Source organism: Aplidium turbinatum, chromosome 9 (genome assembly GCF_918807975.1).
Source record: "Aplidium turbinatum chromosome 9, kaAplTurb1.1, whole genome shotgun sequence".
Lineage (NCBI taxonomy): Eukaryota > Metazoa > Chordata > Ascidiacea > Aplousobranchia > Polyclinidae > Aplidium > Aplidium turbinatum.
In genome coordinates this window covers 24,629,075-24,757,317 of record NC_137480.1, presented here as the reverse complement: position 1 = coordinate 24,757,317, position 128,243 = coordinate 24,629,075, and the positions used below count along the sequence as shown (strand labels likewise).

General features: G+C 38.8%; 6 protein-coding genes across 8 annotated transcripts; 1 reads left to right on the top strand and 5 right to left on the bottom strand.

Moving 5' to 3' along the window:
* Positions 1 to 9,107: 9,107 nt before the first annotated feature.
* Positions 9,108 to 20,414, bottom strand: LOC145777712 (translocation protein SEC62-like). The gene is made up of 10 exons (XM_082589149.1): positions 20,333 to 20,414; positions 19,141 to 19,285; positions 15,852 to 15,963; positions 15,238 to 15,343; positions 14,211 to 14,283; positions 13,669 to 13,794; positions 13,018 to 13,144; positions 12,141 to 12,272; positions 11,511 to 11,672; positions 9,108 to 11,191 (listed from the first exon to the last, which is right to left on the bottom strand). Exons 2-10 carry the CDS (start codon positions 19,180 to 19,182, stop codon positions 10,860 to 10,862), a joined length of 1,212 nt encoding a protein of 403 aa, XP_082445275.1. The 5' UTR covers positions 19,183 to 19,285; positions 20,333 to 20,414; the 3' UTR covers positions 9,108 to 10,859.
* Positions 20,415 to 37,004: 16,590 nt separating this feature from the next.
* On the bottom strand, positions 37,005 to 60,374 carry LOC145777710 (serine/threonine-protein phosphatase 2A regulatory subunit B'' subunit beta-like). The gene is made up of 15 exons (XM_082589146.1): positions 60,267 to 60,374; positions 59,441 to 59,512; positions 58,511 to 58,673; positions 44,532 to 44,637; positions 43,896 to 43,990; positions 42,564 to 42,667; positions 42,209 to 42,311; positions 41,852 to 41,926; positions 41,467 to 41,553; positions 41,033 to 41,189; positions 40,393 to 40,534; positions 39,913 to 40,057; positions 39,356 to 39,505; positions 38,552 to 38,664; positions 37,005 to 38,477 (listed from the first exon to the last, which is right to left on the bottom strand). Exons 1-15 carry the CDS (start codon positions 60,371 to 60,373, stop codon positions 38,357 to 38,359), a joined length of 1,740 nt encoding a protein of 579 aa, XP_082445272.1. The 5' UTR covers position 60,374; the 3' UTR covers positions 37,005 to 38,356.
* A 6,736-nt stretch (positions 60,375 to 67,110) lies between these two features.
* LOC145777711 (uncharacterized) lies at positions 67,111 to 81,872 on the bottom strand. The gene is made up of 6 exons (XM_082589148.1): positions 81,655 to 81,872; positions 72,989 to 73,120; positions 71,633 to 71,780; positions 70,753 to 70,879; positions 70,158 to 70,276; positions 67,111 to 67,780 (listed from the first exon to the last, which is right to left on the bottom strand). Exons 1-6 carry the CDS (start codon positions 81,848 to 81,850, stop codon positions 67,111 to 67,113), a joined length of 1,392 nt encoding a protein of 463 aa, XP_082445274.1. The 5' UTR covers positions 81,851 to 81,872.
* Positions 81,873 to 82,879: 1,007 nt separating this feature from the next.
* On the bottom strand, positions 82,880 to 96,261 carry LOC145777713 (2-Hydroxyacid oxidase 2-like). 2 transcript variants are annotated; one of them, XM_082589151.1, is made up of 9 exons: positions 96,073 to 96,261; positions 95,747 to 95,910; positions 90,942 to 91,051; positions 90,611 to 90,753; positions 87,719 to 87,873; positions 85,871 to 85,962; positions 85,332 to 85,490; positions 84,743 to 84,812; positions 82,880 to 84,375 (listed from the first exon to the last, which is right to left on the bottom strand). In XM_082589151.1, the coding sequence occupies exons 1-9, from the start codon at positions 96,210 to 96,212 to the stop codon at positions 84,299 to 84,301; spliced, it is 1,110 nt and encodes a 369-aa protein (XP_082445277.1). In that variant the 5' UTR covers positions 96,213 to 96,261; the 3' UTR covers positions 82,880 to 84,298. The 2 variants fall into 2 exon arrangements, with proteins under 2 accessions (XP_082445277.1, XP_082445276.1); XM_082589150.1 differs by having other exon boundaries at positions 82,881 to 84,375; positions 90,942 to 91,057; positions 96,073 to 96,259.
* An 8,854-nt stretch (positions 96,262 to 105,115) lies between these two features.
* LOC145777703 (uncharacterized) lies at positions 105,116 to 124,759 on the top strand. 2 transcript variants are annotated; one of them, XM_082589139.1, is made up of 24 exons: positions 105,116 to 105,351; positions 106,234 to 106,350; positions 106,776 to 106,830; positions 107,277 to 107,391; positions 108,092 to 108,218; positions 108,292 to 108,403; positions 108,737 to 108,842; positions 109,343 to 109,422; positions 111,229 to 111,330; positions 111,526 to 111,565; positions 113,981 to 114,070; positions 115,592 to 115,699; positions 116,127 to 116,304; positions 116,651 to 116,778; positions 117,176 to 117,358; positions 117,861 to 119,156; positions 119,859 to 119,993; positions 120,330 to 120,485; positions 120,872 to 121,077; positions 121,754 to 121,855; positions 121,971 to 122,078; positions 123,453 to 123,554; positions 123,647 to 123,804; positions 124,193 to 124,759. In XM_082589139.1, the coding sequence occupies exons 1-24, from the start codon at positions 105,250 to 105,252 to the stop codon at positions 124,298 to 124,300; spliced, it is 4,014 nt and encodes a 1,337-aa protein (XP_082445265.1). In that variant the 5' UTR covers positions 105,116 to 105,249; the 3' UTR covers positions 124,301 to 124,759. The 2 variants fall into 2 exon arrangements, with proteins under 2 accessions (XP_082445265.1, XP_082445264.1); XM_082589138.1 differs by having other exon boundaries at positions 106,222 to 106,350.
* Positions 124,760 to 125,872: 1,113 nt separating this feature from the next.
* On the bottom strand, positions 125,873 to 126,958 carry LOC145776830 (uncharacterized). The gene is made up of 3 exons (XM_082588052.1): positions 126,868 to 126,958; positions 126,487 to 126,645; positions 125,873 to 126,036 (listed from the first exon to the last, which is right to left on the bottom strand). Exons 1-3 carry the CDS (start codon positions 126,956 to 126,958, stop codon positions 125,873 to 125,875), a joined length of 414 nt encoding a protein of 137 aa, XP_082444178.1.
* Positions 126,959 to 128,243: the final 1,285 nt, after the last annotated feature.

Here is a 128,243-nt window from a genome sequence, read left to right as displayed (position 1 = left end):
TTGTAGAGGCTCTTGACGCAGGGCCGGTTACCGAGATTGGCAGAGTGAAGTTTTTCCGATTGTTGAAGTGTTGTTGCCGAGAAATTATTCCATTCACTAGGTGCCGCTGAATGGAGAGCAGTCCTGAAATGCGTTGCTCAAACGCACACCCCGAGAGTCGAACCAGCGCCGCGTGATCTTGAACCCGGCGCGTAACCACTGAGCTAACGGGGCGGACGCTTGAGCAACGCACGTTAAGGACTGCTCTCCATTCAGCGGCATCTTGTGGATGGAATAGTTTCCGGCAACAAGACTTCAACAATCGGAAACTTCACTCTGTCAATCTCGGTGACCGGGCCTGCGTCAGTGATTCAAAGCCTCTACAAGTAGCCTATGCGAAACTGCCGCTCTGCAAGAAGCTTTCCCAGTCCGAGGATAAAGATAGCCTACATTCAATCAATCAATCAATCATAATTAAAGAAGATAACTGTAAAACCGGAAATCAACCAAACTGTGCATGCAAAATTGTTAATTATAAAATTATGGCTTGCAGGCCAAGCTCAGAGATGATCAAACTGTAGCTCTGGAGCATCAGGCGGCTTTTTGTGCCTTTATTTGCGACTTTTTAATGAATTAGATTTTATGAATTACCGGTATATTATATTAAATATGACGACATTACGAAATCTATACGTTTGGTGGAAGAGATAATTCTAGAATACTATAGACAGACGATTGATGACTAAAGGTAAAGGTGAGTCCCATACTTGATCCAAGCATCGGGGAACGAGAAGATACGGTTCTCATTAGACCAAGCCTTCGGCACGAACAAGAGTAGGGTGGCCAGTTCCTTTCTCTCGGCCGCCTTTACTTCAGCAACTACGCCCACCCAATTTATTGCACCCTGGGTAGAGGTGATCGGTGTTTTTCAACAACCAGCTTAAGCCGAGAGTCGAACCAGGATTGCATGATTGGAAAGCGAGCGCCTTATCCGCTGCGCCATCCCACCGCGATTGATGACTACTTGATGGAATTAAATAGTAGGCTATAATTGAAAAACAATAGGCTACGGTACATAAAACTAACAAAAAAAACAACATAAAATTCGAAGGTTTTCGGCGAGACTTTTTGCCTTCTTCAGGAAACAACTTAACTTATATATTTAAACAAAACAACAAAATTCGTAAAATGATAAAAAAAAATGATTGAAATTAATTACAATCTGCACTGAGCTAGGTAGGCTACAAACACCCACTAGCGTATGCAGGAGGGGGGCCATTGGGCCATGCCCCCCCCCCCCCCTAAAAACGTTTTAGTAGTTAACGACGTAGAGGCATTTAATATGTTTTGGATTGCACTGTCAAAGCAATTAACAATGTTGTTTTATAGATGATGTTGTTGACAATGTTGTTTTATAGATGATGTTACGCCGTAGCCTACCCTCCGTACCCCCCTCTCATAGGCCTTGGTTTGAGGGTGGTTCAGGGTAGACCTTCTTTTTCGTTGTATAGTTCAGAGTGCAGTAATTCTTGATTAAAGTTAAAATTGCATTCAATATTTAAACTTTCACAGAGTAATTCGGTTTATGCTTTAATTAAGGTAATGACTTTGCCTATCATGATCGAACTACTTATTATGGTTTACAACCCCCCTTTGGCACGCGTGTGACGTCACGATATTAAGAATTGATGCTTTCTGTCTCTATGTCTTTAAAACAAAGTTTGCCTAATTTAAAACGAAACTGCATTAAAAAAGCGAGTTTTGCCAATATCAAACATTCAAGTAAAACTCAGCCAGGAATTGACAACAGAAAAACCGTGCACGGACATTTTGCCGAAAGACATTTTGCCAAAAGACATTTTGCCGATGGACAAATTGCCGAAAGGACTAAGGTTGTGAACGATAGACTAAAACACACTGTGGAGAATATCGATACATATAACACGAAAAGGAGTGTCGGCAAAATGTCCATTCAGCAAAATGTCTTTCGGCAAAATGTCTTTCGGCAAAATGTCCTTTCGGCAAAGTGTCCGGGTACCAAAAAAACATAAAGACTTAGCTTTATTACCGAAAAATGCCCAAGAAAACATGATCTTAACCTTTGGCTGTGCCACCGGACAGCACCATTTTCCAGGAATATTCATACCTACCCACATTTTTGTTGAAAATGCCCTCAGAATAATGCACCAAATTCAATATAATTTTTCAAAATTTTCTGGGGAAAGCTCCCCAGACCCCCCGCCGGTGGGTGTAGTCTTTGGCGAAGACGCCGTCGGGCTGCTCCCGCCGGCCATCGAACCCCCCCCCCCCCCTTTTTAAAACTCCTGGCTACGCCACTGCTGTCGGCTATTATCAGCAAATAGGCGTTTTTTAATTTTTATCGTTTCGATTCAAAAGCATTTTCAATGCCCCCCCCCCTTGAGAAAATCCTGCGTACGCCACTGACCACAACTGAAGAACACACAAAAGGTGTTAACATTCTATTATAAACCATGCGGGAGTCGAGTGTGATTTTCTTGCGTTTGAGGCCAGTGGCCACCGCAAAGTCACATTGTTATATCCAGGCGCAGCAGCCAATGGATTGTGCGTTCATTGAGCGTTGTTAGGTCTACATATCTCTCCTTGGATCGGTTCGGTATACAGAACATTGGTAGAGAATGTGATATACAGTCTGAAATCTGAGCCACATACACAAGATGGTGAGTCGCCGAGACCCCATTGGAATATGTTGCTATTGAAACGGCCCGCCCCAGTTCGCTAGCGATTGAGCTTCACCCATTCCTTCCGAGTTAGTTCTGCTCCTGGTGGAACATTGATACTGGAAAGGACCGTGAATTGACCTGGTCTCGCAACTTCCTTCTTTTCATTATTTCAAACTTCGAAAATGTGGAGTTGCAAATAACATGGCGGAAAAAAGAGCGTCCATATTTGAAGCGCTGGGGCTTTTGGAGGGGCGATTTTAGGACCATCTTGTTAAGGAGGTGGTCATCCCTTGACATAGCTTGTAAAACCAGCCTATGTAGCCTACATAATCAAGCTTTTATTTTAATAATAATAATCATAGTCATGCTTTTATTTGCGCCCGCCCTTTTAGTTACGTCATTTTTCCTGCAGAATTAGACAAGCTGGGGCAATGTCTAGGCCTAATAGTAGCGGCAGAAAGTCAGTGGGAGTGAGAAGCAGGCAACCAGTGATTATTCTCATTGTCGTGTTAATAATGGAAGGTGACTATAAGCAAGATAACGAGCGGCAACATAATTTTAAAAAAAGTGACAAAAATCACTATATAACATGAAACAAATGGAATTTAATAAAAAATGTAACAAGAAAGATGCCTCTCGCAGCGAATAATTCCTTATTGAGCTGTTTTAATGGTAGTGCTCGTGAATTTTAGTTTCAAACGCTGATGGGCAGTTTGTATCTTTTTTTCTTTTCTTTTTTTATGAACAAAGTAATTTCCTGACAAAGGCAGAAAATTTTACCGAAAACGTTCAAATTTAATATTTTGATACTGTAAAAGAAAGTAAAAGTGAGTCCCATACTTGAGTCCAAGCATCGGGAGATGAGAAGATAGGGTTCTCATTATACTAAGCCATCGGCACTAAGGAGAGTAGGGTGGCCAGTTCCTTTCTCTCGCCCGCCTTTACTTCAGCAATTACGCCCACCCAATTTATTACACCCTGGGTAGAGATGAGCGGTTTTTGTCAACAACCAGTATAACTGTTGATACTGTAGTTTTATGTATTATTATTGTTTATTTGCGTCAGACAAGGCTGTCCATATCCAAAACAAAACAACGAAATAATACACAAACTGCAAATGCACAAAGCTCACAGAGAGCCACTTTGAATGACGTCAGTTTAAACTCTCACTAAATAGGCTATCTAGTATCTACTGTTAGGCCTACAAGTTTACATACAATGGGTAGCCTACGGTCGTGTTACAAGTTAGAAGAATTGAAAGTATTCAGAACGATAAAAACAATCAGATGACATGGCAGCCATCAAGACTATAGGTAACAACCAGGCGCGGATCTAGGAGTTTTTTTCGGGGGGGGGCCAGAAAATTTGAAAATCAATTAAACAGAAAGAAAAAGATAAAACAGATATTAACAATGATACTACGACAGTAGCGTAGCCAGGAATTTTGAAAGGGGGGGTTTTTACGGCCGGCGGGCGAAGCCCGTCGGCGTCTTCGCCAAATGCGACACCCAGCGGCGGGGGTCTGGGGGGCAGCCCCCAGAAAATTTTGAAAAATTGCTTTGAATTTGGTGCATTCTGGGAGCATTTTCAACAAAAATGTGGGTATAAATATTCCTGTAAAATGGTGATAAGATCATGTTTTCTTCGGATTTTTCGGTAATAAACCTAAGTCTCTATGTTTTCTTGTTGCTAATTCCTGGCTGAGATATTTAAATGTTTGGTATTGGCAAAACTCGCTCTTTTAATGCAGTTTCGTTTAAAATTAGGAAAACTTTATTTTAGAGAAACAGAGACTGAAAGCATTATTCTCAATATCGTGATGTCACACGCGTGCCAAAGGGGGAGGGGGTTGTAACCCCCCCCCCTCCCCTTGGCTACGCCACTATACTACGACATATACGATATGCCATAAAATAAAATATACATTAAAAGAAACAGCCATTTCATCAATTGTGAATGTTTGAAAAATACATTTTGCTTGAATAAAAATTGCTAAGCATGCAAAGTAAACTTGAAATCTGGTTTAAAACCCTGTATGCAGTGTCCATGACCAATTGGATGTTTGTATGTTTGCAAGCATAGACGGCAATTGATTGAAATTATAATGAAGGCTAAAAACTATAAAACAGCCATTCAAGGTTTCAGATTGTTTCAACTGACGTCATTTGGTTCAGCATTGGTTTCAGCTGAGTCAGCTCCAACAAATGTTGCTATTAAAATGCATTTACAGTTGTATAACGGAATAAAGGAGTCTGATCGATGGATGATTTTAACCATAATAATAACAAAAAATTACCCCCCCCCCCCCTCCCAGATAAGTTAAGTCTGCCGTGGGACTAATATCAGTTGTGTAGACGCATATCAAACGATTTGATGCGGATACATAGAATTTCAACAATAATTCCTCGCAACATTTCGGGGGGGGCCCGGGCTCCCTGGGCCCCCCCCATAAATCCGCGCCTGGTAACAACATACATAAAATTAATATAATGAAGACGGTAATTTGATATACGATGGCAATCGGACCTCATCAGGGAGGCAACAACAGAGTTAGACGATACTTCGCATCTTCCAATAAAAGAAAAAACATATTTCTGAAGTAAAGTAGGCTATCAAATGTTATAATGTTGCTCAAGACTTGATGTTCACGCAGGCCCGGATTTAGGGGGGGGCAGAGGGGGCAGTTGCCCCGGGCCCCCCCACTTTTGAAGGGCCCCCCTATGTGGAAAAAAATGTGATTTTGTGTTATTTTTTTCCTTTTGGCCTTTAAAGTTTCTGCAAAATGCTGTGCAGTACTGGACTGATGCTACTGTAGACGTAGAGATGGTTTTTCGCGCCGTAGGCTTGAAAAAAATTTTTGCACGGGGGCCTCCCGATCTAAAAGTGCCCCGGGCCTCCCATCAGCTAAATCCGGCCCTGTGTTCACGTACGCTATAGTGTTTAGGCAAATTGTGTGTAATTCTAAATGCGTTATTGAAGGCAACACCCCGGCGATTAATGTCACGTTGATGATAATTTTCCCACAGATGACATGCATACATTGGAGTACAATATGAATGAAATAGCACATTTTTAATATCACTGGAGCCAGGACCGGATTTAGCTGATGGGGGGCCCGGGGCACTTTTAGATCGGGGGGCTCCCGTGCAAAAAATGTTTCGCGCCTACGGCGCGAAAATCCATCTCTACGTCTACAGTAGCATCAGTCCAGTATTGCACAGCATTTTGCAGAAACTTTAAAGGCCAAAAGGAAAAAAATAACACAAAATCACACTTTTTTTCATATAGGGGGGCCTTCAAAAGTCGGGGAGCCCGGATCAACTGCCCCCTCTGCCCCCCCTAAATCCGGGCCTGACTGGAGCACTTGTAAAATTTTGATTTTAATTTGTTGGCAGAACAGTAGATTGATCGCACTTGTCGATTTATATCCTTGTCGTCACACATTGCCGTGTCAAGAACAACACCCAAATATTTGACACTGTCTACGAATTTGATCGCACTTCCATTGAGCCGTACAATTGGATTGAAATTTAACTTTAAGTGATTGGTTTGGTCGGAAGTAGGCTACATAGCAAATGACTTTTGCAGTTAAAAATGACATGGTTAGAAAGCGCATAATCTTCACACACATTCAAGATACTCTGCAGACCATGAACAGTTGGAGAGATACAACAAATATCATCTGCAAACATGATATGATTGATAAGTGTATTACCTATGTAACAGCCAGTGATGGGCATTATCGGCGATAATTATCGGCGCTAGATTTTTATCGCTTATCGTTATCGCTCAATTATTTTTTCAGTTATCGTTTATCGTTATCGCCAAAGGCAATATTTGATTATCGACGATAATTAATCGCCGATAAATTTTATTTCGGATCAACACACAAGTGGAAAGATCACAAAAAGTAATGTTTTTACTGGCCACCTAGTTAATGAAACTAAAATTAAAACCAGTTCTTTTTCAGTGCCTGAAGTGTGTGTGTACAGATTGTTATCAGGGGAGGGGGCACGCCCCCCTACAGCGACGGCCCTGACAACACAATAATTTTTAGAGTTGCAAATTGCAATGCAATGAAATGCATGCAACAAGTCTCTTGTTGTTTTGCTGCAATGGGCAATCGCGAGTGAATTTTACAATTAAAATGTAAGCGCACAGACGGTACAGATTGCTTTGAAGCGAAAGAAATTGGCAAGTGGTTTGTGAAAGTGTCGCAATACGAGGCCGCTTTTACATCGGAAACATGGTCTTTCGCGCCACCTCACGATCAACTATTTTATTCTTGTGTTTTCTTTTTTCGTTGGAAGTGTTAGTGTAACTCAATTTGATAAAAGCATCCAACTGGTATCTGAAGGTATAATTATAAGCACGGCGGTTACCTCAGTGGTTCGATTCTGGATCAAGAGGTTGAAGATTCGATACCCACTGCCGCTATTGCGATTCTATTTATGCATAACTTACAAAAAGTTTTGTCTCTTTACAGTATATTATGTTCGATTTTTCGTCATGTTAATGAAAACAGTTCGTGCTGCATGGGATGGGGCAGCGCTAATAAAAAAAAAAAGCATATAGCCTATATATATTATTATCGGCGATAATTTATCGTTTATCGTTATCGCTTAGCTTTTTTTTGATTTATCGTTTATCGTTATCGCTTTAGGCATTTTTCGTGTATCGTTATCGTTTAACTGAAAAATGAGTTATCGCGACCAACACTGGTAACAGCCTGCCTTGGTTTTGCTTAACACAGTCGACAGATCATCTATTCTATATACACGGCAAATAAGTGAGGACTGAGGACACCACCCTGTTTGACACCATTGCTGACAGAAAAAGACTGTGAGTAATGACAACCCCAGCGTATGTACAATTGTACATCCGCTGATGGGTATACCAATAAACTATTATATGAACAAGACATATCGGCACTCCTCGTTGAATTAGTTTCTTGAATAGGAGGTTGTGGTTTACCATATCAAATGCTTTCAAAGCATCTAAAAATACAGAGAAAACAGGACTTCCACGTTTTCTGTAGTAAGACACAGCTTGCTTAGTACAAAAATGCACATATCTGTGCTATGCTTAGATTTAAAGCCAAATCGATTATCATTTGTTGTGAGATAGTCATTAATGTAAAAAAGTACAACATGCTCAAATAGTTTAGAAATGACAGTAGCAAGAGTAGTAGCCTACAGACAGTAGCAATATTGTTTTTGAATTATATGCAATTCAATCCTATCAAGTTATGAAAACTTGTACCGATTGAATTCTACATCCCAGTCCCGTCACGTGACGCGACAATTTATCGAACGACAGTTTATCGAAAGACAGTTTATCTAACAATTCATCGAAACGACAGTTCATCGAACCGACTGTTCATCGAAACGACAATTCATCGACCGACGGTTTATCGAAACGACAGTTTATCGAACGACGAATCTCCCGAAACAAATTTTATCTAAAGTTTTAATGCACATATGCAATGGAATACTCAAGGGTTAGGTTTTCGATTAATTGTCGTTCGGTGACAAACTGTCGTTTCGATTAACTGTCGTAGTACTGCCCCATCATGTAGGCCTACAGGAAGCCTATTCTTAATTATTTAATTCTGAATCGATAATAATTATTCTTTGCTCAATTGCTTCCGAACATGACGTCAGCACGTCACATTCTCGTTTAGCCTAAAAGCAATTGACTTTCAGTCTAGCTATTTGATATGGACATCTAAGCAGAATGTATGCAGACGTTAAAATCTATGTAAAAAAACAACTGATTTGTTGTCTAGGTGAGACCTCTTTGAGATGCGTGTGACTTTACGGTATAATTCAAGATATTATCATTATTGTCGGATCAATTATCGTGACGTCACACGTGTCTATGCCCAGACAACAAAATCCTTCATTTTTACATTGATGATGTAATAATGATGGATTTTGCCATCTGGGCGAGCGGGATTTGGAGTCTCAAACTCTTCACGGCAAACTAGCCTGCAATTCCCGTCTTTCCTTCAGGATTAACTTTTTAGCGAAGAAATGCACCATCACGTTAAAGTGAAACTTGTCTCGAGGTTGCCCACTGAAAGCCTCTATTCGCTCACAATGCCTTGATATTAACAAAGAGTCTCCTACAAGTCAGCAATTGTGAGCTGAGCAATGGCAGTAGAGCAAGTGACAACTTCAGCAAGTGGCTGCAGTTTGCAAATGATGAAACTGACTAAGCCGAATATTGGCATGTCACGAATCTTGGCATGTCATAAGTCAGCAAATTCAGTTCAGCAAGCGATGACCAAGCAAGTCCGACGTAAGCACGTAAATCTCATTTGCTGACTTGACGTAGCTGAAATGTACTTGCTGACTTGCATGCCGAGTAGCCTGAGGACAAATTATAATCAACCTGAACGAGTGAACCACCAGACAGTTTCTGCATAATCGCTAACTTGTTACGCAACAAAAGAAATAACACCATAACAACAAAACGTAATGGAATAGAATGTTTAAAACGTACAGACAACAACCAGGGCAGTGGATTGGGTTAAACAACCACTTCACTTCATCCAAAATTCCATGAACAATGGTGGCACGAACGCACAGACTCATGGTGAAAGCACATCAAAAAGCAGCTGAAATAACAGCGCACAAAACGCGTTCCAAAGCTTACACAGTCGATTCATCAAACCTGTTTTAGGGAAAAAGAAAAAGATATTTTCCACGCACAACTGCTGTACATACAAAAAAGAAATCTGGTATCATGTAAAATGGGGTGAAGTATTAGGACATGGGTTTAAAAGAAATCGACTTCGCATCAATAATCCATGTGACATTTCTAATCACCTGAAGCCGAGTTCTCAGCAATTGAGCGATAGGTTGGGGACTTCTGCTGAAAACTTTGTTTCATTTAGCCGCTCAAATAAGTAGCAGAAAGTATGTATGTTACCCTCACAAGCTACTGGATCATCTTGATAGGGTAACGTAATGCAATCCGAAGTATTTGTCTCATCAGATGTACAGTAGAGAACATACATAAAATTTCTACAAGTATTGTAGCAGTATTGATACACCGGTACAGTAGAGTAGAATACTTCAATAGTGTCTTTCGCTTTAGTGATATTTCACTATAGTGACACTTTTTCAAAGGCTCCTTCAGGTGTTACTACAGGAGAGTTCTACTGTACATAGAAATCTATTCAAGGATATTAACCAGAAGAATACGGACCAACACGTACATGGGAAAAAGTAGCTTGTCATAGGGGGAGGGGGCGTGATCTTCACGACCAGGTATTGCTGGGTGTACGCTTCAATCCCATATTAAAATTAAGTGGAAAGCGGACTTTGTCCATAACCAATGAAAGTAAATTTAAGAAGGTTTGGTCAAATTGCGTCTAAAATGCTTCAGATAAACCAGTAACCCAGCAGTATACTGCACATTTTCGGTTGTTCGTAATAAGCCAGTCATATTCGGGAGTCAATAAGCACTTGGTCCAGGAAAAGCGCGCCAGATATATGGATACAGTACAAAAACAACTTAGCTTCACCCATAAGAAAAAGTATTTACAGTTTCATTACACTGTAGCCTAAGCAAACTTTTAAATTGTAAGCTGTTGTAAACGAAAGCAAGAATTTGGCCAATCAAAAGGCAAAAATATTCTCAAATAGACATTTTTTTTGTTTTGAGTGCGGTTCAGTTCAGTGTCATCTAATTCAACATCTTGTTAAATGCTAACAAACCCAAACAAAGTTGTAGCAAGTGCAAGGGTTAGTTTTTAGTTTCCGCTTAACCAAATACTGGTAGGCTATTTAAAGTAATTTTCATTTTTTATGGCAATCCATAATCTACATTACCAGGTTCACATTTCCAGGCCAATCATCTGATCGTTTTAGAACAGTGACTTTGTTTGCAACTTCAAAACAGGAAGATTTTTCAAGCTGATACTAACCCTTGAGAGTATTTCGTGTCTTTTGATTGGTCTAATTCTACCCTATGGTTTACAGCAACCTATGATTTGCAAATTCGCTTGTCGTGCGTTCCCTGTAGTTTACAATGATGGTGAGTAACAGTTATAATTATAATACTAGAAGTTTGTTGTCAGAAGCAGAAAATGTAGCATAGAAGAAATGCCTTGGCTGTTGCAGACTGTGAGACAAAGCAAGGAATCCGAGCACAGCGGCGGTAGCGATATCATGACTCTGAGCGTGTTAATGATTCTTCTATGATTTCATAATCACTTGCACTACCACGGTCATCTTCTTCCCCGCTCGGGTTCTGCTCAACATCGTCATCTAGTGATGGGTCATCGCCGTTCAATTGCGGGTCAGCGTTGTTCTCTGGCGTGCCATCGCCCTCTAGTGACTCGTCATTGTCCTCTAGTGGCATGCCATCGTCAATGTTTTTCTGCGATAATTTGTCATCAGCACCTTCTTCGTTGGTCAGATTCGTTGTTGTTTCATCTGCGCCATCTAGCGGAGGTAGTTGTACAGCTTCGTTCTCCCCCTCAGTGTCGCTGTTCTTTTCTGCAAAAATAACAAACACGGTCAATCATAATCAAACAAGAAGGCAGAGAAATAACGGAAACCCACTTAGCAAGTTCAGATGTTTAACCGCTAAGCCACTTCCTCAGTCGGGCAGTGCGTGTTAATCATATTTGAAATTATAAATGAAACGTCGAATCAACGTTGACGTTTTAACACAAGATAAAGGATACATCCCACAAAACAAAATGGCCAACCTAAAGGGACTGTCAATAAAACTACAGATAGCAACTTAAAGAAAGCGGGTATCGACGCATTGCCTTGACAAGCTAACTAGGACCATGTGTACTGTGTAGCTTACCTTTATCCGAAGCCTTATCATCTTTTTTATTTTTAACTTCATGAGTATAGACAGGTTTGAAGGAATCGAAAAATCCAACATCGGCCAATAAGTTTGGTAGGAACCAGACATGGTGCTTCCCCAAAGTCACAGCCCATATGATAGCGAACAGCAATGATCGGCCTGTTTGATATTAAACAACATGATTCAAAACGTCTAAACCAGTTGACCACAACTGTGATTGGTAACCTACCCAACTCCAGGGGACTCCTACTCTTAAAGATATTGGCTTGAAGACCCTTCATCAACACAACATAAAATGGAGGTAAATTAATATCTAAGAAAAAACACTATTCCTTCTAGGAATTCTAAAGTTTGTCTGTGTGATTGTGTGAACCTCTTGGGCCCTTGTGGGACCCAGTCAAAAACCATTTCTTTACAACACACTTTCATTTTCGATTTTAGGGCCTCGGATACTTGTAGGTACCAAACGAGATAGGAAACCCACGGAGGCTGACAGCTTATAGTCCCACTACACAACACACTGCACTTGCGGTTGTCTTGGTCCTTTATGAGTTTGACCTCACACATGCGCTTGTTGAAGAAATAATTCCAAAACAATGAACACGGTATGATGTCACAATCACTTACACATTGCTATGCCAAGTATTGCGCCGACAAATATCCCACCGCACACGGACAGGTAGTAGACCCCAATTCGAACGGATGGGGGCCACAAGGGGAACAGGGTTGCTCCAATTATCCCCAATACCACCACACCGCCTGGGATGCAAAGAAAATGATCAAAGTTACAATACTAACCAACTATCAAGAGTGGTTATCGCATGTTAGTATAATAACATGTTCATAACACTGGAGCTCTTGAAGACAATCAGTCATTCGACAACTTTCCTCTGCTCATATTTTATGGTGTTCCACAAGCACACGACCTCGACATGGAAGTGCAAGCACAGTGGGAAAGGGAACCACGCCCTCAGCAACACAGCTAAAAAAATAATTCCTAAATTTTTCTAGTGACCTTCACACTGCAATAGCGCGACATCTATCGCAGGTAAAACCCTTGCTATTGAAGAATTTTGTGCACAAACCATGATTAAATATATTGCTCAACTCTGAAACCTTTTTATGCAAACATTTTTCTAGCTACTTATTTACTGGTTTGGAAACACAATCCGATGAACATAAATAAGCGGATCATGTTACCACGTCCGGTGGGCAGATGGTTACATTAGTTTGCATTTGGTACTTGACCACTGACCAGTGGAGTAAAGGCTTCGAAAATTTGAATCACCAAGTCGACTATTTTGGGTCCGATTTCATAATCCGCAATTGTACTTTCATCAATGTTGAGAAATTAAAACCACGTGCGAGTTATGAATATGTTGAACTTGAATAAACCAGGAACCAACTATCCTCGTTGGTTACAAGCAACAAACAATTGGATGCTTTGTCTTATTCATTTTAGTGCTTGGTCTATCGGTAATAACATCAATGGACAATATCGTACCTAGTAGCATCTTCTTAGGAGAAAGAGGATCATAAACCCAAACATAGACGTCGGAGGAATCCAAGAAAATTTGTTCCTCATGAACATCCAACTTGTATTTCTTTTTCTTCTTCTTCTCCTCAGTTTTCTAAGGAAAACATATTTTTACAAAAAAATTGACTGTCATGAAAGGACTATACTACAAAAAAAACACAAATAAATCGATCAAACACAAAGAAAAACTTTCAAACAGGAAAGTAATTTTAAAGCTCATTTCATAAATACTGCAGTGACAAAATACAGATTCCGTTTCCACCAGCATATGCTTAGGCAGCATACCAACAACTAGGTGAGAAAATACCACAACTTAAACATGGCGAACACCCAGCTCGGAATACTTCCGCTGCTCAAGTGGGAACAAGTGGCTTTACTACCGTGGCTGTTTTGGTGCAACATTATTTTCATACTAGGCCTGGAGTGTGGACGTGGTGCAAGATCTTGTTCAGTACACCACCTTGCTTCAACATGGCAAATCTAGTAAACTCAAACCAAGACTGACTGAGACGGCTTTTTGACACTAAGGCGGGATATAGAGTTTCAACACAGATAGATCAAACAAGCTGCAACAAGAATAGCTTTAAACAGAAAAGCGACGTTAAAAACTGAACCCGCCTTTTCTTCTGATTCTTTTGTCTTTTCTGTTTCCACATCTTCCTTTTCTTTATCTTCTACATTCTTCTTTCTCCTCCTAACCTTTTCCGGTTTTTCATCTTGATTTTTCTTTGACGATTCTGGTTTCTAAAGAAAAAAGTTGTTTCATACTGATAGTGATAATAATGCTATCATGAGTGTGGTGCAATTAGAGGATGTTTCTTTCCTCCACCACTATCACAGAACCTCGTTGTGCAAGACTGGACATGACGTGACGATAGACTTGTTCACAGACGCAGACATCCAACACGTTTGCACCAACACATGCAAAAAGACTAAATATCGTTGTAGAGCTCGCGCCCCCCATGAAAAGTGGTTGATACCCCCCTTTGAAAAGTGGTTAAAAGTGCACATCTTAAAAATGAAACTGACTGTCACAAGTCATTGCTTCAATGCAACGTGTGTCGAGCCCATAACATTACACAGTACACAACTACACAACTAACACAAACAGGATCTTATGATTCAGTTGACGGCTTAATGTTAAATAACTCTAAACTGACCTGTACATCTTTAGGCTGCTTTGGTTCTTTCAAAACTTTCTTAGCTCGATAAAGCATATTGTTCAGCAAAAGTCTACAAAAGTTTTTTAATGTAATTACAATACAACATTTTTGGTGTTGGTGTTTATTGTAGTTTACCAGTCCAGCAAGCTTTAGTTGCGACTGCGGCCACATACTTTTTCATGCTTCACAACAACACACAACAAATAAGCGAAAAAGTGTTTAAAAAAAATGACAATAAAAGTGCGTTCGATAGTTCATTCACTGAAGCAACCCATTGTGAACGAATGGGTGAGCGTTTCTCTGGGTGAGCGTTTGAGCAACGCATGTCAAGAATGGGTCTCCTGGCTGGAATAGCAAGCTATGCAGCTGGCTTCGACAATCCACAATTGCAGAGGAAAATACCAAAATAATAAAACAAAATATGAATTAGTTCTTTCAAAACTTATTGGAAAACCAAGTCGAATAATGATTAGCACCAAAGTATGAACGTAATTTATTAAGTTCATTATTAAAACAGTCATTCTTTATATATGTATATTTATTTGTTTTGTGATGATATTGTTGCTTGATTAACCGACGGATTTATTGTAGTCTTGAACGAACGGGCATTAGCTGCATTGTATTAACCCTAAGTCCTACGACCTACATTACATAAGCATGCGAAGGTCTTCGGTATGTGTCTCCCAGGTCAACGTTACGCAATTACAGGCAAACTAAACAGTGCGAAAAATGATGCACGACAATCGCAACAGACTGGCATGTAGGTTCAAAAATAGTGGATTATGATAGTTCAAATGGGCAACTTTAAGAAATTGCTTTCAGAATTATTGGAGAATTCTCCTTCCCCTCCCAGGAATTAGCTTACTTCAGTAAAAAATCGACGCCAATGCAATACAAAATATATTAAAGATTTCGTAATAATAGACTAGAATGTATATTAACTATAGCAAACTTTACAACAGTCTTCAAACATTTACATCATGATACTTGATCGACACTATTCTGATTTATAATCAAATCTTACTGTTCCATGAATCGCACTGCATCTCCTCGGCTTTGCAGCATCGCCACAGATGTTTTTGCTTGCTTTGACCATTTAGATTTCATCAATGTATCAACAGCTTTTGATCCTGTTACGTATTGAAATAAGCAACCATTTACATCAAAAGTTACACATAGGACATTTTTCAACAACAGCACATTGTGGATTGATTAAATCTGTGGTTTTTAACCAGTGTTCCGAGGAACTCTAGTGTTCTGCAAAAGATCGCTAGGTGTTCCGCAAGAAATTTATTAGTTTGATCAGTGTTCCATGGAATAACAATCGAAGATCAAAATAACAAGAGTTTCACGTTTGTCTTTCTGCAATTCTTGCCCGAATATCTACTTTGTGCTAATCCAAACAGGCCCAGATATCGAACTGAAGAAAACTGAAGTGAATAAATTGTTGTTGTTTTGTTTATTTTATTGCATCATTATAACATTCTATTTGCAGTGCCGCAAGATTATTTACACAAAAGTGTTGCGTGGTTACAAAAGGTTACAAAACACCGGACCAGATGAACAAACAAGGTAGAACTACAGAATGTATGTAATTAGAAAAAACTTATGAGAAGCAAAGAAAAGCCGTTGGCTAACCTACAAAATATTCCACATTTTCCTTTTGCAAGACCGTGCTCTTTTTTGGGGTATTGAAACGAACATACTTTGCCATTTTCATTTCTTCTTTACTTGGTTCTTGAGGTTCCAACTGAAAACATATCACAATTACCCATAGGCGTCGATTTTTTCTTAGAAGAGAGGAATTCTGGGTGGGCAAGAGTTTTCAAACAGATTTCATTGAATGTGTGTTTGCAAATTCGCAATGGTTCAGTCTTCGAAATGAGCATATTTTTACTTCGGTAAAAACGTTGCCGAGGCCAAACGGCAAAATTTGAAACTGCCTCGGCAATTACTGTAAATATTTATTAGGAAAAGATTGTACTAAAACATGTAAAACGAGAAGCGAAAAATATACTAGAGTAGTCTATTACGAACGCATTGTTTGATTTATTGTGGTGTAATAATACCAAAAGTAGTGATAAAGCGAGCAACGCGATACGCACGCTGTTACGGTAATTCACGTTAAAAAACTCACCGGGAGGGGAAAGTAAGTTAATTTTGGGTTGATTCAACGTTCGAGTCAGCACAAATCGATTTAATTTTTCCGGCGGGTTATATTGCGTAACAACAATGCCCAATAAGAAATTTACGTTTGTTTTACATTAATTTCGACATCTAGCGATGTTGAATTATCATAAAATAACGTGAATTACTCAACCAGGTACAGGTAACATATTAATAGCTCCCTGCGAGAAGATCGCCTCGATTTACGTAAGCTTATAAGCCAACATAATTTCGGCACAATTGGGACACTGCGAGCAACACAAAGTCTGTTTGATGAACTAGTCAGAATCGGTATCATCAGATGCTGTATCAGCTGGACGAGATAACGGAAAGCGAGGCGCAACAAGGAGTAGATGCTTACAATAATTTGACGTCTACTGGAGTTAAATCAATGCAAATAGCAGGCCTTGAAACAACTTTTTTTTTCCGACGGCCAAACGTGTCCGACTGAAGCAAGCTGTTCGGCGGCCAATCACAAGCACATGGCGGCCATCGGAACTTCGACACACATTTTTACTTCGGCAGAGGCGAAAAATATACTAGAGTAGTCTATCACGACCGCACTGTTTGATTTGTTGTGATGTAATAATGCCAAAAGTAGCGATAAAGCGAGCTACAAGATACGCACGTGGCACGCTGTTGCAGGAATTCACGTTAAATAACTCACGGGGAAAAGTGAGTTAATTTTGGGTTGATTCAACGTTCGAGTCAGCACAAATCGATTTAATTTTTCCGCTCGGTTATATTGCGTAACAACAATGCCCAATAAGAAAGTTACGTTTGTTTTACATTAATTCGACATCTAGCAACGTTGAATTATCATAAAATAACGTCAATTGCTCAACCAGAAACAGGTAACAAATTAATAGCTCCCTGCGAGAAGATTGCCTCGATTTACGTATACACTAACATAATTTCGGCACAATTGGGATACTGCGAACAACACAAAGTCTGTTTAATAAAGAACTAGCTGTCAGAATCGGAATCATCAGATGCTGTATCGGAGCACGAGGTTGTCGCGTCATCACTGGAATCAGACACATCAAGAGGCTCATAGCTTGGCTGTAAATCTATACCGTCTTTGCCGTTCGCAATGAAGCGTCCACGTTTTGCGGCTTTCGGGCTTTGATACCACTCCACAGGCCTCTTTTTTTTTCATAAAGATCCATCAGGGTGTTGATTAGGGAATAAATCTATGCTGTGCCATAACGACTGGGAGGAATGTTTAACCCTAACATTACAAGCGCTCGTGTGGCCTCGGCATTTTCATTGCCGACGCTAATTTTGAAAACTGAATTTATCGCATCAATAAAGTGTATTGTGGTGTCACTTACATCCTGCTTATGTCAGACATCAGCTGCTTGGTCAATTAATAATGTTAACAATTCAAGCATAGACAGGGTGTATTGTGATTTATCGAGTGCTTTAACTCTTTTCTAGTCCTTTGTGATTATAAGTGGCAAAGTACTACTACTTTATTTACAAGGCCGCTTGTGTAAAATTTTCTCGGAACTTCATGGCGGACAAATGCGGCCGACGGAAGGGCGAGACCCGGCGGACAAAATGTCGGTTTTTGTAGGTTAATCGCGGCGATGGCCGCCTTCAGTTTCGAGGCCTGAATTATAGGGTGATATTTTTATAAAAGATTCTCCCAGCTGGGCACGTGTCTAAGCGCCGTCGAAGTAGGAAGTAACCCAAATAAACCATCCAGCAATAGTAAGATTGAACATTCTAGTCTGGTGTAGTCTAAGTAAATTAGTTTTTTCTTGTAATCTTGTTGTCCTTACAATCACCTCGGCAATTGCCGACGCTAATTTCGAAAAGTGTGGTTAGTCTTTCTCACAAAGACTGCGTTTAGCGTCGCTGCAGCAATTAAGCTTTAATAGGTTGGATGTTTTCTTTCTTGCATCTTGCGATCTTATGAGCGCTGCTAAACTAAACAAACTTCTTTTATGTTTTCCTTTGCGACCTAAAAAGCGCGTGACTCGTGACCTGTTATCTTTAAAGTGGCGCCTTCGGATTTGCCGCATTTGTAAAAGCGATTGTTTTTAGTACGTCTTTAGTTTGTATCGGTTATTTTATTGTCATGTTCATTATGATGTCATATTCACATTCCCTTACGCTGACCGGGAACTGAAGTTTGATTGTGACGTAACGAAAGTGAGACCATTCGGAGAAAAGATCAAATTGCCGACGCAAATTTGGAGAAAAGATCAAACGTGGCTTTCTCTCACCAGGAATTGCCAGCTGTGGCAGTTGCCGTAGCAACAACAATGCAGTGCGTACCGCCGTTTTTCCACGCAGCGTTGTTACGGAATTGCTTTGTTCTGTCGGATACCTAGCGAGAGACATAGCGTAAAACAAGAAGTTGCGCTGCAGTTGGTTGGATAGTCCAGCGTTTAAGAAAAACGGAAATAATTGTAACGAACACTTCATAAGTGGCATGAAAACAGGGTGGGCAAAACATATTTTGCCCACCCTCGTTTCACGGCAGGGTGGGCGTCGCCCACCCTGCCCACCCTATTTCGACGCCTATGCAATTACCTCAATTCTTCAACTCTCTATACTTGTCTAGGCATTTTTTGTTTTTTGTTGACAGTTTTGACCCACTAAAATATGCTTTTTCTACTTAAAAATATGTTACTAAGCTACAAACTTTAGAACAATTAAAACACTTCTCAGCATCCAGATGCTCTATCATGCAAATGCAGTTCAACGATAAAGCACAACTAGTCACCTAAAGAAATGGTTAAAATCTTACCTCATGTTTGTTCTTTTTCCTTCGTCTGCTTATTTCTGCCATAGTCTCTTGCAAAAATTGTTAGGAGGAACTTAGTGGAAAGGGTATTTTTACAAAGTAACTTTTACAAAGTTTTAACACTTCCCAAGGAGTTACAGGTGGAACTCTGTTAACAAGCAGTAGCATCAGGTTAGGCCAAAGCACGGTAAAAAGATGAAAATAAACTGAACATAAAATATAACAATAAAGATGTGCAGATGTTAAAAAGATGACAACCAAACATTGATGACCATTACTAGGGTGTACCATTTTGCAAAAAGTTTTTAGAAATCAGTGCGGCTATGTATTACAGGTTTCCACCTTTGTTAAAAAGTATTTTGGTAGAGTTTCAGAATTTTTCCGCCAAACCTGTGGTTTGGCCAGATAAGATAAACTATTACGAAAATCTACAGCCTTAAAGGAATACTAAAGGAAAAACCTGACTTGGCGATTATACACGTTCTTTGTGTTTAGCATGCTACCATAAAACGTTTTTCAATAAAATTTTGCCCCATTGCGGTCTGATCAGCATTCCGCGCGTGCTTTTTTCAGAGCTCTCAAAACGGGGATGGGCGTGAGCAGCAAAGCGTGCGACTGTACAGTCTACGTCACTATAGTCTAGCAATTAGCTGATCGCGCAATAGTTGTTACTGCCGGCGATTTAACTGTAGGCTATGTATGTATGTACATCAAAACATCAGATTTCAACTACAAAACATCAGACAGTTTGCTCAAAACATCAGATCTGATGTTAGTGTTAGCGTGGCTTTTGTTATTGCTGTCAATAGTGACGTATTCTCGAGCAGTGTTTGTACTTTTTGGTCATTTTAAAAAAAATTAAAAATAAATGGAACATTGGACTTTGGGCCTTGCCACTGCCATTCAAAACAGTTTTTTTTCGGTATTTTTTTGGAAATGTATTCTTCAATGTTCAGTTTACGCATTTTAATGCTTAATTCCAGTTTGAAAATTTCATTTAGTATATATGCCTTTAAACTGACGTACGGTAATGTGATCATATAATATGTCGATTACACGGTTTTTGGGGTCACAGAACACGAATTTGGAGTCAAAAACGCTCTACGACAACAATTTTGCAAAGTGAAATTTTACCACTTGAAATTGATGGTGAAATTTTACAAACATGGACACAACCTGACCAAAAATACCTCACCTCAGAATGAATATTCCTGAAATATTGTCAAACTTTGGAAATAATAACACGATTCATTTACAAATAAATTGAGTTAATCATTCTCAAACATGATCCTTCCCTATTTCTTCTGCATGCTCTTCCTTTTGCTTCAGTCCTGATTGATTTTCATTCCCAGTATTTTATCAACATAATACCAGAGTTATGCAAACACTCAATTAACTGAATTCTTGACAAATTTCTTTAACAATTCAGTTTGGCTAAGGTAGCTTTTTTGTTGTGACTGAGATATTAGTATCTTCGACACATATGCCAAACGCTTCAGCCACGAACAATGTTCTTTGCCGATAGCTCAATCCAAGTAGATCAGATGTTAAAGCTGTAGGCTACATAATATCCATTTTCTTTCTCTTCTTTTCAGGAGTTTTCCAGTTGTCACTGTCACTTTCTGTTTCTTCATCTGTACTTAAGTCCAACTTCACTGTTTTCAGATTGTCAGCAACCTCCTCTTTTTGTTTCCTTTTACCAGCTGCGCTGTATCGTTTTTCTCCAGCTAAGTCCTGTCTCTTCTGCAGAGCATCTCTGCCAATGCGCAACCTACTTGATCTCGCCGGAGCTGATTTTTCAGATGTTCCAGATCTGTCTCCCAGTCATTGATACCAGAATGCATGAGAATTGACCGCGAGGTAGTCTTACATATATTCAGAGGATCTTTGAGCTTTTCTTCCATATCACGCAAACGTTTTTTAAATGAATCACTATTATTCCTCTCACGCCTGGAATCAATCTCTGTTCCAGATTGTTTCTCGTTTTTCTTGCCAAATACCAAACCCACACCAAAATGATGTTTCCATACCTGGCGAATTTCCTCCCTTGCTATCACGATGGATTGGTGACTTTGTGACTTTTGTCTCTGAGGAACAACAGCCTAGCTAGAACGTCAGAGCTTTTAGGAAGCTTAGAAACACCTAGTCGTTCTCTAGTGCTTCTAATGAGGAAGTACTTTCTTTGGTCTTTGTGTCAATGACTTGTGTGCTTTACCGGCCGTCTCATTCAGTGGCATAACTGATCTGAATCTTGTAACTTGCGTAGGATCAGTAGCTAATCTTCGAGTCACTGTAGCTAATGGGTCATTCCATGCCAAATGAGAAATTTTTTTGGAAAAATTACACCACATGTCACAGATTTTATTGAAATTTGGCATACTTGTAGATGTGAAAGAAATATTCAGAATGCAACAAAAAAATTTGAAAAATTTTAAACATTGGTGGAGTTATGGTCATTAGAAAAATCACCCTTTTTACCTGTTCCGCTTCAGTGATTTTGTCCAATTTCTTGTCATATTTCTAATTTCTTAACCTACGATTAAATACAATATGGCTGAAAATTGCTAGACAGACATTTTAAGACCCAAGAAATCCAAAAATATAGATTAAAAAGTTGTCAGAGAAATGCTTAGAATGATTACAGAGGTTTCAATTTGATACATGCATTTTTCGAAGGCCAAACTTTGGGGGCCTATAAAAAAAATGGGTATAAAAATTAAGAACTGAAATTCACATGGTTTATACTAATACCAATACTCTTTCATGTCAAATAAAAAATATGAATTAATTTTGATAACTACAATGATAAAAGCTAAATTTTCTGACTTGCAAATTTTGTACTTTTTTACACTCATTGTTCAAGATTTTTATCTATGACATCACAATTTACATTATTGCTTGTTGATGACATCATAATTCACATATTGTTTGTCATGACAATTGTTATGTAGCTCATGAATGAATTGAATACTGGTAATGCACTTAGGTTTTGTAAGTTTTGTGTTGTAGGCCATGCACCATAGTAATATTAGTGGTAACTTGTAGAGTTAATTACCGTACTCTTTTAACGGTGATTTCAATTTTAGGTTGTCCTATTGGTAATGTATTATTCCTAACATGCTCGACAGATCTTGCAACCAGGAAATATACTTTTTCCACTGTTCAAGTGTTCAAAGCCCAGTGGCGTAGCCAAAGGGGGGGGGGTGGGGATTACAACCCCCCCTTTGGCACATGTGTGACGATATTGAGAATGATGCTTTCAGTCTCTTTATCCTTGAGAATGATGCTTTCAGTCTAAAAAAAAATTGCCTAATTTTAAACAAAACTGCATTAAAAGAGCGAGTTTTGCCAATACCAAACATTCAAACATCTCAGCCAGGAATTGGCAACAAGAAAACATAGAGACTTAGTTTTATTTCCAAAAAATGCCGAAGAAAACATGATCTTATCCTTTTGCCATGCCACCGGACAGTACCATTTTACAGGAATATTTATACCCACCTTTTGTTGAAAATGCTCAGAAATAGAATGCACCAAATTCAAAGTAATTTTTCAAAATTTTCTGGGGGAGGCCCCCAGACTCACCATCGCTGGGTCGTCAAACCCCCTCCTTTCAAAATTCCTGGCTACGCTACTGTCAAAGCCCATCTATCTGCTTGAAGCAGAGAAATGCCAATGTTCATAATGAACATGCTCATCTGTTTCTGCAAGTCCACAAACCCACTGCTTCTAGCAAAGTGAATTTTATGGCATAATTCCTCCATTTTTTTCCAATGTCGCATTGCTGTGATGAATAATTGTGTTATTGTAAAAGTAAAACTAATGTAGTACTAATAGGACAACCTAAAATTGAACACTAAACCTAAGTGCATTACCAGTGTTCAATTCATTCATGAGCTACCTAACAATTGTCATGACAAACAATATGTAAATTGTGATGTCATCAACAAGCAATAATGCTAATTGTGATGTCATAGATAAAAATCTTGAACAATGAGTGTAAAATAGTACAAAATTTGCAAGTCAGAAAATTTAGCTTTTATCATAGTAGTTATCAAAATTAATTCATATTTTCTATTTGACATGAAAGAGTATTGATATAAGTATAAAATATGTGAATTTCAGTTCTTAATTTTTATATCCATTTTTTATACAGGCCCCCAAAGTTTGGCCTCCGAAAAATGCATGTAGCAAATTGAAACCTTTAATTTATCATATCAAGACGTTCTCTGTCAACTTTTTAACTTACATTTTTGGATTCCTTAGGGTCTTAAAATGTCTGTCTAGCAATTTTCAGCCATTTTGTTTGATCACAGGTTAAGAAATCAGAAATATAATAAGAAATTGGACAAAATCACTGAAGCGTAGCAGGCAAAAATGGTGATTTTTCTAATGACCATAACTCTACTAATATTTAAAATTTTCCAAAAATTTTTTTTGCATTCTGAATATTTCTTTCACATCTACAAGTATGCCAAATTTCAATAAAATCTATGACATGTGGTGTAACCCATTTGCTCATTTGGCATGGAATGACCCTAATGATGATCTTCGTCGTGTAGAAGTAAGGCATTTACCCAGTTGGGAGAGTTCACTTCGGTTTTTCGAACCTTTTGGTCTGCCGTAGGGTACTCTGTTGCTGTCCATTAGTTAGTAAGTAGGTTGGTTAATAACTACAGTAAGTACAGGCTACTGTAGACTAGTTAGTAGGTTGTCATCAGATCTGAAAGTACATGAGAAAGTATAATGAGTATAAAGTATAATGAGAAAGTATATGTTAATTTTTCCCTCATACTGATTGATATAATCACACCGACTAGAAAATGTTTATGCATGATACGGTACATACATTTCAAGGTTAAAATGACAATAAGATGCTCTTTTCATGTAAATATTAGGGTGGTTCAAAAAAAGTGAAATTTTGAAATTGTAAAGTCTCACCCTTTCAAAAGTTTCCATTTACTACAAAAACACCTTGTGTAAAATATTTTTGAAAAATATTAATGTTTAGGGGTAGCTCAAGCCCTCCAAAATTTGGGGGTATTTGACAAAATGGGTCAAACTTTAAATACCTGTATTTCGTAAACCCTTAAAGCAAACATACATCTGTTTGGGTTCATTTTCATCAGGTTGGAGAGTACTATAACTTGGTAATGTCAAACAATGGTAAATATGTACTTTTGAAAAATAAACTTTTTTTGAACTTTTTTTGAACCACCCTAGTAAATATGCAGTCCAAAACAGTGTGGTCACATCTATACATATTATATGTCAAAATTCACATTGCAAAATTGTTGCCGTAGAGTGTTTTTGACTTCAAATTCATGTTCTGTGACCTCAAAAACCCTGTAATCGACATATTATATGATTATATACATTACAGCAGTTTAAGGCTGCAGATTTTCATAATAGCTCCTAGTTTTGGTGGGAAAATTCTGAAACTCCACCAAAATACTTTTTAACAAAGGTGGAAACCTGTAATACATAGCCGCACTAATTTCTAAAAACTTTTTGTAAAATGGTACACCCTAATGACCGTAGTGTAGCTGCTTAAGTAACAAATAGAAGGTTATCGACTAGATACCTAATGAGAGCATGCAAGTTCTGTGTCTTTGTCATGACATGCTTGTAGATAGTTGCTGCCATATATATATTTTACTTACAATCATGTCATAAAAACAACTGTGACAAAACTTCACTTCATTCAGTTTGGCAGCACGGAAGCAACATCATAGGCCACGCAATAGCACAATAACATTTAAAAATCAAATCATTTACAACTATATTATATGTGAAATAATTTATGACTACTTGTATCTTATCTTGGTCTTAAACATAGGTAGGCTATCTCAAATTATATCAAACACTTGTTCTACACTATAATAATAATAACATGTTTTATTTTGCGCCCATTGCGACAACATATAGTACACTGCGATTACACATGCAACACAACAGACGGCTGGAAGCAGCGAAGGAACTATACAGTTATCGAGTCAGCTGCTCCCATTATTTTTGGCATGCCTTTAAGTGTCTTGCCAAGACACAGCAGCGTGCTCTAGAGCGGTGTAGAACCCACGTCCTTTCGAACGTCGCGCAGACGTTCTCACCACTCGGCCACGCAAGCCCGCTTGCAATGTTATATACAAACACTTGTTCTATATGGAACAGTAGCCTACTTTGTCATCATCTTTAAAACTGAAACCATATCAAATGCTTGTTCTTCCAGCTTTTACAAATTTACATAGGTATGTGAAACCGGTCCCACGAATTACCCATAAGCCCCATAGGCTATTTTCATTATTTTTGTAAAGGTTTTGTTTTTAGAAAATCTATCACATTCACAGGTAACTTACAGTATATAAGTACATCAAATCACAGCTAAGCAGGAAAACCAAAAGATACATTTCAACAATTGAAAACTTCACTCTGCCAATCTCCGTAACCAGCTCTGTATCAAAAGCTTCTACAAATATGCAAAACTATCAGAAGTCCCCTATCAAGGCTTTGTCAGTCCAAGGATAAAGATTAAAAACCAAACCAAGTGGTTTCAAAATTCATCAGTGACACTGCATTCTGCAGGAATAACTGGAACAGTGCAAGAGCCTTTCTACCTTTTTCTAGACCTCTGTGCTACGTTTGGCATATGTTTTTTTGTTGTTGTTGTGATGGTCAGAAATAAAAACAAACTGGACAGAAGAGCAGGCTTCCCAAACATTCTCATTTGTGATTGTAGGTTAGGCCTATACCATTAATGATTATGAGTCGTTTTCGTTTTCGTTCACATCAAATTAATGACGTAGGGATTTGTTTGAAAATGTTGCCAATTGGTAAAAATTGTTACAAAAGATTGAGAAATTAAAAGGATTTAAACGCAACATGCAATGGAATATTGATTGATTGAATCTTTATCCTCGGACTGGGAAAGCTTCTTGCAGAGCTTAATCCTGGCAGTTTCGCATACTTGTAGAGGCTTCGGATCACTGTCGCAGGCCCGGTCACCGAGATTGACAGAGTGAAGTTTCCGATTGTTGAAGTCTTGTTGCCGGGGAACTATTCCATCCATATAGATCCAATACGCCACTCAATACGAATATTGATTGATTGATTGAATCTTTATCCTCGGACTGGGAAAGCTTCTTGCAGAGCTTAATCCTGGAAGTTTCGCATACTTGTAGAGGCTTTAAATCACTGACGTAGGCCCGGTTACCGAGATTGACAGAGTGGGCTCATTGGGCTACCGGGCCTAAATTAACTTATCGATCTGTGCAAAAAGAAAAGTTCCATCAATGACCATCTCATGGAGTGTTCTTTTTGCACAGATCGAAAATTCTCTACTGACTCATTTAAAATTTTATGCAAAGGCAAATCTCAATTTGAAACAAAAATTCAGGAAGCGCTGTTAATCAAACGCTATACAACCCAAATTTAAGCAAACAATTATTTGTTGGAGACGCGTCCATTCTCCTCAACATTTAACTTACTAGATCTATCACGTACCCTGTGGTGCAAATTCTTTTGCCTAGTTGCCTTCTCCGAATGTACGGTAACTTTTTTCCGTCTGTCTATCTGTTTTCCACACTATTGCTTTTAATCACTGCGTATTTCTTGATGGGTTTAGTCAGTTGTTTGTTTGTTTGTTTTTCATATCTTTATCCTGCATTGCGGGAAAGCGGACTTGAGCGCTATGCATCGGTGTACGCCTTCCAACGTACACCTGACCCACGCTGCAGCCGACGGCAATGTCTGTTTCCGGTTGTCTACTCTACTTATGACTTAAATTTGGTACTACCCATTACTCGAAAATCGATCACTGGGTAGAGGCAATTATCGTAAAGTTTCTTGCCCAGAGAAACAACAGCAAGTGCGGGTGGCTGGAGTCGAACATGTAGGCTCTCGACTGCGAGCCCAACGCGCCAACCACTCGGTCACTGCTGCTAGCTAGTTACCTTCAGAAAGATGAAATTTGTTGCATTTTATAAATATTTTTAGATTCCTGATGAAGGCTTCAGTTAAGCCGAAAACGTTCGACTGTTAAAACTATTTGTAAATATCTATGTAACATATATTGCTATAATGCTTAACCCTGTTGTATTTTTGTGTCTTGCCTGTCTTTAGTATAAGAAAGAAAATTCTCTCCCGAAACAATAGGCTACTCTAAAAGGTTTGCATCTTGGTCTACACAGTACACACTACACGCAATATGATGAGAGTTCAGTTCGCTCTACATCAGCATTTTTATTCACAAGGCATTATTCCTGTGACGTAATAGAAACAAAACATTACAAAACAAATGGAAAACGGGAAGTGATTCCAGCCTTCCTTGGCTACGCTAATGTAGAGTTGCCATTAAGGGGGTTTCAAACAAAATTTTGTTTTGTTTTGGCTAAAAACTCATTTAGTTTGCAAAAATAAGCTTTCAGAAACGTCAAATACAACTTCGACTAAACACAAACTGCTGAAAGTAGGCTACATCCAGTAGCCATAAGAAATGAAGTCATAGAGCACCTATAATAGCGATATTCTTGAACGACTTCAGTTTATGCGGTTCAGCCAATCAAGCTGAAGCAATCCCGAGAACCATAATTGGAAACGTTTTCACCTTCGAAGATTTCTTAACTAAGAAGTAGCGCCTCTAATGCCACATAGTGGGCTGCTGGCCTTTATTTTTTCGTAAAACGTTAGTTAACGATCCTGACGCGGTGATGTTGTTCACGAATCACGATGGGAATAATCACATGATTGCATCTCATTTGTGCTCCAAAAGTTAGATTCAAGGTTTCCAGGCTGAAGTTCGCGAAGCGTCTGTCCTGGCTCTAAGCGGCGCTGTTCATCACATGGAACTTTCAAATCTGAGAAATTATTGGGATGATACTGTTGCCGGTTGTGGAGTGAATAACCAAACGAATGCTTTTCAGGTCTTTTCGACTTGCTATTACAATTGTGTCTTGTAATTTCTTGATGAATTCGAATCTGTCAACCAAAACATTTCATTATTTTGTAAGTTATTACCGAAATGGATAACTTTTCTACATCATTCGCAGCAAAGCCAACGTTAAAAATAATTTCAGCTTTAGTCTACATTGGAGAAAAAAACACGACTAAAATAAAACACAGCAGAAAATAAACTAAATAGTTCTCACAGTGACCAAGTAAGTAAAATAGCTTCCGGAAGTTATTTTCCCCTATTTTTACCAGAAGACCTACTCTGACGTTGCCTAAATATTGTTCCTGACAATGGCTCACCAAATCAAACATCATATAAAACCGTTCAGGTCTACTGAATCTTAGCGTATTACGTCATGGAATTTTTCCTAAAAAATGAGCCAAGATTGCACCATCGTTCGTAAGACTTGTATCACACCTGTTGAGAATTACTTCACAATGTTTCACTATGACGTCACAGTAACTGCGTACGTGAGTTTGAGATATTGCAATCTATTCTGGTCATTCGTAAAATGATTGCTTGAAAGTTGGTAGCATATTTAACCGTTTGCTTAGTGCTTGCCAGCTGGACGAAAATTCCGTCTTTATCTAAGTAGTTTGGATTGTAGTGACAAGTTTTTAGTGGTGTACCGCGTTGCACCCCATTTTCGATAGCCGCGGGCTAATTTTACAGAAATACACTTTTTGAATAGACGTTTCAAAGGAGTGTTTCTTTCGGTCATTACATACAGACGAACGGTTCCGGGAATCTTATGTTACTTTCCCACGAAGAGATTATGGTTTACCGCTCTGATCAAATATAAGTACAAACTAAGTTATGTAGCCTACTTTCTGCAATATGGTGTGCTGATTGAAATGACCTCCATTTTAATGTTTCCTCTTGGACGTTACACGTTAGTAGTCTAATATTATTGACATGAATCGTGTTTAAATTGATACATTTTACCTATTCAAGCAAGGTAGATATAGGAAGGGCATTTAATTTTGATGCCATGTCACAAACCATGATGAAAATTGATTGATAATAAAACTGACAGGTTGATAGTTTTTGCCACACAAGTGTGGCTTCATCAGTATAATCTTGTATTCAAATAGAATTCATTATATTTTCTAGTCTATATTGTTACGGTATTTTATTATTTCTATTATTTATTTGTTAATATTATTTGTTATTTTTTATTATTATATTGAATTCATTCTTCATTCTATTCTAATTCATTCTATTTGAATACAAGATTATACTGATGAAGCCACACTTGTGCGGCGAAAGCTCTGTATTTAAATAAACTGATGCTTCTGATTTGGTGTGATATTGTTTGCTTTATTTAAAATGTTTTGTCACACCGCGTATCCCAGTGGATCATCAGTTGAATTATAGGAAAATTTGATGAAAAGTTTAGAAAGAAAGTTTTGTTTTGGAATGATAGTTTTTGATTGGCGTCTTGACAAAAAAAAAAGATTTATGATCATCAACAACTTTGTCACTTAAACACGAAAACAATAAGAAGTGCCTTGCGTGCTATCAATGCAGAAAGAACGCTTGTCGGTTCAATTGCTTAGGACTTTTGCACTTTACCAACGCTTATCCCTTGACGGAGTCTAAAACAGTAAAGATCCTGAAAACATGATTCCGTTCCAGGGCTCTGAACCCCATCTCGGGCCTGTGTCTAAATTTAGGCCTACAGTCTGAACGTCTTTGTCAACGCAACTGATAGGCCTATTGAGTAACTCAGGCAACATTTATTTAAGCAAAACAAGATTATCAAAGATTGTTGGCCCTAGGAGCACTTCTGCATGATCAAATATGGCCCGCCTGGGAAACGTTTTGGCACCCTTGACTTGTTGGGTAGGCTAACTCAAACTGAAATAAGGATGTCAACTTGCTTTCGTATATTTGCTACGATACTGTAGACGCTTAAACAATCGTAGGCTACTCAAAGTGGTTTAGTTTCTAAAATAATTTACAAACTCACCCAATTCGTCTTCTTCCGTTTCATTCCGACCGAGGAAGGATCAATTTTGAATTCTGGGTCTCCTGTTTCATCCTCCTGATCATCAGATTCATCAGAAAGCAAAATGTTGTCAGATCTCTTCAGATTTATCTCCTGCGAGACGAAGAAACTCAAGTAAAATGCCAATTTGATGACCTACTGAAAGATCTTAAATTGCAGACACTTTCTAGGCAATAGGTCTACAAAAACCCGTCTGGTAGGCTACCCGTATAAGACTTACGAAACTATTTTACCCTTGACAAAAATGTGACAAATCTCATAAACAACTAATTTTTCTAAAAAAAAGATGTTAAGTTATTAACATTCAATAAGTTTTTTATAGATAGGCCACTGGCTGGATTGTAGCCTATATAGGCCTACTTCGATAACCATGAGCTCAATACCTGCTTAGATTTTGCAAGGTGCTATAACGATTGGATTTTTGTTATGAATTACGTTTGTCGAAACCCGTTGAAACTCATACTTCGATTTAAATTGAAATAAAAAACTTAATTCTTTTAGCCACTATAACAAAATTCACAACCACTTACAATAGCACTGTTTATAACCAAAACCTTCATCTACGAAGTCTTACGTTACCTTTTGCCTTTTGTCTTTCTCCAATATTCCGGCGAGGTGCTTTATGTACTCCGAAGCCAGTCTTAAAACTTTAATTTTTGAAACTTTGGTATCAGTCGGAAGATTTGGAATCTTTGTCCTAAGATTATCAAACGCTTTATTGATGTTCATGTTCCTTTCACGTTTTCTGTAGTTGGTGCGTATTCGATTATGAAATATCCTACATCCGCTAGAAGCGCCCGTAAGCTGATCACCACAAACGATGTTTTGCAAATCTGTCAAACCTGCAGGCTCGTTGCAAACTGCTGCCGAAGATGAAGAAAACGTAAAATTGTGATCGGGCGCAATTACCTTTCCTGAATTCATTGGGTTTTCTTGGAATGTGGGATCAGCAGAGTACATATTTGATTTGATGTGGGCAAAATTTTGAACTGAGTTCCCGTTGGTGAGATAATCGATCGGAAAAACTTCATCCTTCCGTCTTGTTGATGAATTTGTTTCAAGACAAGTCAAGAACTCCGACTGACCGGAAAAATCAGCGTTGTTTGATAAAGTAGAAAAATTCGATTGAAATAGCGAAGTTGTGGTTTTGGTTTCGACTCCGTTTTGAATTTTCTCCAACTTGGTTGACGTGTGACAACAGGAGCTTCTTGATTGGTTTACTTCAGCAAATGATTGACACTGAAAGAAACGGGTGGAGCTTGTTGCCATGTTGATATTCTACAATTTAATAAAACGGTTCTAATACTGTTTCATTTATACGTCTGCTTAAAATCAATAGAAATTAACTTAACCAGTTAGAAAAAATTATAAAACATATTGGTACGGTAGGCCTATATAGGCTAAAATCCATCATAGACTTTAGCAGATGTGGAACCCAATTGGGTTGCTACTGTGGTTGTAGTAACCTACAAACTAGTACGCAGTTGTTGGTCAACTCTACCGCAAATTATAACCAGTATTTGTGACAGGGGTCCTGAGGTATTTTAGACCAAGGCTCGGAGTGATTTTAAGTGCCCAGAAACACTGTAGTGTATACACTATTTTACTATTTTACTTAACACCTTCTCTTCAAATACCTTTTTTGGATACAGCGAGACAAGAACTTCACATTATGTGGTGGAGTTCCACCTATTTCGTGATGATTTTTTCTTAGTTGTTCGATTTTTAAGAGATGTCTTATTTTTGTAGAAATTTTATTGGCACATGACCTAATTATAATTGTTTATAGGCAACCAGTACAGTGACGGATTCAGGGAGGCGAGACATACAATAATACACAAAGAAATAGCTGTATTCACGGTGCTTTTGTAAGGTCGGATAAATGCAGACCTATTATCATTGTGTTTTGTTAAAATCCCCCCCCCCCCCCACAAAAAAAATAGTTGCTGGATCCCCCTGCCTGAGTATGACAAAAATGCTCCAAATTCATTTCACATCATAATAGTCATAAACACGCTGACGTTTGCCTTTTTAAAAAATGTCCATTTACAGACTACGCTACTTTGCATCTTTCTAGTAGCGTTGGCCGCAATTATTCATGTTCTTCGGCAAAAGCGTCAGTGACTCTAGACTTTTACATAGCTATCTGGAAGTAGCCATGTATCTCAGGATTGCATCTGCACAAAACTTTACCAAAATATAACCTCATAAAATGCTGCAAAATTATATAAATTTAGTGTTCAAAAGCTTGCTGTCACTGATAGATTTTCTTCATTTTCAATTTCAAACTACTGTATTTAAATTGATAAACTCGTAGGCTAGCCTATTTCTGCGCTATGCCTTACAAAAATGAATAGCCATCTGATCTAGAAACAGGTTTGGTTAGCTACCAGCTCATCATCTAATCTGAAATTGGCGCTTGATCTATTTAAACCTCCGGTCAAACTTCTGCAATCTAGACCTTCTGTCTCTTGCGGCAGAAGCGGTGTAGAAAGTGTCCAAAATGAAACTGTTTACTTGTATCAAACAAAAAAAAAAAAAAAATAATTGACCTAAAGAATTATCTCAAGAGAATTAGGAAAGAAGCGAGAGAATACAAAAGCATTCCACAAGAAACGAATTGCAGGAAGCATGAGCGAAATAAGTTGCAGAGAAGTTGCATTTAATTACCGACAAAACTTTATCCCAATATTCTCAAACTTATGATGCATTGCTGCTTTTGTTGTCAAATATACATTTTATCTCAAAGGATAATGTAATATTTTTTATTTCTTCATTTTCCAGTGATTCTCAGAGTTTTTTTCAAAGCAAAAAATAACGTTAAATATTTCACCAATTACACAATTTGGTTCTTTTTGTGCAAAAAGAGCAGTTTTTCTAGTTGGAATTCGGTCTTATTTAATCTAATCAATGTAGAGTAGCTCTAAAGTCTAAAACATTCTTTACTTTGTCAATCTTCAATTTTTCGTCCCTACTTGGCTGTAGCGTCGGATCATTCCAATATTTTTCCATGATAATTTTTTTTGTTTGTTTGTTTGTTTGTTTATCTTTATCCTGCATTGCGGGAAAGCGGACTTGAGCGCTATGCATAGGTGTACGCCTTCCGACATACACCTGACCCACGCTGCAGCCGACGACAATGTCAGTTTCCGGTTGTCTACTCTACTTATGACTTAAATTTGGTACTACCCATTACTCGAAATCGATCACTAGGTAGAGGCAATTATCGTTAAGTTTCTTGCCCAGAGAAACAACAGCAAGTGCGGGTGGCTGGAGTCGAACATGCAGGCTCTCGACTGCGAGCCCAACGCTTGCAGGAATACTAAACCAAATAAAACTATTTGCTTGATTGATGAAATGAAAGCAATGTGTAGGTTATGGCCATCACACAGTTTATGTCAATCCGACATATTTCACATCCCACTTTTATCATCGCACTTGATGTTGCCAGAAGTTCATAAGGATTTTAAATGACATAAGAATACCATTCCTTTATAAGAAAAATACCATATATTTACCTTAAGTTAACCTCAAGGTTAACATCACAACTTACACAAAAATAGAATTATTACCACGCAATTTAGGAAACGTGAAACAGTTTCACATCTACAGTAAATCTGGTTGATTACATCAGATAATAAGAAGATTAACAGTCAGTTGAGTTTTTCAAAATCAAAAATCTGCACCTGCGACCCCACATCGTGGTAGCAAAGCCTGAAGATCTTGCTTCTAACCCAGAAATAATGTTTTTCAAAATATGAAAAAATCTAAATTGCAAATTTTTCTTCAACGCAATTTTCACATCTGGTTTTCCACTTACGTTTATGATGAACAATTGCATTTAATTGCTGCAATCAATTAACCAATCAGATTGAAATAATCGCGTCACAAAGCTACACTGATAGCTTGTTTCTCGCATTAGGTTTATTTGTATTGTTTAATCCGAGTGTTTAATGCAAATACGGGGCTTGCCCAATAAGAGCAAGTGTGTCGCAGGTGACTCTTTGAGTCACAAAATCTTTGTGCCTTGCTTTCATACTTGTTGACATTGCGCAGACATAAACAAACATTACACAGACTCAAACAAACTTAATTTTGCTGTCTCAAAATTCAAATCTACACAAATTTAATTTTTATTCAGCCCAAACCAGTTTTATTTGCATCTTATCTTCAGCTGTACAAACCACGTTTGAAATGACAAACAATTGACAGCATCACTGAAATCTCTAGAGTCTAGACATTTCGCAACATAAACAACATTTTTAACCCTTCAGAGGCACTTTGTTAAAAATATGTTGTAGCTTTTGGACCAAAAATTAAGCATAGCAGAATTTTCAATTTGATAAAACTTAGCTAATACTTTAAAAAATAATTAAAAGTTGCAATAGGATTTCTGTTTGAGACAATTTTTTGCATAATGTTTGTGGCAATGCTTCAAAATAATTCCTTAGTTTTTGCTCACTTTCTAAGTATGATACAATCATGCAAAGCTGTCAAATTAGCAAAGCTGGTGCTTTAGAATTGAAATGTTGAACAGCCAGAAACTATGGAATCTAATTCCAATGACGGAATTCTCTGGAAATGTTCATCTACTGCATTAATCGATTGCCATTTCAAGTCTACAATCGGAAGCAGATATATCAATTCCACTTAGCAGGTTTCATCATTAATCTCACTAATATATTTGTATGCAAAATCAACGTCTTTTGAATGTAAAATCAACGTTTCCTAGTTGTGATTGTGGCGACACAATCATTAAAGTAGTTATGGAGTCGCCAATACGTTTGCACCTTATTTACTTCTTGTTAGCAAAAGCGTCACCAGGACAACATGGCTAGTCACTAATCGTAAAGTTGGCTAGCCGGATCATTGCTTTATCAACGACATCCTTTCTCTGACCTTTATCACTTTCAGCAGTAACGTTATCAGGGGGGTCGTGTGGGTGCTTTCGAATCAGGGGTGATTTTAGGAGCCTGTATTCCTTACAAAGGATCGGGAATTTGAAGAAACTAGCTCGAAATCCGCCCCGATAGCTCAGTTGGTGACTTAGCGCGTGACTTCTGGAACGAAGAAACTTCAAGATCAAGCGGCGCTGGTTCGACTCTTGGGGTGTGCGCTTGAGCAACGCATGTTAAGGACTGCTCTCTATTCAGCGGCACCTAGTGAATGGAAATGGAATAGTTCCCCAGGTAACAAGACTTCAACAATCGGAAACTTCACTCTGCCAATCTCGGTGACTGGGCCAGCGTCAGTGATTCAAAACCTCTACAAGTATGCGAAACTGCCAGGATTAAGCTGTGCAAGAAGCTTTCCCAGTCCGAGGATAAAGATTCAATCAATCAATCTTTAGATATAGCCTAGTTCACTTTTTGAATTGATTTGGAACCCGAGGATCTCATTGATACCGGGTTCGAATCTTCTCAACCACTCCAACAAAAACATTCACTCCATGTTGTAGCCTATCTGTTAGAGGCATATTCTCGTTGTCTGATGTCGTTTTGCTGCGGCAAAAAGCACCTGTGCGACGTTCGAAAGGATGCTGGTTCCACACCCCTCCAGAGCATGTAGCTACGTCTTCGACAGGACCCTCAATGATAAGGCTGAAGAAAAATTCGGGATTTGCTTTCCCGTCAACTATTTTGAATTTTTAACGACAAGAGGTACGCCTGGATACGACAAGAACATCGTTTAAACTTTATAAAAGAGTTGACGTAATTGAGTTACCAACTTGCAAAGGTGAACAACTAAACAAAAGCTCAGTCAACAAAAGCGGCTTCGTGGCTCACCAACGATCAAAGGAACGGCAGTTCGACACCGGCTGAGAACAGATGCCTGCACTTGACGAGACAAAGAACTAAATTTAAAGCTATGGTAGCCTACTAAATTGTGTTTAGATTGATTCAAATGCTAATAGAGATTGTATTGTGCTCAAGAGAACTATTTGTTGTTTTTCCATGAATTATAAATTTAATAAGTTTTAAGATGATAAAGTAAAAAGAATCCCCTTTCCAAAACATCAAGAAACTCACAGAAGTGAACTCACCAGCAGTGAGATTACGTCCAGTTACGTCATTAAAAAGTATTTGTAAATTGAAATGAAGTTTTAAGCGGGTAATGGTTTGATTTACATTGTTAAAGTGTTCATTAGCGTAATGAAAACGTTCAAATACACCTTTTGACCAATTACTTAAACGTCCTTCTTTTTACATGATGTTTAATAGCGGTCACGTGGTTCAACTACGTCACTCATGACGGCCTTCCCAGAACAGAGGCCCAGGAAATCCACTGACAAGCCAAGATAACATTATACAACGTGATAACAGACTTAATTGTTACATAAACAATGCGATGATCTTCAATCCACAAGGTTTTATTTATTCCCAAATGGAAGTTTCTATATCTGCTGACGACATGTTCTTGCCTTCCCAACATACAACGGCAAATGTGACGTAATGCACCACATTGCACAACGTAATATGATGGTCTTGACACCCCCCAAGAGGCTGTGATGAATTGAAATATCCACAAAAAATGGCCACGCGTCGCACATAAAGCAACTTGCACGTAATACTCAAAGGACAAATTTAAACCAGACCTAGATTTACAAACGTGTCTGCGTTTCAGTTCTTAGATCCACGAGGGGCGAAAGTGAAGCGTTATTGAAAATATGACCACACGATAACTGCCTTACAAAAATTGATTATTTGAAATTTTTGGAATCCCAGAGCTTGTTGATGACAATGAAACAGTGTTTAATTTTTTGTTTCGTACAAATGTTTATTTTTCTATGTAACTTTGTGAAAGCTTGCAGACCTTTCTTGAAAATCATTATGTCGACAGCTTTGTGGGCCTTGTTATTAGTAGCGCATCGTAGCTAGTAGGCAAATCGGCCGAGCCATCGGGCAGAGAAATGAGACCATGATTATATTTGTGTATATTGATTGCAAGCAAATGGAACAAAACAATAAACAAAAGTGAAAAATAATAAATAAAAAAACGAAAAGTATTCCCTAACTAGTACGATATTACCACGTCATAGTAATTGGTATAGTGACGTAACCATTGCCTTTGACGTATCACAGCAGCAGAGGGAAGGCATGGACGGTCAGCAATCCTCCAATTAGAGATGATTCGTAAATTAGTCTTCTAACTTTGAGGATCAGAGGTACAGTAACTGGGCACCTTAAAGCAATGTGTTCGAAGCAACGAGATGTGTATTCAGATCGTTGTAAAGTAAGTTCGTGTTGAATTTGCCAAAATTATTACACCAGCTTTAAATTTGAAAGAGATGGTTGGCATTCTAATCAAAAAATAAAGAGCCCAACATGTAGATACTAAACTCATGTTCAGCAAACTAACTTTTCGAAAACTATACTGTCTCCATCTTCCGTGCTATAGCCTAAATGTTCATTTAGAAAAAATGTTCATTTAAAAGATTCACATATAAATGGTCATTGGAAAGGTTGTTTGCTTAACATGAGTTTAGCATCTACATTTTGGGCTCTTCTTTTAAATTAGAGTAACCAGGCGTCCCAACCATTTTACTCCACGGTTAGCATTCATACAGAAAATATTTAAAGTTTTCACTAAAACGACGTCACCGAATATAGACAAGACTTGATGTAAAAGTGAAGAGTTGCTAGTGTAGAAGTTAAAAACTTTTGAGACACTTCATTCCAAGAAGTCTTCACTTATCCAAAGTAATGTACCGGTAGATAAAAAGCGGCTTCATCAGATGGAGAGAAAACTTTGTCCAAGGGACGTTTATACTATAGCCTGCAATACGCAACTTTTCGGAGTGATTTGTACTATTCTCCACAAATAGTATTACTTGCTTTGGCTAATACTGCAAAACCACGTGACAGAGAGGTGAGTCTACACCAACTTTGCATCATACAAGTGTAAAGCGGCCTTCAACCCATAACATGACGTCAGCACATGTGGAAATACGGCGGCAATGTTCACAAACGCGAAGTACAATAACAGCCATTGTCGTCGTCATCAGGTGAAAACGACGAAATGATTAAACCTTGCCTAAGGAGCAGTTGAGCTTAAAATCCCGAGTCACTTTGATACCGGAAATGTCTGTTGCACTGAAAACAGGTGTCTTGCGTCATCGCAGTGTGACGTCACAACGCCTTGCAGAAGTTGTCCCCATGACGTCATTCACCAGAACTTATTGCGTCACAGTGATCATATGGCATCTATCTCCGCAAGAGGAGCTATCAAGCCCATCGACGGATGTAACTTTGCGCTAAAATTCACGGCGCCTTTTTTATTATGGGACTTTCTGTGGGACTCAGTTCATCTTCATCACCAGCAACAAGTCCCAGTTTTCTGAACTCCTCCTCAATAATCGGATCCGTGTCTTCATCGTAGGACCTAGAAAAAAAAAAACCGTTGAAACCTTGGCGTCTTGACGATGCGCCGAACTATTGTCACAACTAGTATCTTACATATCAATCGCATTTTGCAGTTCGTTTGCTTGTTCCTCCGCCACGAGTATCTCGTATTCCTCCGCGGCATATTTCTCCCAATCACTCGGTTCTACCACACTGGCATCAACATCCTGCAATAAACACATTGAAAGGTTCCAAGTCGTTTGATGACCAATAAACCATAAATGTTATAATAAATTTCAGTTAAAAACATCAAACAAAGAATTGAGCAAAACAAAGAATTTGCTTCCTGGTTCTCAATATCTCGATACCACAACCCTTTCCAGGAAAGTAAAAGTTCAATTCACTTTCCTTCCCTAATATGCCAAATTATTCATCGAAGTCTCAATTCACTTCCATTAAAATATGAAGCATTCCATACACACACAAATTATGATCAAATCAAGCAGCAAACGTGTTCACCAGAACACAAGATATAAAAATAAACCGTTTTATAAAAAATCGCTTTTCTGGTTAATGTAAACGTAACTTGTTGTAAGCATAACCGGACAACCGAGCTAAATATCTTTGCCTGCCAATGACCAGATAATTGAAACCCTCAATGAGGGGACCATGTTGCAACTCGCCCAATGCAACATGGCACACGAGACAACAACCAACAAAAAAGGATTTTCTATTTTACATTATGTGCCCGATGCGGGAAGTAAAGCCACCGTATGCAACAACAAGCATGGCAATAAACTGTGATGGCCAAACCATGAAAGGTTTAAAGTTGCATGTTGTTTTGGTGATCAGTAGAGTGTACAAACCCAACAGAAGTTGGGAACAATTTCGACAACCTCTCCATGTAAATTAAATTACCTTCTGTGGTGCGAAAGGATCTTTTTGCTCGTGATCGAGATATTTTTCGATGTTGAAGAAAGTGTCGAAAAATACATGAGCCATCTTGCAATTCTTTAAATCTTTTAAGGTGACGTAGTCGGTGCAACGAGGCTTGACCATATCAAGCATCTACAAAACAAAGCAGAGCGTAATTATTACAGATCATTATTACCCTAAAGTTCAAATAAACACCACCGGCTTTTACTTGCATGGTAACAAAATTCAAATGTTATTTTCAGCTCCGCAAAACGCAATAACTGGGGCAACAATGATTTTGAAAAAAGGTATTTCACATCAAGAGCAAAGCAAATGTGGAAATCCAACAAGAAGTACAAACCAGCAAAGAAGGCATCACTCCCGTTTACCATGATTCATGAGAGGTCGTTACATATCCTTGAGATGGAAGATGTCATAATAGCTATTGTGTGTTGAAAGGTTGGGAAAAAAGGTCTATTTAGTTTTATACCGGAAAGAGAGTAAAGAAAATATTGATCTTTCATTCCAACAACCACTGCTCTATGTTGGCTGGCACAAACCTGACAAACACAGTCTTCAAAGGGAAGAGGCTCTATGTCTAGTTGCTCCAGCTTCCTCATCTGCTCCTCATAAAAGTACTCCATCTCGTACATGGATATCACACCATCCCCATCCAAATCCATGCAACGGAACCAATACTCGATACTGACCATAATATAGTGGTTGATTAGGTGGTCAAATAACTTACGAAATAGCCATGATAGAATATTGTGGGATTGTTAGCTTTACAAGCAAAGGCACGTTTGATACCGAACGACAACAAGCCTAAAACGCGTAACATCGCAAGAAGTGGTATTATGATAGCACAATGAGTTACTGAATGATAATTCAACTAGATAAACAGGTGTTTTTAAGTGAAATTCTAAAATGTGTGAAGTGAAGTACATCACGCCATATGTGTTCTAAAACTCCGACCTACAGTGGGAATGCTGAATGAGCTAAAGCATGGAAAGCTATAGAAGGGAGACATGAAAGCCTACCTGGTAGGTGAGGTCTTATCTTCCTCTGATATCAAAAACCAAACAAAATCAACGTAAGACATCTTGTGGGTGCGATGATCCGAGGAATCCCACCGCGTGACGGCGCCACACAATACACGATCAACAAGGCGAGAAGACAACGCTGCAAGAGCATACAAACACATCATCTTAACGTTATTCTAAAATAAAAATGCCAGTCAAAAAATTAGTTCTTCTTTACATTAACTCAACTCCTGCTAAATATGAGAGAGCACAATCTTGAGTTTGTTGAAGTGGTGAATATCCGTTCGCAATCTTTTCAACGATTAACAATCATTTATATCGATTTGCATCAATTTGCACAGCCACTCCACATCACATGCACCTCAGTCAAATATACATCATAGCAGAAATCAAGAGAAGTAACGAACTGTTTGGAAAACCTCTCGCAGCTAGCAAATCGATTGGACAAGCGGACATATATGTTGGTTGGAGAAAGGCACTGATTACGTTGGTTGGGTCCCAGATACCGAAATGCCGATAACGTGATAATAAGAGTAATGTAAGTTTCTATGGCGCTGTTTGCGATGATATCATTGCAAATATGTTGCTGTGAGAGTGTGAGTGCTGTACAAAGCAGACGATGTCATCAACTACTCACCACCATTGGCGTGCCGACAAAGATCGTTCTTGTCTATAACAAGATCATGGTCGTTGTCCAACTCCCAGAACTTGCAATAAATCACATAGAAGTGCTCATACGAGAAATAGTCAGTGACGGAATTAATGTCTTCTTCCTTGTCAAGAGTTGAGAGAATCTAAAACATCAGCCCAGGTTAAGTTTGGTCTTTCTGGAAGTTTAAAGTTGTATAGTAAGGATAACCACCAAAACGTTGGAATTAACAAGATGTTTTACTGTCAGTTTTCGTTGTCTCAGTCTTTGAGTTGAGACATTTGTTTGGCAAAATCAATGACGTCAGCTATTGTTTTACCGGGCAGAAGCCTGGATACTACCACGTCTATCGTGCAGCAATAATCGGCATTATCGAATAATGTTCATCTATTGACGTAGAATACAAGAAAAGTGCAACTCACACACAAGAAGTTGCTTCTCCGTAACTCGTGGGCGGTGATATGACCGGACCAGGATCGGTTGATCACGTAGAAGATGCGAGCTATCACCTGGGGAAGAAAATTAAGCCATAACCACACATCTGGCAACACTGTTTTCATTAACTAGTGTTTAATCTTAGTAAACGATATCACGCTTCGTAACAACCAACTGTATTGACTTTTGGCACCTTAAGAAATGTACTAATAACAGTAGAACACAATCATTGACAACATTCACTTGCATGCTGCAGTGAAAAATTCTATTCCGATTGTATTCAAAGCTTTAATGAAATCTCAACCGAAACAATCTCAACTTTGTACCAGAAGAATACAAATAAATACTTAAACACTACGTAACAATACTAACAGTGTTCATGTATCTTGTGTGGAATTCTGGGGCCTCCCTGAGGAACACCAGTCCTGGATGGGATTCCACTATGTCCTGGAAAAACATGAAAAGGTTATCAACTACCACAGCGCGGATCTACTTGTTTGATCAACTGTGCTGGCGGACGTCAAGTGCGTTGAAATGTTCAACTACGCTAAAAGTTTATGAGATATCTGGCAAGGGGCTGGCACTAAAGGTGCGTGGTGCTCAACATTACAAATGACGTCAGTGTGACAATCACCCAGCTGCGTCTTGGCAAAACGTTGGACCGTTAAGTTGTCAGTTGATTGTGATGAAATAAACACGAAGGCAGGAAATGATTGAGAAACAACTTACTTGTAGCAAGATTAAAAAATCATGAAATTCAAGATAAGACTTTCCAGGTTTCGACAACATTTTTACGAACCGGGATGCGTCGTCATGGCAACTGGATCCAATCCTGTAAAGGTGAACAGACGGTGAAATTGCAAAGACAATTGCCTCGGTTTGTCAGGGTGATCAGGTCAGCAATGGTCATGAGGGTGGCCAGACAATGTCGAGGACGAGGACCCAGCGGGGTCCACCCTAGACAAAACGACTCTGAGTTTAGACAAAGCAATTTATTTCAATCTTTTCCCTTCATCAGTCTCGCAGAAGTTGCTCGGGAACAATTTGCCGTGCCACCCTGGTACAAAGGTCAATAACTTCCTACCTTTTCCACATGGCTATGACGTCACTCCTGCTGACAGTCGTCGCAGCGTTCTTGGCAGATGCTTGGAAAAACAACGATTTCCAATAAACCGGGCAACCGCATGCCTGGAAAAGACAAAAAATCAGATAGTTATAATAATTGTTTTATTTGCGCCCATTGCAATAACATACAGTAGGCCTACACTGCGATCACAGATGCGATACGACAGGAAGCAGCGAAGAGACATATAGACATATAGTCTTCGAGTCAGCTGCTCTACTTGTTTTGGCATGTCATTAAAAGTGTCTTTGCCGAGACACAGCCGCGTGCTCTGGATCGGTGTCGAACCCACGTCCTTTCGAACGTCGCGCAGACGTTCTCACCACTCGGTCACTTAGTCAACAAGTCATTGCAATGATTACAAGTGATTGCTTGGTCATAAACAAGCAGTGAGATAATACATTGTATGCTGGTAGTAATACAAGGCGCATCTATACGCCTTGCAAAGCGGTAAAAGCAACGACCGAGCTATCTGCGATGAATACCGGGCCGTACAAACCTACACATTAATGTTAACAACTTGCAGCAATGCTTCAATGCAGCAAGCAGTATCGGACTTGAGGTCACATCCAGTGGGCGTGGAAACTCGATGTAAGGCGAAAGAGAAAGTAACACAATGTCATCAACGTAATACCTTAGGTCAATTTAAAGTGTAACACCGCGGCATGTAAGTGCAATCGTTCCAAATGTCAATGAATGAAAAGAGAAAGCCATCTCAATGCAAACTATTATGAAGAATTGAAGGCACGTTGAAATCTCAAAAACATAATCATGAACTTAAATCCCGCAACAAAATCACCAATGAGAGGAGGTCACTGCAATGTTTATTTACCTATTGGCTACGATAGTTATTACTGTAAATTAACACGTTACACATCAGTATGCTTTCAAAGCCAAGCTTGGGAGTGATAAAGCATAATGGACATTGGACAATCGTGTAAAGTAAAACTGGATTAAGAAAAACCTTAAACAAAGACACACCGAGATTGCACTTGCTTTGGAAGGTTGCGCACAATGCGCAGTGCAGTGGCCTTGTGTTGGCCAAATTGCAATGCTGGTATGCTTATTAAATCATCACAATAAATTTAGGTTGGTAGCTGCGATGTGGCTGGTGACTAACAAACACGAATAGTTGCTACTTTCGTTGGTGAGTCAAACTTCAGCAAGTTACGCACGCAGTTAGACACTGATGACTATACTATCTACTACGCAAGCACCCTCACAATGACCGCATGCAAAAGTAGGCCACGCCACATGGCACATTTGTACAGCACCGCAAGGTACCCATCTTACCTCGGCAATGGGACCCAGTTCGTTGACAGTGAGTTGGTCTGTGCCGGCCTCATCAAAGGCTTTGTTGATGCGTTTCACCGAGGCTTTTATCTCGTCTGATGTTCAAACGCATTGGTTACTTAGGTTACAGTAGTTGCTTGTTTTGTTTGGTAGGAAGTTTGGCAAGAGGTTTAAAAAGCACATGACTATATATTGATTAAGCCGCTTTGCTTATTTACACGAGATATGATTTTCAAAGCATAGTAATGTGATCGCATGTAACTATTGAAGTAAGCTGCACACAAAATTAAATTTCATATCAAGATTTTCTTTTAATTCACTTTAATACCAACTAAAGAGCTTAATTTTAATTGTAAATCGGCTTTAAACGAAGTGAGACGTATTTAGCGAGATTTCAAATATGAATAGCACGGCTTGCGGGCGACAGCAAATCTTAGATAACTTCTGGGTAAAACCGTGTAACATGTTTCAAAAAACAAATTCTACACGGAAGTCACTGTAACTCAAACAAGTATCACAGTTAATCAAAAAAATGAATACCTTTCATTGGATATTTCAGCAGCTAAGTATGACATTAAAAACTGGCTCGTGTTAATCTAATTTATTGCGAATAAGTGTTGTTCACACAAGACTGACCTAAGGATCTTGGTTTGCCAGATGGAAAATAAAATTTTGGAATTTTAACTTTTGAGTCTTTCTTCACTTCGTTCTTCGTTTCAGTAGGAGGCGGAAGAGAGTTAAACTGAAAAATATAGAAAAAAAGTTTTAATTTTAAAAGGAATTATGTTAACACCATCGACTCCTGGTGAAGCTAGGATAGCGTTTCAACACTCGATGGGCAACACGCAAGAGCAATGTACTTCACAAGACGTGAGAATATAGCAATTAATGTTGTATTTTCAGTCTGACGTAATGTGGCAGTATAAAAGTGTGAAGAGCTGACAAAATTCAAAACAGCCTCTCAAAGTCATTGCACGAACAATGGAAGAGAAAGTGCCAGACAACAGAATGACAAAAGAAGTTTTTACGTTGATTCAACATCATTCAGCATTGTGAAACACAGTGCATATCACACAATGCAAATGCGTAACAACATTGGCGCGCTCTGGCAACCCTGTAAAAGCATTTCTTCGAAGATATGTTAAAACATTGAACACCACATAAATCAAACCCACCGATTAAAAATCAAACGTTTTTATAAGCGCTGCATTACACATTATATTGACAACAGTAACGTTGAAGTTATTCATAGAGTCTTGTAAAAAACAAAAAAAAACGCTTAACGTTGTTGGAATGAACAGCACGTTAGCTCTCCATTCAATATTGGTAGCTACAAAATGAAAAGTTGGGGACATCAACATAACATTGCTGGTCATGGAAAAATAATAAAAAATAAAATGCTGTGTTGATGGCGCGTTACATAATAAGGGGACAGAAAGGAACCTTTCAGAAAATGCTGTTCAGCTCTAGGCCTGACAACCCCAGTCGGTAAATCAGTCATTTCCTTACACACAGCGTCTTTAGACGTTGAATTATGTAAAAAAAAGAATTGATTTGATGCTCGGGATCACACTACTTTCCATAGTATCTGACATTTACAAACGTTAAATATATGACAAAAAATGACGTCAGTCAAACACAGGCTAGCTACATCGGGGGGCGGGAACCTCTCAGCCTTGCAACCAAGCCTGTGGATTGTGGCGGAAGTTGTTGAAAAATTAATATAGAAATTTAAAAAAATGATGAAAAAAAGATAGTTCACTTAAAGCAGCAAATTTGAACTTTTCTTCTTAAAGCTGTTTTCTTGTCTCTGCCTACCGTGCGCTATGACGCATAAGCTGCAAAGACATCATATGGTGGCAAATGGCATGTTTATACGTCAGGTGAATCATCGATGACAACTTAAGGTTAATGCAACCAGATAAAAAAAAAACACACAAACCATCACAACCAACAAGTGCTGCTGCTACTGACCGCTAAAATCTATCTCTATCTATCGATATTCCATACGATATAACGTATCTTGTTCCACGTATTACAAGGATTGGACGCATAAAGTATTCCGCATGTGATACAATGGATAGCCTATTGATTGAGTTGCATCATGGCTTCTCGCGACAACATCGAGTTTTGATCACAGGCTGGCGAAGTGAGACACCACTCCACTGAACCGCTACGCCACTCAAAGTAAAATGAAATCATGAAATAGATCAAAACTTAAACACACAGGCGCGTTAATACGACCTTATAGTGTTACCGTACTTATGTAGTTATAACCGCAGTGCAAAACACCTCGTCCACTACAACAGAACAATCGGCCGAAGGTAGTTCAATGCCGACAGCTCCAACCGTAGTGGTTTGCCATTGGACAAAGCTGGTGACTTTTTCAGTTCACGCGTGCTTGTTGAGTGTGCGCCATCAAGTTAACATTAATCACATTTATGCACAGGCGTCTTCATAAAACACTCAATGTGGAAATATTTATCTTCAAATACAGGAGATAACCATGTTATAACATAATAGTGCTATAAGAATAAGTTTGATCTTAGTGATTGCTACATAGTGTAGAAAATTTCAACCTTCTATTGCCAGCAAGTCGAATTCAACATTAAAGGTGGTAACGAAATAGCACCTCGTGACAGTGATTGGAATTCTCAACAAGCAATTCACCATTGCATTGGCTAAATATTGTTTTCTATTCCGTAGTAATAGCAATCAACATTAAAATAATACTCACACAAAGTTTGTGAAAAGCTACGTCTTCAATGGCGTTGCATTGAAAGGGAACATTAAAAAAGACCTCAGCTATGGGAAAACGCATTTTGCAATTGAAATCTTACGTCAAGTGTAGTACAATAAAACAACTGGAAAATAAACGTTTTATAATTCAGGACTATTAAACACAACCACACCAAGAGCAACAATCACTGGATCAGAAGAACCTCAGTGATTGTGGAATGTGGGAAGGAACCACGTGACGTGAACAAGGTGAAAACAACAAATCGTCGTTTAAATTTCGGAGTCTACTGCGCAAGAATGGTCATCATAGAACTTCCACAGGCACTTTCCCAAGACCTGGCATTAGACAGCAGCAATCAAGAAGTAGGCTACGGCAACAAAGCCTGTCGTACTTCGTTTCGTCATAAGCACAGTCGATCGGTATTTTGCACAGAGTTTTGTGGCCTGTGAAGTCACTCCATTGTGATGTCACCGATTACATCACATCGGAAGGGAACATGACAAGCAGTTAGCACAGACTTCAATCAACAACAAAGTAATTCCTGGGAAAATAGATCCGAATGACTGTGTCACACAACGCAAGTGCAGATACGTAATCACAAATCATCAAAGAAAGAGCTCGTTTGGGTTGCGCTGTTTTGCTGATGACATGTATAATATAATTTATCAATCAAGAAGTGCAACTGATAAAGCGGCTCAGACAGGATGACGTTTATACTGTAGGCCAATGGCGCTATTAAGAGTAAGGCTGCTGGCCCCTTTCTAGTTGTACTCTTTCCTTCAACAATCCCGCCTGCTCAACTTACTACCCTGTGAGTAGAGGCAATGTTTTTTTTTATTATTATACAACTTAACCAAGTGTCGAAGCAGAGTCGCAATTTGGTTGAATGTTAACTCAAGACACAAGGTTTCAAATCAAGACGACCCAGGTTCGAAACGTGCACAACATTGCAAGGGTAAGTTGGAGAGACCTAACATGACACCAATGACGTCATAGGTTTGCACTGGATCAGACTTCATCCGTTGATAAAAAAATCTTTGCAAAGATAAATTTCTGCAATGACGTGTCGTTTATGAATACAATGCACCTACCAAGTGCCTTTCAAAACAGAGAAACACTAAACATCTGTTAGTGCGGCTAACCTTAAGTTGGTTCCGTGATAGTTTCAGAGCAATATGCATAATCCACCAACTGAGCACTTGAGACTGGCCTAACCTACAGCAAGCTTTCATCGATAAGCGTTTTGCGATAAGTGAGACTTTTGACATCACAACTACATGACCTACAGCAAGATAGCTGCATGTGCGCAAATGTAATCCAGCTACTCACCAGCAAAGAGCAGCGATTTAAAATAAGTTTACGTCAGACATGAGTCTCCATCATTTCAACTCCCTGCTGCTACCAACTGAGTACAGAGAACGAACAGCGAGTTTGTTTTAAATATTTTTTGCAGCAAAAGTTTTTAAGTTTCCAAGTAAACCTTATTTGATTCTTCCCACTTAATAATCGCCGCAGGTCAAACGGATTTATCGCGAAACAATAACTGATGACAAAATAAAACAAACATTAGTCAACAGCACACACTTGGCATACAACAATCAAAGACAGCCACAAATCGAATTATTGGGCTTCAACAAATCGGGCGACAAATCAACAAAAAGCGAGCGCTGGAAAGGTCATGACTGCGACTGTCAAGCGCCCGCAAGATGATCGGAAGGATCTAGGTTCGACAACACTCAAGAGCATGCAGCTATGTCTTTGGCAAAACACTTAAGCATGCTTGAAGGTGGACACAAAGATTGGCTTTCTTGCCTTCATGTTCACTTAATCTAAATCTTCGACCAACGGGCGTAAGTTGTAAAAGATTGGATAAGACAAAAACGCTAACAGTAGATTAGTCGGCAATGTGGCGACGGCTGCTGTAAAACATATGGTTGTGTGTGTGAGGTTCATCTATTTCTGCACTGCAAGCCTTTCAACAAGAAAACTTAGTCTGCGCTGTATAGTAAAGGTAAATTTGTACTTCCGCTGATGCAAATGGAAGATACTCGGCTATAAGTCAACAACGTGTTCGTGCTTGCTTTCATAAACAGCAAACCAAGAATAAACCAACACAATAGGCACCATCATAGTAGCTGCCTACCTGCTTTGATTGATATACAAAAGCGGACTTTCCTGAAAAACATTTCAACAAAATGACACTTTTTAGAATAAAAAAGCCGATTACGCAGCTTAAAATCCAAATACAACCCCACAATATTTTGTCACTGTTTATCAATGTTGTTTACTGGATATACGAGAGTATCATGACTTCGAGCTTAAACAAGAAAAGCATACAACTAATCCAAACACTTATGGATATACCAAGGTTTAATTGGTCATTCTGAATATATTTTGGCGTAATGCAATCAAACGGCTTCGAACGAAATCGGTGCATTTCAAAACAAAATTAGCCCAAGATAATAGAAGGTTACGACCAAGATGGCTGTAAGCGACCACAAATGCTTCAGGCGGAAAGCTAAAAATAATACAAGAAAGTTATTTTCTATGAGTGTAACGTGCGCGACTAAATCCGCGGCGTATGCTGCTTGTGAATCATTTGTTCTCTCAAGTTCAAAACAACAGGAAGAGATTACTACGTCCACAATACCTTGTAGGTTGCAGTGAATTAGAAGTTCTAGAAAATACGGCGTGCATTTTACAAAACAAACATCACAACAAATGAAATCACTTTGCTTTTTTATAAACATGGCAAACTTGACAAGCTGCTATAACTTGCGCGGCATCCAGTTAACAGCAACAGAATAAATTTCTTCTTAAAAACGTCATAATTTATAACCTCAATACAAAATCAATCCAATTGCTGAAACGAATTTCTGCGTCTTCATGAATGCGTCCAGGCAGCAAAGTTGCTATTTCAAAAGCATTGTTTTCGTTTGCTATCTGGGTACAATCACATTGGAATCCGAACGAAGTTTAAGTAGTCCAAAAACACCAAGCAAGAACTTAACCTTACGAGCAGGGCTGTGGACTGGAGAGTCGGGCGAAAAATATTCGACTCCGAATTTAGTGTTGCCAGATTATAGAGAGTATCCAGATTTTCTGAAATTTTGTCCGTTTTTATTTAAAAAAAAAATTAATTTCATTATAATTATTGTAATCAAAGTTGAAACGGCGACTTTCACAAAACTGACAAAAACCAACACTTCTATTTTTGGTAAACGTTTGGAACGCAATGCAGAGAAAGAAAAACAATATGTATATTTTGAAATTTTTTTTATTATTGATCATTTTTTATCAAACCGGAGTCGGCAGTTTTTTTAACGATCTGAATCTGGACACGCCAAAATATCACCGATTCCGACTCCACAGCCCTGCTTTACGAGTTGTGTGCAAGCTCTTTGGTTGCCATGTCAGACTGAGCAAAATAATCATGAAAAAATTGAAATCGCAGCTTGCCCCGTCTTTCTTGCGATTCTACGCAGCGCCTCACACACGCAGAGCAGGGATTCGTGAAGCTAAAAAGTAAACGATCTGAATTGCAATGGGCGGAAGTAGAAAGCGTTTAAATGATAAAACCAACTAATGAATTATCCTCACGTATATACGTAACACGTTACAACGGCCATTCATAGATTGCATGGATTAGATCATTCCGTGACTAAGCATTAAGGTTATGGCGAGAGCAAATGAAAAGTGATGGCATAGGTATTAGGTAATAATGATTCAATTATTATATAATAAATTCGCAATTACCAGCTATATCGTTATTTTATTACGTATTGTATCCCTTCGTGCTCTTGTCTTCAAGATATTGAATGAAATAATAAAATGATCAGCTTTTAATGTGGAAAAATTTAAACAAAAGGATCTTAAGCACGCCCTGCAGAACAATTCGCCATAGAATATAAATACACTCAAGCCAAGGTAATACTTGGGCTGGCGTCATTTTTAAACATTATTGTGTTAAAACGGAAAATCCCAGCTGTCACAAAACATTGGCTAGATAAGAATTCTAGTTTATATTCAATCCTGGAGCAATCTGATTCAACACATTTCAGCTGCTTGGTTTTATGAAAACGAAGCAAAAGCTCGCGCTATCATGCAACAGAACCACAGAACATGGAAGCCACTCATTCGATTCGGCAAAATGGCAAAAAACAAGAGTCACACAACGGAAGCCGTCACCAAAACTAAGTCAAATCACGAAAGCTTTTCTTTCACGGATAAGCGTCGTTTGCCAGACAGCAAAGTCAGTCGTTTTTACATGGTTTCAACGTCTGCAGACGGATTCTTCTGTCTAGGTTGCCAACCGCCTACAAGCAGGGGCATGCTGCTAGTGCACGCCGCAGTTTTCACCAATATTTCCGTTTCATAGTCTCCTGCTATTTTTAAAAAGAAACTAAAGTTTGAAATAAAAATTGGGAAAAAACTGAGATTTCGAAAATAAATCCAAGCTGTACATGCACCCAGACACAAACATGGACGAATCAAAGGCAAGCCTAGAATAACAAAAACCAACGAAGATTTGTAATAGTAAAAGTTTTAAAAATATACAAGGGCCCGTGACTGAAACCAAGTTTACCGTTTAACGCAACCGAAGATTGAAGCTTCGAAAACTAAAACTTTCATACATCCTCGCATTAACTCGAAAAGAGCCTAATTCGGAAAACATCACTAATATTTTTCATAACATATTTAGAAGATTTTTCCAGATCGAAATCACACCAATCTAAACCAGCGGTTTTCAAACTTTCTTGACCTACGGCACACCAAAGAATTTCGGAATATATCGCGGCACATTACTTTCCTACGTAAAAGCTGTTGGTTAGATATCGCTTTTCACGAAGGTTTCGATCGAAGTTGCTAGGTTAAACAAACTACTGTAATACCCGCCAGAAGTTACTTGGCTGTATTTTTAATTGTAATCAATGTATGGGTACGCCAGTAAAATTATTTCATTTCAGTGCAATGTTGCAGTGACAGCAGGGAGAAACTCCTGTCCAAGTGAGTGCACATTGCAAATAATTATCGCTATGCTGTCCACTAACTGGTTTAGACTTTTTAGAGGCACCTCCTTTTTGCAAACATCTGATAATAATCAAACGATTTACGCAGTTAATTGTCGGCAATTATACATGAAAGCAAATGCTCTCTTCTAAACAAAATTGATACATTGCTGCTTAGCGCATAGGCGGACTCAAACCACCAGACTTTCATGGCACACTTGCGATCCTCTTGCGGCACACAGTTTAGAAAGCTTTGAGCATCACCATGAATTATAGTGCTCATCCACTGAAACAGCAAATCGATTCTAGTTTGCAAGTGGCAGCATAACAACCATGATGGACATGAAAGGCCAGCACACTGCGCCCGTCACACTTCTCCTTGGATAACCACAGCAAGAAGCAACGCCGGAGATCAGGCTTCCGGTTTCAATTTTCCAAACTAAAGATAAAATTAGACAAAGCCAAGAAAGCCAGTGGGGTTTCAGCTAAAGATAGCTTGTCTAAGAATATATATATTATTTCTGAAATTATGATCTAAAACGCACGATTGCAAACATGAAAGGAAAACAACAATTACAGCCCCTAACGTTAACTTGATCACTGCCTGGATACAACATTTTGAAACATAAACGTGAGGAAATGTCAAAATCTGATGATTTGAGGTAAAAACTGGAATAAAATCATCTCCTAGCACAAAATCAAACCAGGTTACGTGGACCACTTCGTCGCATAATGCTCATTGCCAACTTCAAAGATTGCTCAGACTATCACCTTTGTCAACATCATATTTGAAGAACAAAAAATATGTCATCAGCAACAATGAAATAAACTAAAACTTTCGCCAGTATTTCAAAAAGTTACAAGAATGATAGTGATGACAAGAGCATCTACCCAGCAATGCAAGCTTAAACCTATCTTGGTTATCCTGGCATTGAGATGAAAACATACTTTTGTTTATCTTCAAAATGTATTGCGTTGTTTGAAAAAATACAGCCAACAGCTATCTGCTATACTAACATCCAAGGGTCTCCAATGGTTGCTACACTGCTGATGCCTGTGTATTCTTTGAAGGTATTTCTTACACAATGAAAAACTTTTTGCATAAATTTACCACAAGAAATGTAAAATTTGGACAACGTGAAGAATCCGTTACAAATTCTGAAAAGATGAGCCACAGACCACAGTATGTGTATTGTTTGCAAGTTCCCCAGGAAATTAAGGGGACTCCCCATAAATGGGAGCAACAAAAATTGCCATCTATTCAATCTTTAGCGACGTTGAGACGATGTAAATGAGACAAACTTCGGGAGAGAAATTCTATCAAGTGATTTTTCAACATTTATCATCAATAGCTAAACAACATAATATACGTTCTTCTGATTTCGTTTATTTATATTGAAAGGCATTAGGCTGTGACATCAAATCTGTATCAGCTATAACCCCAGTATGACGGTTAATTCATTACAGATAGAATAACAAAGTTATCATTCAGCCAGAAAAATATTCAAAATAAAGTCGTTTTAGGTCGCATTATAACGAGATATTACAAGAAGTTCTATGTCATTCTATTAACAGAGGCCCCAAAAATGACTTATCGAATATTTTGACAAGAAAAAGAGCTACCGCTTTGCAATAAAAACAATTAACATACCATATCATGTATAATATCAATAGCATAATATGCTGTATAAAATCTTTATTAAGCAAGCAATATATAAGTGGTAGGAATATTTTGTTTTAGAAATGACAAAAAGTTTGTTAAATTGCAACTTGTGTGCAAAGCACAGCATCGTCAAAGATTAAACACCAGCAAACGACTTTAATAATTGCGATATCAAGCAATTTCGATTAATGCAAAGGTATTGGAAAGTACCGGAATGGCCCGTTTCGGTGAGTCCGATCCCTCAACGGGGGATTTTTTCAATTTTTTTTTTAATTATTGGGTACCGTAGCCTAATTATCATTGCCGCTTTAGGGTTAGAGGTTTGGGGTTAAGGTTAGGGGTTAGAGGTTAGAAACTCACTGAATCGGACTCACCGAATAGTAGTAGACCTGAAAAGTACATACCTTTGAACCAAGAATATTTGGAGGGGGAGAAAGCACACAACTTTTGGCTGATTCTTTGCATTTTAACGTAGCAGGGGAAAACTTTATTTCCAGCTTACGGTTCGGTTGGTCATTCTTAACCGCGTTAATGTCCGCCTGGAAAAGCGCGTTATGTGGAGAAGTAGATTGGGAATCAGTCTGATCATGTACAGTTGGAACAGCAGCATTAGCTCTGGAAGCATCTACCACTTGATTGCTCTTGCTGAGTTTGAAGGTACTGTCACTAGCTGTAGAATTTGCCGGTAATGTTGCGCTTGTACTCTGTTCTGGCATTGTATTTTCATTTGAACCAACATGCGGTAATTCGAAATCGAGCTTTGCACAAACGTGATAATCGGGGTTTTGGCTGTTGCTTGCTGAACGCTCAAACGAATCACAGAAATCTGTGATTGTGTCGTCAAGGTCGTCCTGCGACGGAAATCTGTAAAACTGCTTTCCATTAGCAGAACTCCCCTGCGCTTCTAACATCTGGTACGCTGAAACGTCATAATCAGCAGAATGCTTCATTAAATGTCCGGGTTGACTAGGAAATCTTTCAACGTCCATTCCCGCCATGTCTTGTGACTGAGAGTTACTTGCACTGCTAGTGAATGATGGACACTTTTGTTTACATTCTTGTGTCACTTCCTGGTCGTGTGCCTGTGCCTCTACTGCCTTCTGGTGGCTACAAAGTGACACTGAAGCGATCGGTTGGAGGCGCTTACTTTGAGACGATGTTGTAGTATCAGAAGCAAGCGTGCCGATCGACTCGCTACTCCCGGCCGTGAAAACAGCTGACTTGATAATGTCATCCTCGTTGAACTTATCACACGATGGCTTCACGCTTGTTAAGGTAGTTGCGAGACCGCTAGACGGCGTCGCCGTGCAGGTAGTTACGACATTACCACTTCCTGTGCTTTCATATGCGTTATCCGAAGTTTCTGTTATGACAGCTGCTGACACAACACTGTGATAGTTATCTGGCTTAGGTTTCTCTTTGTTCAAACCAGTAACATCAAATTCAATTTGATCAGTGCTTTTGCTTTCTTCTTTTACTGGCGTCTTTGTCTCGTCATTTACCGAAACAAATTCTGTCACAGGAATACGAGTCAAATGTCTTATAATGCAATTTCTGGCCAAGAGTTTTTTCTCTTCACTTGATGTATCAGAACCTTTCATTATTTCACAATCGCTTTCTTGTCCAAGGCGTTGATCTAGGTGTGCTGCACTGAAACCATTGTTCCTATGCTGGACTGCAACCCGTTGACTGGCATAACTGTTCTTGTTTGTGTTTAATTGACTTGTATTCGACGGGTGAGCATGCGTAATTGGCTTGCTTGGGTGCGTTGTTGCTTTTGTTTCCGGTGATGATAAAGCATCTTTGCTTGAATCAGTCATTGGCACAATTACACGTAATTGTGCTGACTGTGTCTTCGGTGTTTCAGGTTTCTCAAGTTCCCAAGTCTTTGGCGGCTGCAAAAAATCAGGAGCAGGTTTCTCGGTATGATTGAGAAAAGCACGACCGCTCGTCATGTGATGTACCGGGACTGGGATGGCACGGCTACGATCTAATTCCGCTAAAATCGGAGATTCCGATCCGTCACCAGCGCTTCTGTCGCGTAATGCGTTCGTGTTCCCAACACAAGTTAATTTGTCAAGAAAATGTTTATTCGGAGAGCCACATCTAAAAATCAGGCTGCTTCTGTATCGACGCCCGCAGTCGTGCCGATCGGAGGGCGAAGATGGCGGCTTACTGGAACTCACAAAATCGAGCTCATCATCCCGCGAAAACAAACGATTTGGCGACGAAGTTTGTTCATGGTTTGGATCATTGCTTTTGGAGCTGCCTGGTTTCACTGCAGGTGTAACAGTGATTGGAATCTTTCTTGCCTGTGACCGGCCTCTATTTTCAGTGGAAAATGACGGTCCGCGTTGTAGACTGGAGTTATTGACAAAGCAGGAGTTGTAAAAAAAGTTTCCTGACCGTGAAAGCGAGTGACTGAGCGTGGACCATTCGTTGAACGTAAAAGGTAAAATGTCGTTCACCTCTTGGAGCATCCGCCGACGGAGGGCGTGAGTGAGCACCTGCCGACTAAGCGACCTTCGGATATTCATGTACTGCAGCATACCGTCAGAGGGAGTGCTCGCACGTTTCGATGGCCGCTGCATGATAAATCTCTCGATACAAAGAAAATTGTAAAATTCAAGTCATGAGCATTTTGAGCAGGTTGTACAGCAAGCTGCAAAAATTACATATGAAAGGAACAACGCACCTGATGAACATAATAACAAGTTTCGTAATTAGATTCGTTATTTTTTCAGCAGCAATGGTTCGCGGGTGCAGACCTTATCTACTTCACAACATTTATCATGAGCCAAACTGTGTGCATGGTCTGCGTAAACTGGATAACCGATCAATCCAATGGATGATCGACAACAGCCTAAATATCCAGTCCTGCTCAACGGCAAAGACTGTAGACCAGGTAGACTCTCGATCCCTGGAGTGGCAAACAAAAGGTCCAAACGAAGAAACGTTTTCACTGCCACGATCGCTACAGCAATAGCAAGATGCCACAAAATTGCTGTCTCTTTTTCTTTCGCGGTGCATACATACATCACTTGAAATACACAAATGCCAGGTATTCACAAAACTACTGGTTCAAAGTACCAACGCAGTGCTTTTCATATCCATATTAAAACCACAACAAAAACAACCGTAAGATAAAATTAACAGCGATGTTTTGAAAGCTAATTATGCGTGAAAATATTTATTATGTAACATTAGTAACAACCACTATAAAACAAACAACCTTAACAAAATTTTCAAACAAACCTTAACTAAAGTCAGATATCATATATGTTTGGCTTATTGCAATATCATTTTCGGTCGTTGAACAATAACGCGTTTGCTTATTGTGTATAAACAACATCCAGTCTCTCCAGGCAACGCTTCTTTAAATCGTTTACTCAGCGTATCAAGCCGAATGCCTCTAATCGGCAGTGAAGCCTTTGAACTATCAATATTAAACGACTCGAAAGCCATTGAAAACAAATAGCTCACATACACCGTGTTATCGCACAAGTCCTTCCGTGTATTATCTCGCAAGTAATTTCAACAAGTTTGTCCAGCAAGCAAAAACCTTATATTCTATTGTCCTGAGGATCCACTTAACAATCTGGTTGAAACCGCTATAAGCAGAGTAAATCAACAAACTCAACTTTATTGCAAGATAAAACTGCTGCTGAACTATCTTTATCCGATACATCAGTTATGAATACAGCAATAGAAACTGTACGTTGAACGTTCTAACAAAGTTGCTTAGGTTAAGTGTTATTCTCAACCGGTTGCACAACTAATTAACAAATTGAATAACAGAGCCCCAACCCTAACAACATCCTCCTTCTGTTTCCCTCGCAACTGAAAAGTTTCTCAGCAGCAAACAGATAGAGGAAAGAACTTATCATAACCTTCCCACAGTCACATGCGTGACAAGAATACACTGCAATGCTCTGTGTGATGCTGATTACTACTTAATTTGTATTGCATAAAAAAGTTTACTTTTGCGTTAACTCTACTTCGAAGAACGTTGAATCAATGTAATTGGACAAACTGCCAACGAAATTGCATGGAATCTCAAGGGAAGAGTTGTTGAAATGCAAGGCCAACGGAAAGACAGTTGTTGAGATGCGTATGATTTGCGCAGACAATTCTATTTTGAGAGTAGAGAAACAACTTAAAGGATAGAGATAAGATATGTCCTTGCAATGGTCTGCTTGTCATCATCATCTTGCGGTCGGCGAGTTGAAATTAGTATCATCGTCGCAACATCAGGTAACGTTGAAATGACAAAACATTAAACAAAATGGACACAACTCAAATCTTGCATGGTATAAAATCAGGACCATCACGATGATCTATGATAAATAGAGATGCATGCCAGCTCAAGGGAACATTCGATTTCAGACAGTAAAAGCTGCCACTTTTTATATTGTTTTAACGTTGCAATATCGTCCAACTGAGTATTGTCAAACGATGTAAAAAATACAACTTTTTCCATCAGGGATGTTCCTAGGCAAACATCATTTGACAATTGACACAGCCTAGAAAATGAGTTTGTTTGAAAAAGCTCTTTAAGAAGATGCTATGTCACAGTGATCAATGCACATAAAAAGTTACATATTCAAATTGACAGGGTACCGTACCTCTCATGAATTATGTGGTTGTGAGCATCCAACCTTCATATTCAAGTACAGATAGTAATACTTCCACTACACGAAAAAGTGATAAATTTTGCACGGCATGTTACAAGCCACACACAATTATCGTCATGCACTACGAAAAAGTCATTTTTCAAACGTTGTCATAGTTGTCGCTATTACAGCTTCTTCAACTGATACAACAATACAATACAAGAAAAAGGCGTTTTAAATAAACTGTTTTTGTAAAAGCACAGATTCTTTACAAAGAATTTAATTCTAAACGAAATCAAAGTATGAAACAACTTTGAGTCGAATGGTTATTTTTTGAAATTACAAAAGAGCTTTGTGTTACTCAATAAGTACGGTAGTAAACAAGCCTACACCATAATATAAAATTAATTGTGTTTTTTTCAAAATGAAAAAACTAATTCTGTTTAAAACAGCCTCAGTTGTAAAACTTTGAAAATGTAAACAACATTTAAAAAAAAATTAAAAGAACATCTAATTCAACAAAAAGCTACCAACATTAATAAAGTATAATATAATACCACAACCACTACAATATCAAATTTGAAGCTTACTTTTTGACTACTTGACAAAGAATTTCTGTTTGAAACTTTACGGCGTGGACTCAGTAAAGGTTTATCCACACTACTTCCAGAATTTGTGGAAACCATCAGGTTGGGAGGAGGTGATACAGAAGGGGATGTAATGGGGGATTTCCCATCAACTTTACCAGTTTCTCTACAGTTAGCAAAAAACTAAATGCACAATACAGTAACTAAAAAGTATGTTTGCAAAAAGAACATAAAATGTCTTGCTTAAGTGACAAAGAACATTTCCAGTATGGTACTATTGCTTTGTTTGTGGGTGCACTATTTAGATGAGGCTTTGATACAATTAAGTTCGGACATTTAAAAGGAGGTGAACAAACAGTTGGACACTTTGCATCTACTACAAAAATTATGATCCCAAAAATGTGAAGTTTTCAGAACAAAACAATCTAAAACACTTTTTGTATCAATTAATCAAAGTCAAGAATATACTTTTATATATAACTGCATAGTGCATATGATATACTTTTATATATATAATATATATATAATAGCCTGTGCAAACTATCATATGATGATAGTTTGCACAGGCTAACCAAACAATAATTAGGAAATATATATAATATCAAAATTAGTTACCAGTTCACGAAAAACCTTAACACTTAACAGCCCATTTCACCTTAATAGAATCTTCTTAAGGAACTTATTTATATATATAATACTGTATAATATTTCATTCGATTAAGTTTTTCTGATGATAAGGTAAAACAGGCTGTTAAGTTTTTAGTGTTCAAACTAATAACTAATTTTGATGTAATTCACTCTGCTTGGCCTCTTGCTTGGCATTGAGCACTTTTTGTAGTATTAATAGTTTTTATTATATGAGATTTATAACCTGTAAAAATCAAATGAAATTTCATTTTGATTTAGTTTTTATTATATATGATATATACATACTTTGGCTGTTTATGACGAATATTTCGAAGGCCATCTCTCAAAGTACGTTGAGTACTTGGCAGGTTGAACCACCTACAAAACAAAATGAGATATCACAACTTTACATTATATGAAAGCAATGTACCATTTTCTAGTTTATGCCATTATGTGTTCAAATTATGAGAATCTGCATTTATCTGACCCAATCGTCGGCTAGTCATCTTAACACTGAATCTGAAGTTCATTTACTTTAAAGAGAAAAACAGAACGTTTTAGTGCATAAAATGAATCACATTTTAGTAAGAAATAGATAAAAAGGGTGGTCTTCATTTAACAGACAGAACCACGTCAGTGAGATCACCAATACAGTACTGTCAACTAAGTCTGTGGTTCAAGGCTTCGAAATCAGATTGCCAATGTGTGTTTTTCTATGGCACTGCATCTACTGTCAATCCTTCACAACACAGGCAGTGATAGCAAAGATATAGAAGTGCAATTAAATATAACATTATTATTTTGAAGACATTGTGTCAATGCTGAGTACCGTAATATGTAAGAATGAGGCTTAGTGTTATGTTTATAAGGTCTTTTGTATGAAATAGCAGGATATTCTAACCTTGTTTACCAACTCACAGAGTGACACTCTAGCCCCAAAGTCATCAAACCACTACAAAAAAATTAAATTAGTAAATTAATGTGCAAAGTGTATTGTCATGATATTCAAAGTAAACTTCTACGGTCAGCTCCTAGCCAATAAATGTGATATAACGAATTGAACTCGGAAATGCACTTTCTGCAATTAATTAAACAGAAACATGTATAATACAAATTCCAAATACATACATACCGAATAAATAGCTCATCAACTTTCACATTTATATCTGGTTTAAGTTCACCGTCTTTGTCTAAGTTTTCTTTTTTAACTTTGCTTTTTAACTTTTTTCTATCAGCCATTATATCTACAAGCAACAAAAATGATTATATATATACACACAAGATTTTCATATGATCACAAATAGTCACTTTTCTTAGATTAATCAAATCAATTGCTCAAGCTTTAGCTGCTTGAGCTTCTAAATATTAAAATGTGAGATTAAAAACATAACTAGCATATTTAAAAGCTCAGATGGTTAAAGTTTGTATTGAAATTTGCCTGATGATCATTGTGGCCAATACCATTGACATAATAGAAATCAAAAAATTTCTTTGTTTGATGTGAGCTATTACTGAGCTAACATAACCGTGATTGCATACCTAATATATATTAATGCATTACAATAATAATCATGCTATTTTGTATCTATATATTGTGACAACACATTGCAATTCTACAGCATGAGCTATAAAATTATATCATACAGATGCATCTCAATGTAAAATTGGAAGCAGTGGAAGACTGCACACTGCACAGTCACCATGTGGTATGACATTCCGTGTTTTGCCAAGACAAGAGACTTGATTGTTGTCAAAACAACATCCTTTCAAGTAACGTATTCTCACTACCGGTACTCGGCCACTGACAAGGTAGAAAACAAACAAACTAAAGCATTGATTACAATTAAATTAAACTATACTATAGTTTATTTTAATGTTCATCAAAACTGAACATTGATTCATAAGCAACATATAGCCTATGTGATAAACTGTTACAAAGTTGTATGCTCTCAAAGAGTGTTTAGCATTTGAACAAAATTTGGAGCTAGTATGCAAGCCTCCACCCTGGTCATAAATGCTATGATGTGAATATATTCAAAAATTAGAATTAACCAAGACATATGAGGTGAAGTATATGAACTATAAGGCAGTGGCTATTTGACCGGCGCCGGTCTTTGAATCTGAAACACTATTTGACCGGTCATGACGTCACTATACAGTCACTTATTTTTCTTTTTCTCTTCAAAGCAAAAGACGAGAGCGCGCATATAAGTTCTAAATCCAACCATTTCATTCAACTCGATACGTGGCGCGTCCGATACGTCGCCGCCTCCTATTCTAGACGGACTGAGTTCGATGCTACCTGGAAGCGTTCCCTTTTTTATTTATTTTTTTTTAAGAAAATTTTGACACAAAGTGCATTTTTGTAGTCAATTTTTAATTTGAGTTGCCTATAGCCCAATTTTTTATGTCTTTTCGAATGTGAGTAATAAAGTTAGAGTTTTTTTAATTTGCTGGAATTTGAGAATTTCTCTGGGTAATTTTCCGTTTGTGGCCGTGCTAAAACTACTGATATATAGCCTGGCCTACTACATAATTATTCATTCAGGCATGTTTTGAACCTTTCAAGGTTTTGCCACCTTTTCCCGTTCATTAGGTAACGTGCTGGTAGGTTTATATCGATTTTTGTAGTTAGTATCTTTTTCGTCCCGGACGCGTTAATGACGAAAAATAAAATGATTCATTGATTGATGTGACCGTGTTTGCCGAACGAAGCATTACATTTTTGCTCTCAACAAGTTAGTTATATACAATGCTTGTTTTAAAAAAAATGGTAATGGTATGTAAATTTAATGCAACTAGAATTAAAAATGCAACTCAAACTTCGGGTCAAAAAAAAAGAACGCTTCCGGGTAGTATCGAACTCACTCCCTCTAGAGTGGGAGGCGGCGACGTATCGCACGCGCCACGCATCGAGTTGAAAAAATTGGTCGGATTAGAACTTATATACGTGTTTCTCGTCTTTTGCTTTAAAAGTGAATAAGAAAAAAAGTGACTGTATAATGACGGTCAAATAGTGTTTCAGTTTCAAAGACCGGCGCCGGTCAAATAGCCACTGCCGAACTATAAAGCAAAGGTAAAGTAGTTTCACCCTATATGTTTGGTTGATTCCAATGTATGATGTCATGGTATATTTGACCAGGGCAAAGACTTGTACACCAGCTTCCAAAATTCATACTAGCCTACAATTATCAGCTGAGTATTAACACCTTGTACCTAGGTTTTAAGCTTCAGACTACATTGCAATATAAAAATCAGCTAAGTCTTAGATTATGATAGCTTAAAACCTACGGTACAAGGCTCAGATCCATGGCACCCAAGGCCTTAATAAAATCGTTTGTAGATTATTGTAATTTGTGTTTGTTGTGATAATATACAATGCAACGTAAGTAACAAATAGTTGAAAAAATCCAGAGATTATACATCAATTAAGTTAGCTGCTTTCAACCTGTTATGCAACTGAATGTTTAGTCAAGGACAAAGACGTTAAACTAACATCCTTTCCAGTGTTTACAGGCACTCTCAACACATACAGTAGTAGCTAACAATCCAATGATTGATGGCTTAAATGTATTTTAACTTTTAATTAATTACCGTCCATACCTATTTACTATTAATTTATCGCTTAATGGTTTTCCTCACTCGTACGTACAGTAGTATTAAAACGTTTAGTGCCAAAATACCGTATGGTCCAAAACAACTAACAAGTCACCTAACTTGGCTAAGCTTTGCTTAATGAGCTTGAAAGCTTAAATTGACCTTAATCCATGCAACAACCTCAAAACTGTCACACTAAACCAATTCTTTGTTGTAAGCCTTTCCTAGAACAATAAATTAGGATGCCTGCAATGTAGGCCATAATAGGTACCATAACACACTAAACAGCCTGGTTGTGTTGAGATTCAAAAATTCTATCGTAGAATTACTTGCGTTTATCTATGCATATCCTAAACAGCACAACATGTTTCTTTATCCAGTAGACAACGAACTAACCTAAATATTTCTAAATTAAGTCACAGGCATAAAACCTTAAAATTAGTATTTTAAAATAACAAATGTGGTGGAATGCCAGCTTGAGCAGTTACCATAGAAATTAATTATTAAAAAAATAAAAATAAATATCAGTTGTGAGAATTCGATAAATTATGCTTCTTTTTCAATTTTTTTTTATATAAATAAAAAGGTGACAATGACATTAACACAATAAAGGTGTTTTGACTTTTTTTTACATTGATAAATCTTTTCAAATATTTTCTTTAATTTTATTAAAAAGACCCTTTTTGATAATAAATTGATATTGAAATGAAAAAATCCCCTTCATCGCAATCAAAAAAAATATTTGTTTGCACTTTTCTCAGAATCAGTAATGTATGAAGAATGAACTCGGTTATAATACTTTCAAGTCTCAAAATCAGGTATTTTTGTGTCACACTATTTTATTTTTCGTGATTAACTTGCCCGGAACGTAGTTGCTGCACCAAGTTATATACCATCATGTCAATGAACGGGAAAATGTGGCAAAACCTTGAATAAAGTGCCTTTAATAGCAGAAGTACGGTATTTGTGTTTTGACAAGTAGGCCAAATAAGATGGAAAAGGAAAATCAAACATAAGAGAAACACATCTTAAGGCAGAAACGTGGAGCTGTTGGCTGCTCATGTAGACAACTTTATTTGCTTTAACTGAAAGTTTGAGGGTACCGGTATGCTTGCCTATGCTCAGTGGCGTACACAGGAAGGGCATTGATCGGTGGATTTATTCAGCTGCGTAGTCGAGTGGTGAGAACGCCTCCCCGACGTTTGAAAGCACGTGAGTTTGACACCGCTCCAGAGCATCCAGCTGTGTCTTGGCAAAGACACATATTGTCAAGCATGGGGAGCAGCTGACTCGACTATATATAATATATGTTCCTTTGCTGCTTTATGTCATCTGTTGTATTGTATCTGTGATCTCAGTGTGCTGTATGTTATTACAATGTGTGGAAATAAAAACATGATTATTCAATTATTTATTTATTTAATTCAGTATATATTTTCTTAATTTTTAACAATGTTGTCATTTGCTTTGATAGTGCTGACTGCTGTCCAAAACATAATAAATGCCGTAGCCTACTCTACTTTGTTAAATTACTAAGTAAGTTTCCTTTAAAACGTCAGGCAAAGCCTGATGGCCCCCTGCATATGTCACTGCCTATGCTAATCATTAATTTAAGTTCCTATATCATTTGTAATATGTATCATATAATTTTTTTCTTGATTGTTTTGTACATATTGATTCTTTTTTAATTTTGTTTTACTGTAGCATATTATTCTGGTTGTTTAAGTTGGCAGTCCAATCAGCATAATTTTTCCTTTCACAGTGATGAGACGTTGCATGTTTAAATTTTATATAAAATGTTTTTCTTTTTATTAATATTATTCTACAGTTTTTGTTTTTACCGTACCAAGTAAGCTTCGTAACAATCTGAGGAAACTTTGTGATATGTTTAAGGTTAAACTTTTATTGTGCCTTTGAATTGAAGATTACTGTAATTAAGTGCCACTGCTTGAGAAAATTTATCTTTTGCCTTGTATTTCTTACACATGCAAGCATAACCTTCTGAAAACTTAGAGTCTGATATAGCGATGCTTAATGTAAAATGAAAATATATTGCATCCATAAGTGTCGCTTGCAGTTGAAATTTACCCGTGTCTTTGAGGTTGTCCCATGAACATGCATTCTCTTCAGTATATATATATACGCTAGGCCTACACCAATAATGCGTGTTTGTATGCTATAATTTTTGAAAGTGTATGCTGCATTTTTAATATTTATTATTTATTAGTGTGGAAAATACAATGCTCATACATTGGATATCGACTAATAATAATAATTTATATCATACCAGCAGGGTGTAACATAGCGTCAATTAACAGTCTCCATAAGTGGTGATTTTCAGCCAACTGTCGCAGTTCTTCCAGGCTGTGCTTTGTGAGCAATCAAACTTTTCATATGAAAGTTTGTGCTGGTCTTCCTTTGTTTCTATTGCCTTGGATCAGTTTTGATAGTGGCAGAGTTTCATTGTAAACTGAGTTAGTGAGTTTATTGAATATCGTATTCTATGTCTCAGCCAGAGAAAGCAGGGGAGTTTCTCCTGCAACATCATATTACAGGTCATTGTGGATATGTTCAGAATGAAATTGTAAAAAAAATTCTTAATGATTGTGTGTGGAACATGTTAATGGTATTTTGAAGTTTTGTTGTTGGTTTCAATGTTTCACAAGCATATGTAAAAACTGGAAGAACAAGAGTTTGATATAATTTCAGTTTTAAAGATGATAACATAATTATATTCTGTAAATTTGCTGTTAACTGCATTTGCTTTGTGTAGTCCATCTTGAATGTCTGATCCAGGTCGTCCAATTTGTGATCCAACATGTTTATCATATATTGTTTAAACTGAATTGTATGGTATGTTTAGACTTTAGCCTATTGATTTATAATGAGTGCCCTGTGAGAACATTAATAGCCTAGTCAAATATATACTTTGTTTTCTTTACATTAATTACAAGTCCGACCTCTTCGGCTAGCATTAAATAATTATTCAGTCCAACTTCTTTAGTGACTATTTTTATAAAATATTTGTTTGTTGATATGGTTTATGCCACACTCTGCTCATGTGTTGGTGCGAGGTATTATTGCTTATCTGATTCAGGAAACATTATTCTTACTTTCTGCTTGGTGATGGCACTCCTTTTATATGTTTATGCCTACTACAGTATATAATGTATATCAATATTAAAACAAAATCTAAGGTCAAGTAGCATATATCATTTGTAGTTTGCAATTTCTAAATTCAAATGTCATCCTACACTTTCACATTTTATTTTGTACATATAAAGCCAATACCGTACCAACATATTGTTTGACATTATGTAGCTTAAAACTCTTTTGTGAATGTTAGATTATTATGGGACTTTGAATGCTTTATCCATAAATGACATGCATAGATCTATGCATCCATTTCTGTTTCAAAGTGCATAAACAGATAAACACTGTCCTAATTTGTTTGTTCGTTTTTATGTGGTTTCCATTTGCTGAAAATGCAGTAGTGTGATACTGTATTGATAGAATTTTATAGCAGTGTTTGTAGAAACAGCAAAATGGTACCGTATGAGATTTTTTTAAACAAAGTATTAAGAAGCTCTAGTGACAGCAGGCTACATTTTAAGAAATATCAAAAGCAATTCAATTGTTGAAATGTACCACAGAAACGTTTTTTAATTAATAGGTTCTCTGCATTGCTTCTACAAGCTTTATTTGATATTGTGTTCGATATAGTGGTAGTTGTGGCCGTAATGTTGGGATCACTTTGCTGAAATGATTGATGCTGTAATGACTGCTGTACGGCAGAGCAAAAAATGCATTAGTTAGTCTTTGATGCTGTTTGTCATGTTGCCTTGGCCGATTCACCATATTACATCGTAATGTATATATATTATTGGTATTGTATATTACGGTATATAATTTCACAGCAAATGAAAAAAGAAAGTTTAGTTTGTGTTTATTGTTTATGAGCGCATAAAGTAGCCTATCTCTATAGCCTATATGTATATATTGCTATACTGACGTTGATATTTGCGTGAAGCTTACATGAAACAGTAAGCATATATAATTGATTATTATAATTTGCTGTCATTGCTGCCATCTGTAGGCCTACTTCAGAAAGAACGCTGTGCATTATTGCAGATGTCAGTGAGCCTGACAACGTTAGCGAAGCACCCAGAGGGAGTCTGAGGGACTTCCCCCATAAAAAATTGATACCTTAAAATTACGCATTCACTTTCATCCTACTGTAAATCAATAGTAAAACTGTTTAGTCAAAATATTTCGAGGGTAAATTCCCACCCCTCCCCCCGACTACGTCCCTGTTTGCAACCGAACCTACCATTAGTCTTCACAAATTAGCAACCGCATTTGAAAAACAAGTGGTTTATTCATTGGTCTAACGATTGGAGATAAGCATATACTTCTAAGTACTCCTTCGGAGTCAGGCGTGGTATATAGCTACCTTCCACGTTGTTTTCATCTTTTATCGGAACAATTGGGCGAAATTGTGGTTCCATGCCAGTCTGCACCGCAACGGTATTTCTTCCTCCTTGATCTAAATTATTCCTGTTGCATTCCTGACAGGAAACGTATTGCATTGCTTCTTCGAAGCTGGGGTAACCCCCTTCAGGAACGCAAGTTGGGCACTGATCACACGTCAGACGAGGCTGTTGCAAAGAGCTCAAGAGTTGCTGACGTATTTGGTCCCTAGTGCAAAATCCTTCGCGTTCCTCTTCATTTTCACCAAACGGATTTCTTCCTCCGGGAAATTGCCCTCCGAATCTTTCTGCACCTGGTCGGTTGAATCTTCCGAAAAGTCCACCTTGACCTTGTCTACCATTGGGTCTTCCTCCAAATGGCGGATCGTTACCTCCAATGCCGAATCGAGGGCCACCACCGGGCCTTCTTCCTCCACCCCCTGGTCTTCGTCCCATCCCCCCGGGACCACCTGGTCTTTCCCCTGGACCCCCAGGTCTTCTCATTCCCCCCGGGCCATCACGTCTTTGGAAAGTGCAATTGGGCAATTGCAGTCTATTGCATTCACGACATTCGCAACAGCTGAAAAAAATGATGTCGTTAATTGACGATTAAGTTATTAATTGTTGTCTTCTGTAGGCTATCACCCTTTTAGGGTGAAACAGAAGACAAGAGCCTACAACAACATACTACAGTAGAGTAGTAGGTAGTACTAAGTAGGCTACTAGAGGTTTTAGAAAGTAATAATTATATTTTATGTCGTTAAATATACCGTATGACTTATAAGAGGAATTAAATATACGTTGAATTTTTTGAACGTACAGTAGAACTCGGTTAATCCGGATTCGATTTGACCGGCGATTCCATCCGGATTAGGCGAAGATCCGGATTAACCGATGACGGTTTTTATCAAGCCTGACGTTACCTAGATAGAAGGGTATCGGTAAAAATCACCGAAATTGAACGCATTAGTGTGGTCATCTGTCAATTCCGAGACGCGCGATCACCATATTAGCGATAGAATTCTTTTGAAATGCAGTAGCCTATGCATGTAAAACGATTGTATTTGTAGACTCTGCGTCTAACGCAAGAACACACTGGCAAAAGTTATATCTTCAGACATGCGTGTCGGAATAATCTGTAGTCACTCAAAACTTTTGAAAACAGTTACGGAAGACGAGTTTCTTTGGAAAACTTACAAAAAATCAAACAAAGTCTTCTATTGGAAAAACATCACCGACATACCGCCGAAAATTCCACCGACATCTTTTCAAGTTACAGTACGAGTTTGGGCATTTGCGCACGAATTTTGCGTTAGGAGGGATTACTGTTCATGAAAAGAAGAAACACGCAATAATTTATTGCGTCACATTAACGGAACAATATGCAGGGGTTTAAAGTTTTATTGTATTATAATGCAGGGGTTTCGAGGTTTTTATTGTTGATTTAATGTTTATAACCCCTGATAACAGCAGAACCGCTGCTGGCGTAACAAAGCTTCGATGGCGTAGAGATAACGCAATGAGTCTCAAGTTCTTTTATTCTTGAGTTCGAATATTATTTAGATTTGAATTTTGAAAAGTTATCTTATGAGTCTGAGTCTTATAAATTTTATGAGTAAATCTTATATTATGAGTCAAAATTGTTTTGTGCAGAGGTATATAAAGCACTTTCAGAAAAAGGAAAAAGCAAATAGTTTCGTAATTTAAAATTGGCAAATTCCAATAATGTTTACGAACTAGGTTGAACTCCTGCTAGTGAGATTCCATTAAAGAGGTGAACTGCGGGTATACTGAATAAGCAATAAATGGCCATTTTAACAGACTCACTTGAGAAAGCTGCGGGTGGTAGGTTATTTGAGTAAAAAATGATCCATCAAAATTATCCCAGTGCACCACAAGTGAGTTTTCTTAAGAAACGCAACTACTTATTCTCACTGTTGGGTTCAGTGAGTTTTTAAGAAACGTAAATGTTATGTGAGAATTACATTTTGTAGAGAGCTAAAAACAATGGAAATTCATTCAGGTCCCTACAAATAGATAAGAAATTTCTCGCAATAAGCCACGTTACGTTTTAGCATAAAATGGAAAATCCGGATAAAGCGATAAAGAAAGCGCAACTTTTGTCCGGAATAGGCGAAGATCCGGATTAAATAATCCGGATAATCCGAAGCTGTTTCTTAAGAAAAAGATTACAAATCATTTGTACTTCCAGTTTCATCCGGATTAGGCAAAGATCCGGATTAACCGAGTTCTACTGTAGTTATATATTTTCTAGGCCTAATGTTTATAGGCTTAAAATTTTCTTTTGGGTTGCAAGTTGCTGCACTCCAAAGTCGTAACATGTTGATTTTAGACCGAACTCGGCTACTAGACCGGAAGTAAAGCAAGGTCAAATTTATTTTATGCCAACCATTGATGGAAAAATTGTATGTTGAATAAAGGTGCTGCCCATAGTTTTTTTTAATCTTTATCCTCGGACTGACTTTTGTCAGACCTTTCTGACCTTGGTAGGTTATTCCTGTTAGTTTCGCATAGCCTACTTGTAGAGACTCTTGACGCATGGCCGGTTACCGAGATTGGCAAAGTGAAGATTTCCGATTGTTGAAGTCTTGTTGCCGGAGAACTATTCCATCCATTAAGTTATACGTGCTGCTGAATGTAGAGCAGTCCTGAAATGCGTTGCTCAAGCGCACACCCCGAGATTCGAACCAGCGCCGCGTGATCTTGAGTCGGGCGCGTAACCATTGAGCTAACGGGGCGGACATGATTTGATCCAATTATGTACCGTATTTATTTGGCCTTTTGTTAAAAATAAGACACCCACCCCTGTAAAAGACTATAAGGGGTGGGTTGACTATTTAGAGACCAAAATGTTTAATATATTGTAGCACTATTAGATTTCCAAGTGTTGTAGCTCTGTGCTGGTCACGATGAATATAGCCTAGACTGCAACTGACCGTGGCTCCAATGGAACTCCTTTGAAGCAGGGAATAACATGATCTTGGCCGTCAGGTTTGCCAGTCGTGCTTGAGTAATACGCAGAGACGTAGCGGTAAGCTGCTGCATTTCCGTCCGGCTGAAACAGATATTTGCAAATGCACGTAAGGAAAAGTCAAAATCGTTCATTTCAAGAAACTGACACACTGAAAAACCGTTAACCTGGCTGTTTTAAAAGTCATGCTTTATGATACATTATGTCGGAAAAACATCAGCAGGCTATTAATAACCACAATAACCCGAAACAGTAAAAGTTCATGCTCTTAAGACTAAATTTATCTAATTTAGGGTGCCCAACGTATAAGACCATGCCTAAAACATTCTTGTCTCCCTCTGACCAAATTGTTGCTTTTTTATGTTTTTTAACTTAGGTAAATTTCAACAATGCCAACTTGATTAGGCTAATTCTTAGCATGATCTATCTCTACATACCGTCCATCAGTAAGCCTAATCCTAAACATCATTCGCAAATGTCTAAAAGAATTGGTCAAGCATTAACTTATATGACGTCATTGTCCCCCTAATATGAAATTGGACAGCTCATTATCATCTCACCATGAACCCGCCGCACTCGTCCAGCTCTTGTGGCTTTCCATTGTACATGTTGGAATCATAAATCGCAAAACCATCAAGAGCAACTCCAATAATGTGGGGAACCTGATCCAGAGGATTTCCAACGCATCTGGAAGAGAACATAGCTTGGAGACCATAGATTGATTGATTGATTGAATCTTTATCCTCGGACTGGGAAAGCTTCTTGAAGAGCTTAATCCTGGCAGTTTCGCATACTTGTAGAGGCTTTAAATCACTGACGCAGGCCCGGTCACCGAGATTGACAGAGTGAAGTTTCCGATTGTTGAAGTCTTGTTGCCAGGGAACTATTCCATCCATTAGATGCCGCTGAATGGAGAGCAGTCCTTAACGTGCGTTGCTCAAGCGCACACCCCGAGAGTCGAACCAGCGCCGCTTGATCTTGAAGCTTCTTCGTTCCAGAAGTGACGCGCTAACCAATTGAGCTATCGGGGCGGATATAGAGTTGCAACTATGTGCAATTCATAATTACACTGGCTGCATTTGTAGTTTGCAGCCCGAGCCTCCCATTTATGTAGTTTTATTTTTTTATCTATTAAAATGAAACTGCAAAAAAACGTTAAAAGTATTCGATGCTTTTACATTTCAGCTTATCATTGAAAAGCAGCCCTTGCAAAGGTTTTCGCTCTAGCTAACTCACTAACAGTTAAACCAACGTCTTTTGATGCTAAACATTTACTTCAGAAATGTTTTTCCAAAATGTAACTCAAGATAGGCTAAGCTACTTTTATTTTCTATTTTCCCAATTACCAAAACTTGATGTTTTAACATCAACTCGTGTTTAGCCTACTGTAGTCAATAGACGATTGGTATGGCTATGAGTAGGCTAGGCTATCTTACTTACAAGGGATTTGGAGCGCGATGGAAATGGTATTCCCCATTTGGACTGGGATGGCCGTTGCAGAAATCGAAGGTGCCTTCTTCAAAGCGATTTGCATCCACACAATTTGACTCGAAGTGATTATAGAACATAGTTCCTCCGGTGTTTACGCCTAAAAATAAGTTCTATCACCAACAACCACGCTTTAATTTTACTCCCGCTGCAGTATGATTGTGAGGATTGGGCAAACCTACTTGCTATAACAGAATGTCGTCCGACTCCGAGAGTTGCTTTCAGCCAACAAAAGTTGTCTTTTTTTTATCTTGTTTCAAGATCATCAGATGTTAGAACGATATGACAAGGACAAATTTTGCTGACCGGGCATAAAATGCATCTCAGTTTTGAAACTAAAAGTTCAGTCGTGAATTTCTGGTCTCTGGCAGTTCTGGCTATCAACCGTAATCAATTAACAGTGGTATCGCAGGAAACAGTGATGTTGACAGAGGGTACTTTTTGACTGGATACGTTTCTATGTTAAAGAAAATTTGCGTATTTTTTTGCTAAAGTGGCTTTGCACAGTGTTTTTCTAACACTGTTTTATCGATGCATATTTTAAACCTTTCGGTTTTGTCATCTTCTGTTGGTGCGAAATTCATGTAGCCTATACCTTATCGTCTATATGTTCGCGTCAGCAATGAAAAATAAATTGAATAGAAAGTGCATTTGCACCATGTAATGATTGCTTGCTTGTAGTTCACCTTGTTTACTCGCTTACATAATCATGTGTGCCCTAGGCAATTGTACGCTTTCTAGTTCTGTACTCTAGCCTTGCCACTGATACATCTTGCAGTTGTACTGGCAGAACGAGGAGAATAGAATTGTGCAGAACTATGTCTACCGTAGATATATTTAGTTAACCTTATATTTGTTTTGTTTGTTTAGCACGAATTTATGTTGATTAAAGCCAAGTTATGTTTCTAGTTTGGTTTATATCGTAACACACCAAGTTTTATTTCGGAGGCTACTCCTGCTTTTTAAGAGAAAACTAGATATTTCCTCCCATTAGCGATGGCGGCTCGTCCTGATAGACGGCAGTCAGTCTACCTTTGTGAAATTAGTAGGCTAATGGTAGCCTAATGTAAAACATATTTGCAGCCTATGCATTAAAACTAACCACAAGCCGCTCCTGCTTCTTAGGTTTTCTTTTTCTGAAGCTGTGCTTCGATTTTTAGCATTATTTTTTTGTGCCTGACAATGTTATTGGCTACCAGACCCAAATTAGCTTCTCAACTATACCTAAGGCGTGGTTACTTTAAGGACCAAACAAGTTAAGAACTTTTGAATTACTGGAAGGCTACATTATAAACACTGGCTACAAACCAACTGGTCCCATAGGTGTGCAGTAAGATTCCGTTCCAGCTACCGGTCTTCTTGGAATCTGGAAAGATCGCGTCCGCGGGCGAATCGATGCGTCTGGACGACAACAGCCCAGCGATGTATTGTAACAAGGAGCTGTGGAAAAAAACAATTGAAGTTGTACTGAAAATTGAATGAGGCTGTTCACCAGGCATTAAATTAAATAATATGAGATGTTCTACTGGTGCAAATTAAGCTAAACTATCACAAGATGTATACAGTGACAATCTGCTTTTATTCCGACGTTTCGTCAATCAGATTAAATTAAATGATTGACGAAACGTCGGAATAAAAGTAGATTGTCACTGTATACATCTTGTGATAGTTTAGCTTAGTTTGCACCAGTAGAACATCTCACATTATTTAATTGAAGTTGTATTTACAAATTAAACGAAACAAAAATATAAAAGGTAGAGTAAGCCAGGATCAGTCTGCGCTTTACCTTGCAAGGTATTGAATAGGCAGGAGCGCCGGAAGCGGGGGGCAGGGGGGCGGATGCCCCCCTGCCCGATGCCCCCCTGCCCTCAATTTTTCTGCAGATGGAGGGGAAGGGGGGGGGGCAATGGTGCCCTTTTAAAGTAATGTAAACTACTGCACGTTTTGCAATATAACAATTTCTGTTATTCGCTTTTAGCCTAAAATCTTTCATTTTTGCCACAAAATAATATTTACGGCACAAAATTTTGCAACACAGTAGGCCTACAGGCCTTAAAACTCGTTTTTTTTCGGCAGCCATCGTGGCCTACCGGGAGATCGTTCTCGGCGGCCAAATCTGCGTGCTTGGAGCCATAATAACAATAACGATAGCACAAGTAAATAGAATTAAACTTGCAACAATGCTAAAATGATCACTTAACGTTGTTGAAGACTGGGCCTGGGCGACGTGGTACAATAGAATCGTTGCAACACGCAATAACTGCTTTATCGGGATTGTAATTCAGTGCTGTGGGACCATCTATCTAACGACACTCGCACGAGTGTCTCCAATGTGGCTGATTTTAAAGAAGTTCGCCACTCCCCTAGAATTCTTTTTAGCAACGAAAACAACGTATCGACATAAAAACGACAATATTGCCAGCCGACGTAAATTAGCACTTCGGATTAAAACTTTTTTAAAATAAACGTCGGGAATTACAAACAAGACTTACGGCGCTGGTGATCGCAGCTGGATATATTCCATCAATAACAAATATTCCCGCACAATGCAACAGTGGCGATTATGACGCGCTGACCTAATTTTGCGTCACTTTTTGATACTACATATTTTCGACAGTTAATCCACGATCGATCATTCTATTGCGAAATTAAATAATTGGCTAGAAGAGACCGGCGGCCAAACTTGGCCGATTGAGGAGGTAGCACCGGCGGTCATTCGAGCACTACTGAGCGGCCATGGCCGCAGGCTGTTTTAAGGCTTGACAGTAGGTTAGCCTACATCATTATAACATAGCATGATGCTCTTCTTTGTATACCGGACACTTGTAGGCTATCATTACTCAATCAATACATAGCGAGCTGATAGATTAGCATTATTGCTATATCTTCTCTTAAAACTTGAAAACAAATTGGCCTTATAGTAAACAAAAGTGCCCTTTTTTCGTAATCTTGCCCTCCCCAGTCAAAAATCGTTCCGGCGCCCCTGTGAATAGGCCTAAGTGGTTTGGATACTTAGCCTTAATTGTAACGAGTTTACAGTGTTAGTTAGAATTCGATAACTTGTCACCTCATGGAAGGGAGAAAAAAGCAAGAAATTAGACAAACTGACGAATTATGCAAACAGGTCAAAGCTAACGTAGGCCTATAGGCAGTGCCGGTCTCAGGGTACTTTCGGGCCTGTGCGGAATATGCTTTGCGGAGCCCAATGACAATGATCAAATTCAGTAGCGTAACTAGGTATTTTGAAAGGGGAGGGGGTTGACGGCCGGCGGGGGAAAGCCAGCGGTGGAGGGTCTGGGGGGGGCCTCCTGTAGAAAATTTTGAAAAATTAGTTTGACTTTGGTGCATTCTGAGAGCATGTTCAACAAAAATTTGGGTATGAATATTACTGTAAAATGGTGCTGTCCGGTGGTATAGCAAAAGGATAAGATCATGTTTTCTTTGGCATTTTGCGTGTGAATCAAATTGAATTTTTTCCTTTGGAAATGACAAAAATTACTGCATTTTCTGAGTAAATTGCGGGCCCTGTGCGATCGCAAAGTTTGCACAAGCCAAAGACCGGCACTGGTATAGGAATTGTGCCGGGACCGAAAAAATGTTAGGAATTAAACGATTTCTATTGTGGTTAGCTACAACGTAAACCAGGTGTGGTATTCGTGTGTGACGTAACAATGACCCACTGTTACCGTCTTGTTATCGTATGCGCTATGATCAGTTTAGTACTGTAGTTCTCGCTTAGTGGTTGCTAATTGTAAACTGTTGCTCGATTGTACATAGTATCGATAAGCTGTAGTTCTTTCACAATTCAGATATACAACATGGCGTCGCCGACATTTTAAAGCCGAGCCAAGAGAAAGCTAGAAGGACATTAAATTTGCTTATAGCCTAGATTTACTGTCAGCTGAGTTTAGCAAAATTTTGGGTTAGCCTAGGCTACCTAGTATTTCTAATCATGCCAAAGTCGCGCAAAGAATTAGAAGCTGAACTTCAAGCAGCTAAAAAGAAATTATCTGAATTAACTGCAGCGCAACCCACAGACACTGAAGCTGATGAAATGGCCGCAAGCTCAGCCACCCCAGCATGGCTTCAACAATTTTTAAAATCGCAATTAGAAATGCAACATCGCGCTCAAGTGCAGACAGCTGAAAGTCAGCAACAAATGCAAAATCTAATTGCCCAAATGATTCAGCCGCAAACGCCTGCAGAAGATTGCCCACCAACTAGGCACAGTGAGGTCGGGAATCATAGACCCTCAAAAGCAGATGCGCAGAAGCCGCCTGTACTTAATGTAGGAGTCTCGTTAGGCGAATTTTCAAGATGGCGGAAGTCGTACAACGATTACGTCACAGTCTCGCAAGCAGCACAGCTATCTCGTCACAGCCGATTAGCGTTAATGAGAAGTTTTTTCTCTGTAGAAATGCGAGAAGCTCTCGAACATGTCTTACTCATACCTGATGACACAGAGCTTCAACCGGAAGAAGTTCTCGATAAAGTAAAGGATTACATTCGAAGCCAACGCAACATAGCCTTGGATTGTGTAGCTTTCGAAGAAAGAAGACAGCTCGAAGGGGAATCTTTTGATTCGTTTCTTATTGCTATTAAAACGTTAGCTAGAGAAGCCGATCTTTGTGTGAACTGCTTAGATCGCCGCTTAGTTACAAAAGTTATGTCTGGAATTTCAAACAAGGAACTTCGACAGAAATTGTTAGCTATCACGCCGCTTCCAACTCTTCAGAAAGTAACTGATGTTTGTAGATCAGAAGAAGCTGCAAAATTAGACGAAGCTGCCATGGAAAGGACGCGGAGCAGGTTTATTAACCGAAATAAACTTCCGCGACGTCCATATAGGCCTAAATCTAGAGAGAGAGATGTGAAATCATGCAGACGATGTGGAAAACCGAACTGCCCACCCAGAGGACAAACCCAGTGTCCTGCTAAAGACAAGGTATGTCTAAAATGTCGCAAAAGTGGACATTTTGCTTCTGTATGCCACTCTAAGATGTCAAATTCTGTCAGTCGCGTAACTAACAAGAAACACACAGGTCAAGTTAAACGAAGTGCTATTAATTCATTGCATAAGGATAGCCTACCAGCTCCGAAAATTTTAGTTACATTGCGATCAGCAAAATCTAGAAGTGTTATTGGTTCCAGTCAAGCCACGCCGGATACCGGTGCTGAAGCCACCCTTATAGGAACAGGCAAGCTTAAACAGTTAGGGTACGATCTTAGCATGTTAAATCCACCAACTAACGATCCTTTAATGACCGCGAATGGACAGTCACTTACATGCATTGGTACTTTGTACTGCGAAATAGAGTATGGAGAAATGTCTTCAAAAGAAACCATCTATGTGTGTAACGAAGTTGAAGATTTTTTACTCGCATGGTATGTTTGCAAGCAACTTAGTATTTTGCCACCAGACTATCCTAAACCTCTAACCTTGCATCAATTGCATACTGCCAAGCTAATTTCAAATGTAAAAGAAAGCAAGTTTCATATTTCAAATCAACCTACTCCAGAAGAAGTCGATCAGATGAAACATACACTTTTGAATGAATTTCAAGATGTATTTGCTAGCGATGGCGAACTCCGTCAAATGAATGTCAAGCCGATGAAAATCTCTTTGAAGAAAGAAGCACAACCATATGCTGTATCTACGCCTCGTCAAATTCCTTTGGCGTACAGACACCTTCTTAAAGAAGAACTTGAAAAACAAGTTGCAGCTGGTGTTATAGAACCAGTTACAGAAGCAACTGATTGGGTTCATCCTATCGTTGTGGTGCCAAAGCCAAAAGGAGGTATTCGATTATGTGTTGATCTTCAAAAATTAAACCAATACGTTCGACGCCCTTACTATCCATCAAAGACGCCGCATGAAGCCGTCACAAATATCCCATCTGGGACAAAATATTTTACTACATTGGATGCGGCAAAAGGATATTGGCAAGTCCCTTTAGCTCCTGAAAGCCAGGACCTCACTACTTTTATTACTCCACACGGAAGATTTAAGTTTCTAAGAGCGCCTATGGGATTAACTTCTTCCCAAGATGAGTACTGTGCCAGAGGTGATGAAGCAATCTACGGCATCGACTTTGTCGAAAAAGTTGTTGATGATATTCTAGTTTATAGCAAAACAGCGCAACAAAGTCTCAACACCGTTGTCGAAGTGCTCAATCGATGCAGAAAGTATGGAATCACACTCAATCCTTGTAAGTTTAACTTCATGTGCACCACCGTTGACTACGTTGGTTATGTGGTGAGTGAGGATGGAATAACAGCAGATCCTAAACAAATACAAGCTATTTCCGATTTTCCCACCCCTAGTAACCTTAAAGGTCTTCGCTCCTTCATGGGTATGGCAAATCAGCTGGAAGGATTCACGTGCAGACTGAGTGAAGTCGCTTCTCCTCTTAGAGATTTGTTGAAACCCAAAAACGCTTTTGTTTGGACCCCAATTCACGATGAAGCATTCAAGGAGACAAAAGCAATCCTTTGCAGTCCTCCCATCCTAGCTTCCTTTGATCCGAAGCTACCTACTATGCTTCAAACTGATGCGTCCCGACTCAAGGGATTAGGGTATGTTCTTTTACAGAAGCATAATGACAAATGGAAACTCACAAAGGCAGGATCTCGTTTTACGACTGAAACAGAATCCAGGTATGCCATGGTTGAACTAGAGTTACTCGCAGTGGTATGGGCAATAAATAAATGTCAAATTTACCTCAAAGGTTTGCCTACATTTGACATAGTTGTGGATCATAAGCCATTAGAGTCAATCCTGGACAATCAAACTTTGGATATGGTAGACAATCCCAGAATTCAACGGCTGAAAGAAAAGCTAGGGGGATACATATTCAAAACTGTCTGGAGAAAAGGCAGAAATCATGAAATCCCTGATGCCCTATCCCGAGCTCCATGCAGAGACCCAGAAAAAGACGACTTGATTACTGACGAAGTCGTCAGTACGACCATACACAAGGTGTTTGCAATCCTCAGAAACGAAGAAGGTGCCATCCGTGCTGATCCTATATTGGAAGAACTCAAAGAAGCCACTCGCACAGATCAACAAAGTCAAGAGCTTATAGCGTTAATCCAAAACAATTTTCAAGACAAGCAGCTGAATTCTGCTTCTCAAGTTTTTAAGAAACTAAAAGATCAATTGTCGATCGAGGATGGATTGATTCTCTTGGACAGTCATCGCATCGTGGTGCCTCAGGCTAAAAGAAAAGAAATCCTGACCAAGCTGCATTGTTCTCATCAAGGCATTGACAGAACCAAACGTCGTGCCCGACAAACTGTTTATTGGCCAGCTATCAACAATGACATAAAGACTACAGTTGAATCTTGTAGCAAGTGTCAAGAGCACTCATCCAGCCAACAGCAAGAGCCAATGAAGTTTGATCCTCCTCCAACTCGCCCCTTTGAAGAAGTATCTATGGATCTTTTCAGTTACGCGGGAAAGTGTTATCTCGTGTATGTTGATCGTTTATCTGGATGGATAAAGATCACAGAGTTTAGCCACGATCCAACTTCTCAACAGGTGATCAGTGTTATCAGGAAATACTTTGTAGATACAGGTGTACCAGTCCGCGTGAGAACAGACGGAGGACCTCAGTTCACTTCCAGTAGATTTCGACAATTTCTAAAAAGATGGGGTGCTACCTCTGTGCGCAGCACACCTCATTATCCTCAGTCGAACGGACACGCTGAAGCCGCTGTCAAGGCTATGAAGAACCTCCTTGCTAAAACGTCTGAAAGAGGCAGCATTGACAGCGAAGAATTTTGTGAAGGCTTTCTAGAATGGCTAAATACTCCGAAAGCTCATGGTTTATCACCCGCTGAAATTTTATATGGATCTCCCATACGATCGATCGTGCCGGCCCGGATCCAGTCGTTTAGTGAAGCGTGGAAAAATAAATTTGACAATTGGGATAAAGCTGCAGCAAGCATGAAGAAATATGCAGAACAAAATTATAACAAGCATTCTAAAGTTCTCAATCCCCTTCTTATCGGTCAAAGTGTACGGATACAAAACCCAGTTTCACATAAATGGGATCGTATCGGTCAAGTTGTTGGCATAGGTAAAAACCGTGATTACAACATCAAACTACCCAGTGGTCGAATCTGCTGGCGTAATCGACGATTTCTGCGACCAGAGATAGATGATGCCACCGCGACTCACAGGACAACCGAAGGAGAGGATGAGATACCTTCGCCCAATCGGAAAGTTCATTTCAATGACAATGTTAATGTGCGATCGATACCTCCACGACGGAGCAGGCGACGTGCCAAAGGACCGCCAAAGTTGAATGACTATGTTTGTACATAAAGCTCCGGACGTTGACAAACAAACTGTTGCTCACAACTTCCTTGTAGAAAAAGGGGGGTTGTGGTATTCGTGTGTGACGTAACAATGACCCACTGTTACCGTCTTGTTATCGTATGCGCTATGATCAGTTTAGTACTGTAGTTCTCGCTTAGTGGTTGCTAATTGTAAACTGTTGCTCGATTGTACATAGTATCGATAAGCTGTAGTTCTTTCACAATTCAGATATATAACACCAGGTAGGGCCGTGTGCGCACCATCTCTTCCCCCATCCGGAAATCTACCGGTGGGCCCCTATGTTTAATCTACCTTTTTTGACAAATTTTAATTAAATTGACCTCATTAAAGAAGCATTAACAGTTTACAGTGTAAACTGCAAAATCAAGCGGCGCTGATTTGACTTTTGGGGTGTGCGCTTGAGCAACGCATTTCAAGGACAGCTTTGTGTAGTGGCACCTAGTGGACGGAATATTTCACAGACAACAACATTTCGACTACAGGAAAGTTCACTATGCTTTTGCCGGTAACGAGGCCTGTATCAGTGGTTCAAAGCCTCTACAAGTAGCCTATGCCAAACTGCCAGGAATAATCTTTAGAGGCTTTCTCATTCCGAGGATAAAGATTGAAAAAGCAGCTCTTGCAAAATTTACAGAGTAGGTTAGGCTATTTGTAAACGGCGAATTACTAAACTATATAGGAAAAAAAGCTTACAAAAGATATTTTTTCAAAGTTTTTAATTAGATATTCAAGAAACGTGTACGACGAGTCCAAATTACATCAAGTTATCTTGTTGTGTATCGCAGTTTCGAATATTAAACTCTTCAGCACAACTTTAGGCTATAATTGGCATAGTAAAATCTTTAGTAGGTCAGTTCAAGTGTGCAGCAGGTTTAGAAAGAAACCAACAATAGTGTTTTTGGTTGCTAAGAAACAAATAAATTTAGTCTGGGATTCTTAATTAGAAATCGTCTTAATTTTGTAACCAAGCAAATCGATTGATATTTTACTCAAGTTCAAAAAGTGGATTTATTCATTTTTACTTAGCCTAGTCTAGGCTAGGGATGGTAGAAGTAGGGGATTGCTCACTCAAAAGTAAGGTGGACAACTGGAGGGTCACAATGTTATAACAAAATTTGATGCAACTACAGCTTGAGGTCTACTGCCATATGTCGCATACTCAGGTACAGTTGTTATGACCTGCCCACGTGTGTGCAAAGTGTGTATCGCCAACATAAATGTAAGAAATGTGTGATATCATGTTTAATTAATAGTATTTAAGTCATGATAATGCAGTGGTAGACTTCACGCAACACCGGCAACGGTAGGCAGCCTCACACTTCTGCAGTAAGGTTTTGCAGATTTTCTAGCACCCAAAGTTTAAACCAAATATAGCAATTCATTTAATGAGAATAAATTTACCTAAAAGCAAAGAAAACTTTGTGCAGTTCTGCTAATTTTTGAACTTCTTAGTAACCCTCCAGCTGTCCACTTTGCAAGAAAAATCAGTAAAGTGAGTCGTCCCGATATTCTACTGTCCCTAGTCTAGGCCAATAGCCTATTAAAAAGTAGCCTATAGGTTTCTATGTGTTTTTATTTTCAAAAGTAAAAAGAGACGCCACCCAGCCTTAGTAGCGTAGCACCTACTTACATGTGTAGTGACCTGGCTCTCCAGTTATAACTACGACCAAAACGTCATCATCGCCTTCCTTGAGGCCGATTTTGAACCTGCTTGGATCTCTAATCGTCGAATGGCCGTTGCCAAGCAGAATCAAGATCTCGTAGTTTGTGAGCGCTTGTGACGTAGCAACAGCAAGAATTGCAATGAAGAGAATTCTATAAGTCATGATGCCACTGCCTGTTTTTGTCAACCAATTGTCTATCGGACAACTGACATTAGATATCATTTCATGGGCTATTTATGAAGCTTTTATCGCATTCAGCTTGCCCGCAGGCGATACGGTCGAGTGACCCGCTGATAGGCTACATTGTGACGTTGACACCGTAGGCTATCATTTAGCTGCAAAGATTTTGCTTTTGTCAAAATAGCGCGATGTTTTTTCTAAGAAAGTGGAATTAAAGTCAACGGCAACACACAAATTTAAAGTGGAGTGAACCAACGCACTCGTCGGCATGTAACCAAAAAAGATTTTACACTGAAAAACTGCAGTATTTTTTCCTAAATTTATCACCTACCTAAGTCTCGTAAAGGATGTAACTCAAAAAGTATAATAACTTAGTTGCCTTATGCATTTTTGACAAGAAACAAGGCTATTGGCTCCATTAAATTTAATGAACATAATGCCAGATAGCTCTGTTGGTTAAGCGCCTGACTTTATAAAGGAACCGCAAGATCAAGCGGTGCGACTTCGACTCTCGGAGTGTGCAACGCATTTGAAAGCCTGCTGTCCGTTCAGTGGTACCTGGTGGGTGGATGGAATAATTCACATTCACTATCAACAACACTGGAGCCACTTTTAGCATTGTTCTGTACAAGGACAACTTCATCCACTGGATACGAATCACATGCCATTGGAACATATCTCGCACCTTGTCATGTTCGCTCTCATATTTTTGTACTATGTGTAATAACAGTAGCCGACAAAAATAGAGAACTTAATTTTTCTTATTTTAGAACGCCCGGGGCGGCTACCCTATAGGCTAAGGCTAAGTATACCCGGTCCGCAACTTAAGCTTCAGGCTAGAGTTTTACTGACGTCATCGAAAGCTGGAGAACAAATAAATAAAAGTCTATCAAAATAAAATTGGACTAATCTTTGAAAAAATCAACAAATTAAATATATTACGCTGCCACAGCCAATTTGTGGCTTACACAAATGGTCAAAGCTGAACCAGATAAGAAACAAACAATGAAAGCTTGAAATACGACGACAGTGACATAGCTGATTATTATTTATTGCAGCAAAAAGCATTTCTAACTTGTAACAAAGCACTTTAGCAGGACACCATACAACGTTTATGTTACGTTCATGCACGTGAACCTGATGTAGTGTGTGGCATAAATCCTTGCATGCTTCGAAGCTTCTGCTAATGCTTCAGAAAGGAATCGAATTCTCAATGATAAAATATGTTTCCTTGTCATAGGGGTCAAGAATGCAATTCAACGTTATAGTAACTACGCGTTACCTAGACTCAACGAAACGATAAGCGTAATAAAAGACAATGCAATAATCCAGAAACAACATCGTGACTACACAGATTAGAACTTCCAATGTTATTAGATATCTTTGTGTTGCATAGATTGTAACTGCGAAGAATTAATGATGATGATAGATGACGCTAATCTCGTATAAGAAACGATAGCAAAATCAAATCTGGTTGCACTTCATTATTATCAGCAACAAATTTTTGGAGTTTAGGAAAGGCGACGCATTGATAATACTGTACTGCCATGTTTCGTCACCACTGCGTGGATCCAGGAACATGGCGACCGTAGGCTACAAAAGTCAACAAACACGATGGAAGTTTTTTTATTGCTGCTGCTACGACCATCAGTGCAGGTCCTTAGGGGCAAAAATGAGCATCTTTAGGCTAAACGTGTTACACGTTGTTTTTTTTGCATTTTTTTGTAGTTGATGAATCTAACTTCAATTTTAGTGGGTGCCGCAACTTTTTGAGTCACGTGATCACTCCCAAATCGTGGGTTCCCCCCAAATCAATTTTGAGCTCTTTTTACGGCATTTCTATGCAATTAGATGCGTTATTTTTTTTGTATTTGGACTGACTGCCACTACAAAATACACGAGATAAAAATCACGCAAAATTATTTTATTAATGACGTCATAACATTAATTTTTTGCTGGTTTTTTTTTATATTGTAGTCGCCTGTTTGTTGTTGGTTTTACTTTTTAAGTTACAGTAAGTTACCAATGCTAAAATAATTCCCTCTTAAAATATGACGTCAGCATTACATCAATAATGACGTCATAATTTTGTTTTGCAATTTTTTTTCACATGTTTTTCTTATAGGTTAGTATAGTAGGTAGGCAATAACTAGTATTTTATACATGGTAAATTTTAAACTGATTACCCTGCTTCAGAATCAAGTACGTTATGATGTTCGCGTTTTGTCGCTTCTATCTTTTTCTAGACTTCTGCTACTGTATGTTTGGTATAAATTGTTTTCGTTATGATGGTCAGAAATAAAAACAAACTGGACACAATCTTAGCCATGAACCTTCACAAAATCACGCGTGCGCAAACTTGCTCAGCCACCCCACTAAATTAGAGGACCACAATTATGCGATTGCGCTATATTAACGCGGCTCGTCCCTTCAAAGTTGCGAGCGATAATATGATTCATGAACAACGAGCCGGTCGCCTAGCTGAAGATCCCGGATGGAGGTGCAACCTGAGACAAGAAGACATCCCGTTGAAGTATTGCAAGCAAATAACATAACATATAAAATTATGGCAGTGAAAAAGGTTGCTGTTGTTACATTTTTACCAACAAATATAAAAAATGAAATGTCATATTAATAGCCGGACTGTTCGAACTTGACGTTACTTTATTATATTTACGATTATATTCTGTGTTATTAGCTCATTACTTAAGTGTCGGCTAAGGAGCAGAGTGGTGAAAGTCCTTGTACAGCGATTGGAAAGTTTGACAGCCCTGTACCAGCACTCCACTACGTCTAAGGGGGGGAAATCATTTGTGACTGACCAATCAAACTGACCAAATAGAACGCGCTTTACTCCGTAAAGTACAAACTTACCCATCAGTTGCATGGATGTCTTGAATTCTTGTCTCAGTATTTGAAGAACTTTTTCAACTCCCTCCTGACCCTAGCGGCAAATGTGACTGTGAGGTAGAGCTACATCCCTTAGCGCCATTAGTTGACAAAGTATAGTTGCAGTGGGCGAATGTACCAATGCTTAAACTTTCCAAGAAAACTACTTTTTCTCTACCATATGCAGATAATATACAACACAGTCACTGGGTTAAAAATAACCAAACATTAAGTTGGCTTATTCAACCTCATGACGATGCTGTTTATCACCAGTTCAAGTAGTTATGGCATAGACAACTAATGCTTTGAGAGATGTACAGTGAAACCACAATAATTTATAATTTGAAAGCTTTAGAAATTATAGAAACCAAACTCCCTCTCTCCATTTTGCTTCAAAGAAGCCTGGTTTTCATCCCGAAACATCAGAGTTCGACCAGAACAGATAATTTCATTCACAAATACTCGAAAAACAACTCAAAACGCGTCTAAATTCCCTTCAATTTAGATCTTTATCAGATTCCAACAATACGCTTACACTGAACAAGATTTGTTATGTCTGAACGATGAGTCCTACCTTGTAAGCAAGTCCCCAGAGAATTGGTCGTCCAACAAAAACAGCTCTAGCTCCAAGTGCAATAGCCTTCAACACGTCTGTCCCCGTCCTGACACCCCCATCCAAGTACACCTCACATCGCCCGTTCACGGCGTGTACCACTTCAGGTAAAGCATCTATCTGGAATAAAAATATAGTAAGATAATGTTCCGGCTGTGGACAAGTCAAAAATGAGCAAATGAACAGTTTCTCGGGTTATAATAACTTTATTTCCAACTTATTTTGACAAAAATGTCTACAAATTTTAAAGCTTTGTCTCAACGCGATTTCTTCATTCTCTGAGCGAAAAACCGTTAAACAAAATACAACCTATATTGTCAGACTTTTCTAAGCAATAGGCTATGTCAAAATATCTCACAGTCACAGGCAATCTGGACATAGAAAATTAATAAATTTTATTATCATAAATTGGGGTGAATTCAGACTAGGATAAAGCGCAATAATTTTGTAAGCAACAAATATAACACTTTGCATGAAAATATATGGAGCAGGCTACTCACAGAGGCGGGAGTTCCGTCCAGTTTCCGTCCTCCATGGTTGGACACAACAATACCAGAGACCCCGTGACGTAATGCTTCTCTAGCCATTTCAGCTGAAGTTGCAATGATGCAAAAGTAAATCTCGTCAGCACACGGTGGGCCCACTCACTGAACATAGAATAGACGGACTACCAAGCCACTAAATTGCATTTTGACATCATGTAAACGTCGCTAGACCGACGTAGGTGAGTTAAAAACTCAATTCAACTGAGTTGACAGTCATTCGTCTTATTTGCAGCAATACATTTAAATGCCATTAACCTGGTGGTTAGGTACATTCGTTCTGCACTTTCATTCGTGCCTAATCCTAATCCACTCACCAGGAGACCGGTGATTGACTGATTGCAAGAGAATCGTTATCCATGACCTGAGAAAGCTTCTTTGGGAGCTTAGTCCTCGCAGTTTCGCATATTAGTAGACGCTTTGAACTACTGACACAGGTCCAATTATTGAGGTTGACCAAGTAAAACTTTTGCTTCATGAAGTCTTGTTGTCTGTGAATTAGTCCATCCACTAAGTGCCGCTGAACGAAGAGCTGTCCTTGAAGTACGTTGCTCAAGGGCATATCTCGAGAGCTTCTTTTTCTCTCGTATGAGACAGAATTGTTGAAATTTCAGGGCAGGTGATGGAAAGTCAGGTGAGTGTAGCTTCGTCCAGTTCTGCTATGCCATGAATTCCATTTGATGCCTTGTGAATGGGGCATTCAAGAATGACATGGTCAGCAGTTTGTTCCTCCGCGCGGCATTCCGATGAGAGAGCTAAACCCCACTTGTACATGTTAAAATGGAAGCGGCCGATTCCTGTTCGGATTCTGTTAAGCTTAACCCAAGTCGACCGGGGCACGTCCATACCAGGGGGGCGTGCCACGGGGTGAGGTATAAAACCATAGAATTTGGTATGAAGTGGCACACCATGCTGTGTTCCAAGCGTCTTCCATATAATGTGCTGCACTGATGATATGATCGCTGAATGGTTGTAATAATTCAGCGGCAGCTGGTACAAAGGAGTGTTTCGACTTTAATCGCCGGGAGGGTTCTTGAGGTGGGGCGCTGAGGCCGCTGAGTTTTGCGTGGAGCAGGTGGTCGGGTTCTTCTATCCGGCGAGCCAGATGCATAACGGCTCCCTTTCGGCAAAGCTCAGCAGGTTGGATGTTGGTAAGTCCTCTGTTGGAGTTTTTGGGCGCAGGCATCCAGTCACAGTTTGCAATGCGTCGTTGATTGGCCGGGTGTGGGCACTGCGGCACCAGGCAAGGACACAGTATTCAGCAGTGGAGTGAACCAGAGCCAGAATTGCAGTGCGCAAGGAGTCAGCGCCCCACGTTGTGCCTGCCAAGCGTTTTAGCAAGGCGACGCAAGATGTCAGTTTTTTGCGTAATGACTGTAAATGATGACGTTATGTGAGTGACCTGTCAAGCGTAACCTCGCTGGCAGCTAAAGTGTGCTGTTTTGTTTTGAATTCTTGGAGGAGGCTATTACTCCAGATAGCTGCATTGCACACTGTCACACTGTCATTTAGAACACACTGTCATTTTGGACGTGTGTTCTTGCGACCCGGTAGTAACCTTTTTGTGACCCAGTACTGGGTCGTGATCCGGTGTTTGGGGACCACTGGTGTAGGCTACTTGTGCTATAAAAGAAACAGCCTCCATAAAAACTATTTAAGTTGTTTTGTATCACAGAGTGGGGAATTTAATGCATTACCAGAATGTGAATCAGAAACTTTAAAAGTTAAAAAAAGTAATCATTTATTTCAACTAATTACTAAGATTTATCTGCTAGCCCAAAAAAGGTAAATTTTCAATTCAACTACCTGTGACAATTCCTTTCAAAACAATGGGAAGATTGGTTAAGCTTTTTATCCAAGCAACATCTGACCAATTTATTGAAGGGTCTATGAATGAGGAGAAGCTAGGCTTTCCCGAACTGTCCTGTGGCTCCAAGCTCCGATAGATGTCGCCTCCTAATCTGTAGGATAAGGCAGACAATATGTACATGGAAATGTTGATCTGCTCTGAGGTCTTAATCTCGACAATAAATGAAGAGAAAGAAAGTATTTCACTGGCATAGAGCAAGCAGTACAACTGTTACCCCACAAAACTAGAACACATACTGGAACATTCAAACCCCTACACTTCACGAAAAAGTGCAGATAGTTTCAGGAACATAAAAATCATGTAGGAGAGGTGTGGAGAGGAAGACTTCGCCCTCGACAGACCACACCTTCAAAATGACTATTTATTCATAGCCTGTAAGCTACAATCAAAATTGGTTGATGATGATATAAAAGGAGTAGCCTATACCAGTGTTTCTTAAACAGGTGAATGGTTCACCCCAGGGTGAAAAAACTCCCTTAACATAATTTGTTTCTTTACCTTATGTTAAGGGAGTTTCTGAAAAAATTCGGCGTATCTTAAATGAAATTGGTGTAAAAGTCGCTTTGAAACCTTTCTTGACAATAAGTAAATTTTTGCCGTCTTTAAAAGACCCCTTGAATCAAAGCGAAATCTCAGGTTTAGTGTACCAAGTTTCTTGTAATGATTGCAATTTAATTTATGTTGGCCAAACAAAACGAGATCTCAAATCTCGCATTAATGAACACAAAAGAGCTTTCAAATATCAACGCCCTGAACATTTTGCTCCTTGCATGCATGCCATAACTTCAGATCATAAAATAACTTGGAGCAATTCTAAAATTCTAAAAATTGAAAGTGATTATAAAAAGCGAATGTTTTCTGAAAGTTGGTTCATCAATCAAAAGCCTCATGTAATGAATCGCAATGATGGCATCTCTTTTCCCGCTATCTACAAAAAACTATTGTAAGTGCTGATTTGACGTTTTTTTAAATTGGTTTCATGCTGATTGTAAAACTGTGCAGTAGTGCGTACAAAACTCGATTCATGACTCATGCCGTTCACTCTCCTATCTTGTTGTTATTTAAGTTTCTTGTTGATCGCAATTAAGTCCCCCTTTTTTCTAACTTATTTCAAACTTTGCGCGCGATAAGTTTTTGTCCAGAAGTTGAATTTTCATTTTGCATGTTTAGTTGTTTCAGCAATATGTCCTGTGTTTTGCCGTGCTAGACATAGACAGGTAGTCACTACCTGGTCTAGCCCCCTGAAGAAGTCAGTCGTGTCTGATTGACGAAACGTCGGAATAAAAGCAGATTGTCACTGTATACATCTTGTGATAGTTTAGCTTAATTTGCACCAGTAGAACATCTCATATCATTCAATATTTTTTATTGTTTGATTCTTTTATAAATTTCAAAAAACTAACTGAAAACTAAAAAGAGAAATGCACTGAAATGTGTGAACTCGTCGATGAGGGTGGCATTAGAAGGACTGATGCATCCGCGCTTTGAAAAACTACTTGTGAAAGTTTAGGAGCATCCTAGTCACTAGTAAACAATTTTCTGCAGTAAATCGACTACTGAACAAAAACCGAAACAACCTAAGTCATTTTGTGCTGTTATATATAGAGACGAGATAGTTTTATCATATCATGAAGACAAAAGGGTGAATGAAATCTGGAGATAGATGCTAGGGGTGAACAAAACTAAAAAAGTTTAAGAAGCACTGGTCAATACCACGAAGTATAAAAAACATGAAGGATTACAGTTCTGCGAGGTGGAAGAAAATACATCAATATGTACAAGTACAAGCAATATTCATTTCAATGACCCAGGGGCTCTTAACCTTTACAGTTTCCTTAACCTAGTTGACTCTTTCTGAGAGAAGAGTCAAATTTAATTTAAAAATATATTATATATATAATATACTTAATCCTATCAGCTATTCTTTGTGATTTGAGTTTGGATAGTGCATTTTATCTTTTCTGTCTCAGTAGTTCCAGCTCTTAGGCGGAATAGATGGGACATCATCTTCGGATGTCCCATCTATTCCCCTCCCAAAAGCATAACTGGCATTCATACACTTGATGACCTGACGTTCAAGATCTTCCATTCAGCTCATCACAAACTGTCTGCTTCATACGAACGAAGTTTTTGATAAATGAAACTTATCCCCAGATGAAAATTGAGATCAACTTGAAACTTCCCAGTTGTGATCTCCTGTAATCATCTCTTGTCTTTTATGCTTTCGATTGAACGAGATATTCCAATGGAATACAGTTGTCCCTGCTGATTAAGCCCATGATTAACAGCGCAACCTGTTTATTAAGCCCAAAATCGTCCGGTCCCAAGGTACGGAATGGACCGTTTCGCAGAAATACCAATTGGGAGACAGTTTTTCCGAGAAAATCGAATCGGTGATTTCTTGAAAACGCAGTAACTGCTTCTGTTTATTTGGAGAACTTGTAGGGATCATTCGGGGAGGTTATTGTTTCAGTGAGGTACATGTACATTAGCTGATATCTTGCGGGTAGACTATAACGATATCTAGCAACGATTATTTTAAAGGTAAGGCTAGGCAATTAACTTAACATATAATCGATCATTTCACGGTGGCAGATCATGTTGAGGGGAAGGATCATTAAAAGCTGTGTTGACAATCCGTTTTTTTTTGTGAAGACTATTTGTTTAACCTCTATTATAAGCTAATTCCTTTGAATTAACAGATGCCACTGTAAGGTTTTAGAAACCTCCGAAAAAGTTTGTCTCTAAATTGGGATTTCTCCGAATTGGATTCTCCGAATAGTAGCAGGTGGGCTAAAAAGTGGGGACTAAGTAATATTATTACTCACCCAGTGCACGTAGAGAATGAGGCCACATTGAGTTTGGCTCCTGTATAGCGCTGTGGCTCCACTTGTGAATCGACAGTGACCACAATTGCTTGGAAGCCGTAAAGTTCCGCTTTCACAATTCGGCGTTTCACCATTTCCCTGTTCTAGGAAAAAATAAAGTACTATAATTACATTGGTGAAGTCCTCCAGTTGGACAAAATGAGATGACTTGAGCATGTTCAGCATAGCACCAGTTGGATCTCGCAGGTTAGATTCGTCAACATTGCAGCACAGCAAGGTCAAGGTAGACCAAAACTTTTCTGGGAAAGAAGTTGTAAAGTGAAGCACTCGCCTTATAAATGTAAATCTGCAGCCACTTCGGTGTAGTTGGCGCTGCAGCTGCAATATCTTCAATGTTGGAATGATTCCACATGTTCATTGTGTATGCAACTCCAGATGACTCTGCAACTGAAATATATTGTCACATAAATTGATCAATTTCTTTTGTAAAGCAAGCAAAGGTTAGGAACAACTTGACTTTGAAATCTTAAAAATTAAAACAAATTAATGTAGTTATAAATGAAAAACATTAAACAAAATATGTTTGTTGTTTGCAATGAGCTTGAATGAACAATATCCTAATAAAAGTATTTAAAAATTTAGAACAAATCATTAAAGAAAAAAAGAACTACACGATCAATAAACTCGTTACCATAAAAAATTGCGTTTCAGTATTTTGCAAATGACATTTAATTTTATTTAAACTTAGTAGCCTACCTCAGATACTACACCTATCAAACCCTACCAGGCCTCTAAGCTCCCAGCGGCCATGGCTGGTAAGAAGTTGATAAAAGGCCTCCAAAACTACCGTGCCTTAGGCCATGTTGGGTCGCTGGCTTCCACAAGCCAACATTTCTCCACTCTGTTGATATTTCAACTGTTATTCTCTTCACTCGCTTATTGCAATCTTTTTTTACAAACAATGAAACAAGGCAAATCATGAGCATCACTGTCCAGCTATAAAAACTCAAAGACTAGCTCTACTCTACACGTATATACTTTAGAAGCAGTGCATTTAAATACAACTGAAAATATATGTCAGGTCCTTGTTTATGTTGTTCTTATCTGAGAGAATGCAAAAACATGACATCAATTTACAGATTCGTCAAAACACAAAGTTTTAACAATTTTTTTGTTTTGGCTCGAGAACATGGCCACTGGGAAGAAGCTCTAGCTTTGCTTGGGCGACAAAAACATAAACAAGCTAACAAGCCTGTATACCGATTCCTTTCCTACAACAAAATTATTATTATACATACTACTTCTTATACTGCAACAACATTACTAGGCCTATACTGTATGTAATATGTATATATATCTTACCAAACTGCAATATTCTAAAATTCATGTGTCAATGCAAAAATGCGGAATGGCCCGTTTCGGCGACAGCCTTTTTCGGCGAGAGCCTTTTTCGGCAAGTTTTTGAAATTTTTAAAGGAAATTATCGGGTGATTTTTAGGAATTTTTGAAAAGTTATCATTGCCATTTTTACATCATTTTAACGTCGCTAAACGTTGAAAACGTGCAGAAAAGAAATAAAATGTTTGAACTATTAAATTAAAATTCGTCATGTTTATGTCAGTTGTTTATGTCTATAAGTTAGTAGGCTACTTTTGAATAGTTAAAATGATTACTTGGGATCAACAAATGTGTGGACAGCTTAGCTTGGATTGAAAGGAAATTATCGGGTAGGCTACCGTAGCCTAGTTATCTCGACCAGCAAAAATTTGTTCCAAGAACCCAGTTAGCCTAACAGTTCACTTTTACAATGTAGTAACAGAATGAAAAGGATAACCAAATGTGTGGCCTACAGCTTGGATTGAAAGGAAATTATCGGGTACCGTAGCCTAGTTATCCCGACCAGCAGAAATTGCCGTTTTTACATTGTTTTAATGTCGCTAAACGTTGAAATCGTGTAGAAAAGAGAAATTTTGCTGACTAGGATACGTTCAAACTGAAAAACATTCACAGAAGCCCTTTGATTCGGTCCCACGAATTACCCATAAGTACCCATAAGCACCATAAGTACCCATAAGCCCCATAAGTCGCGTCGAATTACCCATAAGTAGCGTCGAATTACCCATAAGCCCCATAAGTCGCGTCGAATTACCCATAAGCCCCATAAGTCGCGTCGAATTACCCATAAGCCCTGTAAGTCGCGTCGAATTACCCATAAGCCCCATAAGTCGCGTCGAATTACCCATAGGCACCATAAGTAGCATTGAATTACATAGAAGTAACGTTGAATTACCCATAAGCCTGTATAGTGTAGAGTGTAGTCTATAGCCGTCTAGAGGCCTAGTAGTCGGCTGCATAGCCGAGTGGTGAGGAGCACGGGCTGGGCGTTCCAAAATATAGTTCGACACCGCTCAAGAGCAGGACACTTGAAGGCATGCCTAAAGGTGGACACAAAGATTGGCTTCGTTGCCTTCCTGTCCGCTTATGTGTAATCTGCAGTTTGCTGCAGCAGATGGAGTGTTTTGTCCGATAAAACACCTTAACATTGGACAATTTTCCTTATGAACCAGGTGACTGCAGCATAGCAATCGTTCTCGCACTCAGCCAGAGACTTAATTCTTGCTTTAAACTTGATAATTAAAGAAAAAAAAGAATAATGGCAAGGGTGGGAATCAAACCCGTGTCACCAAATTCAATAGCCTTTGCCTTAACCACTCAGCCACGCAAGCGCTCGTGAAATCTTCGCTTAATTTGTTTATATGGGTAATGTTTCGAGAACGCTCACAATATTATCAGTTTAGTTTGTTTTTATTTCTGACCATCACAACGAAAAAACAATACACGACAAACTTAGCACAGATCTATAAAAGGTAGAAGCGACAAAACGCGGACGTTATAACGTGCACGATACCAAAGCCTGCAGATTACATATACGCTGACATGAGGCGTAAGTAATTCCACGTTGCTTATGGGTAATTCGACGCGACTTATGGGGCATTTGGGTAATTCGACGCGACTTATGGGGCTTATGGGTAATTCGACGCGACTTATGGGGCTTATGGGTAATTCGACTGGCGTCGAATTACCCATAAGTCGCGTCGAATTACCCATAAGCAATGTGGAATTACTTACGCCTTCATGTCAGCGTATATGTAATCTGCAAGTCGCTGTTGCGACTTGCGATTGTGTCACTTAAACTGATTGTCCTGCTTTGGTATCATGCACGTTATAACGTCCGCGTTTTGTCGCTTCTACCTTTTATAGACCTCTGCTAAGTTTGTCGTATATTGTTTTTTCGTTGTGATGGTCAGAAATAAAAACAAACTAAACTGATAATATTGTGAACGTTCTCGAAACATTACCCATATAAACCAAATTAAGCAAAGATTTCACGAGCGCTTGGGTGGCTGAGTGGTTAAGGCAAAGGCTATTGAATTTGGTGACACGGGTTTGATTCCTACCCTTGCCATTATTCTTTTTTTCTTTAATTATCAAGTTCAAAGCAAGAATTAAGTCTCTAGCTGAGTGCGAGAACGATTGCTATGCTGCAGTCACCTGGTTCATAGGTCTATAAAAGGTAGAAGCGACAAAACGCGGACGTTATAACGTGCATGATACCAAAGCAGGACAATCAGTTTAAGTGACACGATCGCAAGTCGCAACAGCGACTTGCAGATTACACATACGCTGACATGAAAGCGTAAGTAATTCCACGTTGCTTATGGGTAATTCGACGCGACTTATGGGTAATTCGACGCCAGTCGAATTACCCATAAGCCTCATAAGTCGCGTCGAATTACCCATAAGCCCCATAAGTCGCGTCGAATTACCCAAATGCCCCATAAGTCGCGTCGAATTACCCATAAGCAACGTGGAATTACTTACGCCTCATGTCAGCGTATATGTAATCTGCAGGCTTTGGTATCGTGCACGTTATAACGTCCGCGTTTTGTCGCTTCTACCTTTTATAGATCTGTGCTAAGTTTGTCGTGTATTGTTTTTTCGTTGTGATGGTCAGAAATAAAAACAAACCAAACTGATAATATTGTGAGCGTTCTCGAAACATTACCCATATAAACAAATTAAGCGAAGATTTCATGAGCGCTTGCGTGGCTGAGTGGTTAAGGCAAAGGCTATTGAATTTGGTGACACGGGTTTGATTCCCACCCTTGCCATTATTCTTTTTTTTCTTTAATTATCAAGTTTAAAGCAAGAATTAAGTCTCTGGCTGAGTGCGAGAACGATTGCTATGCTGCAGTCACCTGGTTCATAGGGAAAATTGCCCAATGTTAAGGTGTTTTATCGGACAAAACACTCCATCTGCTGCAGCAAACTGCAGATTACACATAAGCGGACAGGAAGGCAACGAAGCCAATCTTTGTGTCCACCTTTAGGCATGCCTTCAAGTGTCCTGCTCTTGAGCGGTGTCGAACTATATTTTGGAACGCCCAGCCCGTGCTCCTCACCACTCGGCTATGCAGCCGACTACTAGGCTTCTAGACAGCTATAGACTACACTCTACACTATACAGGCTTATGGGTAATTCGACGTTACTTCTATGTAATTCAATACTACTTATGGTGCCTATGGGTAATTTGACGCGACTTATGGGGCTTATGGGTAATTCGACGCGACTTACGGGGCTTATGGGTAATTCGACGCGACTTATGGGGCTTATGGGTAATTCGACGCAACTTATGGGGCTTATGGGTAATTCGACGCTACTTATGGTGCTTATGGGTAATTCGACGCGACTTATGGGTAATTCGACGCGACTTATGGTGCTTATGGGTACTTATGGGGCTTATGGGTAATTCGTGGGACCCCTTTGATTTGTTCCAAGAACCCAGTTAGACTAACCCTCATAACAGTTCATTTTTACATTGATTCAATGTCTGAATATTCAATAATATTCAATCATTGGATTTGCAGACAGATTTTCAAAAACTCGCCGAATAGGACATGCGCCGAAAAAAGCTCTCGCCGAATAGGGAACTAGCCGAATCGGACTCACCAAATCGGACTCGCCGAATAGTAGCAGACCCGCAAAAATGATATGTGTAAAGTAAACCTGTGAAGATAAAATGTACCGTATTCTGCATAAAAAATTGCTATAAAAGCTAATCAAGCAACCTGTACCTTTAGCAATGACACATGACCTGTCAGACATGTCAACAGGCGAAGAAGAATCTGGAACAGAAAATGGTGCAATGCAAACTGGAAAGTTTATGTGTGTACCAAGGAGAGATGTCGAGAGATCAATTTTTGATACATCAATTAAAACACGTGGGCGTAAACGATATCTGAAATAGTCAAAATGTAAAATATAATCAACCCCACCGAATAAAATTAGACAAACCAGCTTAGGAAATTTCATTGCACAGTTATATACACATCTAAAGTGTTTAATGTTTTATTAGATAGCACAATTGATCTACAATATACAACTACCAAAAATGTCATACCGTTTAAAAGCTTTAATGTTATCTCTCAATGTTTGTTCATGCATGGAGCCACCAGAAAGGAACTTCCATGCTGCACTAGACTCTTTCAAGTTGTTTTCACCAAGTTTTTTAATATCGTCAATACACACAGGTGCAGACATGTCTTTGGACTAAAAAGTAAAAATGTATACCAATCAACAAATTATACACCCATTGCATGCAGTGTCCTATAAAAGTGTCCAGACACCTTTTGACAAACAATGTCTCATCAATAAATAACTAAATTGATAATAAACCACAAATAATCAATTTGGTTGGATTTATTCGTTCAGTTTGCACAATCAATCACTGGTTTATTTTTTTTCTCAAATTATCACGACAAATACATTGGTACATTACATAGAAGTGAGAGAGGAAGGAAGCGAAAGACCTTATGAGGTCACCAAGTCAGCTTCCACCCCGGCGGCAGTACCGTATTTTACAAAAAAATACTACCAATGAAAATTATACTGAAAACACTTAGAGAAAATAATGAAACGTTGAATAAGGTTACAATCGCAATGTGGGGGTTAGTAAATGCAAGCCAAAACATGAGAAGATTGTATATGAACATAACATAAAAAAAAACAAAAAAAAACAACAGAGAAATCAAACAAAACACAAATTAGATCCCAAAAGTTGTCAGACATGTCAGATCAATTTCACTGAAAAATACACAACAGAGTTGCATTTAGCAAGAGTAACAACCGACCAAGTGCGTTTGATATTGCTTTTTGAATGAAAAGGGAGACAAACATTTAATTTCTGAAGGAACCTTACCCCATGCTTGGGGTCCCAAGTACTGTAGCATTTTTTGCCCGGAGTTATTATTAGTTCTGGGTAAGAAATATTGGGATTTTATCTTGTGGCGAGTATTATGTTGATGGATATAATTTAAATCATTAAAATAAGCACTAAAACAATCAGGTAGAAGTCCATTTTTATATTTGTGCATGAAATTGGCATACTCAATTTCAATTAAGTCATTAAGCTTGAGAACATCAAATTTAACATATAATAAATTTACAGAGGCATGTCTAGGGTAAAATAAACATGCACTAAGAGCTTTATTTTGAATAACTTCTATGGGATGTAAAATAGATTTATCAGCCCTACCCCAATTTATTAATGAATATTGTAAATGAGATTGAAAAAGAGCAAAATAAACAACACGCAATGTACTAAGTGGTACAAAATGTCTGAGCTTATATAAAATTCCACAAGTTTTATTTAGCTTTGTGCGAAGACAAGTTAAATGTGATTTCCATGATAGCTTGTTGTCAAGGGTAACACCAAGATATTTAATTGAATCTACTTGTTGAATAGGATTTCCATTAATACTTAATTGAAAGGATTTGGCTTTGAAAGGATTTTTACATATTATCATGTATGCAGTTTTTGAATAGTTAATTGACAGCTTATTTTGTCTCATCCATCACAAAGAATAATTTTTCTCAAAATCAAGGAAAAAACATGCCATATTTGGAGCTGGTGTACAAGTCTCCACCTTGGTCATAAATACTGTACCGGTAACATAAATATGTGTCAAAGATTGAAAAACCAAGACACCTAGGATGAAATATGTGAACACTGAACAGCATTCAACCTAGCAAAAGCTGTTTATGAATACATCTCTTTACTTTAATATTTTCTAACCCTAACCTCAAGGTTAAGTGAGAGTTTTAGCTGGGGCTAAAAATTAGTAAAGCAAAGATATCGTAGTCAAAACACGCATTTTTGACCAGGACGGAAATTGTACACCAGCTTCTAATTTTTCTAAGTTTTTACAAAATATTCACACTCGCTTTGCTCGATCTATAACATTTCATTGACCTTAACAAGAGTAGAAGAATTGCATGTTTTCAGCAGTAGCCTACTAAAGATACGGTATATTAAAGGTGTGAGTTTTGTGCCTCTTAAAAACTGAAAAAAATAATACAAAGTTTTCAAGTACAACACTTTGCTCACTCAAGTGGTCAACAATTTAATCAACCTATTCTAGTGTTTACAGAAGCACGGGGGACAAAGTGTTCAAGGGACAAAATAGGTTGCACCCTGATAGAAGAACCTATGAGTTAAAATGAAATGTCTTCAAATTGCACAAACCCCACAAATTATGCAAAAAAGAGATTATATTAATATATTAGCACATACTATAGAAAAAAACTTAATGCCATGACACGGGTAACAATGGAATAGTAGGCTGGACCTTATGGTCGTCTTGTTGTTGTCAATATGGGAACTTGTGTGGTGTATGCCACCAGAGGTGGGCAGTAGCGTGCTATTTTTATAGCGCCGCTACAAGCGGCGCTACTATTTTGGTAAAAGTAGCGGTAGCGGCGCTACTTTTTAGTTTGAGTAGCGGCTGCAGTAGCGGCGCTATTTTATTTCCACAGTAGCGGGAGAGGCGCTACTTTTCTCAGTCGCACTCCTGCTACCCGCTACTTTTTAATTTAAAGTAAAAATAATACTCGATTTTTTCGCTACACTGGCGTGGTCAAGCAGTTGTATTATATATATAGCCTATAATCCTATATGATCGATTTGGTTGCAAAGTTTCGGTTTCATCGTATGGTTAAAGCAAAACTGTTGACAAATGGTTAGCTAAGATATTTGTTGCTGATAAAATTTTCTTACACGATGGTTTTTGTTAAAAGAAATCATTACAGGGCAATTTTGTGTGATTTGTTTTGCTTATAACTTTTAAGTTACAACATAGTTTGTCTTATTTCTAAACAGCTCATTTATTTCTAGCTGACGTCAACTTCTTCGGTGAATATCTCCGTGTGATGAAGCCTATCTGCCAGGGTTTAGACATTCTCCAGGGCTCGTCTAAGGCGTATTACGAAGTCTTGCTTACAAGTTCCAACCATTACAATTTGCGCGAAGAAGTTGACCGAGATCAGTGATCTTGTGAGCTGTGAGGAGTTGAGAGTGAAAGTCCTTGAAGGGGTGAAGAAACGATTCAACAAGTGCTTCAACGACATGAAATGCGTTATAGCATCATGTCTTCATCACTCCTTCAAGACGTCGTGGCTACAATTTCTGCACTACGTTTCCACGGATGATGCTGACGCACTGCGAGAAAAAGTCAAGACAGATGTAATTCGACTGTTGCGGGAGACATCAAGCCAGGTTGATACTGAGAAGAGTGCCACCAACACCAGTCATGACTCCGATGATGAATTTTTTGGTGTGTTTGCGCTATCCCGTGAAACGTCGGTGCAGAAGAAAACAGCAATTGTAGACGCCTTTTTTTTGGACAAGAGCAAGTCCTTGAGCTTTTCGAATACCGAGTTAAAACATCTGTTCATTAAATACAATACATTCCTTCCGGTGCACGGTCGTTTGGTCGACAGACATTTGGTCGACAGGACGTTTGGTCGACAGGACGTTTGGTCGACAGGACGTTAGGTCGACAGAACGATTTATTTTTGGGTTAGGGTTAGAGTCAGGGTTAGATTAGGGTTATGGTTAGTTAACTAACCCTAACCCTAAAATAAATCGTCCTGTCGACCAAACGTCCTGTCGACCAAATGTCTGTCGACCAAACGTCCTGTCGACCAAATGACCGGGTACCTTCCTTCCAGTGCTGCTGTGGAGAGACTTTTCTCTGTTGGAAAAGATGTGCTTAAGCCAAAGCGGGCAGGACTAAAGTGACTCTCATTTTGAAATGCTCGTGTTTTTAAATGATGCATAACAATAAATTTCCCTTAGAATGTGTTTTCTATAGGCTAACGACGTTAAAATGACATTGTAAACAAATGATAACATTCGTTTTCATAGTCATTTTTGCGTCACTAGGGACTTGAAGAGTGTTTCCTAACTTGGTGTCATTTTAGACAAAAGTAGCGGAAAAAGTAGCGGTGGCGCGCGCTACTTTGGTCCGAGTAGCGATAGCGGGTAGCGCGCTACTTTTGTAAATTGGTAGCGGGTAGTGGTAGCGCACGCTATTTTGATCCAAGTAGCGGTAGCGGGTAGCGCGCTACTTTGAAAGTAGCGGGTGCCCACCTCTGTATGCCACAGCCTAGTTCTTGACACAGGAAAGTTACCAAGATTGACAGAGTAAATCTTCAGATTATTGCCGGAGAATTTTCCATCCATTAGGTCCTGCTGAATGGAGAGCAGACCCCTTTTTCTTCCCGAATTATTATTTTGGGCGGGAAAATTTTTCTAAAGCTCTCATGGGGTAGTAATGACTTCAAAAAAAAAAAATGAAAACAATTTTTTTTGTTTCTTTATTTTATTTAGTGTTGCCGAACGGCAACACTGAGAGTTGAAGTAGTTTCATCAGCAAACAGAGGGATAGAATAGATAACATCTAGATGACCGCGTTACCTAATTATAGCTGATGCACAACATCAACAGAGTCAAGTTGTCACTGCTGCGCAATCTGAAAAGTGAAATGTGCAACAGTGCAATGCCAATGGGCTATTTGCCTGTATTTAATATGACTCCTGAAGCGAGAAATTTGTACGCTTCAATTCCGCTGAAAGGTTGCCAGAACATTTTTTCCACAAAGAAACATTTCGAAAAGTTTGTACATCCTTGATTAATTGAAACTTTATCCTCGTACTGGGAAAGCTTCTTGCTGAGCTTAATCCTGGAAGTTTTGCATGCTTGTAGACTCTTTGAATCACTGACGCAGGCCCGGTAACCGAGATTGACAGAGTTTTGTTTTCTGCATGTTGAAGTCTTGTTGCTGGGAATTATTCCATCCGATCAGATGCCGCTGAATGGAGAGCAATCCTTAACGTGCTTTGCTCAAGTGCACACCCCGAGAGTCGAACCAACGCTGCTTGATCTTAAAGTTTCTTCGTTCCAGAAGTCAAGCCCTAACCAACTGAGCTATCGGGCAAATTTAGTTGGTTTTGAATCTTTATCCTTGGACTGACAAAACCTTGGTAGGTTACTCCTGGCCTGGTAGTTTCGCATACTTGTAGAGACTCTTGACGCAGCGCCGGTTACCGAGATTGGCAGTGTGAAGTTTCCCGATTGTTGAAGTGTTGTTGCAGGGAATTATTCCATTCACTAGGTGCCGCTGAATGGAGAGCAGCCCTGAAATGCGTTGCTCAAGCGCACACCTCGAGAGCCGAACTTGCGCCACGTGATCTAGAGCCGTGAGCGTAACTACTGAGCTAACGGGCAGGCATAATCGATTGACTGGATATTCATCCTCGGACTGCGACAGCTTAATCCAGGCAGTTTTGCATACTTGTAAAAGTTTTAACCAACCGACGTAGGCCAGGCCCCGGTCACCGAAATCATAGATGACTTAAATAATCCTAAATAAGTAATCTCTGTAGATTGAACCATGGCAACGGCTATAAACGAAAGCTATTCAATTTTTTTTTGCTTTTCACAATTCATGATTTTATTTATTCATCATTTATTTGCATCAGACCAATTGGTCCATATTTACTATAAGACATGCAAAAAAACAAAGCTAAAACAAACAATGCAAGTAATAAACACAATATCTAAGTTAACAGATAATGCTAGCAGTTAACGATCTACGTCAGTAATGATTTTGCCAAAGTAAAGTATGCTAATTTCAAAGGCTGATTATATTCACGCCACGCATTGACTTCTGCTATGTTTGGCATATATAGACTACCGCATATTGTTTTTCGTTGTGATGATCAGAAATAATAACAAACTGAACTGTATGGTTTTCAGCTAAGATGTAATTATAGAACTTGTGCTTAAAATTGTGTGCTAGTTGCTTACAACAACTCGTACAGACTTGGTTGGTTTGAATCTATCCTCGAACTGACAAAGCCTTGAAAGCTTATTCTTAACAATTTCGTATTCTTATAGAGACTTTGATTTACTCACGCAGGCATGGTCACCAAGATTGACAGAGTGAAATTTTCCGCTTGTTAAAGTCTTGTTGCCGGGGGATTAGAATGCGTTGCTCAAGCGCACACCCCGAGAGTCGAACCGCTTGATCTTGAAGCTTCTTCGTTCACGAAGTCAAGCGCTAACCAACTGAGCTATCGGGGCGGAATTACACGCCCCATTACCTCAGTTGTTACGCACCGGGCTCAAGATCACGCGGCGGCAACTTTACAAAAGGTACCATTAAAAAATTCCCTTTGAACAACAAAAGAAAAAGGCATATAATAGCGAAATTAACTCATCGCTTTGCCACTGCCTGATTTGGCGCAGAGGGTTAGGGCGGTGATGCAGATAATGATTACATCGATGTGGGTTTGATTCCCACCAGTGCTATTGCTCTTTTTTCTTCTGCAATTACCAAACAAACTTCGAAGGGGATTTTTTAATGGTACCTTTTGTAAAGTTGCCACGCGGCGCTGATTTGACTCTCGCGGTGTGCGCTTCGGCAACGCATTTCAGGACTGCTCTCCATTCAGCGGCATCTAGTGAATGGAATAATTCCCCGACAACAACACTTCAATAATCGAAAAACTTCACTGTGCAATCTCGGTAACCGGCGCTGCGTCAACAGTTTCTACAAGTATGCGTAACTACCGTACCACGAATAACCTATCAAAGCTTTGTCAGTCCGAGAATAAAGATACAAAACCAACAAACCATTCACAATTTGTCGAAATTCGATAGGGCTAGAGTGTATCAGGTGCAGAACGACGTTTTAACTTTTGATGCTCTATTTAAACAAAATTCTATGCATTTGTAGAACGCTGCAAAAAATCTATTAATCCACTTTTGCTCAATGTTATGTTTTCTGATTTAGACTACTATTTCAATTTTACATTTTATATCAATCACTACAACTGTATTTTGTCTGTTGTTTGATGTAGTCTGCATGGTGTTGTTTTAGTCTGATATTTTGTGTGATGATTGTTGAAAATTTAAATTCTATGGACTTTGTGTCTGATGCAAATAAATAAATATAGTGCTTGCGATACCTAACATTTTGCAAAAAAAGATGCGCTTGAGCGTATAACGTCATGCTCGAGTGACGTATGGTGACCTTACATTCTGGGACGTTATAGTTACAATTTATGGTAACTATAGCTTCTACTAGAAAATGAAAATATCTTATGGCAGGTGTTAGAGAGAGAGAGAGAGAGAAACCTTTTATTTCGTCTGTTGCGACAATAGTACGGTACAATTATAAACAATACGAATAAAATAGTACCATAGCTATCTAAATACCACAACAGACAGGAAGCAGCGAAAGACTATATCAGTCATCGAGTCAGCTGCTTCCCAGTTCTTAATGTGACAAATGTCAAGTATCGGCAAATTACGTTGAAACAAGATAGGCTGATGTTCAGTAATATTAATGAAAGAAAAAAAAAATCATGTTCTGCTGCGATCCTTAAGTGAAGTCCTGTGGTTTTATTCAAATATAAACTTTATTCCGGGTGATTAAAAATAGGAAAAACTTTTGAAATCAATAAACTCTTGTAGCAAGGGCGTTTAAACTTCAGTGCAACCAAGAAAAGTTCAAGCCAATAAATAGTTCAAGGCTACGAGTAAAAACATTTTCAGTAACAGTATTACCCAGGTACAATACAAAAATAATCACAATTTAAAAAAAAGGTATAGCCTAGGCCTATTGTTCTGTCATAAAAGAAATGGCTGAGTGACTGTCAGTGGTACCTGTTAGGCTGCATGAAACTAGCGCAATGTGACCATATAATTTGACAAACAAATTGAATAGAATGTAAATGAGAAATAATTGAGTGTAACCGAATAACACAATAGGTCAATAATGTTTTCTTCAGACGAAATTTAACAAAAATCAAATCCAGACGACGTATCATTACAAAGTTTCAGCCCAAAATAACAATTTATGACAATTTTTGTCACTTTTCCACTGACATAAAGCAACAAAATTTAAATTCAATTAAAAAAATCAAACACTTTGCATTGAAATAAAAGCAAGAAAAAAAAGCATTTTTGTCGATTTAGGCTAAGTGCGATTGATCCAAACTTGTCTGGCAGCCCTGCTTAAAAACTGACTAGGTTTGATTGCTGGCCAACGTTCGATTTTTATGTCAAAAACTAAGTAAATTATCATTAAAAACTCTTGCGCTGGTTTAATTAAATTGATTTATACCGATACAACACACACTAATCCAGAAAAGTTTAAAAAACAACTGAATTTAAAACAAAAAATTTTAGGACAAACTTTGAACCGATTTGACAATGGGCAGCAAACAAGATGTTACACAATAGAATGTAAAACAATTAATCCACATGGCTTACTAATGGTTGTTTGATAAATTTTCTACCGTACTGTACTTCAATTGCTTCACTGGATAATAATTTACTTTCCTCATCCCTATTCTTTCAAAGCTGAGGCTGGCGAGTCAATTGCTTGTTTGTTACATGCGGCAACCGCAGACTTGGATTCTTGATATGGGTTTCTGAATTGTTCTGTCTTTGCGAATTCTTTATCGATTTCGAAAATTTTTGGACTGAAATGACCACAATTAAATTCCTTTCTAAATTTGACTAAAATTTGCTATTCTCCAGGCTTAAGTTTTTCTTTAATCCAATTTATATATTTAGACCTGGAGAGCAAAATCTTTGCTGCTTGCTTTGTAAAAGCGCGGGAAAAAAAAAAAAAAAAAAAAGTTAGACCCACAACAATACTTGATACGAACGACATGGTTACATGTCTTGTAATACAAACGAATTTATTTTCACACGATTTAGTCTAATCATAAACAGCCAAAAATCGATCTTCAGTTGAGCTTATTCAAATAGAAACAATTTGATTATACTTCTATTTGAATAAGCTCAGCCGAAGATGATCTAGTTACTAGCTGATCTAAATCGATTTTTAGCTGTTTATGATTGAACTGACTCGTGTGAAAATAAATTCGTTTGTACTGTATAATATATAAGTTTGTACTGTAGGCTATACATACGGTGTAGCTTCTATCTTAATTGATTTCAGTTTAGTGGCATCATTACCGTACCACCACCATTCATAGAGAGAATTACAGTGCAGTATGTGATGTTTTTATAGCTTGCTTGAAGTAAACCTTTAATAAGCCGAGTACCGTACTTTACAATAGATATGTTTTTATTATTCTGGTGATATCCCAGTTTAAGTACGGAACTTGTAGCATTATCATATACGGTAGTGCTCAGTAAAGTTTGTATTTATGAGAATTTTGAAGATATATTTTGGAGTATTATTGACATTAGCTGAAGATGTCACATTCCCACAACAAGCAAAGACGCAAAATAGAAAGTGAAAAATATTCTTCTCGTTCGAATGTGTTTGAAAGATTGGGAGAAGACAAGAAAGATGAGGTAAATATTAAGGTTCATGTGCGTATTGGCAACCATCGAGGTAATTGTATTCACTTTACAAATTTGGAAATATTTTGCAATTGAAAATAATTTGATGAGAAAAAATTTAACAGTTTATTTATCAATAATGTCATTACAAGTACAATTTGTGTAGCCTGTGACTGTAAGTTTTTTTTTACTCTATAACTTTACCTTTTTTTGGTTTTCAAGATGCGTTTTAGAAAAACTTTGTTTTTTGTATTCTTTCCCTGCTTTCTATCTGTTGTGGAGTTTAGATTGTTACCGGTATGATGCTATTTTATTCATAATTTATTGTTTATAATCATACCACATAGTATTCTCACAACAGACAAAATAAAAGTTTTTTTCTCTCATAAAAATTAACATCCTAACTTTCAAGTGGCATAAAAATAAATATGTTAACAGCAAGTGCTTTTATCAGGGTTCGCGTGTTGTTGCTGTCATTTCATTATTTACTGTGTGAGTTTACCAATCTTTTCGTTTGGCGGCTTTCACAGAATTATTCTGCCAGAATAACAGTGGTGTTTGGACGCATTTTGGAATTAAAACCACAATCATGAAATATGCTAAGTTGTAATTTTAATACACACGATACCACCAAGTTATTACACCCTTAAGAAAGAGTATAAAAATATCTTTCTAATAAAAACAAACGAGTAAAGGCCAAGTATTTAAGTGAAAAAATACAACTTTCAGAGGCTTTTGAAAAAAATGGTTGCAAATACGCATATGTATGATATAGAGTATAGTACTATAGACTATATATTATATAGAATTGTATCGATGTAAGTACAATATATCAATGTGTATGAAATTGTATGCCATGTGCTGTTTAAACAAACGATGAAGTATGCATTACAGGAAAATTGGCATGCTCCTTCTTCAAAGAGTGCAAAGAATCGAAGACCCAATGTGGATGTTGGCATGGATAGAGAGTTGTTGGGTCGTAAGCCAGAACGATGGGCTTCCTCAAGCAGGGTGAACTATTTGCTTCAGTTTTCACAATTTGTTTAGCTTCATTGATTACCGTACATTTGATTTGTTACAGGTATTTTTTAGCTCATTGTGTTAAGAAGGAACATGTAATCAATTTGATCTGCTATTGTTCGGAGAATCTGACATCAAGTAACGTATCCTAATTACTAACATCTATATCAATAAAAGTAAAATGTTATGTTTTCTGCTATTTGAAGCCAACATTGAAATAAATGTGGACTGTGGAGCTATGTCGAAATAAACTTGATTTGATTGATGCAATGTGCTTTTCAATGATATTCTTGGTTCTATTATTATTTCTATTGGTTCTAATTGATAGAACAGCTATAAAATTATTTTCTTATAGAAGCATGAATGACTGAATGTGGTCTAGCTCACAACAGATTTATTGACGTCAACTGTTTCAGGACAAACGAACCGACCAATCGACCAGCTCCAAGCAAATGAAAGCTCTGGAAAAGGGTAAGAACGTTTTTTTTTGTGTTGTTCAATAGCCTACACAAAATTATGTTAAATGCAGAATGATGTTGTTTACTAGGCTTTTAATCGTAATTACTTTTTCTTGTGGTTTTCTGCTAACTGCAGGTTAGGCTGCAACGCTATGTTTAAAATGATAACCAGCAAAACAAATAAAGTTAGTTATCATTTTCAACATATTGTCGAAGCGTAGTCTGCGTTTATGAGAACACAAGAAAACATTTTTATTGTTAATTATTGTTGTGCAGATTATTTGTGTTATTGTGTTTTGTACGGTGTACTTTTTTTGGTTTTGCCAACAAAACAAACAAATAAACTGAACTGAAAACTTACAAGTGCCTTATCTTGGAAGTGTGAAATTAACCTTTGTTTAATGGTTTGAAAGGTTTTTAGGATGTCATTAACTGCTTAAAATTAATTGTTTCATTTAGGTTTCCATTCTGACTATAACCAAGACCATGCCAGGCAGGAGTATCCGGGCCACCACCAAATGCAGGATGTGCTGCCCCCTAAGAAACACAGACCTCCACCTGAGGAACCGTATCGGTATGTTGCATTATGGTCATGGTGGCTGCTTGACTACAACTTAAGATCTTCCAGGCCACTTCGCAGCCACCCGTTGCAGTCTCCACGCATTCTATGTGATCGTTTGTATTATTTGACCTTGTTTAATGAATGTGTGTATTTATACTAGCAACAAAATAAACGCCAATCAATCATGTGATTTACTTTTCAACGGCAGAGGTTGCTGTATTCCTTGCAGTTGTCTCAACCAACTTTATTTGCTTGCTCCAAAACTTTGATACCTCAAAGCCCCAACATTCCAACAACCAAGGCACAAAAATATGTCAAACGATTCAGAGGACGTTTAATATAATCCATTTAGGAACTTCATCCTGGCTGTTTTGCATTCATTGGTTACTGAGGTTGGAAGAGTTTGGTTTCTCCCAGCCAGCAAAGCAATCACTTTTTACATTGATCCAACGTTTGCAGACGTTGAATCTATGTAAAAAGCGATTCAGGTTTGCTGAGTTGGCTGTTTCTTGCTGACTTTAAACTGAACTGTTCAACTCTGTTTAGAGTTGAATTGTTGCTTGCTTTTGCCATTTCTTTGTTTTCACAGCCTTGTGTTCATCCCCTGAGCTGCACGCAAAAGGACACGTGTCCTTGTTCAATGTTGTTGCTTCTGCAATTGAAGTTTGGCCGATTTGTGTCATTGATCATTTTATTTATTGTTTGTTTTCAGTGATGACTATGATAGAGGAAGGAAGAAAAGAGAGAGATCGTTTAGTTCCGATGAAAGCTCTTCATCCTCCTCATCACCACAATACTCCTCCAAGCATGACCGGAAAAAGCTCTTACCCATGGAAAAGGTACGTTGTCTGTTCAATTTCTGCTTTTTGTGTATTTTTGACAAGTTTCAATTCTTTTTTGATAATTTTTTAGGATTATGAAAGAGGTCGAAGTAAAGAAAAAAAGAACAAGAAAGTCAAAGAAGCATTAAAATACAAGGAACAGCCGAAAAAACCAAAGTCCCGTTCATATGAAGCTTTTCAAGGTACATACTTGCTTGACATGAAGTAGCGGTTATATATCTCGGCACTTGAAATGTGTATTAATAGATTCATGTAATATAATGGTTAGCCTGCTCTCACTGTTGCCGACGCCTTTTCCTCGTTTTTTTTTTACTGGTTATGTGGTTGCAATTATAGACGAATATGATTTCAGGTAGGGGACAGTTATCTGCATGTTCTCAGCTTTTTGATTATCTTTATCCTTCATTTAAACTTTTGGATTTAAAAAAATCTGTTTTCTGTTTTGTCCATTGAGCAAAGGTCTATGTTCTATCACATAGCAACCAAACCAACATGAAGCGGTTTATCATTTCCAGAGACGGAATCCGCTGACTATGACGACACACCGAGCGATTATCGTCACAAGAAGCGACGAGTTGCCGACGACGAGTACGAACAAACGAAACACATCAAGGAGTCCCGGTTTGTTTTGTCAGCTTCTCTCCTCTTTCGGAATATTGATTATATTATTATTTCCTCTTGCCTAAAGTTTGGCCATGATCCTTAACTTCTCAACAAGCTGATTGGACAAGGGGTCGAGCAACGGACCCTAGATGCCGATGCGTTGTCGCTTTTTGATCTCCTACAAATACCTCAATCCAAATATCCAAAGTAGACAGCAAGACCCGTCATTTCTACATCATTGATTCAACGTCTGCAGACGTTGAATCAATGTGAAGGACGTATTTTGCTGTCTGGAAGGCGACTTCGAAAATGTAGAGCGCTTGGAGTGAAACAAACTGTATTTTTTTTGTATAATAGCACTGTAGCTTTATGTGCTTGCAAGAGGTGAAGAAAAATTCTTACAAAACTGTTTCGTCGACAAAAAAGCGTACAACACGTTTGTTCAAACCTCCGTGTCTATTCCTCGCTCGTTTTGGCTCTACTGCTGCTCTGGTACTAATCTGCGCTATTGGCTTCAGGACTGACCAGTACAAGCAAAGAAGACAGCAAACAAAGCCATCGGCCTCTAAGAAAGTCCGGGATGTTGTCCATGCAACAGGTGAGGCAACGCGACACTAGCCATGTCCGGTGAAAACGAGCGTACGTTTGCCTCATAATGCGGAATCAGGGCTTTAGTTTATTTCCGGATGGTTTTCTTGGACAATAGGATGTACACAAGCATAAAAATTAAGGCTGAATATTTCAACTTACCGAAATTCAATTTAAACTTTAATAACGAAACTCACTGAGCCCGAATTCCAAATAAGAATGCAGCCAATCTCGATACCAGAAAAGTCCATACTTTAGATGAGAAGAACGATCAAAATGCTTTGAATCTGTCGCAACTAAATTATTGCCAGTGTCGGTAAAAGGGTGTCCGACGTTTTCTTCGTAAACAGTTTTTCGTAAAACAATTGTTCGTAAGCAATTCTTCGTAAAAGCAATTCTTCGTAAAGCAATTCTTCGTAAAGCAATTCTTCGGGCATGCAATTGACCGTAATACTAATTGTTCGTAAACAAATGTTCATAAAAGTTAGGCTACAGCTTTTTTTTTAAAAAACAGTTACAATTGTTTACGAACAATCAATTAGGGTAGCATATATGCTAGAGATGTGCTAATTGTGCTTAAACACATAATTGTGCCACTGAAAGAAATCTGCAGCTCCTTGCCCGTTCAAAGCACTGGTATGCTGACGGCACCTTCAAGACAGTGCCTTCACTGTTTAAACAGCTTTACACAATACACGGACTGACGGAAAACACTTCAGTGCCTCTGGTATATGCCCTGCTGGGGGACAAAAGGAGAGGGACATACATTCATGGAGTTGTTACCTGCTGTTGCTGTTCCAGAGACAATCATGACTGACTTTGAGATGGCCATGGTCAATGCAGTAAGCAGAGAGTACCCACTTTCAACTCACCGTGGCTGGTTCTTCCATTTGTGCCAGTGCATTTGGAGAAAAACGATGGGAATGTATTACCAGATGTTGCTCAGCCAGTAATTGACTACTTTGAAGACACTTGGGTTGGGCGCCCAGATCGTCGTCAACGGCGTCGTCCTCCAATGTTTGCAATTCAAATGTGGAACTGCTATGATGGCGTCCTCAGTGGCCTTCCCAAAACTAATAATAGCATTGAAGGATGGCACAGAGGGTTCATGTTCCAGGTATCTGCAAATCATCCAGATGTTGGGAAGTTCATATCTGCAATCAAGCGAGAGCAAAACCTAAATGAGGTTCGCATTGAACAGTATGTCAGTGGCCAGGCAGGACCCCCTCCAAAGAAGAAGTACAAGGACAGTGCAGAAAGACTAACTAGAGTCGTCCGAACCTGGCGTCAAGACTTTCAAGATGATGAAATTTGTGATTAGCGTACTTGCGTGGAATTGCACCCAATACTTCAAACTAAACTTGGCTTGTGGACAATTTGTACGAAGTTACTTAAAGTAGTATTGGTAGTGTAAGCAAAGAATTGCTAAACACAGACAATTGCTGTATTCCAATAAATAACAAAAAATGCGCTTTTTGATTGTGCTTATTTGTTTATGTCTCGTAACTTGGTTATTCAGGAAAATTTGCATTATGCACCTTCATCGGAAATTGCAAGACAAACCTTGCTGTTGCGAAAAATTGTTCACGAACAATTGACCTATCACCTGTTTACGAACAATTCACCTATACGAAGAATTGATGTATACGAAGAATTGCTTTACGAAGAATTGCTTTACGAAGAATTGCTTTTACGAACAATTGTTTTACGAAAAACTGTTTACGAACAATTCACCTATAACCTCATCAACCCGGTAAAAGTGTATTGTGTGTACAATGTATTCTTAGTTACCAACAATCCTCTTCGTTGTTTGCAGAAGACTCGGATTCCTCTGTTGAGAAGTACCTGGAGGGAAAGCACCAACGCAGGGATGACGTCGGGAAGTCAAGTCGATCGAAGGTTCATAAAGAAGAGAAAGGTTGTGTGTTCCCACTCGTCCCTGAAATATTTTATCAATTCTATTGATTCCAATCGTTACATTTTCCGGCGACCAAACATTAGCCGCAAACAAGATATTGGTCTTTACGAACTTCTCGTGGTCAGGGTTGAGTATAATGTTTGTTCAATGTAATAATTTCGTAAAATATTAACATTATTTTGTGTCGTTTTGCAGCATATGATGAACCCCCTAAAGCCCACAAGAAAATAAAAAGGTAAAAATGAGTTTAGCCTTGATTCGTTGTAACCTTATTGGGTCATTCCATGCCAAGCGTCCTAGACCTATCAGTTTGACTCTCTTCGATTTTGCTCAAACCAGGTCAAAATGTTATTTGGCATGATTTAGCCATGCATTACAAATTTTAGCTCAGTATCTATTATAGTTTTGGAAATATGGTGCTTTAAAGTTTTAGGTACCCTCTAAACTTTTCCGGATTCGGTTTTTTGGACCATTTTCAATTAACCATATCTTTTTCTCCGAAGGTTATATAAAGTTTATTTTTGGTAAAATGATTCGCTTTTAGCTATAGTATATTACATGATTGCTTTGTCAAAATACAATTAATTTGCAGCGTAATGGAGTAATCAAGCCTCAAAGTAGCTCTTTTCTTCACCAAAAACAAATTTTATGCCATATTTGGAAGTCTGTAACTTTTTTATGAAAAGTCATCATCATCATCATAATCCATCGTCGGTTTGTTCCCCACTAGTGGGGGTGGCCGATTGTTTCCGCGCAGCAATTGTTTTAATCCCTTTTCTCCATTTCACCCTGTCCCTTGCATCTTCCTCCTTCAGTCCAACTTTTTTAAATTCATCCTTCACTTGTTGTTTCCACGTTCTTCTTGGACGACCGCGTTTCCTCTTCCCATCCACCTTTAGATCTAAGTAGGATGGTTATTATATTTATCATGTATGCTCTTTCCCTACCAGGCAACAACTTCACCAAGTTTGATAAGTAACATTATATTTATTAGGAAGTTACAATGCATCAAAATATGCATCCGGAGCAAAAAAGCCAAAATAACGCCATCTTGTGGTATAAAAATACCCCCGTAAAAAAGTGTTGATAAAATAATCTTTTTAACCATTTGATGAACATTACTAAGGAACTTGTGTACAAAGTTTCGACTTTGTCACTCAACCATTTAAGCGGTTGAAGTGAAGGAGCAAAAAATAACTGTAGGGACAAAACTACTGCTCTGAGCCATTTGGAACTGTTTTTATTGAATTCAGTACTCCTGAAAACCCCCAAATAGCAATTTTCTCCTCTCCTCTATCATCTATATAAGAAATATACTTAAAAATCACTCATGCGTAACCAGGATTTGCACTTCGTGTGGCCAAATTGCAATCCTCAATATCGCGAGAATCGAAGGCCATAGAATGCTAATTCTTTTTTTAAGAGAGTTGTCTCAATGAGCTCTATCTGAGCGCAATATATCATAAAATTCTGGAACCATGAGTGTAGTAATATTTTTCCCCTAAATTAAGCATAGAATGACTCCTCTGCAAAGAAGCCAATTTTTTATTGTGGAGAGTTAAAATTGGCCCCCAACTTACCTCTAAATAGTTGAGTGACAAAGTTAAAACTTTGTACACAAGTTCCTTAGATAATGTTCATCAACAGGTTAAAAAGATTATTTTGTCAACACTTTTTTACGGGGATATTTTTACACCACAAGATGGCGTTATTTTAGCTTTTTTGCTCGGGATGCATATTTTGATGCATTGTAACTTCCTAATAAATATAATGTTACTTATCAAACTTGGTGAAGTTGTTGCCTGGTAGGGAAAGAGCATTCATGATAATATAATAACCATCCTACTTTTCATAAAAGAGTTACAGACTTCCAAATATGGCACAAAATTTGTTTTTGGTGAAGAAAAGAGCTACTTTGACGCTAGATTACTCCACTATGCTGCAAATCAATTGCATTGTGACAAAGCAATCATGTAATATAGCTAAAAATGAATCATTTACCAAAAATAAACTTTATATAACCTTCGGAGCAAATAATATGGTTAATTGAAAATGGTCCAAAAAAACGAATGCGGAAAAGTTTAGCGGGTACCTAAAACTTTAAAGCATCATATTTCTAAAACTACAATAGATACTGAGCTAAAATTTGCAATGTATGGCTAAATCATGCCAAACAACATTTTGACCAAGTTTAAGCAAAATCGAAGAGGGTCAAACTGGGATCTTTATTATGATTTTCAGGACGTTTGGCATAGAATGACCCTATTATATTATAAGATTGTTGTGCAAAACCTTTTTTAACGTTTGCTGGAATTGTAACCTCAAAAGAGTTGAACACTATACTTTGTGTTTACATATTATGCAGCATCTGCGCATTCATCTTTACAGTGACTTTAGTTTCCTGTTCTGTCTTGGTTCGATTCTCACCATACTCTTTTTTTTTATAATAATACGTCAGTGCTTGTGAATGTTACGCTATCACGTAACATTAATTCATCAACATATGGGAAAACGTACCAGTACTACTAGGTAGCCCATTTATTCACTATAGTTTATAAAAGAGATATTTACGACACCGTTGATTGTGATTGATCATTTCCTGTATGCGCAGTTCTATTCCCTGTATGTGCAATCCTTTTCTTTTTTCCAGCCACAAGGTTGAAGTGTATGACGTGGAAGTTCCGAAGCACAAGAAGAAAGTGAAGGTGGAGAAAGAAGACCGTCTCTTGCAGCACATCAAGTGGGTGGCTCCCATAAAGTCGTGTTTAACTTTTATTGCACAGGTCCCAAGCATAACTCGCAAACTAGATAGGTTCCTCGCATACAAGTCCCCCATCCAAAAAGTAAGAGCTAGGATGGCTTCTCGAAATAGTATCTTACAGAAACTAGGAAACTCTGATTGGGGCGCCTTTCCGTATGCAGTGCGGTCAACTGCTTTAGCCTTATGCTATTCGACCGCAGAACATGCCTGCCCAGTTTGGGAATACTGGCACATGCCAAGAAAATCGATCCTATACTGAACCAAAGCTGCCGTTTGATTACAAGTTGTCTCAAGCCAACCAACATCACGTCGCTGCACATTCTGCTTTGAATTGCTCCTCCCAACATCAGAAGAAGCGTGATCAGCAGAAAAGAAAGATATTGCGAGGACATGGATTTGAGACATCCACTGTATGGCTAAACTCAAGCACGCAGGCGATTGCAGTCAACAAAAGTTTCCTTGCTTCAGTTGTCTCACTGGGTCAAGATGAGATCGCCTTCAATGTGCGTGTCCAAGGAGGAGCTGGCAGCTGGGCTGGCACCGGCCAATAGGCAACTTTCACCTACAGTAGGCCTTTCCTCCCGGAAAGCGTGAACCCTGGAAGTATTGGCGATGCCTCAACCGCTTCAGAACTGGTATTGTAAGATGTAAGACGTTGATGCGACACTGGGGATATTCTTTAGGAAGCACAAGTTGTAAATGTGGACAGGAGCAAACGATGCAACATCTCCTCGAGCGCCCTGACCTAAAAGAAAGATGCTCTTCCCAGGGTTTAGCGAGTTCAGCGATAGAACAAGAGCCTGCGTGATGCTTTGGGCTACGGCCGTGTAACACACGATTAAGAAGATTAGGATAGAACGAACAATAATATTTTTTTTTATGTTTTTCGATAGTCTGGTGTAGCAAGAATTGAACGATAGACACGTGTTTCGCACATTAGTAAATACTCAGTCTTGTGTTGACGCCAGAAAGATTGCTCTTTTTGAACTGTCATCTTTTCATCAATAACGTTTCAATATGTTCCAATCTTTTGTTTAAGCAACTGTTGACTTTGCAACAAAACGAGAGCAATAATTTTAGGTGAAAGCCAAGTGATAATAATGCAGGGGTTCTACCATTGACAGTGAAACAAAGAAACGGTCGTACGGTGTATTTGTCGTTTGCCACTTTGAATGTAGACGTCTAACGTATCGGCCATTAAAGCTTTCTGTGCGTTAAGTCAAACAGAAACATAAGAATCTATTAGTAGATTTTAACTTGGCATACCTCCATTTTGTGCGACTGCATTATAACTGAGATCTAAACCAGAGCTCTTGTTTACATATGTAATGAGATGGGATGGGGATGGGTATATCGGTTGGAATTGCTTTATGTGTAATTGTGTTATATACTATTGATCTTCACTCTGAGAAAGCTAATTTTGAAGCTTCTGCTGTTATTTGGTTTGCTTGCTGAAGCTTTAAGTTACTGACCTTTGAAATTTAACGGTTTTATCTACAGAAGTCAAGAGGTGTCAAAGAAGAGCAGAGATGTCTTCTCTGACCGAGAGAGCTCCCAAGCATCCTCCACTCCATCAAGACACAAGTCTAAGGAAAGGAAGCACTACAAGTAATTAACAAACCAGTTACGATTTGAAGTTGTTACTTGTAAATTTGATGAAATCTTTTTCTCGTGACCCCAAAATTTTGTTCGAGCTAGGAACATTTTTGAAAGTTGAGTTTTTGTCATTAATTGTTCATCCCATAGTCGTTTGGTTTATCAGCCGCAGAATTAAGTTGCAGCTTTGAGTCAAATTCATTTTACTGATTTCTGATTGATCGTGTCAGCAACTTAGAGAATGTCTTCGTCACTGGAAGCAATCTTAATCAGGTTAACAAGGTTGTATCATTGACTAAGCCTGTATTGAAACTCACCGCCTGTTGATAGTTGAGGACGTTTGGTGACCTTTGGTGACCTTTTGTGGGGTTTGGTGACCTTTGCCGATTTAAACTTTGTTGTGGTTTATTCTAATGAATAATGAATAATTTTGTGTCAGGAACGAAATATTGAGTGACGAGGATGAAGGAGAGATTGTTGAGAAGAAGGTGAAGACCAAGAAGAAGAAGAAACAAAAGATAATTGAAGAAATGGAACCGGTTAAAAAGAAGAAACCTAAACATAAAACCAACGAGCAGCCAGTCTCGAGAAAGAAAAATCCTGATTTATACGAACAGGTATAAAATAGTAATAAAACTTTTATGAATTCAAAAATATTTTCTTTTTTATTTATTTTTTTACTCAAACTTTTTGTACTTTTTGGTTGGAGAATCTGTGAAGGAATTGAGCGGTAATTGTCGCTTGCACAGCCGAGTGGTGAATGGTGATAGCCCTGGCTCGACACCGCTCAAGAGCATGTGGCTGTGTCTTTGATACTTCAGCATGCTTGAAGGTGCACACCGAGATTGGCTTCCTTGCTTTCCCGTCCACTTAATCTAAGTCTTCAACCACATGACGTCAGCCTGGATACGACAATTTATAAGATGCATTTTTATTTTTATTTATTTATATTTTTATTTTTAGGAGGAGCTGAAGGAAAAAATGAAGAAACCAAAAAAGAAAAAGAGAGTCCGAGAAGAGTCAGTGACGTCACAAAGCGAAGGCGAGATAGAGGAGCCAGTGAAGCCGAAGAAGCGTGCCAGGGACGAAGGGTGAGTTTGTTTGTGTGCATCGTGACGCTTATAAAGTGGCTGCTTCGATTTCTATTAGTAGTTTACAGTCGTGAAGCCAACAACCACACACTTGAAGGTGGGCGGGAATGGTGACTTTCCTACCTTCTCCTCTACCTCAATTATTGACCAGCACGTCTGTATAGGGAGTAAGTGTGCATTGTTGCCGTGAACAACATAATCTACGTTTGTAACCTTTATAGTAAAGGTTTGTCTTGGCCACAAGTTGTGCAAGGTAGGAAGGCGCTGTTTTATGTGTTGTGGAACACTTTTTGCTTGCATCAGTTTTACGTTATTTAATGCTTTGTTTGCGTATTTAATGGTTGTAATGTGGCGCCTTAAAACTTGGACTTGATGACAAGCGGGTATTTTTTTGCAGAGCTGACCAATCATGGTCCAGCATGGACGTGGCTAAGTCACGTGACTATAACAAGCATGATGATTATGAGTCGTCATCAAAGAACAGACAAAGTGTCATCGTCGCTGAACCACAACGGAAACGCCTTAAACTGGAGCCAATGAGGAGAGGAGACAGCCTCGAGGGATCCAACAGAAGTGACAGGTGATTGTGATGTTATAATGTGAAATTATTGTGAACATTATATACCACCAGTGCTGTCATTGATATTTTGAGGCATTCACTTTCAAACATTGCCGGTCGACTTTGTTCAGTGTTAGGCTGCTGTATCTGCCTTTCGAGTATCAATAGCACTGTCCGCGTGCAATTGACAGGCTCTACATAGCTAAGTGCACTTCTTTTTATGCGATTTACATATGCCCATAAATTCACCGTGCATATAATCAAATATAAACCACAGCAGTTGCTAATGAAGAGTTTGAATGAATACCACGTGATGACGCATAAGATCACTGTCTGATGACGTTTGTCTGCTAAATATAAATACAACTTTATTAATCATAGTTAAACATTTTCCCAAATTTATTCGAAATATCTGGGGCCGAAGGTCTATCCTTTTGCCACCCCAGATTCACGATGCTCCCGGACTAAGCTGGATATGTTACATGATAATACCGCATCATTGAAACGCAATTTCTTTATTCAGTCGCATGAAGAATTCTTCACTGCCTCGTGAAAGCAAGAGATCACGTGACCATTCACAAGATCACGATTCATATGATACGCGCTTGCGTGATGACAAGCGTGTCCGTGATGAGGAGAGGATGTATCACGAACATCGCGTTCAGGAATCACCGATGCGTTCGCGCGACATCGACCCGGCTTTTGGCGAACCAAAAGTCGAGCCACGTCATTCTGGAAAGTACGTTCAGCATGAGCAGCTCAGGGATGCCGGACGCTACAAAGACAATCGACTCGATGACAAAAAGTCCTATTATGACGACGAAAAGGCTGCCCGTTATCACAAGAAAGTGCCGGATACTTCTTATGACGAAAAGCGCAGTTATGACCCCAAGCGCGGTTTTGGTGACAAGCGCGGCTACGATGACAAGCGCGGTTTTGGTGACAAGCGCGGCTACGATGACAAGCGTGGTTTTGACGAAAACCGCGGTTACGATGAAAAACGCCGTTATGACGAAAACCGCGGTTATGATGAAAGGAATCAGAAGATGCGTGACCAGCCGATGCGCTATGATGACGTCAGTCGGAGGGAGAGTCGTCGAGAGATTTATGACGCGGAAGAGAGAAAGTCCCGCAACGACTTCCGACAACGCGATGATTCGAGGAATCGTTCTGCTCCTCATCGCAAGCAAGATGCTTATCCTTCTCAATCGCCTGAGTTCCGGGAGTTTGTGGACTCCCACCACGGTGAATGGCAACCCCACAGGAGCAGGAAGTCTAAGGATGCTGCACAAAATTTCAATGAACCTCATCGGGCCTCCTCATGGGCGGATGGCAGGGATGGCGGAAAAATGAGGATGGAAACCAGAGAGCCTCAAGTTTTCCGAAAGAATCGGGATGCTCCACGGATGGATCCGCATAAATCTAATCCAAGAGGAGACAGAGTTGACCAAAGAGATCGAGTTGACCATCGTATAGATCGCCTTGATGAGAGGGTGGATCAACGTAATCCTAGACATGATCCTAGAGGAGAAAGACAATATGATAGAGAGGCAAGAGAAGATGCCAGAAATCAGCGCAGAGACAAATGGGTCGTCGAGAGAGGACCAATAGAAACTGGTGATCCAAGACGCCATGGAAAGATGTTCAATGATGATAGAAGCTCCTCCAGAAATCGGAGCCAGATCCAAGAAGAGAGAGATTCTCCCGGATTTTATAGAGAAGTGAGGCGGAGTGGTGAGAATCGACATTTAGATCTTGGCATCGAAGTCACCATCCGGGATGACGGAGGAAGATTGGCGGTGGAGCACGATAAATCCAGGTAAGTTCCAAAGTTTCATAATCATTCGTGTTTGAACGACCTTGCTAGCTTATGATAGAATTTCTAAATGATCTTGTTCGCTTTTTTGATGATAATAATGATCAATTGTTACGTTTTATTGCTGGTTATCAAACTCTCGCGTAGTTTTATCACAATACTGTAATACGTAAAAGCCAGTTTAAAATACAGTACAGCGCACTGGCGAGAGACGTTGGCTGAAGCAGGGTTTGACTCTGGAACAGGGCGGGTATATTATTTTACAAAACATTCTGATATCATTAGCTATATGACATCATCAGTCGATTGGAGCCAAATATATTTGTCTGTTGTATTGGTGCCTCCATTTGCTTCGCCGTGGAAACAAACCACCAACATTCAACATTCTTATGGATAAGGCTGCTCACATTTTACACGATGTTTTTTCTTACGTTTGTTAATCGTAAAATGACACGAATCAACCGATATAACAGTTGTTCCTCCAAGAGGTCGTATGGTATTTGTGCAATCTCTATCCCCCTATGATCGTTTCGGATCTTTAAAAAACTTCATGTTTATTGTTGTTACAACAGGGAGTACAGAAACTTGTGACGTGTGGAGTTGACGTCACGGTAGTCCTCTGAGAAACCCTTTTTCTCCTCTGCCTTAACTTCTAAAGCAACCACGTGTTTATTTTGAAATGTTTGTTACAACTTCCCCCAACAGAAAGCACAGAGTGTCACCGCCGCGCAAAGTGTCGTCATACGAGCCGTCGAGACTACGAGAAGGCGCAAGTACTAAGCCACCGAGTGAGCGAAGTATCTCCCTTCATAGAGACAGGAGCGGTTCGGAACCGAGAAGGTTTGTGGAGAAGTGTGCAATGTGTGGGATTGAAGCAAATAAAGTTTTTTTACACAGCGTTTGTAGATTGTAATTTGAGGCGCGAAACAATTTGAAGGTTGGTTTACACACACTACAGTAAGTAATCTACACTGTAGGCAACCCACCACAGGATTACATAAATTATGTTTTTTGAAATGCGCTGCAGAAAGGGTTTCGAAAGTTTGGGACGGTTGATTTGTAGGTTGAAACGTCCAAAGCTTTCCTGAAGGAGAAGCTGATCCAACCTGTCGTCTACAGTTATCAACTCAACTCTTGTTTTATGTATACGGAAGAAGCCACATTATATGTGTTTAGAATGGAACGGCAGATGTCCCCTCACCGCGATGTCCCTCCAGCTCGCTACCCTCCCCAACACCGCGGTGGAGACCCCATGGGGCACGGGATGCATGGCCGGGATGACGACAGGGGACGCCAAAGAAGTGGAGACAAGCAACATACTGGCCCGGGAAGGTAAGTCATCATCGCTAGTTTTCATGGTTGTTACTTCTTAGCCGTTCCTTCAAACTCGAGACCAGACAGTTTTCCATTAAACCACACGGTCAGCAGTGTGCGGACTCTATCATAGTTGAAACGTCGTTGCCAGCAGTCAAATTACTAACATATTAGTACCGCTGAAATGAGCTAAGGTACGCTGCTCAACTGCATGCTCCGAGAGTTCAGCCATCGTTACTTAGTGTTACATGATTTCCTCATTAATAATAAATTTGAAATGATAACAGGCATTTGCGAACAAATAACAATCGCTGCGACAAAGGCATGTTTTAATTTCCTTTTTTTTAATTGACGAAAAGTTGTTTTTATTGTTTGTATTTTTGTCAACACATTTCTCCCACCAGGAACAACGTTGGCAAGTTTGCAAAGTCGGGCAGGGGAAGAGCAATGGAGCGTGACCAGTCACGTGGTTCATCAGTTCCCGATTATCAGCGTGACGTGTCTTCGTCCAGCCGTGACCGATCACGTGGCACACCACGTGACACTCACCACCCTTACCAACGTGGCGATGGATTGGATCGAAAATCATCCAAAGGACGAAAGGAAAGAGGTAATGATGAACTTTAGGCTTCCATCTTAATTAAGTCTTTCAAGAATATATCATAACATTTGTCAGATTGGCCCATGAAACAACGAGAAGTATTCGCAAAGGATATAAATTGATTTAGGGCATTTTTTGAACTCATCTAAATTTTACTTTGTATGGAGCTACATGTTCTTGAGAGGTTGCTGGTCTTTTTGTTTACACTTGTTGAACTTGTACAAATCAGTTTGTATCCATTGTGGATCCTTCTCTTGTTGCATTGGCCAATCTGACAGATGTTTGTAGGTTCAACCCTCTCTTTTCTTAAAACCTTTAATGCTTTGACATCCTGCTTCCTATATCTGCTGTTGTTCTTCTTATTTTAAAAGTACGATTTCCTACATCTATCAAGAGTCACTCTCGCATTCTTGTCTCTGTGATCGCTTTATGGTAAATGATTCCACACCAGAATCTTCAATCTTTTCGTTATCTTCATCACTGTTGAGAATCAAATCTTCACAACGTTTTGTCGTTAGTGTCTTTCCAATACTGCGATAAAAACGTTCGAGTTTGTTTAGTTGTTCATTTTTTTTGTTCAACCCAATGAGTTTGCTATGAAGCTTCGTTATCGTTCATGGCACTACAAAAATTGCTTCTCTGCAAAAGTAATGGAATTGATTGTCAGAAACATTTCATTTTCCAGAATCTTCAAAGAGCTCATCAGATCGTTCCAGAAGGCGCTCCAAGTCTTCCAGCCGGAGAGACAACTCCAAGAGCGGCCGCGGGAAGGAAAAGAACGAGACTGGTTTGTGGTTCAAATTATTCGGTATCGTCGGTGTAAAGCGCGTGGATGACGCATTTTCACCTTTGTGGTGTCATAATGGTTGCTTTGAAGTTTTACTATGACTTTCATTCCGCAGGAGCGATGGACGTGTTGGATGTTGATTGGACAGAACTGACCTCTGATCCCAGTAAGCCCCAGACCCCCAAGGGGGAGAGTAGTTCAATATTGAAGCGATTCACTCCAGGTATGTAATGGAAGCAGCTATTCTTCCTTGTCAGCGAGTTGGTTCCAGTATGCTTTTAAAGCATCCTTAGTTTCTGTATCGATGTTGAAAAATGCAATTCTGGTGGCTTGGCTAGTATGTTCATTGTTCAACCCATAATGTTGAAAACAATGTAACTCTAAGTGTGGTAACTTCGATTTGTCTAACACTGGTTGCTTGAGGATACCATTACGACTTTGACAAGACACTTAAAGGCTTGCGGGGGATTGCGTAGTGGTGCACACTCCACTATAGCCCTTGATTTCTCTGATGGTCATGCGCAGTACGATGCTCTAGATCAGTGATTCCCAACCGCGGCTCTTAGAGCCGCATGCGGCTCCAAGCTAGCCTTCTTGCGGCTCTCATTGGCCCCTGAAAATCCCACAAAGAATATAAAAAATCTATTTATAATATTTAAGGCGATTCTTTTTTGACTTGTCAAAATTATTTACGAAGTCAAAATTGTTTACAAACTGCATAGTCGTTGTGTCGTAGAGGTTGCACTGTCAGTGAACTTTTCATTTTACATCTTACACCTGAGATACGTGTACCCTTTGGGGGTACGAAGCACCAAAGCAGGGGGTACGACATGCAATGTGAAGTCATAAATCAAATCCTATTACAGTTAATGTGGCCACTGCTCCTGATAATTTACAATTGGAGTTGCTAGACATGCAGTCAGATATCGAGCTCAAACAATTATTTCAAAGTGAAGACCTATTTGAATTTTGGAGTCGAGTTCCACAGGGAAAGTATCGCAACTTGAAAACCAATGCCCAGAGAAACGCCTCTGTATTTGAATTAACTTACGTATGTGAAGCACTTTTCAGCAAAATGATTAGAATCAAAAATAAATACCGCAATTGGTTGACCGATGAGCACCTCAAGCAGCTACTGCATTCTCTGCAATTGCGCACGTGTATTGTTTTTGATATGATGGTCAGAAATAAAAACAACTGAACTGAACTTATTAAAGCTCAAAGCCAAGTTGGACAAATTGGTTTGTGTTATTTTTCTTGTTAGTGTTGCTATTCGTTGGTACACGCTTTCATGCTTTAAAATTTTCGTTATAATTACTTGAGTGTTTTCATGCGGCTCCATACGCACTCTGAAGTTTGAAATTCGGCTCCGACACCAAGAAAGGTTGGGAATCACTGCTCTAGATAGAAATGCCTACGGCCGTTTGGGCTATGGGATGCTAAACTAATACTACTATACTACGGCGATAAAATCGAGCTAGCGGATAGCCTCGTTAGTTGGATGGACCTTGTAATATGCGTGCACCAGAAGCTTGGTTTTTAAGTATGGCAACACTTGTACATAACGTTAGTTAAACCTTGTTCCTTCTGGTTCCAGGGAACCTTCTCATTGGGATGGGGGTGTCCAGTAAGCTACTTCCACCTGAATTATTGGAAAAGGTGCAAGCAAAGTGCCAAGAGGAGGTTGCACAGAATCAAGGTAAGTCTCTTGCGGATTAAGGATCACCAGTTGGATCGTGGAAAGATTTATTGTCCTTTATATATTATGACGTCATAATCAATTTGTTCCAGAAGCCGCGACGTTAGTGTTAGACCATGGTCTCGGTGAGCTCAATCGTGCCGCGTCGTTGCGTCAGTCAGCTTGGAGGAAGACCTTCACGTCACACACTGCCCGGGGGACGTCCTTCGATGACGCACGATACAGGAAGAGAATATTAGGGATCACTGAGGTGAGAGACCTTTGAGAGTTCAATCTGTGCATTCGTTTAATTTGTTTGATTCAATTTGTTTTATTTCTGACCATCACAGCGGAAGTGATTCACACCAAACATAGCAGAGGTCTAGAAAAGGAAGAAACGACAAAACGCGTTCGTTATTTGTGATGCAAGTGTAAAAAAGAGATTTTGTCCCTTTGCTGCTTGTTGATGTCGCCCGCTTAAATAAAAATAGAAAAGAACATAAACTTTTTAATCGATTAAAATATTTCTTTAAATCTGCTTCAGTTGGTAATTGCCTCCCCAGGTCAGGTGTTGTTTGTTCCGGAAGTTTAAGTTGTTAAATACCGCTGTTAATATTCCACTGCGCCACTTCATCTCTGCAACAATTATTTGTGTTCAGGATTTGCTGTTCCCCCCGCAACCTCCCATGATAATAAACGCAAAGTCATACGCCTCATCCATGAAACACTACCTCACCAAGACGAAGATCGCTGTGGAGGGAGGATAAGATCATGACCGCCTGTGCTTCAAGTCTTGAGAAATGAAGCTCTGCTATTACGTCATCGTGGGACTTTGCAATGTATTGTGACGACACCTGACGTCATAATCGATAACACGTGACTAGCTCATCTTCTTGTGGAGATGGCGGCTGGTATCATTGCTAGTCGCGATTGGTTGAGCTATTCATCCCCGGCTTTCCTGGTTTCTAGATCGTTTGTTCGTGGGAAGAGCCCACATTTCATCATGTGGTAGCCTAATGCGCAGGTAGAGCAGCCCTAACCCCCTCCCCTATACTTTACTGGCCATGCTATTTGGCAACTGCATTGTAATTGTGAATTATTACGTCATAATCAATGCGTGCGGTGGCTCGGCTTCATCATGTGCTGCTTTTGTTGAATATTCGAAATGTTAATTTCAAAACTTTAGCATTCGAAATGTTAGCGAATTGGTAATAAAGCTCATTACATGTGGACTTGTGAGTGGTTTGCTGTAACAGTCAGAAGTAGGCTACATGTCTGACCAAGTTGAGCCAAAAAACAGTTGCCGCTGCTGCCTCCCAGTGGTTGTTCTGGTCACTAGGGAGGCCGCAATGTCGTGCTTGGAACTGATCTCCAACAGTCGGCCATGACCCACTGTTAGCTTTCCCGATGACAGACGATGGTGATGTTTGATTGGTAGATTTGGTTAGTTTTTTAAATATCAAATAAATTTAAAAAATACCTATTTAAATATACTTTATTTGTATACACTGATGGGTTTTTACAAGCTATGCGTGAGAATATAGAGTGTTCCATGCAACTCTAAGCTGATGCTTGGTGACAGACCACCGGCATTCATCGATTTTTGAACGCTTGAAACAAACGATTTTGTGCTTTACAAGTGCTGTAGCTATATTTACGACACGGTTAATTTTTTACAGTAACTTAATTCATATCTACAAATAATTGATATAGAAACGGTTACTTTCAAAAGTGCGTTGCTAACAATGCATTTTACAAATACGCTCACATAAAATTATTACCATCATAAAAAATACGTTGTAGCCTAGGTCATTAAAACCGATAACAACCCAAACAACAAATCAGTCCTTTTTACATTGACTTAACGTCTGCAGACGTTGAATCAATGTAAGAAAGGACTGATTTGTTATCCGGGAAGAGCTCATTAAGTTTCCATGGCAACACTGCAGGTTGAATCATTTATCGAATGAGAAATTGTAATATTATTGGGCGACACCACGTGGTCAAAATCTGACACTGCCAAATCAGTCTGTTTTTATTTACAGCCTACAAACTATTGGCTTGAAGGGTAAAATATAAGTCTATTGAGATAATTATAAAATGTACAGTCCTATCATAGCCGTTCTCTTACAAAATACTATTCGACTATGGTTTATATGTCTATTTGTGGCTGCTTGACTAGAAGCCATTCTAGGTCACTTCGCAGCCACCCGTTGCAGTATCCACACATTCTACGTTATCGTTTGTTATTATTTGACTTTGCTTAATGAATGTGTGTATTTATATTCGCAACAAAATAAACGCCAATTACATCAATTCTGTGTTAGATACTTTTTCTTTTAAAATGGAAACGACGGAGGAAATGGAAGTTCGCAGTTGCTTGGTTTGCAAGCCCCGCAAGATTTCTTGCATTTCTTTTGCACCAGAAGAGCCCAAGGTCCTCTCTTGCAGAATCCAAAGATGGAGAAGATTCTGCATCGTTTGTTGTTGTCCTCACATGGTTCTACATGAGAAATATGGTTTTCATCACAAGAGAAATGTAATAAACAACCAAAGATTTGGTTCAAACCAACAATGGAAGTGCTATTTTGGTGTCCTACCACGATTTTGTTGCACGAGATGAATCTAAGTAGGCCACTTCAGAAAAAAAAAAAACAATGCAAAAGTATCAAAGAATTCTTGAACAAAAGTTTAGTAAAGCCTACGTTAAATCGTGTCTACGAACTATTAAACTAGGCTGTCTAGCCTATATTCTTTTTGAATTTAACCCGGCTGTTTATTTTTATGTACCTACAGTAGCCTACTGTACGTTATGCAACATGAATTTAGTCAAGCCAATTTCAAGTTTGTTTCAACGAAAATCAATCTCATTTTTTACATCGCATTCTTGCAACGATGAAGGAGAAACAATTTTAAAACAACAAATTAAGATTTCTAACAAACTTATCCTCACCTGAACCACAGAACCTCGGTGCTAATGTATCAGGGCAGAGTTTGCATTCTCCACATGTCAAAGCGCATTTCTCTTTGATGAACTTTCCTTGAAATGACTTGTCATCGCAAAGCGAGTTCACAGAATCTTGATGGCAGAAATCGCTGCTGTCCTTACAATCTGGAAGATTGAAAAATAATGTAATAATTGTTTATACGCTTTCTCGCAATAAAGGCCAAAGTCGTTTAAGAATTTCCGTGTTGTCATATTGTCACATAACGGCATGGATCGTCCTCGTATTGAACCATGGTTCACCAGGCACAATTATAGGAGACATCAACCACATAGGCCTACTCCTTCATTTTGTTTTCAAACATTTGAATTTATTGTAATCTCACTTACCACCACAAGATGGCGTATATTCTCTACCAGATGCCAAGCTTCCAAGGAAAAGTACAAAAAGCAAGTTAATTATCTTCGTTTGGAAATTCATCTTTTCAATGGATGAAAGTTTCAATGATTGTTCTTGTGATATGTTTTCTCACTGCTTCGATTGCTTTGAATGATTCCGAAGAATGGTCGTCAGCTTTATATACCAAAAGTTGGCAAAAGAAAAAAACAACTTTTGCTTTTTTTTGTTTTATTTAAATTAATATTTATATGTCAATAATATAACATCAGCCGAATATCATTTATAAATTCGACAAATATAATTCGTGAGGTAGTCTATTGGTTAGTTTTAGGATAAAGAACACTTCCAACAATGGTTTATTTTATCAAACAAAATCAAACAATTCGTGTTCTACATTTGATAATTACCATATTGTTGCAATTATTCTAGAATTAATCTTCAGACAGGCTTCAATTCACAATCAATAGGGTTTCTTCATTGTAACGAGTCCGATTAACCAAGATCAATACAAACTATAAATTGTCACCTCGACATCGAAACAAACAGTAGCCTACTGATAGTTTTGAAATCAATTTAATTTTAGAAGATCCAAAATTATATGTCGTTTTCAAAAGCAAATTATTCTTGCCTCAACTGGAAGCTTTGACGTAGGGTAGAAAGACTTTTTAAGAGGAGCAAATGCAATTGCTGAGGGGCAAATATTTTAATGTTTGAAATAAAAAGTTTGCTTAAAAATATAGCTACTAAATGCAGCCAAACATTTATGAAGCGTCATTCAACACGTAATAATCGTGTAGTGTAATCGTCCGCCCCGTTAGCTCAGTGGTTACGCGCCCGGCTCAAGATCACGCGGCTCTGGTTCGACTCTCGGGGTGTGCGCTTGAGCAACGCATTTCAAGGCTGCTCTCCATTCAGCGGCACCTAGTGAATGGAATAATTCCCCAGCAACAAGACTTCAACAATCGAAAAACTTCATTCTGCCAATCTCGGTAACCGGCCCTGCGTCAGAAGTTCAAAGTCTTTGCAGGTATGCAAAGCTGCCTGGAGTAAGCTCTGCAAGAAGCTTTTCCAGCAAAGATCACAAAGATTCCGATATAATCAATCAAAACAAATTTTTCAGATAGATTTGAATTTTTGTCTAGTGGTAATGAAATTTTGTCTGCAGGCTACAAATTTCCTTTTCATCCAGTTCGCGAAAACCTCTTAGCTCACATAAAAAAGAAGCTTTTACGAAGCCCCTAAGTATGTCCCAAAGCCCCTGAAAGTCCAAAATCTTGTCTTGCCTCTTTCACGATTTTCAGTGTAGACCGAGCGATGCTTCAGTGAAGCTAAAATATCAGCCTCTAAACTCAGGTCTTCTCTTAGT

Excerpts from the sequence above, each read along its gene's own strand:
- LOC145777712 (XM_082589149.1), bottom strand. The coding sequence starts at position 19,182 with ATGGCAGAAATAAGCAGACGAAGGAAAAAGAACAAACATGAG. Across the intron at positions 15,964-19,140 it reads GGAAAAAGAACAAACATGAG|TTGGAACCTCAAGAACCAAG; the intron begins GTAAGATTTTAA and ends ATATGTTTTCAG. Across the intron at positions 13,145-13,668 it reads CAAAAGAATCAGAAGAAAAG|AAAACTGAGGAGAAGAAGAA; the intron begins GCGGGTTCAGTT and ends TGTTTTCCTTAG.
- LOC145777711 (XM_082589148.1), bottom strand. The coding sequence starts at position 81,850 with ATGACTTATAGAATTCTCTTCATTGCAATTCTTGCTGTTGCTACGTCA. Across the intron at positions 73,121-81,654 it reads AGAGCCAGGTCACTACACAT|CTCCTTGTTACAATACATCG; the intron begins GTAAGTAGGTGC and ends TTTTTTCCACAG. Across the intron at positions 70,880-71,632 it reads CATCGCGCTCCAAATCCCTT|ATGCGTTGGAAATCCTCTGG; the intron begins GTAAGTAAGATA and ends GTTCTCTTCCAG.
- LOC145777703 (XM_082589138.1), top strand. The coding sequence starts at position 105,250 with ATGTCACATTCCCACAACAAGCAAAGACGCAAAATAGAAAGTGAAAAA. Across the intron at positions 107,392-108,091 it reads CCACCTGAGGAACCGTATCG|TGATGACTATGATAGAGGAA; the intron begins GTATGTTGCATT and ends GTTTGTTTTCAG. Across the intron at positions 121,856-121,970 it reads GAAGGAAAAGAACGAGACTG|GAGCGATGGACGTGTTGGAT; the intron begins GTTTGTGGTTCA and ends TTCATTCCGCAG.
- LOC145776830 (XM_082588052.1), bottom strand. The coding sequence starts at position 126,958 with ATGAATTTCCAAACGAAGATAATTAACTTGCTTTTTGTACTTTTCCTT. Across the intron at positions 126,646-126,867 it reads ATATACGCCATCTTGTGGTG|ATTGTAAGGACAGCAGCGAT; the intron begins GTAAGTGAGATT and ends TCAATCTTCCAG. Across the intron at positions 126,037-126,486 it reads ACCGAGGTTCTGTGGTTCAG|AACCATGTGAGGACAACAAC; the intron begins GTGAGGATAAGT and ends TTTCTCATGTAG.
- LOC145777710 (XM_082589146.1), bottom strand. The coding sequence starts at position 60,373 with ATGGCTGATAGAAAAAAGTTAAAAAGCAAAGTTAAAAAAGAAAACTTA. Across the intron at positions 42,312-42,563 it reads GTCATAGCCATGTGGAAAAG|GATTGGATCCAGTTGCCATG; the intron begins GTAGGAAGTTAT and ends TCACCTTTACAG. Across the intron at positions 41,927-42,208 it reads ATTTTTTAATCTTGCTACAA|GACATAGTGGAATCCCATCC; the intron begins GTAAGTTGTTTC and ends ATGTTTTTCCAG.
- LOC145777713 (XM_082589150.1), bottom strand. The coding sequence starts at position 96,212 with ATGTCTGCACCTGTGTGTATTGACGATATTAAAAAACTTGGTGAAAAC. Across the intron at positions 84,813-85,331 it reads TCTGGGGACTTGCTTACAAG|GGTCAGGAGGGAGTTGAAAA; the intron begins GTAGGACTCATC and ends ATTTGCCGCTAG. Across the intron at positions 84,376-84,742 it reads GACATCCATGCAACTGATGG|GTTGCACCTCCATCCGGGAT; the intron begins GTAAGTTTGTAC and ends TTCTTGTCTCAG.